This window comes from Balaenoptera musculus, chromosome 9 (assembly GCF_009873245.2).
Source record: "Balaenoptera musculus isolate JJ_BM4_2016_0621 chromosome 9, mBalMus1.pri.v3, whole genome shotgun sequence".
Classification (NCBI taxonomy): domain Eukaryota; kingdom Metazoa; phylum Chordata; class Mammalia; order Artiodactyla; family Balaenopteridae; genus Balaenoptera; species Balaenoptera musculus.
In genome coordinates this window covers 59,015,951-59,141,519 of record NC_045793.1, presented here as the reverse complement: position 1 = coordinate 59,141,519, position 125,569 = coordinate 59,015,951, and the positions used below count along the sequence as shown (strand labels likewise).

The 125,569-nt window shown below is 35.7% G+C and overlaps 2 protein-coding genes across 4 annotated transcripts; one reads left to right on the top strand and one right to left on the bottom strand.

Annotated features, from left to right (window-relative positions):
* Positions 1-4,455: 4,455 nt before the first annotated feature.
* On the bottom strand, positions 4,456-73,205 carry CASD1 (CAS1 domain containing 1). 3 transcript variants are annotated; one of them, XM_036864116.1, is made up of 18 exons: positions 72,891-73,205; positions 65,714-65,810; positions 65,042-65,162; positions 49,099-49,143; positions 48,015-48,077; positions 43,800-43,844; positions 43,240-43,363; positions 41,806-42,020; positions 39,761-40,183; positions 38,634-38,723; positions 32,853-32,972; positions 31,689-31,845; positions 30,228-30,307; positions 27,809-27,910; positions 24,969-25,109; positions 24,371-24,448; positions 22,341-22,433; positions 4,456-6,656 (listed from the first exon to the last, which is right to left on the bottom strand). In XM_036864116.1, exons 1-18 carry the CDS (start codon positions 73,021-73,023, stop codon positions 6,390-6,392), a joined length of 2,394 nt encoding a protein of 797 aa, XP_036720011.1. In that variant the 5' UTR covers positions 73,024-73,205; the 3' UTR covers positions 4,456-6,389. The 3 variants fall into 3 exon arrangements, with proteins under 3 accessions (XP_036720011.1, XP_036720012.1, XP_036720013.1); XM_036864117.1 differs by lacking the exon at positions 72,891-73,205 and adding an exon at positions 67,519-67,727; XM_036864118.1 differs by lacking the exon at positions 39,761-40,183.
* A 38,948-nt stretch (positions 73,206-112,153) lies between these two features.
* LOC118901043 (39S ribosomal protein L51, mitochondrial-like) lies at positions 112,154-112,663 on the top strand. The gene has a single exon (XM_036864016.1). The coding sequence runs from the start codon at positions 112,161-112,163 to the stop codon at positions 112,512-112,514; it is 354 nt and encodes a 117-aa protein (XP_036719911.1). The 5' UTR covers positions 112,154-112,160; the 3' UTR covers positions 112,515-112,663.
* Positions 112,664-125,569: the final 12,906 nt, after the last annotated feature.

The window sequence follows — 125,569 nt, the reverse complement described above, 5'->3', positions numbered from 1 at the left end:
GCTTATTTTTTTGGCATGTAATTCCTGCTATATTCAATGGATATGCTTTTAAAACTTACCATCTGTTAAATGTTCTGGTGCAATTGTTTCACTTAATATATATCTGAATTTCACAGCATTATTATTTAAAAAATTTTCATTAAAGTCCTGTTGAAATTTCAGGTTTTCATTTAATTAATCTGATTTTACTTATACTGGCACTCATATATACATTTCTAGGTACTGGCAATAGTTTTTAATATAGTTTATTTCATAACGGTTTAAGTAGTATTTTTAAGTAGTATTTTATGACATAGTCACATTTTGTCTGAACACAGGAGAATATTTTTGACTTCCACAAAAAGCACAATCTTTTTAAAAAATACATGGCTTTCTTAGTTTATCTTTTCATTTTCCACTTTTGATAGAGATAGGATTCCAAAGAAATAATTCTCTCTACTATAACAAATATAGTAGTATAAGTACAATGACAAATTGCAGTTGACATTTCCCCCCAGCATAAAGCAAAAAAATGAAGAATGGTAGGACTCACAGCGAGTAAAAGCTTATGTTCTAGCTGGTATGGCAAGCACTCAGGTCTGCAAGTAGTTTGCATCCAGAACAGAAAAACTCTTACCCTGCTGCAGAGTCACAGGTTATGTGCCATGTGACTATTTAAACTCATTCTTTATCTGGCCGCATAAGTGGGTTAAATTTTTTATAACATTATTCAAATCAACATCCTAAAAGCCAAATAAAGTATATCTTTAGCCTCCTGTCCAAATCACTAAGAAGGCAGTTGGGAAAATAATTTTCCTTTTCATCATTTGCAGGGCTGCCCACCTGCCTTGTATGGGGTTAGTACTTGACACAGTTTCTGTAGCATTTATTAATTAGTTCATTCAGCAAATAATTGAGAGGTATTGTTCTAGGAGCTGCGGATACCATAGAGAGTAAAACAGAAAAATCCCTGTCCTCAGAAAGACTACATTCCAATTGGGGGAGATGGAAGAATAAAAAAATAGGAAAGTAAAAAGTGTAAGTATGTTGGAACTACAGAGAAAAATGAAGCTGACTAGTACCATAATCCAGGAAAGAGCTGGTAGACTTCTGGAACAAGGTGATCACATAGGGGATGATGAAAAGTGGTTGAATTATTGAATTATGGATATAGTTTGAAGATAAAGCTGACAAGTTTTACTAAAATATAAGACAAAAAGTATGAGTTAAAAATTTTTTATTTGAGCACCTGAAGAGTGTAGTTGCCATTTACTGAGAAAAAGACTGTGGGTGTTTTTGTTTGCGGCCAGTAGTGGGGAAGCTTAGTTTTGTTTTAGACTTGTTAAGTTTGAGATGTCTTTTAGATATTCAAATGGAGATGTTAAAGTATGCAGGTAGGTATCTGGATTTGAATTTTCGGGAAGAAGTTCAGACTAAAGACAAAAATTTGGTAGACATCAAAATGTAGATTATGTTTAAAGCCACGTGACTATTCATACTCACTCCTTAAGTAATATCACCTAAAGTTCTGAGAACTGACCTCTGGGAAATTGCAGTTTAGAGACTGAGGGTGTGAAGAGGATCCAGTATCCAGGACTGTGAAGGAATGGCTACTGAGGTAGGGAGAAAACAGGAAATGGTGATGTCTTGGAAGCATAGTGAAGGAGATGGTTGAAAAGGGAGGCATTAAATCAACTGTGTCAAATACTGCCCATAGGTCAAGTAGGGTGAAAACTCAGAACTAATCAATGGATTTAGCAATATGGAAGCTCTTGCTGATCTTGACAAGAGCAGTTCCCGTCTGGAGGAGAAGATAAACGAAGCAGTAGCTTTGGGAATGCTAGAGATAGATAGAGGAATTTTGTTTCTAAGATGGGAGAAAATAAAGCCAGAATCTGTTAGCTGATGGTCAAGCCTCTCTATACCTACTTTGTGTATAGCACGTTACTATATCCATCTTGACTCTGGAGTTACAGTCTTACTGAAGGAATGGAAGAAATGACAACATAATGGCACCAGGTAACTAATGCTAGAATAGTTTAAAAGAAGATAAAGTATTGGTGTCACAGAAAAGGTGGAGTTTAAATTCTATGTTAAAGAAGTTGGATCTAGGTAGATGAAGAGTGGGAACAAAGGAATAGTATATTTGGGGGACAGTAAGATTGGTCTGGCTGGAATTCATATTAAAAAGACATAAACATGGAGAACTTTTACCATCTGCTAAATTCTAGTTTATTATTTTGGAAGTGGAGATTAAAAGAATTAAATAATCCATCTGTGGTAGCTATAGAATTAAAAAAATTTTAAGTTTTATGATCCTTTTAAGTGATTTTCATTATTAAAAAATTCTCTCAAATGTCTTCTATATAATAGGACCACTAGGTATTAGTGAAGTAAATGCTAATACAATCAGCTGAATTTAAAAATATCATAATAGTTACTTTTAAGGATGAAGATTTTGCCTGCACATGACAAACACTTCTAGGTAAGCATAAATTTCCTTTTAAAATGTTGATCTACCCCCTTTTTATGCTTTGGAATGGTATTTTAAAAAGTATTTTGTAAATAATTGTGTACAGTATCATGTCAACTGCAAACAGTGACAGTTTTACTTTTTAATTTGGATCCCTTTTGTTTCTTCTTCTCTGATTGCTGTGGCTAGAACTTCCAGAACTATGTTGAATAAAAGTGACAAGAGTGAACATCCTTGTTTTGTTCCTGATCTTAGAGGGAATGCTTTCAGCTTTTCACCACTGAGTATGATGTTAGCTGTGGGTTTGTCATATATGGCCTTTATTATGTTGAGGTAGGTTCCCTTCATGCCCACTTTCTGGAGAGTTTTTATCATGAATGGGTGTTGAATTTTCTCAAAAGCTTTTTCTGCATCTATTGAGATGATCATATGGCTTTTATTCTTCAATTTGTTAATGTGGTGTATCACATTGATTTGCATATACTGAAGAATCCTTGCATGCCTGGGGTAAATCCCACTTGATCCTGGTTTATGATCCCTTTACTATGTTCTTGGATTCAGTTTGCTAGTATTTTGTTGAGGATTTTTGTTTCTATGTTCATCAGTGACACTGGCCTGTAATTTTTTTTTTTGTGGTGTGTTTGTCTGGTTTTGGTATCAGGGTGATAGTGGCCTCATAGAATGAGCTTGGGAGTGTTCCTTTCCCTGTAATTTCCGGGAAGTTTCAGAAGGATAGGTGTTAACTCTTCTCTAAATGTTTGCTAGAATTCGCCTGTGAAGCCATCTGGTCCTGGACTTTTGTTTGTTGGAAGTTTTTTAATCACAGAAATTTAAGTCTATTTCTTAATCTATTAGATGTATTATAGTTCATAATATATTCAACTCTACTTTTGGAAAATAGTCTCATTTATACTACCTTATGGATCTTTTATGGAAGTTTTATAATTCTAATTCATATAATACAAGATGCTAGGAGGGATTTCATTAAAAGACCAATACGGATTTAAACGTGCTTTTCAAGCATGAGTATCTTAATATTTAGGATTTTTGAAGTTGTCAAGATCAATTCTGCAGGAAACTACCCAAGTTGTTGTTGATGTTTTAATCAAGGGAAGCTGTTAGGTTGAGCCCTATGAAACTGCCATTTCTGTAGGTCAAATTGATAGCATATTAGCGATTTAATACAGTTCAACATAAAAATTCCAACTTGGCTCTCAAGTTTACTAGATTGTCCCTCCCCCTCTTATCAATCTAAAGGGGGAGAGGCATTCTCGTAGAAATTGCATGTTCTTTGACAAACTGTTTTTATTGAGTCTGTTTTATGAAGGTTCTGCCCTAGGTCCTATGGTTTGTTTAGGCTTAATAGTTGATGTACATATTTTTACAAGCTAGTAAAAAATATACATAATCAAACACAGACATGCTTATCATTAAAGTTAATTTTACCAAGCTTAAAAGCTTCCTATGCTTACTAACTTTTGAAATAATATTCACCCATCTTTAAAATTTTAACTGGTCAACTTATCTTACAATGGAATGGTAGGATATAAATGTTATCTTATACCAGCACCTAAAGCAAATAATAGGATCCAGTTCATAAGTACAGAAAATGGTTTTAGGTGAAGGCTCTGAATTTTTAATGCTATGTTGGCTATCCATAAAAATGGGATGGTTTGACAAGGGAAACGGGGAAGGACTGGGGTAGACTGAGTCAAGCAAGTACCTTTTGGGGCCAGATGACAGATTTTTCAACATGATTTATATTATAGAAAATTTGAGTTTTAGAGAACCTGTGGTTTTATCTAAATTTTAGCATATCTAAATATTCTGTTAAACATCTTTTTTCTGAAGAATGGTATGATTGAATAATGCAAATAATCACTATGTGAGTCAATGCAGAAAAAATATTAAAACATACCATAGATGCTATCATTGTGGTAACTTATACCACAATAACCTCTTATCCATAAAGACTCATTAAGAAAATCAAATATAAATAGAACGTATTTTAATGACAAATGCATATTTTAATTTTAATTTTTATGTGCCACTGTTTTATTTTATACATATAAATTAAATGAGAACACGTGATAAAGAAATAGGGCTTACCAGTTCCAGGAAAAAACTTTTCACTTGGCTATCACTATTAGAAGACATAAGTACTTCTATAACACAAATAATGGTCATCTTTCTTTTTCAATTGTTTCATCAGGAGGAATCTTTCTCAGATGATAAAACTTACAAGCTAAATTAAAATGCACTCTACTCATTGGCAAGCCACACCAGCAAGAATAATGTGATCACAGTACTTGGAAGTTTTTGATTTATAACTATACTATTCTCTACTTATAAGCCTGCAGTCTAGGAGGCAGAGCAATGAATCATTACAATTGTCTATCTGGGAAATGTCAAAAGATTAAGTAAGGGCAGAAGAAGAGAGGAAAAAGAAAGACCACACATCTGTTTGAGAAATATTCCTCAATTAATGGAAATATATCACTAGCACATAAATCCAGTGCTAAAGAAATAAATTTAGAAAATCTTTAAGTAACATTACTAATAAAACAATGTTTTAACTCATGGGCAGATTACCCTCTGAAGCACTGATAACTAAATTATTCTTTAACTATCACAGTGATTTACCCATATATGCTAAGAGATTGAAAAAGTAAATTTAAGCTGAGGAAATGAATTAGACATTTGAACCAATCATTAATGGATCCAGCTTTAAAAAAAAACATAGTTTAATTGATACTTTACAATACAAAAATAAGCATCCACAGAATGTTTATTTACTGTTTAAATTACTCCATATTTTCATATACCATGAACAAAAAATATTTTACCCCATACACAGTAACAGCAAACAAGTGCAATCTTTCAAACATTAAAATTTATAATCAAATCTGTACAACAGATAAATAAATTTATACCTCTAACAATTAGCTTGTAACCAAACCAAAAACATACACTGCCCAAGGTCACCGGTTTACTTAAAATTCTACTTATGGTTATACATCTCAAACATAACTTGAATCTTTACTACACTGCACAAGTTTAGATTGATAAATATTTTTTTAAAAATAGGAGGGGGTAATAGGAAATACCAAAATGGTTATAAAGAGCTTCCAAACATTGGAAATAATATACAAAATTAATTAGATGGGGGAAAGCATATTCAATGGATCCACAGGGTAACTGGTATTACACTGGTATAGCTTAAAGAAAGGAAACAGGTGAATGTTTGGACTAGAAAGAAAATTTGGCCTTTTTATAAAAAGCTACAACAGTATCAATGACAAAACCCTGTCATGGAGCCTAGAACAACTTTGAGACAAAGTGTACAAAGATTTTAGGCTTATATACCTGAAAACCATAGTTAGGAAGAAAACTCATGTCAGGAAACATAACAATCAGAACATGAACACAGAAGACATACTGTTTGTCATTCCACATCATTGCACATATAAGAAAACAATACTGCAGTCTTTCTTGAGTAAGAAAGTTTTCAACGAAATAGGAAGTTCCATGATGAATATAGGTGCATACAATTTTATTACCACAAATTTAGTAAATATCAAAACACTCAGTGGTGTCACTAAGCTAATTATCTGTATTTTTTACTGGAAAGGTTAATTATTTCCCTGCCTTCATATGTTAACTTAAAATCACTTATAAAAGGAAATACAGATCCAGTAGAAAAGACTTTTCACATGCAGTCCTATACAATGCACTCTGCTTCATCAATTTTCTTCAGTATTTCACATCGTATATGTACATTTCCAAAATATACAACCACACATGTTCAACAGATGTCACTGAGCTATCTTCTTGTCACACAAATTTTTATTTACATATACATTTGTATCTTCAGATAGATGCTGTTCTCCTCCAGGTAGACACAAAGTTAATCTGAAGAGTTTAAGGTTTTAGTATCCTAATGTCTTGATTTATCTTGAACAGATGATAAGATGAGGAGTCCACAAAAAAATGCAGCTATACATGCCAATCTTTTCAACAGAGATGAGTTATCTTTAGGAATAATAATCTGTGCAAGATCATTAGTGATCTGAGAAATTTCATGTGCCACACAAACAAATATGAAAGTGCTGACAATGATGTTGAGCATAGGGTTTCCAGGTATGAGTACCAAGATACCCCTTGTGTCTGCTGCCAGCCATATGTGATACTGGCAAATAAATAGCTGAAAGGAAAAATATGTCAAGTTAGATATGTTCAGAGGGTCCATAAATATATTACAGATTTTCCTAATTTAAACATATGATAGCATAATTATGTCAGAAGGCTTTTCCAAAACCATTTAATTATGTTTCACTGTTGGCCTTAAAGTCTATTGCAGTCTAGTGTCCAGAACTCCTAACTGCTGAAGCACTGCTTCAAAGTCCCCAAGAAATGAACCACAGGAACCTTCTAACTTAAAAAACATTTCTTTGTCAGCTGTCTTCTATATCATGCAATGATATATGGACTTTTGTATTCAGACTCCAAATAAAGAATTACTGTGTGTGTGTGTGTGTGTGTGTGTATACACGTCTGTACTGCATATGTATATCTGTAAATATACTTATGTATATGTATATATGAGTGGGAAATGGCATGTTTTTTAAGATGTCCTCGTGTTTGTTCTGCACCAGACAAATGTCTTGAATTGCATTTGAATGTTTCAATAGTGTATTTCAACTTCTATGTGAGTATACATATTAGAGGACACAATTACTACTTTTGATTGTGATTACAAATGTGGTTCTACCATCACATTGCTTCAAAATATCAAAGATTAGGAAAATGCTTAAGCTACTTCAACAAATATCAACATGATGAAGAATGCTAAATTCTATACAATCTCTCTGTTAAAGGAGACTTAAAAAAATAGGACATTCAGAGACAAGATGACAGAGCAGAAGGACCTTGCTCTCAGGAAAACATCAAAATCACAACAAACTGCTGAACAACTATCAATTAAAAAAAAAGACTGGAATCTTCCAAAAAAAGATATTCTGTATCCAAAGACATAAAGAAGAAACCATGAGATAGTAGGAGGGGCGCTCTCATGATATAATCAAGTCCCATACCACCTGGGTGGGAGAACCACAAACTGGAGAATAATTATATCACAGAAGTTTTCCCACAGGAGTGAGAGCTCTGAGCTCCACACCATGCCTAGGGGTTCAGCATCAGGAGGAGGAGTACCCACAGCAATTGACTTTGAAGGCCAGTGGGGCTCGACTGCAGGAGCTCCACAGGATTGGGGGAAAGAGAGACTTCGCTCTTGGAGGGCGCACACCAGGACCCAGGGCAAAAGCAGAGACTCCACAGGAGCCTGGGCCAGAATTACCTGCTGGTCTTGGAAGGTCTCCTGTGGGGGGAGGGGCCGTGGAGGCTCTCTCTGGGGTCATAAAAGCTGGTGGCAGGCATAGTGGGGACCTACGTGAACTTTGGCTAGAGGCAGACATCTTGGGTCCTTTGACTGAGACCTGGTCGCAGCCAACTGCCTATAAGCTCCAGGGCTGGGACACCTCAAGCCAAAAATCAAAAGGGCAGGAAGACAGACCCAGCCACCAGCAGCCAGGCTGCCTAAAGACTTCTTGAGCCCACAGCCACCTCTAGACATGCCCCTTGACATGGCCCTGCCCACAAGAGGGCCAAGACCCGGCTCCACCCACCAAGGGAAGGCACTGGCCCCGCACCCCCCAGGAAGCCTGCACAAGCATCTAGACTGGACTAACACACCAGAGGGGAGACACCAGAAGCAAGAAAACTATGATCCAGCAGCCTGTGGAACTGAGTCCGAAAACAGGTCAGAACTACCCTGGGACCAGCTGGTCCCTGGCCCTTGGGTGACAAGAGGGGAGTGTACTGCTGGGACATACAGGACATCCCCTATAGAGGGCCACTTCTCCAAGGTCAAGAAACATAACTAAACTACAACATATATAAAAACACAAATAGAAAATTAAAATGAGATGGCAAAGGAATATGTTCCAGATGAAGGAACAAGATAAAAATCCCAGAACAACAACTAAGTGAAGTAGCAATAACCAATCTACCCAAGAAAGAGTTCAGAGTAATAATGGTAAAGACGATCCAAGAACTTGGGAAAAGAATGATGTACAGAGTGAGAAGTTACAAGAAGTTTTTAGCAAAGAGTTAGAAAGTATAAAGAACAACCAAACAGAATCAAAGAATACAATAACTGCAATGAAAAATACACTAGAAGGAATCAATAGTAGAATAAATGAGGCAGAGGAACGAATCAGTGAGCTGGAAGACAGAGTGGTGGAAATCATTGCCATGGAACAAAATAAAGAAGAAAGAATAAAATGAGTACAGTTTAAGAAACCTCTGGGACAATGTCAAACACACCAACATTTGCATTAGAGGGGTCCCAGAAGAAGAGGGAGAGAAAGGACCTGAGATAATACTTGAAGAGATAATAGCTGAAAACTTCCCAAACATGGGAAAGGAAACAGTCACCCAAGTCCAGGAAATTCACAGACCCATACAGGATTAACCCAAGGAGGAACATGCTGAGACAATAGTAATCAAATTGACAAAAATTAAAGATAATGAAAAAATATTAAAAAAAAAAAAAAGGAAAAAGCAACAAATAACATACAAGGGAATCCCCGCAGGAGTATCAGCTGATTTCTCAGCAGAAACTCTGTAGGCCAGAAGGGAGTGGCACAATATAAAGTGATGAAAGGGAAAAACCTACAATGAAAAATACTCTACCAAGCAAGGCCCTCATTCAGATTAGATGGAGAAATCAAAAGCTCTACAGACAAGCAAAACTAAAAGAATTCAGCACCACCAAACCAGCTTTACAACAAATGCTAAAGGAACTTCTCTAGGCAGAAAAGGCCACAACTAAAACAAGAACATTATGAAATGGGAAAGCTCAGCAGTAAAGGCAAACATACAGGAAACATAGGAAATCATCTACACACGAACATGATATCTAGAGAGGAGGAAACTACAGGAAAGTAATGCAGGATACTTGAAATGCATTTGATATTAAGATATCAGAAACTTAAAACAATCATGTATAGACATGTATAGACAGGTATATCAAAACCTCATGGTAACAACAAACCAAAAAGCCATAATAGATATACACACAAATAAGAAAAAGAAATCCAAACATAACACTATAAAAATAGTCATCAAATCACAAGAGAACAAATGAGGAAAGGAAGAAAAAAGACCTACAAAAACAAATCCAAAACAACAAACATAATGGCAATAAGGACATACATACTGATAATTACCTTAAATGTAAGCAGAGTAATTGCTCCAAACAAAGACATAGATTGGCTGAATGGATACAGACACAAGACCAGTATATATGCTGTCTACAAGAGACCCATGTCAGACCTAGAGACACATACAACTGAAAGTGAGGGGATGGAAAAAGGTATTCCATACAAATGGGAATCAAAAGAAAGATGAAGTAGCAATACTCATATCAGACAAAACAGACTTTAAAATAGACTGTTACAAGAGACAAAGAAGGACACTACAGAATGATCAAGGGATCAATCCAAGAAGAAGATAGAACAACTGTAAATACGTATGCACCCAACACAGGAGCACCTCAATATACAAGGCAAATGTTAACAGACATAAAAGGAGAAATTGACAGTAACACAATAATAGTGGGAGACTTTAACACCCCACTTACATCAATGGACAGATCATCCAGACAGAAAATCAATAAGGAAACACAGGCCTTAAATGACACATCAGCCCAGAAGGACTTAAATGCTATTTATAGAGTGTTCCAATTGAAAGAGCAGTAGAATATACATTCTTTTCAAGTGCACATGGAGCATTCTCCAGCATAGATCACATGCTGGACCACAAGCAAGCCTGGGTAAATTTATGAAAATTGAAATCATATCAAGCATCTTTTCTGACCACAACACTATGATATTAGAAATCAATTACAGGAAAAAAGCTGTAAAAAACACAAACATGTGGAGGCTAAACAATATGGTACTAAACAACCAATGGATCACTGAAGAAATCAAAGAGGAAATAAATACCTAGAGGCAAATGAAAAATGAAACACAACAATCCAAAACCTATGGGAGGCAGAAAAAGCAGTTCTAAGAGGGAAGTTTATAGGAATACAATCTTACCTCAGGAAACAAGAAAAATCTCAAACAACCTAACTTTACATTTGAAGCAACTAGAGAAAGAACAAAACAAAACCCAAAGTTAGAAGGAAGAAAGAAATCATAAAGATCAGAGCAGAAATAAATGAAATAGAGATGAAGAAAACAATAGAAAAAATCAATGAAACTAAAAGCTGGTTCTTTAAAAAGATAAACAAAATTGATAAACCTTTAGCTAGACTCATCAAGAAAAAAGGGAGAGGGCTCAAATCCATAAAATTAGAAATGAGAAAGGAGAAGTTACAACGGACATCACAGAAATACAAAAGATCAGAAGAGACTACTACAAATAACTATATGCCAATAAAATGGACGACCTAGAAGAAATGGACAAATTCTTAGAAAGGTACAATTTCCTAAAACTGAACCAGGAAGAAATGGAAAATATGAACAGACCAATCACAAGCACTGAAATTGAAACTGATTTAAAAACTCTCAACAAACAAAAGTCCAGGGCCAGGTGGCTTCACAGAATTCTAGCAAACATTTAGAGAAGAGTTAACACCTATCCTTCTGAAACTATTCCAAAAATTGCAGAGGAAGGAACACTTCCAAACTCATTCTATGAGGCTACCATCACCCTGATACCAAAACCAGACAGATACCACAAAAAAGAAAATTACAGGCCAACACAAGTGATGAACAAAGACAAAAAAATACTCAACAAAATACTACCAAATCAAATCCAACAATACATTAAAAGGATCACAGAATCATGATCAGGTTGGGATTTAGCTCAGGGAGGCGAGGAGTCTTTGATATCCGTAAATCAATCAGTGTGATACACCACATTAACAAATTGAAAAATAAAAACCATATGATCATCTCAATAAGTGCAGAAACAGCTTTTGATAAAATTCACCATCCATTTATGATTAAAAACTCTCCAGAAAGGGGGCATAGAGGGAATCTACCTCAACATAATAAAGGCCATATATGACAAACCCACAGCTAACATCATTCGCAAAGGTGAAAAGTTGAAAGCATTTCCTGTAAGATCAGAAACAAGAAAAGGATGTCCACTATCAGCACTTTTATTCAACATAGTTTTGGACATTCTAGCCATGGCAATGAGAAGAAAAAGAAATAAAGGGATCCAAATTGGTAAAGAAGTAAAGCTGTCCCTGTTTGGAGAGGACATGATAGTATACATAGAAAATGCTAAAGATGCTACCAGAAAACTACTAGAGCTCATCCATGAATTCAGTAAAGTTGCAGGATACAAAATTAATACACAGAAATCTCTTGCATTCCTATGCTCTAACAACAAAAGATCAGAAAGAGAAATTAAGGAAACTATCCCATTTACTACTGCAACAAAAAGAATAAAATACCTAGGAATAAACCAACCTAGGGAGGCAAAACATCTGTATTTTGAAAACTATAAGATGCTGATGAAAGAAATCGAAGATGACACACACAGATAGAAAGAAATACTGTGTTCTTGGATTAGAAGAATATTGTTAAAATGCCTATACTACCCAAGGTAATCTAGATTCGATGCAATACCTATCAAGTTACCAATGGCATTTTTTGCAAATCTAGAACAAAAAAATGTTAAAATTTGTATGGAAACACAAAGGACCCCGAATAGCCAAAGCAATCTTGAGAAAGAAAATGGAGCTGGAGGAATCAGGATCCCTGACTTCAGACTATACTACAATGCTACAGTCATCAAAACAATATGGTACTGGCACAAAAACAGAAATATAGATCAATGGAACAGGATAAAAATCCCAGAAATAAACCCACACACCTATGGCAAATTAATCTACAACAAAGGAGGCAAGAATACACAATGGAGAAAAGACAGTGTCTTCAATAAGTGGTGCTGGGAAAACTGGACAGCTACATGTAAAAGAATGAAATTAAAACGTTCTCTAACATCATATACAAAAACAAACCCAAAATGGATTAAAGACCTAAATGTAAGACCGGATACTATAAAATTCTTAGTGGAAAATATAGGCAGGACACTGTTTGACATATATCACAGCAAGATCTTTTTGGATCTGTCTCCTAGAGTAATGGAAGTAATTACTGAATTAAATAAATGCTTTTGCACAGCAAAGGAAACCATACACCAAACGAAAAGACAACCTGTAGAATTGGAGAAAATATTTGCAAACAATGTGACTGACAAGGGATTAATCTCCAAAATATACAGCCAGCTCATACAGCTCAATATCAAAAAACAAAGAATGACTTCCCTAACATGGGAAAGGAAACAGTCACCCAAGTCCAGGAAGCGCAGAGTCCCATACAGGATAAACCCAAGGGGGAACACTCCAAGACAAATATTAATCAAAGTAACAAATATTAAATACAAAGAAAAAATATTAAAAGCAACAAAGGAAAAGCAATAAATAATATACAAGGGCATCCCTATAAGGTTATCAGCTGATTTTTTGGCAGAAACCCTGCAGGCCAGAAGGGAGTGGCATGATATATTTAACATGATGAAAGGGAAAAACCAACAACCAAGAATACTCTACCTAGCAAGGCCCTCATTCAGATTTGACAGAGAAATCGAAAGCTTTACAGACAAGCAAAAGCTAAGAGAATTCAGCATCACCAGACCAGCTTTACAACAAATGCTAAAGGAGCTTCTCAAGGCAGGAAACATAAGAGAAGAGAAAAAATGAGAAAGGGAAGAAAAAAGACCAATAAAAACAAACCCAAAACAATGAAGAAAATGGAAATAGGAATGTACATATCAATATCAATAATTACCTTAAATGTAAATGGATTAAATGCTCCAACCAAAAGACGTAGAGTGGTGGAATGCTTACAAAAACAAGACCCATATATATGCTATCTACAAGAGACCCACTTCAGACCTAAGGACACATATAGACTGAAAGTAAGGGGATGGAAAAAGATATGCAAATGGAAATCAAAAGAAAGCTGGAGTAGCAATACTCATATCAAAGTAGACTTTAAAGACAGTTACAAGAGACAAGGAAGGACACTACATAATGATCAAGGGATCAAGCCAAGAAGAAGATAGAACAATTCTAAATATATATGTACCCAATATAGGACCCCTCAATATGTAAGGCAAATGCTATCAGCCATAAACGGGGAAAACGACAGTAACACAATAATAGTGGGGGACTTTAACACCCCACTCACACCAATGGACAGATTATCCAAACAGAAAATTAATAAGGAAACACGAACCTTAAATGACATGTTAGACCAGATAAATGTAATTGATACTTATAGAACATTCCATCCGAAAGCAGCAGAATACACTTCCTTCTCAAGTGCTCATGGAACATTCTCCAGGATAGATCATATGCTGGGTCACAAATCAAGCCTTGATAAATTTAAGAAAACTGAAGTCATATCAAGCACCTTTTCTGACCACACCGCTATGAAATTAGAAATCAGTTATAGGAAAAAAACTGTAAAAAACACGAACACATGGAGGCTAAAGAATGTTACTAAATAACCAATGGATCACTGAAGAAACCAAAGAGGAAATCAAAAAATACCTAAAGACAAATGAGAATGGAAACAAGATGATCCAAAACCTATGGGATGCAGCAGTTCTAAGAGGGACGTTTACAGCAATACAGTCTTACCTCAAGAATCAAGAAAAATCTCCAACAACCTAACCTTACACCTAAAGCAATCAGAGAAAGAAGAACAAACAAAACCCAAAGTTAGTAGAAGGAAAGAAATCATAAAGATCAGAGCAGAAATAAATGAAATAGAGACAAAGAAAACAATAGCAAAAATCAATGAAAGTAAAAGCTGGTTCTTTGAGAAGATAAACAAAATTGATAAACTTTTAGCCAGACTCATCAAGAAAAAACGGGAGAGTACTCAAATCAATAAAATTGGAAATGAAAAAGGAGAAATGACAACAGACACCACAGAAATACAAAGGATCATAAGAGACTACTAAAAGCAACTATACATCAATAAAATGGACAACCTAGAAGAGATGGAAAAATTATTATAAACCAGGAAGAAATAGAAAATATGAACAGACCAATCACAAGCACTGAAAATGTAACTGTGATTAAAAATCTTCCAACAAACAGAAGTCCAGGACCAGATGGCTTCACAGAATTCTAGCAAACATTTAGAGAAGACTGAATATCTGTCCTTCTAAAACTCTTCCAAAAAATCACAGAGGAAGGTACACTCCCAAGCTCACTCTGTGAGGCCACCATCACCCTGATACCAAAACCAGAAAAAGATATCACAAAAAGAGAAAATTACAGGCCAATATCACTGATGAACGTAGACACAAAAATCCTCAACAAGATACTAGCAAACAGAATGCAACAACACGTTAAAAGGATCATACACCATGATCAAGTGGGATTTATCCCAGGGATGCAAAGACTTTTCAATATCTGCAAATCAGTGTGATACACCACATCAACAAACTTAGGAATAAAAACCATATGATCATCTCAATAGATGCAGAAAAAGCTTCTGACAAAATTTAACACTGATTTATGATAAAAACTCTACAGAAAGTCAGCATAGAGGGAACCTACCTCAACATAATAAAGGCCATATATGACAAACCCACAGCCAACATCATTCTCAATGGTGAAAAACTGAAAGAATTTCCTCTAAGATCAGGAATAAGACAAGGATGTCCACTCTCACCACTATTACGCAACATAGTTTTGGAAGTCCTAGCTATGGCAATCAGAGAAGAAAAAGAAATAAAAGGAATCCAAATTGGAAAAGAAGTAAAACTGTCACTGTCTGCAGATGACATGATACTATACATAGAAAAACCTAAAGATGCTACCAGAAAACTACTAGAGCTCATCAATAAATCTGGTAAAGTTGCAGGATGCAAAATTAATACACAGAAATCTCTTGCATTCCTATACACTAACAATGAAAGATCATAAAGAGAAATCAAGGAAACAATCCCATTTACCACTGCATCAAAAAGAATAAAATATCTAGAAATAAACCTACCCAAGGAGGTAAAAGATCTGTACTTCGAAAACTCTAAGATACTGATGAAAGAAATCAAAGATGACACAAACAGATGGAGAGATATACCATATTCTTGGATTGGAAGAACAGATATTGTGAAAATGACTATACTACCCAAAGCAATCTACAGATTCAATGCAATCCCTATCAAATTACCAATGGCATTTTTCACAGAATTAGAACAAATTTTACAATTTGTATGGAAACACAAAAGAACCCAAATAGCCAAAGCAATCTTGAAAAAGAAAAATGGAACTGGAGGAATCAGGCTCTGTGACTTCAGACTATACTACAAAGCTACAGTAATCAAAACGGTATGATAGGGCTTCCCTGGTGGCGCAGTGGTTAAGAATCCGCCTGCCAAAGCAGGGGACATGGGTTTGAGCCCTGGTCCAGGAAGATCCCACATGCTGCAGAGCAACTAAGCCCGTGCGCCACAACTACTGAGCCTGCGTGCCACAACTATTGAAGCACGTGCGCCTAGAGCCTGTGCTCTGCAACAAGAGAAGACACCACAACAAGAAGCTGATGCACCGCAACAAAGAGTGGCCCCCGCTCGCCACAACTAGAGAAAGCCCATGTGCAGCAACAAAGACACATTGCAGCCAAAAAAAAAAAAAAGTCCCATAAAAAAACCAGTATGATAGTGGCACAAAAACAGAAAAATAGATCAATGGAACAGGATCGACAGTCCAGAGATAAACCCACGTACCTACGGTCACCTAATCTATGACAAAGGAGGCAAGAATATACAATGGAGAAAAGAGAGCCTCTTCAATAAGTGGTTCTGGGAAAACGGAATGGCTACATGTAAAAGAATGAAATTAGAACACTCCCTAACACCATACACAAAAATAAACTCAAAACAGATTAAAGACCTAAATGTAAGACCAGATACTATAAAACTCTTAGGGGAGAACACTCTTTGACATAATTGCAGCAAAGATCTTTTTTGACCCACCTCCTAGAGTAATGAAAATAAAAACAAAAATAAACAAATGGGACCTAATGAAACTTAAATGCTTTTGCACAGCAAAGGAAACCATAAACAAAATAAAAAGACAACCGACAGAATGGGAGAAAATATTTGTAAATGAAGCAACCAACAAGGGATTAATCTCCAAAATATACAAACAGCTCATGGAGCTCAATATCAAAAAAACGAACAATCCAATCAAAAAATGGGCAGAAGATCTAAATACACATTTCTCCAAAAAATACATACAGATGGCTAAAAAGCGCATGAAAAGATGCTCAACATCACTCATTATTAAAGAAATGGAAATCAAAACTACAATGAGGTATCACCTCACAATGGTCAGAATGACCATCATCAAAAAATCTATAAACAATAAATGCTTGGAAAGGGTGTAGAGAAAAGGGAACCCTCCTACACTGTTGGTGGGAATGTAAACTGGTACAGCTACTATGGAGAACAGTATGAAGGTTCCTTAAAAATCTAAAAGTAGGGCTACCATATGATCCAGCAATCCCACTCCTGGGCATATATCTGCAGAAAACCGTAATTCAAAAAGATACATGCACCCCAAGGTTCACTGCAGCAGTATTTAGAACAGGCAGGACATGGAAGCAACCTAAGTGTCCATCAACAGAGGAATGGATAAAGAAGATGTGGTACATATATACAATGGAATATTACTCAGCCATGAAAAAGAATGAAATAATGCCACTTGCTGCAACATGGATGGACCTAGAGACTGTCATACAGAGTGAAGTAAGTCAGAAAGAGAAAGACAAATATCATATGATATCGCTTATATGTGGAATCTAAAAAAAAGGGTACAAATGAACTTAATCTACAAAACAGAAATAGAGTTACAGATGTAGAAAACAAACTTATAGTTACCAGGGGCAAGGGAGGCGTAGGGATAAATTGCAAGATTGGTGTTGACATACACACACTACTATATATAAAATAGATAGGTGATAAGGACCTACTGTATAGCACAGGGAACTCTACTCAATACTCTGTAATGGTCTATATGGAAAAAGAATCTAAAAAAGAGTGGATATATGTATATGTATAACTGATTCACTTTGCTGTACCCCTGAAACTAACACAACACTGTAAATCAAATATACTCCAATAAAAATAAAAAACACACCCATAAACGACCCAATGAAAAAATGGGAAGAAGATCTAAATAGATGTTTCTCCAAAGAAGACTTACAGATGGCCAAAAAGCACATGAAAAGATGCTTAACATCACAATTAGAGAAATGCAAATCAAAACTACAATGAGGTAGACCTGGGGAGAGGACTGGGGTTGGCTGCACGGAGACAGCCGGAAGGGGCTGGAGTGTGGTACGGCTGCAGGAGTGGGTGTTTGAGGAAGATGCTTGGGCCTGCCATAGAAACAAAGGGCTATTGTTAAGTGGTGTGTGAAGGATGGGGCCACCACAGCAGCTCATGTGCTGGCCTCTGCCTCACCTCATTGGCCTTCAGGAGAGCGTGTCTCAGCCGCCGCTGCCTTGGCAGGCTCCCACACCAACCGCCACCTTGGCAGGCCCTGGGAGGAGATGTCATTGTGTTGCCCACATGCAGAGGTGGGGCTGAAACCACAGCTGAGCCCCAGGGGCCATGCAACTTAGGAAGCAGGGCTGAAATCTCTCCCCATGGCTGTGTGAGCCATGGATTTACACCTCTGCCACCGGCTTTGTAAATTCAGTGCCTGCGGGACATCTGAACAGATAACAGGTGCCCTGTGGCTGGGAGGTATCTGGCCTTAGCAGCTGTGGGCTTTGTGTGTGTGTGTGTGTGTGTGTGTGTGTGTGAGGGTTTGGCCGGGCCAGGGTGTGAACTGCCTCCATAGCTCCCACAGTGGATTCAGATGTGCGAGTACTGTGGCCCTGGGACCTGACTTCACTCAATCTGCACTGGTGGCCTTGTGAAAACAACACCTGTGGGACACCAGGGCTGATTGATGGTATTCCCAGCATTGAGGAGGGGCCAAGGGCAGCACCAACAACAGTTTACTCTGTGAGCCCGCACAGTAGGTGAAAGGTGACACAACAGAGCACCTTCACTGGTGAACAGCTCCAGCGGCTGCAGAGGAAAACTCAGTGGCTCCTCTCCCAGTGGGAGTGCTCCAATACTGACTATCTCGCACTGTAGCTCAGAAATGCAGGTCAGAAAAGGATCTGGGGGCTTCTACTCACAACAACTAGGGAGTAGACCTTGTCCCAAACAGGGCTGTAGCAACCACAGAGCAAAGAGGAGGCCCACTCAATATCCAGTGCAGGCTCTGGTCACCACAACATCAGTCACACCTCCTATCAAAGGGATAATGGCCAGCATACACTGAGGAAAGAGACAGCAGGCATCCATACTGAAAAGAGCCCTTGTACCAAAAAATATTAAACCCATGCAGGCTACACAGGGATGTTCCCACATAAAAATAGCCCTCCGAGACCAGAGCAGATAATTGTTTCTCCTAAACTCATAGAGCAAGAGAAATATAAGTAAAATGAAGAAGCAGAGGAACCACTCCCAATTAAAAGATCAAGAGAATTCCCCTGAAAGAACAAGCAATAAAATAGACCTCTTCAGTTAAACAGACACTGAGTTCAGAAAGGAGATAATGAAAATACTGAAGGAATTAAGAAAGGCTCTCAACAGAAATGCAGATTACTGTAAAAAGGAATTAGAAACTAAAAGGAGGAGCCAAGAAAAATTAGAAAATTCATTTGCAGAGACAAAAGCTGAGAACTAAAGGCAATGAAGAGCAGAATGAATAATGCAGAAGAATGAATAAAGATCTGGAAGACAGAATAATGGAAATCACCCAATTAGAACAACAGACAGAAAGCCAAATGAAAAAAAATGAAAGCAATGTAAGAGACCTATGGGATAATATAAAGCATGCCAATCCACACATAATAGGGATCCCAGAAGGAGAAGAAAGAGAAAAGGGGATTGAAAACGTATTTGTATTGAATGTATTCTGAAAATTTTCAGAAATTATGGCTGAAAATTTCCCAAACGTAAAGAAGGAAGCAGATATCCAGGTACAGGAAGCACAAAGAGTCCCAAACAAGATAAACCCAAACAGACCTACACCAAGACATATAATTAAAACGGCAAAAGTTAAAGATAAAGAGAGGATTCTTAAAGGCAGTAAGAGAAAAACAAAGAGTTAATTACAAGGGAACACCCAAAAGGCTGTCAGCTGATTTCTCTGCAGAAATGTTGCAGGCCAGAAGGGAGTGGCAAGGTATATTCAAAGTCCTGAAAGGGAAAAATCTGCAACCTAGGATACTCTGCCCAGCAAGATCATCATTTAGAATAAAAGGAGAGATAAAGAATTTCTCAGACAAGCAAAGACTAAAAGAATACAGCAATACTATACCTATCCTAAAGGAAATATTGAAAGGTCTTCTCTAAATAGAAAAGAAGTAAGAATCTGTAGGAAAGAAATAATCACAATTGGAAAGTAAATCTCTTAAATAAGCCTGGACACAGATTAAAAAAAGAAATTAAAAAATTTCTGAGAAAGCAATGATAACCACAATGAGCAGCAAAAGGATGAACATGAAGATGTAAAAGAGGACGTCAGAATCATAACATATGGTGGAGGACAGTAAGAAAATGTAGACTTTTTTTTTATAATGTGTTTGAGCCTATATGACTACCTGTCTAAAGCAAGTAGATACAGGAAGGGGTTAACATACTTGAGAAACAGGACAATAGCAAATCAAAAACATACAACAGATTCACAAAAAACAAAAAGAAGAGAACATAAGTATAATACAAAAGAAAACCATCAAACCACAAAAGGAAAAAGAAAAAGAAAAAGAAAGGGACAAAGAAGAAACATAAAACCAACAAGAAAACAAAGCTTAAAATGGCAATAAATATGTATCTATCAATAATTACCTTAAATGTTAATGGACTAAATGCTCTAATCAAGACACAGAGTGGCAGATTGGATAAAAAAAGAAGAGCCTACAATATGCTCTGTCTACAAGAGACCCACTCTAGGGCAAAGGACACTCATAGATTGAAAGTGAGGGGATGGAAAAAGATATTTCACGCAAACAGAAATGAGAAGAGAGCAGGGGTCGCAATACTCATATGAGACAAAATAGGCTTTAAAACAAAGGACATAAAGAAAGATAAAGAAGGACACCATATAATGATAAAAGGATCAATACAAGGAGAGGATATTACACTTGTCAACATATATGCACCCAATATAGGAGCACTCAAATACATAAAACAAATACTAACAGACATAAAGGGAGAAATCGAAGGGAATACAATAATAGTAGGAGACTTTAACACCCCACGCATATCAACGGACAGATCTTCGAGACAAAAAATCAATAAGGCAACAGAGATCCTAAATGATACGATAGAACAGTTAGACTTAATTGATATTTTCAGGACATTACATCCCAAAAAAGCAGACTACACATTCTTTTTGAGTGCTCATATGATCCTGCAATCCCACTCCTCAGCCTATATCTGCAGAAAACCAGAGAAGATACATCCACCCCAAAGTTCACTGCAGCACTGTTTACAATAGCTAAGACATGGAAGCAACCTAAATGTCCGTCGACAGGTGAATGGATAAGAAGATGCGGTGTGTGTGTGTGTGTGTGTGTGTGTATGTATGTATAGTGGAATATTAGTCATAAAAAAGGATGAAATAATGCCATATGCAGCAACATGGATGGACCTAGAGATTATTATACTAAGTGAAGTAAGCCAGACAAAGATAAGTATCATATATCACTTATATGTGGAATCTTAAAAAAAAAAAAAAAAAAAAAAAAGAACTTATTTCTAAAACAGAAAGAGACTCACAGATATAGAAAACAAACTTATGGTTACCAAAAGGGAAAGGGGGTGGAGTGATAAATTAGGAGGTTGGGATTAACACACTACTATATATAAAATAGATAACCAACAAGGACCTACTAAATAGCACAAGAAGCTATACTAAATATTTTGTAATAACCTATAAGGGAAGAGAATCTGAAAAAGAATATGTGTGTGTCTGTGTGTGTGTATAACAATCGCAGAGAAATTTTCCCCATTTTAAAGACAACTTAATAAATATTATAACTCTAAAATGTATCTTTTATGATTATAGTATGAATTCTACTGTTTTAAAATGTTCTATTTCAAATAATAAAACTCAGAATACTCAGAATGTATTTCATAACCTACTTTAAACTGATTCTGTAGATAATTTCATATTAGGTATTGCACACAAAATAATGAATTTAAAAATTTTCCCCAAACTTCCAATCATAAGAGTGAATTTTTTTATAAGCATCAATAAACTAAATTCCAGTAATATAATATTTAATTATGAATGAACAAATCAAAATCCTCTCAACTTGATTTCATTTATGTCTATTTACAAATTTCATATCTATTTCATTTTTTTCTCTTCTGATCTCAGCATCTTGTTGTACTTGAAAGCTTAAGACAATGTAAAGAATATTTGAAAGTCATCTATGTCTAGCCATTTAAATAAGGCTTTAAATAATGTAATGTCTAGCCATTACATTCTATAATACTGCTGTTGAAGTTCTAAATTTCTTCCCTATAATTTCATAAATAACATAGCTTTGGTTGAAAAAAAATGTCAGACTTACACACCTATATACTCATTCACATACACACCTGCATATAACACTTGGTTGTGTAAGACAGACCAAAATATTAATGTACCAACCTCTAATGAAATTTTTCCAAACCAAGCAAAAAATGAACTGTAAACTGAACGGGCATATCCAGGGATATTCCTTATTAGGATGAAGGCTAAAATCTAAAGAAAAAACACAGAGGCAAATATTAATAATCTGCTTATTAAAAGAATTTTGCTTTCTTTCAAATAATAACTTTATTCTTTGTTATTGAACTTGATACATCGACACAATGGTTTTCTTCAACAGATAAATGGTTTTTTTCAAGTTATTTTTGATCCAGAGTCTACTCAAATTGGATTTCTCAGCATGTGGTCTGTATAATGCAAACAAGTGCAGGTTATACATAATACATGGCTGAACAGTTTTATTTTATGTATATTAGAAAAAATATAAACTCATCTTAAGGCCCTTTGTGTAGAAAGAAATGATATATTTATGTAGCAAAATTTAATAAAATTCCATGATACAATTTTGCTTCTTCCATAAAGTATTTGCTTTTCTGGGAGCCGCCCACCCCCATCTTTTTGCTCTCTTCAAAAGTCTCCTTCTACTGGCAGCAACGTAAACGTGGGAAAAGAATAACTAAGGAAAGATGAGCATGTGAAGTGGAGTGACTAGGAGAAAAGGTGGTGAAGGCTCAGGAGTGCTTGTGTTAGTGTTACTCTATGTGCAGCCACTCCCTTCCTTAGCTCCCCTTATATTGTTCAGTATTAGTGCACTGTTAGTGGAACAACCCCCTTCCTTTCATGTCATTACAAAAATGACATCAGATATGATATACAAAGTGTTATATCTGGTTGTCTGCAGAAGTCATGAAAATGTTATATGAATACAGTACAATGTTTAAAATGTCATTATCAATTGTGTTTGGAGAGTCTGTCATATGCTTGGTTCTACTGACTATATAGAGGTTTAAGAGGGATAAAAGAGTTTCTTCATTGAAGAGAACTTAAAACCTAAAAGAAGATCCTCCAGAAATCCTCCCTGTTCCTCTTTGTTGAACTACTCATTTTTTAGGCCTCGGCTTAGACGTACTTTCTCCAAGAACCCTGCTCTGGTATCAAGATGGGTTAGGAAGAAACCCCATGTGTTTCCCAAGTACCCTGTACTTGACCATCACTACACTAATCACAATACCCTACGATTACCTGCAACCGGAGGTATCTCTGTAAAAGGTAAATCTGATTTGGGTTGCCCCTAGCCTCCGCCCACCTCCCAGGCACTGCGACATACTTCTCTTGACCCTGGGTCTCTGAGCTCTAGCCCCAACGGCCTTCATTAAGTTCCTTGAATGTGAATATGCTCTTTTCTACCACAGGGCCTAAGTTCTCGCTGCCTGCCTTCATTCCTCCATTCTCAGCTTAATGTTATGAGGGAAATCATCTCTGAACCCTAACTACCTTCACTCCAACTCCAACTAGGTCATATCCCATGTTATTTTCCCTTGTAGCATCATGTACTTCTATTTATAATTACATGGTGATTATATGATTACTATCTCTAACAGAAGAATATAGGCTCTGTGAGGGTAGGGACCATGTCTGATTTGGTCACCACTATATCCCCCAGCATAATATCTAGCACATAGTAAGTATCAAATATTTGTTAAATGAATTTTAAAAATTGTTAAATGAATGAATGAATGAATGTTTACCGATCCATATCTCTATTAGACTGTAAGTTCTGTGAGGGCAGAAGCTACATGTACTTTTTACATGTAGCATGGTTCTTAACACATAGTCATAGTTTTTCATGATCTTCTAAGTAAAAAAGTAAATGAAGAAATTTGAATAAATAAATGATGAAAAAGCAAACAGGAGAAAAGAATTAACATTTTCTAAGTGCTTACTAAGCGACAGACACTGATCACTTCCATACATTTAATAACCACCCTTTAAAAGAGATTTTAATATCTGTTACAGTAGAGGAAGGTAGGCCTTAGAAAGATTAAGTAATATACTACATTTAATAGAGTTTAATCTCAAATCTCGCTGCCTCTAAAGACTGTTCTTATCAAAAATTAAGAAGAAAAATTTCTCTAAATAAAGATAATTACCTGTACCACAGAAACAGATGGGTGGAGTTCATTGCACTCTGCTTTGTTTTTACAACTGCTAGCCCAGATGGAATAGGTCTAAAATAAAAAATATATGCATCAGTTCACAAAAATATATATGCCTTAAAGAGGCAGCACTCAACTTTAAAAATAGTTTTCTTTATTTATAACATTATACTTCATTATGCTATTAAAAAAGCTTCAGTAAAAACTGTCCACAGGTTTGCTCATCACTCTTTTTGGTGTGCTCAAATACCAGAAAGTAGAGAGAGGGGAGCATAAGTCTGTGATTTTCTGGAAATAGTGATCATAAGGCAGTGATGGCTCCTCCTGTCAAACACCTTACATTTTTTCCCAAACTTATTACAACTTTTAAAATTCCTATTTCACTGAGATCTCAGTTATTCTTCATATTTAACATATATATATATTTATATTCTCTTTAGAATTTATGTTCAATTAAAAAATAAGGAGAAAAAGAATTTCAAAAGTAAAGATTTTATTTATTAAAAACAAATGATTAAACTCCTATCTCTTAGAAGTTAATTTCCTGTACCATGGATTTTGGAAATTTAGAAAATTATATTTTGAAACTTACCAAGAAAGAAACTACTGAAATAAATAATAGAAAATTTGAAACTTTGTTCGAAAAAAGAGGTTCACCCTTTCCTTCAGAAAGTACTTGGCGCTTCTGTAAAGCCAGATAAATGAAAGCAAACAACATTCCATGAAAGACTACCTAAAAAATAAGGAGAGAAAACCTGTTTTAAACAGCTACTTTTCAACAAATAGCAAATGTAATTGGTAAAGGAGAACAATATGTATAAAAGTATGTAGGTAAAAAGCTTAAAGGTCCAAAGTTTCTATGAAGAGCTTAAACTTCAAGAAATGAAGTCAACGACTGTTGGAAACAATTTGCAATAGACAAGCAAACATCTCTTGCAATGACACAAGATAAGCTGGTTTACTCCAAGCAGTCTCAGCAGCAAGTGAAGAAATAAAGACAATTTATATATCTGGAGAAAACCATAACTCGAAAAGATACATGCACCCCAACGTTCATTGCAGCATTATTTACAATAGCCAGGACATGGAAGCAACCATCAATGGGTGAATGGATAACAAAGACGTGGTACATATATACTGTGGAATATTACTCAGCCATAAAAAAAGAACAAAATAATGCCATTTGCAGCAATATAGATGGACCTAGAGATTGTCACACTGAGTGAACTAAGTCAGAGAAAGACAAATATCATATGATATCACTTATACATGGAATCTAAAAAAATGGTACAAATGAACTTATTTACACAACAGAAATAGAGTCACAGATATAGAAAACAAATTTATGGTTACCATGGGGGAAGGGAGGGAGGGATAAATTGGGAGATCGGGATTGACATATATATACTACTATATATAAAATAGATAACTGGTACTTCCCTGGTGGTGCAGTGGTTAAGAATCCACCTGCCAATGCAGGGGACACGGGTTCGAGCCCTGGTCCGGGAAGATCCCACATGCCATGGGGCAACTAAACCTGTGCGCCACAACTACTGAGCTTGTGCTCTAGAGCCCGCGAGCCACAACTACTGAGCCCACACGCCACAACTACTGAAGCCCACGTGCCTAAAGCCCGTGCTCCGTAGCAAGAGAAGCCACCGCAATGAGAAGCCTGCACACCGCAACAAAGAGTAGCCCCCACTCGCCGCAACTAGAGAAAGCCTGCATGCAGCAATGAAGACCCAACGCAGCCAAAAATAAAATAAATAAATTTTAAAAAATAATAAAATAAAATTGATAACTAATAAGAACCTACTGTATAGCACAGGGAACTCTACTCAATACTCTGTAATGACCTATATGGGAAAAGAATCTAAAAAAGAGTGGATGTATGTATATGTATAACTGATTCACTTTGCTGTACAGCAGAAACTAACACAACATTGTAAACCAACTACACTTCAATAAAAATTAATTAAAAAATAAAAATAATGATAAAAACTATTCTGAAGACACATGATAAAATTTAAATGTACTCAACCAAGATAAAATATATTTTATATTGGTACTTCCAAGCAAATAAAACAGTAACGTTACCAAGAGCATACTTTTAAAAAGCAGTATATGCACATAAGAATGAAAAAAAAAAGGTGGATTAGAAAGCACAATAGCTGTCTTTTCTTTTTTTTTTTTTTATTAATTAATTAATTTATTTTTGGCCACATTGGGTCTTCATTGCAATGCGCAGGCTTTCTCTAGTTGCGGTGAGTGGGGGCTACTCTTCATTGCGGTGCGCGGGCTTCTCATTGTGGTGGCGTCTCGTTGCAGAGCACGGGCTCCAGGCACACGGGCTTCAGTAGTTGTGGCACACAGGCCTAGTTCCTCCGTGGCATGTGGGATCTTCCCAGACCAGGGATCGAACCCATGTCCCCTGCACTGGCAGGCGGATTCTTAACCACTGCACTACCAGGGAAGTCCCAGCTTTCTTTTTTAAATAAACACTTAACATGAGCTATCATAGTAGACTGCTCTAATGAGAAAGTTGAGAATTTAAAATTATTTTATGGCAAGGCTTTAACAAAACTTTTTATTCACATATGGTTTTGAAATGCAATGTTCAATTAGAAAAATAAAGAGAAAAAGAATTTTAAAAGTAAATATTTTATTTATTAAGAATAATTGGAAAGTGCATAGGTATTAGAAACCAGGAATGGCACAGAAAAGGCACTAAGAAAATATTTGTTGAATGAAAAAAGGGAAGAGTAAAAAATGGAAGTTAAAGGGAAAGAGTGAAGAGGGGTAATTAATATTTATTCAGTGTCTATTATTTTCCAAATACTGTGCTAGATGTTTTACGTTTTCTTGGCCAATTAAATCCTAACCAGCCTTCAAGATAAAATTCATGGAATAATCCATGACACTGCTCTCTTTTCTTTGCACACTTCTATTACAAAATCCATACTGCAGAGTTTAGCACTAATTATAAGTAGTAATCCAGAGGTTTTTTTTTTTTTTTTTTTTTTTAGTAATCCAAAGTTTTAAACTAGATTATAAGGTTTAGAAGCCTGGTGGTATGTCTTCTTTCTCTAAAATATATCCCTCATAACAACAACATCTAGAGCATATTTTGGAGCTTAATAAGTATTGTGTTGAATGGCTGAAGCATATATATGAGAGATCATCCCTAAATCAATATTATGACTCAAATAAAGGTCACTTTATAGATAACATTTTTATAGTATTTTCCTACTGATATATGTACACATGCATACCCTTTCTCCACTGTAAAAACAGGGGAGGGCTGGATTGGTTTGATTTACCAAATCAACATGTTTCCTCATGCCAAAACTAAATAAAAATAGATTAAAATTTTCCAAATAATTTTTAAAAGTATAATTTGAAATAGCAAAAGATCACAAGGTAAATACATACGTAACGGTCTAACCTCCATCTGAACCACCATTCATATACATTGCCTTTCAGTTCGAAACACTTGGACAATGGCCAAAGAGAAAAGATCTTCTCAAATGCACCCTGAGAAGAGGAATCCAGAAAATAAATTAAGATGGTACAAGTGAATACTTGCCTTGCAATTCTATTATAAACTGTCATTTTCTAAACTTAAGATTATATAAGGGTCATACACAATTTTAAGATTCTACTTAAATATTTCATTTGAAAATGTCATTTCATTTGAAATTCATTTGAAAATAAATATATTCTACTAAAGGCTAATAAAGATGATTTAAAACATTTTTGTTAACTTACTTTCACTGCATATGAAAGGCTACTGAGACTGCAAAATAAAACAAACAAACAAACAAACAAAAAACCAAGCTGGTAACTGGAAAATTATTCCATTTAAGGTTTTTAATCTAGTATACAAAAGAGCTAATATTTACTGATCAAAACACAAAAATACAAAATACTTCAGCCAACACAGTATGAATAACCTAAAGGATGATGGTTAAAGTTATAGTTTTTCTTTATCTAAATGTCCTTAATAATCTATAATGAACCATTTGAGTTAAAAAAAATCCTCTGAATTGGTCACCTTACTCAATCAACCATACCCAAATTCCATTACTAGCCTTTGAAACAAAGTTTACAATTTTACTCTGGTCGAGTTAGTGAATGTACCCCCTTATTAATCTGACAGCCTGGAAAATCTGGGAATGAAGGGGCAGAAGTCTTGGGTACATTCCTGCACATTAATGAAGTCTTTCAAAAAAGAGAACAAAAACCTCAATTTCCAGACTAAAGAATGAAGACAAACTCTATTAAGGAAACTCCATTATTAGACATAATGCCACAGGATAAAAAAATGTGTAACATCACAATTTTTAAAAAGGCTAATAAAAATCAAAGCAAAATATGAAAATAGTATTATATTTTAGGTAATACCAAATCTTTAGGTCAGAAGAACTTTATTATTTTAACAAAATGCAATATTCTCCATTTAACTGCAGAATTTAAAATGCTAATAGCTTATAAAAATAGGTTCTATCAAAGCCTTTGCCTCAGAAAATTAAAGATGATTATTACCAAGACTTGCAATGTAAGGTATATACCTATTACATCATATTTCTATATTTTATCTATATATATTAGAGATACATGGCCCTGTAGATCATATATCACATATATGATGTATTTATAATTTAAAAATTTATTTCTCATTAAAAATTTATTTTTTGTATGATTAATAAGCAAGTATTTAATGAGCACCCATTCTGTGAAAGACACTGGGCTATGTACTTTTTTTCTTGTCCAGTGGTCAATACTGTTCCAAAGCTAGGGAAATCTTCTTAATTCTTTCTGTTGAACTGCTGGTCCGTGCTCCTTTCTCTCCCTCAGATGAACCAGGGAGTGTTGGGAATTTTAATGAATAATTATCAAGGAATGTGGCAGTTACCTGGCTATTTCTTTATACATTTGCCTATTGCTTCCTTATTATTTTATATATTTCCTGCAAAAAACCTTGGAAGTCAGGCAGAAATAAATATGCTCTATTTCTAAGTATAAAAATAAGTAGGAAAGCCTATAAAACAAACAAAAAAACCCAGCTTTATAGGACTACACACACACACACACACACACAAACACACACACACACAATGCTTATATGGCATTTTTACCTGGCACAGCCAGATACAAGACAGAGAGTGTTGGAGATGGGAGTAAACTACAGAGTATGTCACAACTATAGGCATTCAAATTAAAATATTTTGTTATAAATATCATGCTGACCAAATAATATGTCTGTCTGATGGACTGACCAGCAGGTAGCAATTTGCCATCCTGCTAAAATAGCTGAGAAAATCTCAACCATCATAATAGGGGGATAAAAGGGTAGAGATAAGAAAATGACCAAAAGTTTTATTAAGTTAAACCTACTACATATATACAAACCCCTTTGCTCTGAAGCTGGTTTTATTAACAGCCAAAATTTTACTCTATGCCGTTATGGAAAAATCAAGCTACATTTCGGTGCCATGAATAATGCACAAACCAAGTTGCAAATTCTGTCAAGAGAATTTTGATCTTCACTTAGAAGTAGTGTCTTATAAGAGGCATTCAATAAAAGTTTGATTGATCAAAGTCAACTAAAATGGATTTTGAACAATTGCCAGAGGAAGAGCTTTAAATTGCTCTTACAACAAAAACAGTGGTAACAAAAGTAGGTAGGTCTCAAAAGAACCACACTGAGTAGTCAGCTACAGAGTGACACTTTTATTACAGTCATTAAAAAATGAGGCTTAAAATGAGGCTGACTCTTCTCTCATACTTTAATAGATTTGAACTTTACAATAAAATAGAACAAAATATAAACCAAAAAGACTATACAAACCTGAGAATATGCCAAAAAACATATACATAACAGCAAGAAGGCTAGTTTCAACAGTAAGCCAAAATGCCAGAAACAATTTCCTAAGAGAGAAAATGTTTAATTTACTAAGAAATGTAAACTTACATTAGAAAACACATTAAATACTCTCTATTTAACATATTAATACCCTGCATAGCTCTTAAAAATAATTTAAGGCTGCCTACAGGATACAAAAAATATATCTAAGTAGTATAAATTACAAGTAGGACACAAAGGAAGAAAAAAGGTGGAGGGTCCTTACTAGGAATGAGGCTACAACATTAATCTGATACCCCATATACCTGCTATTTATCCACTATAAATATATTTGAAAATACCTCCTAGATTCAATTATACTATTCATTATTGAAAGTTACAACAAAATTTGGAACAATAGGTTCAATGTAACTCTAACAAACACTCACGTTTAATATAACTTAGGTAATACTGCTTAAACATTACAGTTCTAAGGAGAGAGCTTAAGAACTCCCTAGTGGACTAATTTAACCATAAGATGCATTTTAACATATGCATATTTTAAATTATGTGTTCACAGTTTATACATACTGATTACCATTTTATTAATATGCTGGGTTTGTGTTGAGGAATGAAACTACAGTGCCTGTCCAAAGACACAAATGGACATTATTGAACCCTTTCCTGAAGAATTATTTGATATTATAATAGAAGTCAACAGAAAATATTTTTTGATATACAATATTTGGTTGAAAGAGTTAAGTTAAATACATTATTAAAGATAAAAAATTTTCTTTTTCCAAAAAAGGGAGGCTTTTATTTTAATGACATGATCTTGAGGGGAAAAAGCATTAAGATAAACGACTGTGACCTCACTTCGAACATTATCAGACCTGGCTATGTGAAATTTGAAGATGACACCTTCTTAGGACACTTAGGTTTCCTTAAATGAAAAACAGGTTTATAATAACTGCTTAAAGGGTTGTCTAGAATATAAACTATATTAGTGATTTTTAAGCTTGTTTGACATAATGTTTACTCAAAATCTCAATATATATATAAGAAATCAAATAAAGCAGAACTGCCAAGATTGAAGCAGGATGTACGGCCCTGGAGCCCTGTTTGGCTTTCCTCTCTTCTGGCTCTCCCCATTCTGACTCCATACAAGATAGTTTGAAAACGGTTGCACTAGTAGATATGTAAAATGGCTTTGAAAATTTAACTTTAAAAAAAGAGAAAACACATACAATATAAATGCAAACTATTGTTCTGCACTGTTATACTACTTGAACTACTTAACTGTAAAATTTTAAAAACATAATTTAAGAACGAAATTTCAAAATGTCAATGCTACACATAAATTTAAACTGTCAACATGTCTCAATAAAAATAATAGCCTTTAGCAACTGAAAAGGAACTTACATTGAAAGAATATATTCATTAACATTAGTAAGAGAGTATATTTACCGTTTGCTTTTTTTTGGATTATCTGTGGCCACAGTGCTAAAGTAACATATATGACCATGAACCATACAGTGACCAAGGGGACAAAGTAATAGAATTGATAAGGCCGATCCATTACTATACATAACACCACTACCAGGAAATTGAGACGAAATAAGACCTATTAAAAAGGAGGAGAAAATGGTTTTCATTCCAGGTATGCAAGAAAAGCAGACAGATTCTGACAGAGTATAAATGTTTATTTAAGACTAAAATAATAACTGTACAAGTATGTTTTACTAATCCCTAAAATCACATTTATTTTAAAATCATTGTAAAGAGTTGAATATAAAATATTTATGCATCATTATATTAACTGAATCCCAGCAAAGCACCAACCTGAGCTGTCCTCTGGCTACAACTGCCATCTTGTTAAATGCAGCAAAAGAATTATAAACCTCCTTCCTAGAGCTACAGGTCATAAACAGAGATTAGATTACCTCAACAAAAGGGTGTCCATTTCATCTCTGTTTGATGCTGATTTACCTCATTTGGTATTAAATTGAACATTTTAATAGATACAAAATAATATTACTCAAATTAAAAACTGTCTTTGAAAATCAAAAGTATCTTTGCGACTTTTGTAACAGTCATTTCAGACAGTGTGATGTCAAAGAACACAGAATTTGAGCAGATTAATATTAGAGCTTTATCACTTACAGTGTGACCTTAGGCAAATTATTTAACCTCTCTGAGCCTCAGTGTCCTTGTCTGTAAACATAAAGATCACAACTCAGGGTTGTAATGACGGGTAAATAAAATAATGTTTACAAACTTCCTAGCACAAGGTAGAAACAAAAAATATTAATCCTCTTCTTAGAGAGAGAAAACATAGCATGTTATAACAATCCCATGTAACTGTACATTTCTACAAAACTAAAGTGAATCAGCAATGTTCTCCCTTTTGCTTTTATTATACATTCATCTAAATTCTATTTTTTCATCCCTCAGTAATAAATTATTTATCTTGATTATTAACCATAGAACATGGAAATAACAAAACTTTAAAGTGCTATTTCATAAATTCAAATTATCCATGGCCTTAAAATAGACATATTTATAGTTTCTCAACAGTTAGGCACAAAAGCATGTTGAAATGAAAGAAAACAAATAACAATGCATTCCTACCTGACATACTCTATGGATTCCAAAGTCTCCTTTGATCCAAAAGTATGAGAAATGCCCATACCCTGTTTGAAATAGATACGCAGCAACCAGAACCCGAATGTGCATGTACACAGGCAAAAACTGTTGACAAAAATAAACAGGTGAAATACATGCTGACACTAACTATACCTAAATTATCATAACCAGTACATTTAACCAAGATAGTGGAGCATCATTATCATTCAGCATTATCTCAATGAAAAGATTTATTCTCAAAAATTAAGGCGTGTACCAGGGGTTAAAAAAAGTAGACTTTGGAATCAGAGACCTAGATTCAAATTCTGGTTCTGCCACTTATTAGCTATGTGACTTTAAACTTAAATTTGAGTTTCTAAACTGCAAAATGAGACTATCTTCTCCTTCCTCAAAGGGTCTTGTGAGGGATGAATGAGTTAATAAATGTGAGGCGCTTTGTACATTTCATCCAATTTGAATTAAATATATGATATCCATAATTATTAATCACCATATATATGCTGAATACAAGGTCACTCTGGAGTTCACATTTTCTCAATAAGATAAAAAACAAAACAAAGGGCTTCCCTGGTGGCACAGTTGTTAAGAATCTGCCTGCCAATGCAGGGGACGTGGGTTCAAGCCCTGGTCGGGGAAGATCCCACATGCCCCGGAGCAACTAAACCTGTGCGCCACAACTACTGAGCCTGCGCTCTAGAGCCTGCAAGCCACAACTACTGGGCCCACGAGCCACAACTACTGAAGTCCGCATGCCTAGAACCCGTGCTCCGCAACAAGAGAAGCCACCGCAATGAAAAGCCCGCACACCACAGTGAAGAGTAGCCCCCGCTCGCCACAATTAGAGAAAGCCCATGCGCAGCAACGAAGACCCAATGCAGCCAAAAAAAAAACCCAAAAAAACCCCCCAAAATCCTACATTTTTGGCCCCCCTAAATATACACAATTTAGACTTGTAAATAAAATTGTCACATCACTACTTAAAATATTTGATTATTTAGCAAAAATTACACTTAAAAAACATATGCAAACATAATTCAGAAATATTATTTCCCTTCTAATCTTATTTTATAAAACAATTTTATTTTACACTCCTGTATCAATGTTTCATCTTTACCATGAGTTTTCAGATCATCACATCTTCACTTCTGTCTAAGCTGAAAGAAATATAACATATTTCTAATCTCTATTTTATGGGAGTCACTGGAAATATTATTTCATTTACAAGTCCTAACTCTCTTAACCTTAGAACACTGTCAGGTGTTCTCCCCACCACCTATTAGTGCTTTAGGTGTATAGTCACGATCTCTAAAACACAGGTAGTGTACTGTTTTTTAAAATGATCTTTAAAAGGCTTGTTTAGTGACATCTAACCTTTGTAATTATAAGGCCATTCTTTTAGGAATAATTACTAAATCTATGTAAACATTTTTTTGGCTTCTATTTTATAGACTCATCTGATCACCTCTGTAATTATCCAGCATTAACACTGGTTAGGGCCATTTTAGTTTAACATGTCTTCCCCAAGTGATACTTTGTAGGATAAAATAAGATAATTGAGCAGACGCCTTAAACAGATTTTATAAGGCCTCGAACATATGCATCTTTTGTATATATCCTTGAATGCATCCTTGAACACATCTTTTTCTTTTCTGAGGGATAACATTTTTTTCTGGAAGGAAAACCCCCCTGAATTATAATGTCATAAATTCTTCAACATAGTCTCCACTCTAGCCAAACTGTTAGATTCTCTGTCTCCTAAACTGGTCTTTCTTGTACTTTCCTGTCACCTCTCCTTTGTTTACCTGTTCTTTCTACCCTGGAATGTTCTCCTAACCACATTTTGTTTATACAAATCCTATTTTTCTTTAGAGCCCTGGTCAAATTTTCCAATCTTTTACTCTCAGATGAAAGTCATTTCTCCTTCTTTTGAGTTCCTTTAGCACCAACAATCTATATATTAGAGTTCATATTTATTGCTTTTCATCATTAGTTCTTTTTAAATGTCGTATCATTAGATCAGGAATTTTCAATGAAGGTGTAACATATTAGAATCACTGGGATGAAGGTGGGAATACAGTATTGAAATAGCCTCAAAACTTATCTAACCTAAACCTGTATCTTTACCTCATTCTTGAATGCACTCCTCTAAAATATTCCCTTCAAGTATTTGAGCACTTTTTAATAGCAGAAAACACACAAGTTCCCAAGGCAATCCATTCCATTTTCAGATGGTCATTAATTGCTATAAAGTTCCTTTCCATGAAAAGTTGAAATCAAACTCTATGTAAAAGCTACCAAATTAAGCTCTCTAGGGCAGTGCTGTGCGATGAAAATAAAATGTGAGCCACATGGTAAATTTTTAATGTGGCTGCCAGACACTTAAACAGTTAAAAGAAATAAGTGAAATTAATTTTAATAAACATATTATTTAATTCAATATATCCAAAATATTATCATTCCAACATATACTGTGATATTTCATATTTTTTCATACTAAGCCTTTGAACTTTGTATGCATTTATCATAATTAATCATACTTAATCTGATATATATTTCACATTTACAGCACATCTCAATTCCGACTAGCTACATTTCAAGTGCTCAATGGCCACGTGTGGCTAGTGGCCACCAAAATGGACAGTCTAACTCTAGAGCCATATGCACGCACTTAATCACTTTTACATCTGATAGTTCTATGAGTATTTGAAAACAGATGTCAAACCGAGGCTAACCATTCCCAATTACTTCAACCATTCTCCATAACACATGCTTTCGAATCCCCTCAAGACTGGGTCTGGGCCTACAATGTTTAGACTTGGTTATATTTAAACAGTAAATACAACCATTTAAATTGAATTAAACACTATCACAACAATTTGCCAAGTTTCTACCAATGTTGGATTATTACAAATTTCATGTAATACTTCTCCCAACTTTTTAAGATATTTTAAACCAACAGAAAAGTTGCAAGAATAGTACAACGAACAACTATTTACCATGCTGAACTATTCAAAAGTATTTGCAGACCACGTGACATCATCCCTAAATATTTTAGCAAGTATCGCCTAAGAAAGAATAGTTTCTTGTAAGAAAAGTTTCTTACATAGTTTCTTATATTATCATTATAATACCCATGAAATTTAATATAAATATAATAGTATCTACCGTACAATCCATATATGAGTTTCCTTGATTGTCCCAGTGATATCCATTATGATTAAAAAAAATTTTTTTTGATTTAGGAACCTTGAACCAAGAATCACACATTGCATTTAGTTTTCATTCCTCTTCAGTCTCCTTTAATTCGAACTGTTTTCCTTTTTGTCTTTTAGGAGTAAAGTATTACTTACAACAAAATTTTAGTATTAAAAGTGTATTGAGAATCCTATTTCATTAGAATTAATAGGCTGACTGCTGGTTCTCTTCTTTTTCTAGCCCCACAAATTTTCCCTTAAGACCTTTTATTCAGGTCCCTGAGTTTGGAAGTTATTTACAAACTCTCAAAGGAGAAAAAGCCACAATGGAACACAAAATCATCTACTGTATATACCTAACTTGCTGTACTCTCTGTATTTCATTCACAATATTTTATCCATATCAGATATAAGTTATGTTTAAAAGAATGTTTACACCAACAGTTACAATCTGCCAGACCATCTGGATTATTTTAATAATTCTCTGTAAATTTTGACATAGTTTCTATTTTACTATAAAAACATGGCACAACTAAAGTCTGACACATTTTACTCAAAATAAAAAGCATTAAGGTTAGGTAATTAAAATAATCATGACCATTAAAAAGTTTTTAATGAGGGTAATCCCACAAATATCCAAGAATCAAGTCCCCAAATACATTATAACCCATGCTAATAATGCTTTGCCAGTGTAGATACAAGTAATTTTTAACCACAAAATTCTATACAAATGAACAGGGATATGTTAATTAATCATAACAACTGATCTGTTAATGAAAAGTATGTCCTTCCAGAATATAGATGTTTTTAAATTGTAACCTAGAATGTATTGGGATATAGTCTAAGATGTATTAGAATGCTAGCTTGGCAAATAATTATAATAGAATGCCAAATTGCTTTCATCCTTTGATGATCCAAATCCTTTCTGGAATCAATGAATTGAAGAACTGAATCTGCCATTAATTCTTTCTATCTGATATATATACATTTTTTTACACAGTACTATTACCCTTTATATGTCAGCAATTAATTATGTCTTAAGTGGCATTTTCTTACAACAAAACCCTCTCCCCACCCCACTCAAATTAAACTAATCTTTCTTCATATGTCAGAGATATTTCTATGATTCAATATTCATCATTACTTTTTAGAAAATTTGCTAAATTTATCCTACAAATTCTGAACTGGGCTTATGAACTAATTCTTACTATCTTCATCTCTCCTTGCTTTGGATCTCTTTTATTGTCTTGGTTCTTCCACAGTTACTTGAATTCACTAGGTCCCCTTCAGCTGCAGTGTCACAGGAGTTTTACTGCTGTCACAAATATACATATCATAGCCATACAATTTCAGTAAAAATTATACTTCTTCCTCTGCCTTTTGCCCTTCAAACAAGCCATCCATAAAATCACCAGTAATTTTTGAAAATAATAAAGAGACTTAATGAAGAATAACATTAGTATTTCTAATTGTTAGAGATATCTGAAAAACCCTAGTATTATTTATCTTCTTAAATGCTGCAATGGAAATTTCAAAATACTCCTTTCTGGGCAACACTCCCCTATTATCTCAACTTAACATTGACTCAGTGTTAAATGGAATCACTGATTCTATGTTAAGTTACTGTTTACAGACGTGTGCTTTATATAAGCAAATAAAGCAATAAAAACCAGTTCAGTAGTTCCCAAATTATGAAAGAATTTGTTAAATTTTTAAAACATATTTTATAGAAATCAGTTTGTACCTTCCCTATAAAAACTTGTGTGAAAGTGGTTATTAGATACCTAGGTTTACTCTTAAAAGCTTGTTTTAAATGTATGTAACTGTAATGTTACAATTCTGAACACATTTTTTCTACCCCTACCAAATCCAAGATGTCCCCATATCATGAGAATCCTAAGTCTAAAAGATATAAAAAGACACCTACGAATAAGGGAAAAATGATTTTGTCCAGGTACAGAGGGCACTAGGTGAGCAAAGGAAGGGTCTTCCATCTCATGGAAGTGGTAATACTTATGAAGTATGGCACATAATACACGGTCAACAACAGCAGACCATCGGTATCTGAGTACTCTGAATACTGGGGCAAGAGAGTTCTAAGTTTTTAAACTTTAAAAATATAAAAATGATTGGTCAAACTTCCTAACATACAGTGAAGGATAGAATATAAAATATAATCATCTAATTTGATTTCTTTTAATAGTAACTTGCCTATTCTAAATCCTTTGCAATTAAGTATCATCTAGAAAGTTTCTTGATAACTTTAGTTGTTCAGCAGGACATGAAACAATACCCTTAGATTATTAGCTGTTCCTACTACATTAAAATTAAGGCAAAGTAAATACAAATTATTGCTTTATCTTTAAAAAAATAATTATTTTGCTTTTAAGACTATACATTCTCAAAGAGTCAGATGGTAGGAGAAAAATGGGAAGACAGAAAAATTGGGTGGGAAATAAGAAGGGTCTCCAAATGGTAGAGAATATAAAACACAAAAGAATTGGTGCCCTTAAGGAAACATTAAAGTGACATTATTTCCTATATTTTCAGAACTTAAGTTCAAAATACTTACTGTACTTGCTCCAGAGATATGATAAATCAAAATCACAAGTTGCATCCAGCCTTTCCATTCATCTGTTTGTTCTCTATTTAACACTTTAGTCTGTGTAAAAGAATCAAAATTTGTTTTAAAATTCTTCATGAAGCTATTATTTGGACAGTATACATTAAATATGTTAACATTTTTCTCATAGGATATAAAGCTAATGCTTCTTTCAAAAGAACCTTGGGGGAAAAACAGTTAAAGATTGTCATTTTATTTCTTGATAAAAGAGATAATAAAACTATTTAAAGTATAATATGAATTTGAAAATGAATATAAAGAGACTTTAATATTTAAGTTGATACTTATGGTTTTATATTAAGATTACTTTTAAACTATGACAGATGTGTTTGTAAATCTAAAAAAATGTCATTTTATAATTTTCTTTAAGAAAATCTTAGAATTTCAGTTAGAAAAGATCTTACAGTTCTTTTATACTTTATTGTGAAAAAAAAAAGCTCCTTTATTATACTTTATTTTCTCTAGAATATTCCCACTGGAAATGAAGAACTGATTAATCATCCTCATATGAAAGTTATGTCTTACAATAGAATTTATTAATTCAAATAAATCATGACTTATAAAGGAGTTACATTAATATTCTGAGCAATACTAAAATAGGAATTCAGAAGATTGTGAACAGTGCCCACATTATTATATAAGTTCTAATTTGTGTGTACATGTCTGACTATATACACATATAAATATAACAAGTGTTTATTAGTATAATTATATGTTTTTAACTTATAAAAGATAATAGTATCTCATGTTTGAAGACCATTACAAAATTGGGAGCACCTCAACTTTCTCCATCCTCAAGCAGGCAAAATGACACCAAATCATGATATCTTTTTCACAGGTCATTATTTTCCAACTTTTCAACAATCTTTATGAAACTCTGAACTTTCTCTAAACTGTTTCAAAAAAGCAACAGTTAAGAGTCCACTAAGTGAAGTACAGCTGCAATATTCCTTCATCCTCTTCTATATATGTAAATGTTTGTATATTATGGCATGATAAATGATATTATTTCTTTAATCTACACTTTGTAATGAGATGAAAAGGATAACATGAACTAAAAAGAAAATGACTCTTACCTCCTTAGTATTTTCATTGTAAAATACTCCCAAAACCAAGATGTAGATAATTGGAATAAAGAAAGTTGAATGTGTATAAAATTTGTTTTCCTTCATAAATAGATTTGCACGGTCACATATATAGAAATAAGCCATGATCAGGCCAAGTTTGCAGAAAGACTGTAAAAGTATTCCTAATGGAGACACTGGGGGATTGATAATATTCTTCTTTTCTTCTCCACTTTCCAAATCAGTACAAGGCTTATTCTTCCGATGAGCATTACGATGAATTATATAAAAAATTAAATATCCAATAATAGATAAAGTGAAAAAACAAGCAGCTAGCTTCTGTAGGAGAGTAAGAGGAGGCTGGGGTTGACAACAGGAACCATCTACAGGCTTCAAAATCTTATTGCAATACACGTTCATAAGAATCATTGCACTCTGTGAACAAATCAAGTTATTTCATTATTATCTTGTCAGTAATGTATTTCCCATTAGATTTTCTCCTGTGAATACTACCGTTTCAGCACTGAAACGAAAATGCTTTTGTACTTTTTGCTACGATTTCCCAAACACTCATGTAAATAATGGTATTCCTTCAATCTGTAAATAACTAGTTCAGGGTTTTTCCAACTTCTTGGGTTATTAACCATAATGAAAAATTCATTTTAGAATGTGACTCAGAACACATATATGGGAAACAATACCTATCCTTACTACTTGGAATGCATCTGACTTTTTTCCATTCTATTCTTTAAAAAAAGAAAAAAATGCTGATTTCATGGCTGTTAATGGGCTGTGACCTTTGGTTACAAAAATACTGACAGATGTCAAGGACCAAAGAAATTTAATTAGCAGATTTTCAATACAAAAGATACCAAGATACTTAAGATAGAGTCCCAGTCTTTAGATGTGAAAAAAGAATATAAAATAACTGCCACCAAAAATAATTAATTCTTAGCTAACAATATTTATAATATGCCCTTCATTTGGTTTACAGTTTATGGATCACTTAGGATTCAACAGTTTTAAGATTTCTAATTTTAAATAAAGTGTAGAATCTTCAACATGGTTTCATTATAATAAAAATATTCTAGGCAAGCTGTTAAGTATTTCTAGTTGAAGGTTCAGTCAAATCTAGTTTATGAAAACTTTATAGTTTAGGTACCCCTAGAACTCTTAAGATGATTATATTATTTAAGCCTAAAACATTCAAAGTACTCAGTTATTTAGAAAATCTCATTCTCTTAGCTCTGAGACTTCAGGAGACTCTGAGCCTGGAACTCTTGCAGATACTAGCCTACAAACTCCATCCCAAGGTTCTTAACCAGTTCCAGGGAGTCCACAAAGCCCCTGAAAAAATATGGAGAACCGTGTGTGTGTGTATGCAGACATGTATTTTTCTTCAGGAGAGGAATAGAACCATTACTTTTTATCAGATACAGGGTTATGTGATCCTCAAAAAGGTTAAGAACCACTGCTTTATAAGAAAACAATAACTCTAAATAATATCTATTGTACTATGTGTGAAAATTTATAATTATGCAGTTCTCTTTTGTACTTAACCTAAAATCCTTTTCCACCCATCAATCTGGATTTGTTCAGTATCTACTTTGTACATTGAATCATGCTTAGGGTATCAGAACTAGAAGGAAATAATAAAAATCATTCTATATATTAAAAAAATGTGCTCTTCACAGAAGTTTAATCTTGTAAATTTAAGGTTCAAGGCAAAGAGAATATAAAGCAGTAGTTTTCAAACATGAGTGTGCTGAGAACTTATAAGCTTTACATGAAACAAGGGATATTAAGAGTAACTAGCACTCCTAAATGAAGTCGCATTTCCTCCCTTCCATAACTTTCTCCCTTAGAGTATACTAAAACTCTCACTTATATATTCAGCTAGGTGATGGAAAGCACAGTTATTTCTAGATCTATGTTTAGATAGAATAACTGCAAGTAATTAAGACTGCAATTAAATTATTTATTACCACGTTATAGTGACATATAGCCATAACCAATTAGATATTACGGTCTGTACTGACAGATACAAGAATTCTTACAGTTTCTCTGCTTGATTCAGGAAGATGTAAGCCATCCAAAGATTCCATGATGGTTTCTTGAGCAATTAATTTGGAAACACTGAACATCTTAACATTCGATTTAGAATTTCTGGTGCTGCTATTCAAAATACTGATTGCAGCTTCATTGTAGGCATCTATCTTCTCATTAGTGATCATTTTCCTATTTTCACTTAATAGATCTTCATAAACAGGATCTGCACATGAAACATATTTTAAAAAATACACTTAAAAATCCCTACTGGTAGAAATTATAATCATGCAAGTTAGTTAACTGCATTTCATATTTTGTTGTTAAAGTTCAGAGAATTCCAAGCACTTAATAATTCTTTTTAAAATAAAGTTGGCCAAGGTTTACAATAGATTTCCTATCCTGTATTCAATTTTTGAATCAATCCATAACCCTCTTAAAGTTAAAGAACTTTTATACCTCTTCTCTCTTAGGTACACAGCTTTCAGGAAACACTTTTATGTTCTAGCATGTCTTAAGAGTTTAAAAATTTTGGATGCTGGGTTATAGCAGGTAACCGGAGTTTAAAACTGGATTATGGAAGATGGCCTAATTAAGAATAGCAGCCAATCTTTTTTTCCTCCTGTTGCTGATTCATTTTGCAAACTTTGTTCACACAATTAGGAGGTAATATTATTAAGGATCGAGGTCTTTTATCACTTACCATAAATCATTTAAATTTAACTTTTTCCTCACTTTAGTAATAGAAAGGTTAACAATGAGTCTGTAAATGAAATAGGGATTTTGGAAGAGATTATCACCACCGTGTTGTTTCTCTCAGCTTGACATTAAACTTGGAAACAATCACAAGAGTTTCTGACAAACAACTTGAATTGCTAAAATACCCAAGGCATTTCATATTGTGCTAGGCATTAAATAATGGACATTCAATAAACTCCTGAAATGAGTTGATCTAATGTCAACTTTCTCTTAAAGAATTTCATTACCAAGTATAAACTAGCTGGTTTGAATTTAAATATATTGTCGATTCCAAAGAATATTTACTTCCAGTGAACATAATATTATGAACCAGACAATTTTTTCTCTATTTCCCAATCACAATAAATATACTTGGTAAGAAATTAAAAAATCAGAGGCAAACATCTTATTTGCCTTTAGGACTTATTCTCTTTGTTATATTCTGCAGCTGTTCTACCTGCTAAGGTTCCTTGGAGAACCTCTTTATTTAATATTAATTTTTTTTTACTTATTGTATTTATTAGTCTGTCTATTCCTTAAGTTCAAAACAGGAAAGCAAATAGCTCAAATTTATTCTAATTTTTCAAACCTTATTTCAAAATTTATTCTCATAAAGTAGTAATTCTGCTTCTTGAAATAGAAGATAATAGAAACCTATGTCTCAAAATATATACAAAATGACATTTTTTTCATTACTTATCCCTTACCTTGTAAGACCCAATAAACATCACTAGTCTTTGCCAATTTTTCTAAAAGTGGTGCTATGGAGGTAATGTTCATTTTATATTGGGAAAGTGCTTCGTTGCTGCCATTGTGAATTTTAATAGACCACTAAGAGGAAGTAAAAATTAAGCATTAATTCAGTATTTGTCACAGAAAAATTAAAGTATATAATTTCCTCTATTGTAACAAAGGTTATTATTTTAAGATAATTCCCATTCCTATTCAATATTAGAATAAAGTATGGTCAAATTATTTCATGAAATGTATGAAGGCAGTTATAAAAAGCTGATATAAAATTAGACTTTCAATGTATAACGTTCAAGAAGAACGTAATTTTAGATATAAAATAATATTGACATTTACCATCAAATTTCCTAAGTTCATTCAGATCTTTTTAAAAAATTATCCATCTAACTAATTAATAGAAATAGGAATTAAAATATAAGTATAATCAAGAATTCTATATAACATCAGTTAATTTTTTCTTAGCATGTTCTTAAGTATGAAACAAAAATCATTATGTAAGAATCAGTTAATAACTTACTGTGGCAGCTCCTGCTACAACCACATGGGGCTTTGCAACAGAATCCTGAAGAAAGAAAAATCTTTATAATAGTGTTATATTCAGTTCAGGAAATTAACGCAAGTAATATCCCTTAATTTTTTCCCTTAAATTTAAGTTCTTCTTCTATTTAAATGCATTTTAATTTTCTAGGGTTCCTTATCAGATTCTTGTTACAATAAGATGGACACCCCATGCCTAAAACCTTACATGGTTATATGACTATACAGGATGGCATGAGGCTTGTATGGCTAATTCTTCGGTGTTCTTTAAAACAAAAACAAAGACAAAAAAACACTACTGAAATCTAACACAGCCTAATATTATTCTGAATTCTGAGTAAACTGTGTAAAGCTCTAGTATATTATGTCAGCCAATTAAAAAGTATTCTTGGAAGCCTACAGGGTATACAGTTTAAGTGTTAAATAAAATGCAGTGCTCTAAACAAACATGATCTTTTGGGAAAGCCAATCTAGTATGTATTTAACAAAGTAAACTGATAATTATTATAGACCATAATGTGGAAAAAAACCGAGTAATTTGGTAGAGATCCTCACCTAGTGCAAATTATACTATTAATAATACTACCAGTTATATAGTACTTAGTAATTTACTAAGTATTTCTCTTAAATTAGCTCATTTTAATATAGATTCTTGCCACTTGTTAGATAGGCAGGAAGATATTATACATATCTTATAAAAAAAGGCTATAGGGACTTCCCTGGTGGCGCAGTGGTTAAGAATCCGCCTGCCAATGCAAGGGACCATGGGTTTGAGCCCTGGTCTGGGAAGATCCCACATGCTGCGGAGCAACTAAGCCCGTGCGCCACAGCTACTGAGCATGCGCTCTAGAGCCCTCGAGCCACAACTACTGAGCCCATGTGCCACAACTACTGAAGCCCAGGCACCTAGAGCCCGTGCTCCGCAACAAGAGAAGCCACCACAATGAGAAGCCTGAGCACCGCAATTAAGGGTAGCCCCCGCTTGCCCCAACTAGAGAAAGCCTGCGCGCAGCAACGAAGACCCAACACAGCCTAAATAAATAAATAAATAAATAAATAAAATTAAAAAAAAACAACAAAGGCCATAGACTCAGAAAGGTTTATAGCTATTGCTGAGGCCTGGCAGGGACAAAGCCAGAACTTAAGTCTTCTGACTACTGGGTTCAATGCATCTTCCACAACATAGAAGATCTGATAATACAATCATGTGCACAAGAAACAATTAAAAACAAGAAATCAGAAAAAGTCCAACCCATATATAAAAATAGAAATGACAGTCACTGTCTCATTATGAAGGTAAAAACATGCTCAGTGGAGAAAACTATGAAAGCAGAGAAAAGTAATAACAAAATTAATCTATTTCTCGTCAGAGATATCCCAGTTTCCAGTCTAGCATGCTCCATCTTACATTGCTACTTCAGTGAGACTTTTTCCTCATCCGTAGGTGGCTCCCTTTCTCACTCTTCACAGTGGTTATCCCAAATCATTTTTCCCTTACACAGGTCCCTCCTGTCCTCCTCCTCACTTTTGGCATAAAGCCTGATTCTCAAACTTCACAGAGAAAACAGAATTCATCTGGCTTGTGTGCTCTTGCCTTCCTTCCTCCATTCTTACAACTTTGTCCATATGCTCACCCAGTCTACCTTCCTCTGACAGGAGAGTAAACAAAATACGTTCCTATTCTGCTTAATGGCTAGTCCATTGCTCTGCGTTTGTATCTCCTCCCTTTTTACTTCTGGAGCTATATCCATAAGTTATCTCCTCAGACTCCTGAATTATCCATTTCATCCTTCTCTACTCTTCTTTCTTCCCTCAATCCACAAAATGTTAAATCATCTTTATCCTCAAAAAATGCTCCTTCAATCCTGTCTCACTCTCAAATTCTTCCCGTTCACACTCTTGACCAACAGATTACTTGGAAGAGCATTCCGCTTTCACTATGCTAATTTCTATATCTCTCATTTATGCCTCAACTTATCATGTTTAGATTTTGAATTAACCATCCATTAAAACTGCCCTCAGAGCCCATTAATGAACTCTGAATTGCCAAGTCCTGTAGTTTCATTCTACCCTATATAGTTCCTAAAGTGACACTACTATCCACTTTTTAAAACTCTTTCCTTCCCTGTGTGTGATATTACAGTTATTCTTCTGCTTTTCCTCTTACCCCTTTTACTACCTCCTCTCATAATCTCTTTTATAGTTCCATTCCTACACTCTCTTATTTAATCTATACTCGCTGCCTATTCAATTATTTCTATTCAAGTCACCTCAAATATCAACTCACTCCATACCAAGACTCCCCAAATCCATCTAAGTAGCTCAGACTTAATGACTACCATTCACCGACAGAATTAAATCTAAGTTGCTGGTTTCCTTAATTACTTATATCTGTCACTCACCTAGAAGCTCTTTGAGGAGAGGAACTCTGTTATGTTAACCAGGGTATCAACAGTGTTTAGCCTGGTGCCTAAAATATGGCAGCTGATTTATAAATATCTGTTGGATAACAGTAGAGTTGTTTAAATTCAACTTTGCTTTTATGCCTGTAAGTGTCTGTAAGGCTGTTTCAGTTCATAAGTATATCTTTCTAATCCACTGTTCTTCTAGAAATATTATCTCCTCTGTAAAGCTTTCTTAGATCCTCACTACTCTAAACAACCCTCATTCTAAGTGCCTCTCTCCATGGTGCTTTCATAGTTCTTTGCGCTCAATTCTACTGTTACCCTTCATATTATCATACCTTTATTCATAAGAAAGTCACTATCTACTAGATTGCACATTCCTCAAGGCCTGAGACTGGGGCTAATTCCCAGTCACATTCCTAGTACCTAGAACAAAGTTAGTAATAGTACATACATAATAAAAATACAGAACTTTGTATTCTCAGGATCTAGCAGCTTATTATGGAAATATTAAAAAATAAATACATAAATACATGCATACATACATACTCTTTGATTGAAACCAATGAACTAATCAATCTCAGGTAATTACATGGCCATCTATCCAAATAAGTTGAATCTTTCCTCTCCCCCAATAATCATAAGGAGTTTTACAACAGAATCTAAAGCTCCAAAAACTAGTGTTAGCAAATTATAAGAACAGAAGATCTGAATATGCAATATATCTCCAGGTTAGTAAATAACAAAGGTTTTTTGTGATCTTGCCTGACTTATAAATTATGTTACACTGATGTTTGTTTAACTGTGAATTTCTACTACTTTAATGGATATACTTTCAGGTCCAGCACAAGGTAAAACACATGTTTAAATCATCTGAAATATACTCATAACATTATACTTCTGGACATTTAAAAACACATCAATAAAAACAAAACAAAATTATGTGAGATCCCAATTTTCCAGAAAGTTGAATTCTAGAAGTGGTCTGCATGTTTGTTTTTTGAAAACTTAAATATTTTCTTAAAGAAACAAAGTTAAAAATGTTGACTAGGTTCTCACTGGATCCTACCAAAGTCTATTTGGTTGCCGTACTAAACACTTATTGTGAAAAGAAGCAAAGAAAAATATCACTGCAACACAAGTAATTAAGCAAAACAAGGTCAACAAAATTGAATATTGTTTTACCAATCCCAAATGCAAATACCTCTGGAAAAGAATACAGGTTTAATTAAAGGACTGACAAGGAGCTATATGGAGAGACTATGGAAGTTCTAAAGTGGACTTGTGAGAAGTTAGGGGTTTTCTGAGGTTAACAGCATACTTGCCTTATATCTAATTTATCTCCAAACATTACGAGCCAAAACACATTAGGCTCGACTTTTAGGTCACAAATATAATGATAAAAGGGAAAAAAAACAGGATATTAAAAAAAAAAGTTTCCTGAAGTATCAGGACATGAGTTTGAAGAACAAAGTGGACAAATGCTCAAGAGAATGTATATAGTGCTAGAAAGATTATCTGAGTTTGAATTAACCGAGCTACAACAGTAACAGAAAGTTTTAAATCAGTAAAGTGTGGTATAAGCATAATCACCATAGGGTTAGAATGGTGATAACAGAGGTATTGGATCAAAACTTTGTTCTCTCAGTAAAGTGATAATCAACCCAGCATGGTCGAAATCAAAAAGGTTGGTATAAAGTACAGGAGAATGGGACAGGTGAGTATGGGAGAATGAGGTTTCGAAATCTGATTGCTCAAAACCAGCAAGGCCTATATTTTCAAATACAGACCTCAGTCCACACTTTGATACACTGTTTCATAGACCCATTAACCTCTGGATGCCACAGAAAATCCTAAAAGAGAAATGTAAGAAAAGAAGTCAAAGAAAATATTGTATCCACCATTCAAAATAAACTTTAACATATCTCTTATAGAGTACTTAAAAGTAAAACACTACCTTATCTACAATATCTTCATCTCTCATCTCATTTTGGTAAGAATCTCACAATAGTTCTCCTTACGTCCACTTGTTGCTTTTCTCTAAAATATTCCCCACATTTTAGAGTAATGTTTTAAAATTTTAAATCTGATCTTGCCACATCCCTGCTTAAGTATTCAAGGACGTTCAATCAGTTGCCCTGAGAATAAATTCCAAAGTCCTTAAAATTCCTAAGAAGCTGCAGGATCTGGCCTCTGCCTAGACATTCTGTCTTTTCTCCTGCCATTTCCCCCGTGCTAAGTGTCCTGTTGGTTCTCGTTCAGCTCCTTCAATGCTCTATGCGCTCCTTTTTCTCCAGGGCTTTGTTCCAGTTCCTTCTGCCTACAATGTTCATAAATTCTCCCCCTAAGCCTAACTAGCTTGAGGCCTCAGTTAAAACATTATTTCCTCAAGGAGGAAAACTACTTTTAATAATTCCTTGTTCTGTACATTTCTATTGCCCCACTTTTTCCTTTTTGCCATCCTTATCCCATGTTTAATTGCACATAGAAAACTATAATGACTCATCAACTCCATTAGATCTAGGACATTGTTGTCTTGATCCCCATCTGGATTCTCAGTATTAGAAGTCACCTGTGACTGGGAATTCAAGAAATTAATATATGTTCTTTTATGAACTTTGATCCTAAATACATACTGGTTTCAAATTAACGTACAAGATTATTTTTTTCCTGGATAAAAATCTGAGAGACCAAATTTTCTATGTTATTACACAAAATAGTGCACACATTTATTAAATTATCTTACTCTACTTATCTGCTCTCAATACACTGAAATACATTTAGCATGTTCAAAGCATTAGCTGATCTGCAAATAAATTAACCAATGAATAGTTTCAACATTATAACATTTAGCTTACTGTTATATGAACTTACCACTTTAACTGATGCAGTCTTGTCTTCAAAAGGAATGTTTTCATGCTGCCATAAAAAAGGGGGAGAGACAACAGAGAAATATTAATGTGTAGATTAACTGTATGTAAATAATTCCTCCTTTAGCTGCTTTTGTTGACTCATTTGTACACCATATCCCAATTAACTACATTCAACCTGAAGGGGAAAAGACCTGCATAGACTACCAAAAAATAAGTGATATTCAACTGTTTATATGTGACCTTCAACATCTAAGATGTGGTTTAAAGATAAAACTCCAACTATGAATAAGCAGGTATGTGAACACGCCTATATAAATTATCTTTTTGCCAAGCTTCCCATGATTCAAATTTAGTCCTAGTATTATTATCTATGGTAGACACTGATTGCTGCCAATATAATATGGCTAGATGTAATATGGGTCATTTCCAGGCTGAAGTTCCCAGGGCAATTCTAGTCTCTGCCTTAACCTGATACAGAGACTGACGAGGTTGAATGTCCCAAATGGCACAACTAGAAAATAGTAAAAATTTCAATAGCAAAAATCCCTAAATGACTGCATGGAGCAAAGCCCCTTGCCAAACCACTTAGGACAAGCAGTGCTAAGTATTAAGATTGTAGCATGGTTTGTTGCTGCAGCAACATCTAGTCTCTTCTCACCAATTTACTAGTACAGGCCCTGTCTAAACAGGAATGGACATATATGACTCTAGGTTATTGTAGATTTCACTTAGAAGGCAGTAAATAAATAGTCCAGTTGTAGAAAAAAATTAAAATCCAGAGACTACAACTTCTTGTAACTAAGTGTTCCATAAAAAGAATAAAAATCCTTTCATAGTTAAATATACAGGATGGAACAGGGGTGGTTAATAAGAAGCTAATTCTCTTCCTAAAACCAAGGTTGAAATGTTTTCATTAATTTACCCAGACAGTATTTGTTTTTATAATGAAATAAAGTTTGCTTTTATCAACAAGTTAAATTTTAAAATTCTTATTAGTCCTGCTTAAGCATCTTTTCCCAAAATGACTTTTTTTAAAAAAAATTTTTATTGGAGTATAGTTGATTTACAATGTTGTGTTAGTTTCAGGTGTACAGCAAAGTGAATCAGTTATACATATACATATATCCATTCTTTTCCCATATAGACCATTACAGAGTATTGAATAGAGTTCCCTGTGCTATACAGCAGGTTCTTATTAGTTATCTATTTTATATATAGTAGTGTGTATATGTCAATCCCAATCTCCCAATTTATCCCTCCCCACCCTATCCCCTGGTAACCATAAGTTTGTTTTCTATATCCGTGACTCTACTTCTGTTTTGTAAATAAGTTCATTTGTACCCTTTTTCCCCAAAAGGACTCTTGAGGCCATTAATTCAACAGAACTTCAAGGTATGATATACGAAAAGAGTTTTCTTGGTCAAATAAGTCTGGGAAATACTGGGACAGAGAAAATTATATAGGTGTTCTCCTCCTACTCCATCCTAACCTTTAACAAATTCTTACTCAGAGAAATCGTGTGTCATGAAATTTCTTTTTCCTTTTTGCATAGCACAGTTAATTCAATCAATTCAATCTTTGTTTCATTATTTTAATATAACATTTGCTATATACAAAATAATATATCACATATATGTAAGTCACAAGGCATAGTAAAAATAAGCACTTGTGAATCCATGGCACAAATCAGAATATTACCAACACATGGAATGACCTATGTGGCCCTCTCCCTCTCAAATTCCTTGCTTTGCCCAAAAAGAACAACCATCTTGAATTTTATTTTGCTTTCTTTTTTATTATACAGTTTTGTCATATGTATATTCATCCTCAAATGATATACTGTTCCGTTTTGTTGGCTTTCACTCCAACTTTTAATTTTGAAAAATTTCAGACTTATTATAGCAAAGTTAATACCCTTTACCAATGGTTAATATTTTCTACACTAGCTTCACGTGTCTCTACGCACCACATGTATTGGGTGGGCCAAAAGGTTACTTCTGTTTTTTCTGTTAGGTGGCTCTAGTAGCACTTAGTTGTCTTTAACTTCATTTGAAACAATTTTGTTAGATTGTATGTGACAGCTATCATATCAGCGTGCATTTAAAAAAAGACATCAAAATTGGTGAATTTTTGTGTAGCCATTTTAATATTGAAGATGGAAGAAAAAAGCGACGTTTTTGGCATATTATGCTTCATTATTTCAAAAAGCAAGTGAAATGCAAAAAAAGATTTGTCCAGCGTATGGAGAAGGTGTTGTGACTGATCAAACATGTCAAAAGTGGTTTGTGAAGTTTCATGCTGGAGATTTCTTGCTGGACGATGCTCCACGGTCAGGTAAACGAGTTGAAGTTGATAGCAATCAAATCAAAACAGTAATTGAGAACAATCAGTGTTATACCACACAGGAGATAGCTGACATACTCAAAATATCCAAATCAAGCTTTGAAAATCATTTGCACCAGCCTGGTTATGTGAATCACTTTGATGTTTAGGTTCTATGTAAGTTAAGAGAAAAAGACCTTCTTTACCATATCTCCGCATGCGATTCTCTACTGAAATGTAATGAAAATGTTCTGTTTTTAAAACAAATTGTGACAGGCGATGAAAAGTGGATACTGTACAACAATGTGGAATGGAAGAGATCGTGGGGCAAGCGAAATGAACCACCACCAACCACACCAAAGGCCGGTCTTCATCCAAAGAAGGTGATGTTGTGTATATGGTGGGATTGGAAGGGAGTTCTCTATGATGAGCTCCTTCGGGAAAACCAAATGATTAATTCCAACAAGTACTGCTCCCAATTAGAGCAACTGAAAGTGGCACTTGACGAAAAGCGTCCCGAATTAGTCAACAGAAAAATGCATTATCTTCCATCAGGCTAACACAAGATCACGTTTCTTTGATGACCTGGCAAAAACTGTTACAGCTTGGCTAGGAAGTTCTGATTCATCCGCTGTATTCACCAGACATTGCACCTTTGGATTTCCATTTATTTAGGTCTTTACAAATTCTCTTAATGGAAAAAAATTCAATTCCCAAGAAGCCTGTAAAAGGCACCTGGAACAGTTCTTTGCTCAAAAAGATAAAAAGTTTTGGCAAGATGGAATTATGAAGTTGCCTGAAAAATCGCAAAAGGTAGTGGAACAAAAGGGTGAACACATTGTTCAATAACATTCTTGGTGAAAATGAAAAATGTGTCTTTTATTTGTACTTAAAAAACCGAAGGCAGTTTTTGGCCCACTCTATACATAGCTCTTCTCCTTTGCTGAACCATATGAAAGTAAACTGCAGACATAATAACAATTTCACCCTTAAATACTTAAGTACACATCTCCAAAGAATATGTACATTCTCTTACATAACTGCAATACTACAGTCCCACCTAAGAATCTGACATTGATAAAATATTATCTAATTTAATATACAGTGCATGTTCAACTTTCCCTAATTTCCCAATAATGTCTTCTCTATAGTTCTTATATTTTAATCTAGAATTCAATTAAAACCAGGTATTGTGTACCCGATTGGAGACAAGATGGTGGAGAAAAAGGACCTTGAGTCACCTCCTCTCACGAGAACATCAAAATCACAACTAACTGCTGAACAACCATGGATTAAAAAAAGACTGGAACCTACCAGAAAAGATATTCTACATCCAAAAACATAAAGAAGAAACCCAACAAGACAGTAGGAGAGGCACAGTCATGATATAATCAAATTCCATATCCTGGGTGGGTGACCCACATGGAGAATAATTATATCACAGAAGTTCTCCCACAGGAGTGAGAGTTCTGAGCTCCATGTCAGGCCCCCAGCCTGGGGGTCTGGCATCGAGAGGAGGAACCCCCAGAGCATTTAGCTTTGAAGGCCAGTGGGGCTTGACTGCAGTAGCTCCACAGGAATGGGGGAAATAGAGGGCACACATAAGATCTTGTGAGCACCAGGACCCAGGGCAAAAACAGTGACTTCATAAGAGTCTGGACTGGACCTACCTGCTGGTCTTGGAGGGTCTCCTGGGAGGCTTGGGCAGCTGTGGCTCTCTCTGGGGTCATAAAAGCTGGTGGTGTAATATTGGGGAGTGTTCCTCTACTTGAACTCTTGCTGGAGACAGACATCTTTCTTGGGTAATTAGTATCAAGACCAGGTCCCACCTAACAGCCTGTAGGCTCCAAGACTGGAACACCTCAGGCCAAACAATCAACAGGCTGGGAACACAGCCCCACTCATCAGCAGACAGGCTGCCTAAAGACTTCCTAAGCCCATAGCCACCTCTAGACATGCCCCTTGACGTAGCCCTGCCCACCAGAGGGCCAAGACCCAGCTCCATTTACCAGTGGGCAAGCACCAGCCTCTCCCACCAGAAGTCTGCACAAGCTTCTAGACCAGATTAACCCACCGTAAGGCAGACACCAGAAGCAAGAAAACTATGATCTGGCAGCCTGTGGAACCAAGTCTGCAAATGCAGGTCAGAACCTACCCTGGGACCAGCTGGTCACTGGACCTTGGGTAATGAGAGGGAAAGTGTACTGCTGGGACACACAGGACATCCTCTATAGGGGGCCACTTCTCCAAGGTCGAGAAACATAGCTAAACTTCCACATACATAAAAATACAAATAGAAATTCAGACAAAATGTGATGGCAGAGGAATATGTTCCAGATGAAGGAAAAAGAAAAAAACCCAGAAGAACTAAGTGATGTGGAGACAGGCAATCTACCTGAGAAAGAGTTAAGAGTAATGATTGTAAAGATCATCCAAGAAATCAGGAAAAGCATGGATGCACAGAGCAAGAAGGTACAAGAAGTTTATAGCAACGAGTCAGAAAATATAAAGAGCAACCAAACAGAGATGAGGAATACAGTAATTGAAATGAAAAATACACTAGAAAGAATCAACAACAGAATAAATGAGGCAGAAGAATGGATAATTAGGTAAGTGAGCTGGAAGACAGAGTGCTGGAAATCACTGCTGTGGAAAAGAATAAAGAAAAAAGAATGAAAAAAAACAAGGACAGTTTAAGAGACCTCTGGGACAATGTCTAATGCACCAACAGTCACATGATAGGGGTCCCAGAAGGAGAAGAGAGAGAGGAAGGTCCTGAGAAAATATTTGAAGAGATAATAGCTGAAAATTTCCCTAACATGGGAAAGGAAACAGTCACCCAAGTCCAGGAAGCACAGAGAGTCCCATATGAGATTAACCCAAGGAGGAACATGCCCAGAAACACAGTAATCAAACTGACAGAAATTAAAAACAAAGAGAAAATATTAAAAGCAACAAGGGAAAAGCAACAAATAACATACAAGGGAATCCCCATAAGACTATCGGCTGATTTTTCAGCAGAAACTGTAGAGGCCAGAAGGGAATGGCATGATATATTTAAAGTGATGAAAGGGAAACACCTGCAATGAAGAATACTCTACCCAGCATAGCTCTCATTCAGATTTGACAGAGAAATCAAAAACTTTACAGACAAGCAAAAACTAAAAGAATTCAGTACCACCCAACCAGCTTTACAACAAATGCTAAAGGAATTTCTTTAGATGGAAAGAAAGGCAACAATTAGAAACAATAAAATTATGAAATGGGAAAACTCACCAGTTAAGGCAAACATAGAATAAAGGTAGCAAAACACCCACATGCAAATATAATACCAAAACCAGTAACTGTGAGAGAAGGAAAGTACAAATGCAGCATATTTGAAATGCATTTGAAATTAAGATATCAGCAACTTAAAACAATCATGTATATATATAGACTGCTATCAAAACCTCATGATAACCACAAACCAAAAAACTATAATAGATATACATCCAAAAAAGAAAAAGGAATCCAAACACAACACTAAGGATAGTCATCAAATCAGAAAAGAAGAGAACAAAAGAGGGAAGGAAGAAAATAGACCTATAAACACAAATCCAAAACAATGGCAATAAGAACATACATATTGATAATTACCTTAAATGTAAACAGAGTAACTGCTCCAACCAAAAGACACAGACTGGTTGAATGGATACAAAAACAAGACCCATATATAGGCTGTCTAAAAGAGACCCACTTCAGATCTAGAGACACATACAGAATGAAAGTGAGGGGATGGAAAAAGGTATTCCAAACAAATGGAAATTAAAAGAAAGCTGGAGTAGCAAGACTCATATCAGACAAAATAGACTTTAAAATAAAGAATGTTACAAGAGACAAAGAAGAACACTACAGAATGATCAAGGGATCAATCCAAGAAGAGAAGATAACAATTGTAAATATATATGCACCCAACATAGGAGCACCTCAATATATAAGGCAAATGTTAACAGACATAAAAGGAGAAACTGACAGTAACACAGTAATGGGGGGACTTTAACACCCCACGTACATCAATGGAAAAATCATCCAGACAGAAAATTAATAAGGAAACACAGGCCTTAAATGACACATAGACCATTGGATTTAATTGATATTTATAGAGCATTCCATCTGAAAGCAGAAGAATGCACATTCTTTTCAAGTGAACATGGAACATTCTCCAGGACAGATCACATGCTGGGCCACAAAGCAAGCCTGGGTAAATGTAAGAAAACTGAAATCATAACAAGCATCTTTTCCAACCACAATGCTATGAGATTAGAAATCAACTAACAAGAAAAAAAGTATAAAAAACACAAACACATGGAGGCTAAACAATATGCTACGAAACAACCAATGGATCAATGAAGAAAACAAAGCGGAAATCAAAAAATACCTAGAGACAAGTGAAAATGAAATCATGACGATCCAAAACCTATGGGATGCAGCAAAAGCTCTTCTAAGAGGGAAGTTTATAGCAATACAAGCTTACCTCAGGAAACAAGAAAGATCTCAAATGAACAACCTAACCTTATGCCTAAAGCAACTAGAGAAAGAAGAATAAACAAAACACAAAGTTAGCAGAAGGAAAGAAATCATAAAGATCAGATCAGAAATAAATGAATTAGAGACGAAGAAAACAATAGAAAAGATCAGTGAAACTAAAAGCTGGTTCTTTGAAAAGATAAACAAAATTGATAAATCTTTAGCCAGGCTCATTAAGAAAAAAAGGGAGAGGGCTCAAATCAATAAAATTAGAAATGAAAAAGGATAACTTAACAACGGACACCACAGAAATACAAAGGATCATAAAAGACTACTGAAAGCAACTATACGCCAATAAAATGGACAACCTAGAAGAAATGGACAAATTCTTAGAAAGGTACAATTTCCCAAAGCTGAACCACGAAGAAATGGAAAATATGAACAGACCAATCACAAGCACTGAAACTGAAACTATGACTAAAAACTCCCAACAAAATCTAGGACCAGATGGCTTCACAGGTGAATTCTATCAAACATTTAGAGAGGAGTTAACACCTATTCTTCTGCACCTCTTCCAAAAATTGCAGAGGAAGGAACACTCCCAAAATCATTCTATGAGACCACGATCACCCTGACACCAAAACCAGACAAAGATACCACAAAAAAAGAAAATTACAGGCCAATATCACTGATGAACATAGACGCAAAAATACTTAACAAAATGCTAGCGAACTGAATCCAACAATACATTAAAAGGATCATACACCATGATAAAGTGATATTTATCCCAGGGATGCAAGGACTGTCCAATATCCACAAATCAATCAGTGTGATATACCACATCAACAAATTTAGGAATAAAAACCATATGATCATCTCAATAGATGCAGAAAAAGCTTTTGATAAAATCCAACACCCATTTATGATAAAAACTCTCCCGAAAGTAGGCACAGACAGAACCTACCTCAACATAATAAAGGCCTTATATGACAAACGCACAGCTAACATCATACTCAATGGTGAAAAGCTGAAAGCATTTCCTCTAAGATCAGCAAACAAGACAAGGATGTCCACTCTTGCCACTTTTATTCAACATAGTTCTGGAAGTCCTAGCCACGGCAATCGGAGAAGAAAAAGAAATAAAAGGGATCCAAATTTTAAAAAAAAGCAGTAAAACTGACACTGTTTGCAAATGACGTGATACTACACATAGAAAATCCTAAAGATGCTACCAGAAAACTACTAGAGCTCATCCATGAATTTGGTAAAGTTGCAGGATACAAAATTAATACACAGAAATCTCTTGCATTCCTATGCACTAACAACAAAAGATCTGAAAGAGAAATTATGGAAACAATCCCATTTACCATCACATCAGAAAGAATAAACCTACCTAAGGAGGCAAAAGATCTGTACTTCGAAAACTGTAAGACACTGATGAAAGAAATCGAAGATGACACAAACAGATGGAAAGATATATTGTACCATGTTCTTGGATAGGAAGAACCAACATCTTCAAAATGACTATAATACCCAAGGTAATCTACAGATTCAATGCAACCCCTATGAAATTACCAATGGCATTTTTTGCAGATCTAGAACAAAAAAATCTTAAAATTTGAATGGAAACACAAAAGACCCCGAATAGCCAAAGCAATCTTGAGAAAGAAAAATGGAACGGGAGGAATCAGGCTCCCTGACTTCAGACTATACAACAAAACTAGTTATCAAAACAGCATGGTACTGCCACAAAACAGAAACACAGATCAATGGAACAGGCTGGAAAGCCCAGAAATAAATGCAGCATCCATGGTCAATTAATCTACGACAAAGGAGGCAAGGATATATGATGGAAAAAAGACAGTCTCTTCAGTAAGTGCTGCTGGGAAAACTGGACAGCCACATGTTAAAGAATGAAATTAGAACATTCTCTAACACCAAACACAAAAGTAAACTTAAAATGGATTAAAGAACTAAATGTAAGACCAAATACTAATAGCTCTTAGAGGAAAACATAGGCAGAACACTCTTTGACATAAAATGCAGCAATATCTTTTGGATTCACCTCCTAGAGTAATGAAAACAAAAATAAACAAATGGGACCTAATTAAACTTAAAAGCTTTTGCACTGCAAAGGAAGCCATAAACAAAATAAAAAGACAACACACAGAATGGGAGAAAATATTTGCAAATGATGCAACGGACAAGGAATTAACCTCCAAAATATACAAACAGCTCATGCACCTCAATATAAAAAAAAAAAACCCAATCAAAAAATGGGCAGAAGATCTAAACAGACATTTCTCCAAAGATATACGGATGGCCAAAAAGCACATGAAAAGATGCTCAACATTGCTAATTGTTAGAGAAGTGCAAATCAAGACTACAATGAGGTATCACCTCACACCAGTCAGAATGGCCATCATCAAAAAGTTTACAAACAATAAATGCTGGAGAACGTGTGGAGAAAACGGAACCCTCTTATACTGTTGGTGGGAATGTAATTTGGTATAGCCACTATGCAGGTTCCTTAACAAACTAAAAATAGAGCTACCATATGATCCAGCAATCCCACTCCTGGGCATATATCCAGAGAAAACCATAATTTGTAAAGATACATGCACCCAGTGTTCATTGTAGCACTATTTACAATAGCCAAGACATGGAAGCAACCTAAATGTCCACTGACAAAGCAGTAGATAAAGAAGGTTGGTACATATATTCAATGGAATATTACTCAGCCATAAAAAAGAATGAAATAATGCCATTTGCAGCAACATGGATGGACCTTGAGATTAGTATTCTAAGTGATGTGAACCAGACAAAGACAAATATCATATGATATCACTTATATGTGGAATTAAAAAAGTGATACAAATGAACTTATATACAAAACAGAAATAGACCCACAGGCATAGAAAACAGACTTAATGTTACCAAAGGAAAAGTGGGGAGAGGGATAAATTAGGAGTTTGGGATTAACATATACACAGTATTATATATAAAATAGATAACCAACAAGAACCTACTGTATAGCACAGAGAACTATACTCAGTATTTTTTAATAACCTGTAATGGAAAAGAATTCTGAAAAAGAATATATATATATACTCACTTTGCTATACACCTGAAACTTACACAACATTGTTAATCAACTATACTTCAATAAAAAAAAGAGAAAACAACAGGTATTGCATTTAGTTGTCATGTCTCTAGTTTCGTTTTATATATCAATTTATTTTATCAATACACATCAAATATTATATTCATTATTTTTTTAGAATCTAGGTTAATTGATACAATGCACCAAATCTAGATTATAAACAGCACCGATAGTTACCTTCTTGAACATCTCTTTACATGAGTCACTTTCTGTAATAGTTCTAAATGTTCATAGACTAGACAAATGTTCACCCTCACATAATAATGCAAATTATTTTTTGAAGTGTTTGTAACAATGTACCCTCACCAGTGGTTTGAGACACAGCCTCTCTAATACATTGTTAGAGTTCATATTTTTTGCCATTGTCAAACTTAATTTTGGCACTAAAGTTGGTACAAAATGCTATCTCACTATGGTCTTAATTTGCATTTCCCTAATTACTAATGAGGTTAAACATCTTTTAGATTTACACTGGGATTTATGTTTCCTCTTCTGTGAAATGCCTGATCATGCCTTTCCTCTTTTTATTCTACTGAGTTGTCTTTTTTATTAATTGGTTCCTTTTATCTCTTGGATATATGCAACAAATATCATCTCCCAGTTTATAGTTGTCTTTTTTCTTTAAGGTATCTTTTGATGAACAGGTAATCTTAATCCTAAAGAATGTGAATTTATTCATCTTTTATTTTATGGTTAGCATTTTTTGTTTCTTATGTACGAAACTTATCCCTACCTGAGGTACCAAAGATATTCTATATTTTTTTCTAAAGGTTTCAAAGTTTTGACTTTCACATTTAAGTCTAAATTCATCTAGAAATAATTATACTTGATGGTGTGAGGTAAGGGTCCAATTTCACTTTTTTCCGTTATATAACCAATTGACAGCATCATTAATTGAAAGACTTTCCTATCCCTACGGATCTTCAACGGCATATCTGTTAGGTTTTTTTTGTATATGATTGTGTCTATTTTAGAGTCGTATATTCTGCTCCATTGGTTTCTTTGTTTAGCTCTCCCAATACCACATTTTCTTAATTAAAAGATGTCTAGTTAAAATAGGTCTTGATATTGGAGAAGTCCTTTCTACCTTGTTCTTTAGATCTCTTGCAGTTATTTTTGGTCCACTGCCCTCCATATAAAATTTGGAATGAACTGGTAAAGCTCTACAACAAATCCTGTTAGAATTGTTTGAACCTATAGATTAATTTGAGAATAACTGACATGTTTACAATATTGAGTCTTCCCATTCCAGAATACAGTACATACCTTCCATTTAATTATATTTAAATTGCCTTTTAATAAAATTGCATGTGTTTTCTGCATATACACCTTCCTTAGTTACTATGTTTATTCCTATGTACTATGTGCTTTTTGTTATTATTGCACACAGTATATTTTAAATAACATTTTTGAACTCTATATTCCTGACAAGTAGATATGCAATTAATTTTTAACAGCTTTATTGAATTATCATTAATTTTCATATATTTACCTTATAATCAGCTATATTATTAAAATTTTTATTACATCTAGTAAATTTTCTATAGATTCTTCGGGATTTTCTGTGTAGATAACTGTATTATAAAATATCAAGTTTATTTCTTTCCAATCCTTGTATCTTTAAATTATCTTTCTTTGGCTAAGGATCTCTAATACAATATTGAATAGAAGCAGCAATAATGGACTTCCTTGTTTTCTTCCTGAGTTTAATGGAAATGTGTCTAGCATTTTACCATTGGAACATTTACTGTAGGATTCTAGAATTTTTATCAGAATAAGTTAGAATACAAAGGAACTTACCTAACAGAGAGAGAATGATACCAATTCTCTGATATTGTCAGGACTTGGTTAATGGCCCAATATGTGATCAAAAAAAGATTTCATGTGTGCTTTGAAAAAATATATTCTCTGATATCTTAGTGTATGCTTTAAGTACTGAACTATAAGTTCATAAAATCAGCATGTTAACAGTCTACTCTATGTTTACTTATTTGCTTGCACTATTATTAATTGCATGAGCAGTGAGTAATTCTCCCACTGTGGCAGAGAATCTGTCAACTTCTCACTGTAATCATGTTAACTTTTGCTTTATATATTTTAGGGCTAATTTATTAAATGCCTACCATTCAAAATCTTCCTAGTGATTTGAATCTTTTGTCACTAAAAAGTATCCCCAATAATGCTTTTTGCCTCTTAATCTATTTTGTCTTATATTAATACAACTTATCTTTTTTAATAAATATTTGTCTGATAAATCTCTTCTCATTTTAAATTAAATCCTTCCTATGTCCTTTTGTTTTAGGTATCTTTCTAAGCAGCAGAAAACTCTTTTTAAAATCAATCTGAAAATCTGTGTTTAGCTGACAAGTTTAGACTACTTACATTTATTTTGATTATAAATGTTTCTATTATCTTACTTTTTGATTTCTAGCTCCCTAACACATACACATATTTTTATATACATATGAAATGTAAACACTGATTTTTACATGTACATATAAATGTTCATATATATATAGATGTATGTATATGTGTGTGTGTATCGGAGTATATATATGCACGTGTGCATGTGTATGTACATGTGTGCATTATATTTGGTATTAGATGAGTTTGGTTTTAATTTTTTTCTTCTTCTGGTTTGGAATTACCCATTTTAATTCTATCCTTTTAGTCCTTGCCCTTGAACTAAAGGGCATCATTAACTTAAGTTCTAAAGTAAGATAATACCTGGGGACTTCCCTGGTGGTCCAGTGGTAAAGAATCCGCCTTCCAATGCAGGGGATGCGGGTTGGATCCCTGGTCAGGGAACTAAGATCCCACATGCCACAGGGCAACTAAGCCTGCGTGCCACAACTACTGAGCCCATGCGCTCTGGAGCCCGTGCGCCACAACTAGAGAGAAGCCCGCATGCCACAACTAGAGAGAAGCCCATGTGTTGCAAGGAAGAGCCCGTGCACAACAAAAAAAGATCCCGCATGCCGCAATGAAGATCCCACACGCCACAACGAAGACCTGATGCAGCCAAAAATAAAAATAAATAAATAAATAAAAATAAATAAACATTAAAGTGTATTGTGTAGTTTGTTGATGAATTAAAAAAAAAAAGATAATACCTTAAAGAGTAAAGAGGACATTAGAACACTAATTGTGGTCATCTCTCTCTCATTTATATGCTATTGTACTGTCTTTTTGTAAAGTGTAAAAAGACATTATTATTTTACAGACACTGTTTAGATTTATATACAAGTTTACTATTTTCTTTAACCATTGTTTCAGATCATTTTTTTTTCTGAATTATTTCTCTGCTTCTTGAAGTTTATTCTTTAGAAAACCCTTTAATATAAGTTTAATGTGGCAGTAAACCCTCATAGTTTTTGTTTATCTGAAAAATGTCCTATATTTCAAGAACAGAGGAATCTGTATGCTAGGGATACAATTCTAGGTTGAAACTTACTTTCTATCAGAACTTTAAAGTTATTAGTCTACTGTCCTCTGGCTCCCAATATTACTATTGAGAAATATGCTGGCTCAAAGCTTAGTTTTCTACATATAGGGTATTGCAGCCACTGGCATCTGTCTTTAGGGCAACCTGAATCTCTATTGCACGCCTACTGTTATTGTTCCCATCTCTGGTTTTGCCTCACAGTTTGTTCCTTTTTGGGGGTGTGTCTCCCATTTCAAAGTTTAGAAATACATCAACAAGTATTTTTTTAATCTAGGATCTAGTTGGTTTGAAGTGGAAGAGGCCCCCAGAGTATCTACCTTGCCCTCTGGCTGGAAGTAACACAAACAGGTTTCTTTACAGCAAGACTTCTCAAGTTTTTAATATCCTAGCCTAAATTAAAACCATCTAAGAGGGGGATATGATATCTGGCTCTGCCCAAACTTATTTGACCAGAGCTTCGTACAGAACTAGTCTTCCACAAAATATAATTTGAAAAAAAAGAATCCTGCTCTAAAGCTTCCTTTTTAAAAAATTTGCCCCAATACAGAAAAGAAATAAATTCAAAAAAATATTATCTTCAATACTCCTAATTCCACCTAAAGAATCCCATTACCAAGGCTAAAAAAAAAAAAAAAAAAAAAATTAATCAACTTCACAACATGCCAGGCACAAGAAACGTATTCAAAAATAATGATGATACACAATCTCTGTCCTCAAGGTGTTCAGAGACAAGAGAATAAGTAAAATACAATTTGGCAAATGTTCCACTAGCAGTTTAATCTAAATAGTTTCACAATAACTGTCTCTTTAAGACTGTGACAAACTGTCTTTGTTTCTTTTTAAAATGCATATAAAATAAAATGTATCTTGTCTGATAATTGTGGGATAACTAGGAACCTCTAGAAAATAAAAATTGGAAACCTAGAGCTCAGAAACAATGTACCATATTGTACCTACTTTTGGCTATAGACTAAACCATTACAGATTTTTTTCAACTAACTGTTGCCAAATACATTATTCCAATTTTCAAGAGTCACACTATTCTAGGCCTAGAAATACTAAAAATGTTTTTTTAATCAGACATCTGTTTTTTAAATGTTTACTAAGTTTTTTACTTTAAACTGTAAGAATCTCAGGTCATTAAATACTTTGAACTCTTCTGTATAATTTTGAATGTATAAATATAAATGGAAAATACATTTATAGATACCAAATAAAATGAAAGGTTGACTTTGTTATTTTCTATTATTCAGCTTTAAAACCTATACTAGTTTTTCCTGGTAGACAAAATCTCTAATAGCCTATGGCCTCTTCTCACAAGGAGTAGTTCCTAAAGACTTAGTATCCATTACCATCATCACTGTGAAACTAGCTACTTAAGCTGTTAAGTCCCTGATTTTTCAACTCCTTGCCGCTGGGCAAGTTGATGTGTACAGGGAGATTTTCATCATAAATTCATGAGCTATTACCCCTACAATTCTGAACTTTTTGTACTTTTACTTTTTTCTTCTTGCCATTACCCACTCCCAACCACATGCAACTGAAGGCAGGGACTAGAACCTTAGATCACTTAAAAATGTACAAACAGAAAGATATGATGAGATAATTCCCCCCAAATTAACTAATTAACTTGATTAATTAACAGAAAGATGTTCATCCTTGTTAGCTTTTAAAAAAAGACATATTTTTAAAATGAGAAATTAAAAAGAGCAGAAATTTGTTACACTGTCATTTTAACTATATAGCATGAATGCCTAGTGCCAGAAAGGTTACAGAAAATTAGGTCCCAATGTACATTGCTGCTTACAGTATAGATTGAAACAGTTTAACAATATAATCAATAATTTTAAAAGTATTTATATTCTTCAACCTAGTATTTGCATTGTAAAGATTCCATCCTAAGGAAATAATTTAAAAAGCAAAGTTTTCACACAAAAATGTAATAAAAATGTCCTTTTTTAAATTGTAAAATAAAAAACATTAGAAAACTACAAAAAGTCAAGAAAAGGGAAGATTATATAACATCACATTATATCCATTCAATAATATGTTGCCATTATGAAGATGCGTACATTGTATAATATGGTAAATTGTGATAAGTGGTGGGGATAGAAGCAAGATATAAAATTGCACATGCTAAACTATTACAATTTTGTTTTCAAAAAAGAGTCTGAAAAGAAATATGTCAAAATATTAAAAGGAGGATAAGGCATATTTCTTCTTTGTTCTTTCTAAAATTTTTAAAAATGTTTTCCATGGAAAGAATTTTAATATTTCTGAAAACGAAAAGTTTAAGTCAATAAAAAGCTTGCCAATACTCTACCCACCACTTCTTTTTCTTATGTTCGCATTATGGCAAAATGTCCCTGTTTTCCCCCTCCACCTTTCCCAAAACCAAAGTAAAATTTTATAGTTCCTTTTGTTAATGTGAAAGGGCACATTCCTCCTATTAACTATTCAACTAACTTCTCAAACAATACGCTAATGAAATGAATAGACAAAATTTACCTTATTTCCTTCTTCTTTAAATTGGGGATTAATTATTTTTACGAAAGAATAAAACAATTGACGAATTCTGGAATCTCCAATAAATGCAATATGTTTATCTACAAGGCAGTTCTTCGCTTCACTGAAATCAACAAAGACATCAATTAGAATAAGAAATATCAGCATACTGGCACTTTTCAAAGCACATCATTTGTGAAGAAAGTAGTACAGCATTATTACATACACAGTTATGTTGCTTTAGAAATAGGTGGCCAGGTTTGTTCAACCTACCAGTCCGTGTATGATCGACTAACTCTCAATAATAACAGCCCTCATCCTAATAAGTGTTTCAGATGTACTCTAACCACAGTAAGTGCTTTATATCCGTTGTGTCAGAATAACTCCATGAGGTAGCTATCCAAGTCCCAAAGCAAGAGTCCTTCATTCACGGGCTATTGCCCTGGGCCTGGTTATCGCTCAACTGAGATAAAGCAGATTGGTCCAAAGCTTTCCCTAATGCTTTAGAGCGAGAATATTCCTTTGGACTCACTCCCAACTCCTACCTTGTCAGCAATTCTCTACCATCACATAGAGAAGTACCATCTATCACTTTCCCTGATTCACCAACACTTTTCTACCAGATATTAAGACCCATCTTAGAAAAGAAAACAAACAACAAAATGAAGAAACTACCTGATTTTGTACTTATGCATCATACAGCTGTGAGGTTGCCAAACTTTCTCTCCAAGAAATCTGCCACTTGAGAGAAGGTATTCACATGAATCATTTCCTATAGTAATTAAACACAATAATGTTGTAAACAATAGTTAAATTCTTGTATGTTGGTTATTTGATCCCATTTAAGCCTTTGAGATGAGGGGGTACAGAGTTTTCTATACTTCACTATACCTTCTAGGTACATATCACTCACCCATGAGAAGCAAATATTAATATATTAATATTCAAGAGGATAAGAGCCACTAATGACAGATACTTTACCTAGAAAATACTTCATCCCCAATGCTACATTCACTGCTTTGGTAGTTCCTTCTGCTTCAGGTTTTCCTTCCAAGGACATCACCTTGCCTCAAACTAGCCTTTATATCTGTTTATCACTCCTACTTCTAGTTGGGAAAGAAAAGTTTAAGGGATAAAAGAGAAGACTTTGGAAATGACTTCCCATTCGACTATTATAGTACTCAGTGCATCAGCATACCTGGAAACCTAGTAAATACTGAAGTATTTTATAAATCTACTCCCTAATTTTCAAAGCTTCCCTGGAAGTGGGGTATCCCTATTCTGTAAATGTGCAAAGGAAGACTTATGCAAGAACTTCTGAAAAAGCTTAATAAAATTTCATCCTTTTGCAATCTCACAAAGATAAGACTTAAAACTATGTTAGTCAAATGGTGGCTGAAGATACACATGATCAGTATCAGTAACGAATGCTGTTGTTAATATTTAGCCCCTCCACTTCTCTCGATTGTCTCTTGCCTCCGTTAGGATGACCAGCCAACTCCTCCCAGTGTCGTTGGGACTGCCACAGTTTTAAACAGAAAATTCCACATCTGCAAAACCCCTCAGTCCTGTGTAAACTGGGACAGATGGTTACCCTGCTTCCTTTGGCCATTTTACCGTACATTAGCTTAATGTACATGGTCAATGTACGTGGTTAAAAAGGGGATTGGAGACATTAAAAAAGTTCAAATATGTCAAATGGATGAGGGAAAAACGAAATGTGTACATTAACTGTGGGGTTATGATAAAATACATGTGTTTTTAAATTTGATCTCTAGTTCTTTATTAACAGTCAACAGCGATCTCTATTTGTTTTACAAATAGTTAAGGTAAGGATAGGGCATCTGGTAAAAAGAATACTACAGAACAAAATGGTGGGGATAGGGAAGACCTAAAGATTTTTAAAGTAGAAGAACACATCTCTTTTCTCAATCCAGTTATCCATTTATCTGGTCAACATACAGATAACGGTGATACAAATACAAGACATGTATGCATAAATAATGAAAGTGTTGATACCACAGTGTCATAAATTCTAAAACAGAACAGGAAGGAAAAGTGAAAATACTGCATTATTCTGTTGGTGGAAAACTGGATAAGGAAAGTAGAATACCAGTTATTACATTTTTGCAGTTACATATGTAGCCTGAGCAGTTTTTTCTGTATTTGAAAGATTTTTTAATAACATCTAAGGAAACTATAAATAATCAGTTCTTAATTCTTTCCAATTATTTAAAACTAATTCTAGTTCTAAAAAATTACGCTATATAAACAATCAAGGAGTAAAAAAAAAGGACTAAAGGAACACACAATTATTTCCTAAAAACAGCACTCCTGCTGCATTCTTTTATAATGGCCATATAGTAAAATCCTATTAAAAATCTAGTAAATGTTTAAAATTAGGATGAAAATTCCATATTTATAGCACTTCTACCTCTTTAAATACATCTATTAAACCAAGTGAAAAGTTAGTAACCCACCTATTTTCTAAAAAAGTTATAAGAAGTTGTAAATAACTGGTATTAATTCTGTGAAGTTTTTCTTCCTTTTCTTTCTTCTTTATCCCTTCCTTTTTTTTTTTTTTTTTTGCTGTTGTTACTTGATTTTTGTTTTTTAATAGAAGCCTAAACAGGAACACACCTTGATCAGTCTTCAGTGTGTGGGACTATGCTCTTTGTTAACCATGTCTATGGGTTATCAATATGATTTTGTGGAGACTGAAGTACCATACCAACGTCTTAAAATAACCAATTTTCTCCACCAGAAAATGTGTTTTAAAATGCCAAACTCTTCCTCCTCTCTTCAATATTACTACTCAGACATTATTTTTCAGTAGTTCAGCTAGTAGAAAACGAAAGAACTCTAATCTCAAGAACCCACATTAGAAAAACCTCATAGCAAAACAGATTTGAAGTTGTCACTAACCAAAAGACACTATAAACACAGCATTGTAGAGACTACTGGTCTTTCCAGGGAAGAAATTCTTAACCTGGTAATGAATGCTAGTTAATGGTGACTCTTCATAATATATTTTATGATGCAAATTTAAAAAAAATAATCCTTGTATCTGAAATTAATAGTCTCTGTATCACATCAGTTAAGGTCCATTCAAAAGACAGAAACTACACCAGCTATTTTAATAGAGAGAATGTTAATATGATGAATTGTTAGGAAAGTAAAAGAATTGCTAATTAGATAACTGACAAGGCAAGAGGAGACTGGCTTTTATATATTTGTCAGCAAAATAATGAAAGTAGTATTAATAATAAATACTATTGTAATCTGATTTTAAAAAATTAACCGGATCTAAAAAAGAAAACTCCATAAAATTCTATACTCTAAAACTAGTTCTCTTTTCTTGGGAAGGAAATAGTTTTAAAATCAAATCACTAAATGTAAATCTAAATGTTAAAATAAGTTAATGTGCCACATTTTTTTTATGTATACTAACTACATGTAAACATCTGCTGGCACATTATTTTCCTTTCAAAATTTACCCAGAAGAACCCCAAACAAAAGAAAACAAAAAAACCGCAGTCATTATTTTCAGTTGCTTCATATAATTTTGATAGCTACTTTAATACAACCAGCGTGAAATGAAAGTTGCCAAGTGCTCAGATAAATCAAGCTAGGAACACAATTAAAAAAAAAAAAAACAAGCAACTAAAGGGATAGAATTATCTACTTCAGCTATCTCCAATACAAAGATTATCTAGATGAATAGCTGTCTCCTCTTCATTCTGTCATCTTAAGCATAAGCATTCTGGTTTGTCAATCTAAAGTCTCAGGTTTTCATGCATGATTTTTCTATAATAGAAAAATACTAAGAGCAAACAAAATAAGTAAAAAGACAAACAAGTTTAAAAAAACCTGAAAAACAAAATAGAACAATTAAAGAAAACATCTGATGTGCTAAATAAACCGTAGCTTTTATTTTCCTTTGAATAGAATACCTCTGGCACATTGAAACTTTAGACTTAATCATCCTGCCAAGGCTGTGCGTTTCTTACTATCCACCATGAAAATACCAGACCATAGAGTTTACAATATGATCTGCAGAATATTTTATTTGCCTGAAATTCAGCAAGTTATACTTTCGTCTGTGCTGAAAAATCACAATTTACATTTTTCTTTAGATAAGCTAGGAGTGCCTCATTACAAGTGGTGTCATGTAGATCACGATCTTTCTAGCAGTCAAAGAAAGAAAAGGCTGAGAGACCTAGAGCTGCTTCTTTCCTGCTTTAACTTCTGAAGTTTTGAACTTATTTTTCTCCAAAACATGCAATAATATTTAACATTTGCATTTAATATGCCTAGTGATAGAAAGGAATTAGATTTCAACAAAATTAAGACGTTTGAAGCAAGTTAACTTTATCAATTAAAAAATTTAAATTTATCCAGGTTGGAACTACCCTTAAGGCACAGATACTGGCTTCTTGTCACAGAAATGATGTTTTTAGTCTGTAATCACAGTATTAATGGACATTTTGTGATTCAGTAATGTTAAAATTTAGAAAAAATAAAATTAAAAGAATATTTTTTAAAAGGTCATTCTATTATATTTTGTGAAAATATATTAAGAATGCAAAAACCCCCCACAAAACTCTACCTTCTAAAGTTGAGATCAGAACACGAAATTAAATTAAAACCAAAAAGAATGAAATGCAAGGAGGAAAAGAGAAGGAAATAAGGACTTTGAAAATCTATTTATTCAATAATTGTTTATGGAGTTCCTACTGTGTGTTAAGCTCTGATGATTTAAAAGATGAATGAAATACCCTTGGAAGCTCAAAGTTTGTGTCGGCCTGTCAGATACAAATTATTATAATACAAAATGATAAGTATGTACTAGTTACTGTAGAAACACTGAATTCCTAATTCCTACTTCTGTGCTGGTGACATCCGAACCAGGACTTGAAAGAAAAATCTGTACTTTCTTTCAAGGAGAGAGACAGGTCATTGCAGGCAGAGAAAATCAGATATCTGTGAGATATGCAAAAGGGCAAAGCATATTTGGACTGTGAGCCTGGAGTTTAGGAAGAAGGAAAAAAGATAAACATAGGTAATAAAAAGTAAGCTTTACACACGCAACTTTTAGAAAATCACCATTTACTGGAAAAAGAATAAGAAAACTCTTGGCTGGCACTCTAAGGCTGAATTGGTATTTTTAAATGGTTTAACCTATGTCCCACTGGAAAATGCTTTCTCACTCCACCTTTTATATATCACCACTGTCTAAGAGGCTCTGAGAAAGGCAGCATATAACATAATGGCATGACGCAGACTAACTGGGTTTTAAATCCTAGCTCAGTTAGACTAACTGTATCTTTAGGCAACTTAACCTCTCACGCCTCATTTTTAAAATGTAAATAATACTGTAATTCACTTAATCTAAGACCACTGATTATAAAATACACCATTATTTTATAGAACAGTAGAAAAAAATGTTATCAATTAAACTTTGACATGCAATCAAAGTTTTAAAAACTCATCTTGATTACAGAGATATTAAAAATGGTGGGGGAAAGCAGAGGGGAGGATGAAATCTGGTAATTGTATCTACCTCATAGACTGGTTGTAAAGACAAAATGAGTTAAAAGATGTAAAACCTGTAGTAGAAGAGCACCTGGCATAAAATAAGTGCTCAATGATAGCATGTAGTTTTGCCAAGCCTTACTTCCTGCAGTGTGTAATGTTTTACTTTCTGTAGTTTGTAAAGCAAGAGATACTGAATATGTATATTCCAACTGCATTCACTCTACCTTGCCTGAGGCAAACTCATAAGCATGCATTGAAGATTTTAATATATAGCCTAAACCTCTATATCTAATATAAGGTCCTTTCTTATTCTAAAGATTTATGATACTGTGATTCAAGCATATGGTTATCCTTGTGTGAAAGGCACTGCATCTGACTCAGTTTCACACTGCCAAAGCATGAGGTTGGCTAAAAAGTTCCTGGTAAGATCGTTATTTTTCCCAAACAGTCTCTGGCTCAAGTTCTTGACATTCAGTATGGGCATGTACACACACCAGGTGTACTGCTTCACACTCAAGACACTAAAGCACCTATGAAAGCTGATGACTAGCTTCTGGAGGAGGCTTTATAAACAATCCCAGATTGCTACACTGACTCATAAGGTTCCATCTGACATTCTATTTTCCCTGCTGATGAGAGAACTTGAAAGGATGAAATATATAAATACAATAATTAGGGTCCAAGCTTATCAAAAGATAAAAGCACAGTTTTAAAAAGGGAGCTGAGGGGCACTAGATGTTTACATTTAGGACCATAGCATCACAGTTATAAAATTTATCTCCACTATCACATACATAAAATTGAGTTAGATTACTGTCGTCTTATACCAAAATAGCATAAAATGATAGCAGTCAGAAAATTTTCTTTAAAATTACCACAAATTAATGCATCAAATTGCTAGCTTTATTTTGTATATGGAAGTGTTGGACTTCTGTTACAGCAACTGAAGATGAAACAAAGTCTTGTCAGGTCATGTGGCGGTGATCTATAGGAGGCTGGAGGAGAAAGGCCAAAAGGGTATAAATAATTTATCTTTTTCAGTCGATTTAGTGTATTTCTATAAAGGGCTATTCATCCAGTACAGTACTAGAGTATAAGAATTTTAATTCTCAAGCATTGCAGAAACAAAACAGCAGAATTGATCAAAATGTCCTTCACTTTGAAAGATTCCCTAAAATGAGAAGAGAATTCAGATTCCAGCGCCCCCTTTACTGGATATTTTGCCAAAGTAGGTGTGAAGTTAAACGGGAAATGCGTTAAATGCGCACCTATTACACATTACATCTTGACCAATTAATCTCACAATCACCAAGAGCTGTCCAGATAATGGCTTCGATAACACTAAGAGCCACAAATAAAAGATCCTATCGTTATTAATTTCCCTCAGCCTGTCAACCTCTAACTTAGTAGCATTTTTACAGAGAAAATGAAGAAAAAAATCAAACAAGGACAAGTAAATGCCCCTTGATGACTGAAGAATAATTCTTTCTGAAACAAGGTCATATTTCTTTTCGTCTTTACACCAATCTCAAAATCCACAGCGAAGACCTCCTCTCAAACTGCTTCCAACTTGTTTTCATTGCCCAACTCAACTCCTGTCAACCTGTAACTTCTTTTCAAATATCTGCCCCAGTGGCTTTACTTTGTAAAAAGTGTGCAACCAGAACGCTTTAAACGTTTCTGAATCACAAAGCCTGGGTGACACCTCCTCCACTTGGCCAAGAGCATCTTTTGCCAGCTGTCACCCCGGCGGTAAAGGAAAATGGGGCGGCCCATGCCGCTGTCAAACAGCTTGGCCCCGCTGTTCCAAGGCAGAGGCCGGATAAAACAAAAGCTAAAGAGCTGAACCCCTAGGGCGCAGAATGGGCGACCCTACTTGGGGCGGAGGTGCCCCCTTGCAGGGCGGCCTTGGCCTTCACGCGCCCGGGGCTGGTCCCTGAGAGCCGCCTGCACGCCTCCTGCACGCGAGCCCCGGGCCTGGCGCGTCTCCCCCGGCGCAGCCCGCGCAGGAGCCGGGACCCCGGCAGCCCCTGGGCCAAGCCCGGGTAAGCGTCCCCGACCCCAGCGCAGGCTGCTCGGGGGGCGCAGGACCATGGGCTCTCGACCCGTGGCCGCCTGTACTGGGGTCCGCTCGGTCGGTCGGGGGCGCCTGGCCCGCCGCCCGGGCCACCTGGGGGCACCTCCTCCCCCGCGGGCTGGGCGCGCCGGCGGGCGGCCGCGTGAGCGTGGGCGTGTGTCGGGCGAGGGGGGCTGCCTCCAGCCTCCGCGTCGCCTCCTCCCCCAGCCGGCCCGGGCAGGGGGAGGGCCCGCTCACCTCGGTAGCGGCGGGAGGCGAGGTGGCACAGTGCGAGCAGCAGCACGGCCACCAGCGCCAGCACCTTGGCGCTCCTCACGCTGAAGTAGTGGTTGATCTCCCGCTTGCCCAGGTTGTAGGCCAGAGCCGCCATCTTGGTTCCTCCATGACAACAGCGCGCGGCGGAGCGGGGAAGGGGCGCCGCACAGGGGCAGCACTGGAGCTGCCGCCGCCGCAGCCAGGCGAGGAGCCGCCGCCAGCCCCCGCGGCCGCCACCCGCGCCGCCCGCCGGGGAGCCTGACCCCGCGGTGCCCCCGGCCTCTGCCTGCCCCTCCTCGGCCGCGACCGCCTCAGCGGCCTCCCCCCAGCCCCGACGCCGCTGCTCCGCCGTGCCGTTTCCCCAGGCGCCCTGGACGCCTGTCTCCTCCCCTTCCTCCTCCTCCCCTTTAGCCTCCTGTCTTAATAGCGGCTGCGCCTGCGAGGGGGGTCCGGATGCCCGGTGCTCCGGGGTCAGGGGCCCCAGACGGCCCTCCGGGGTCGCCGGGTCACGGGCGGCGGCGGTGGCGGCAGAGACATGGGGATGTGAGGAGAGGAGAGCAGGGTTCCACCCCGACCCGAGCGCGAGCCTGAGGCTTCAATTAGCTTACTGGCCGCTACCTGAGCCCAGGTGGGAGCAATAGAAGTACTGTTCCGGAAGAAAAGTACACTTCACTCCACTCCCTCCTTCCGCAACACACCTTTTCGTGAGCTTTCTACTCCCCGAACCTGCCCAGCAGGATGCGAAGGCCACCCCAGTGTCACCGGAGCTTATCGTCAGGCTATCTGGTCAGTCTGGCTGCCCCCCGATGCTTGCCAGGTGTAGAGACTGCTGGTAGCCTTAGCACCCAACCCACGGGTAAGACCAGTCTTAGCTCTTAACTCGTTGCTTTGAAGTCCATTTCTCTTGCAACTTGAAAAAAGTCCTCGGTTTGCCCAGTTCCAGTGGGTGAAACTCTACCAAAGTACAGAGTAGAAGGTACAAAGAGTACAGAGTAGAATCTTAGCTTAGTGTAGGTGTTGGTGAGAAAAGAGCCCCACTCTTAATTTTTATTTGCACCAGGGTTGGCTAGGATGGGCCGAACATGAAAAAGCGTCTCAGAATAGTCATTCCTGTTCCCGAAGTTGGTTAATGTTGCGTGGTTATCAAAACAGGGAGCACTCCTTTGCCTTGGTTAAGAGCTTGTTATTCCCCCATGTTTTGTTTTCTCCTTTTGGTTTCGCCTTTGCTGCCTTCCAGGTGGGAATGGTTATTTACATTGCTTCCCTTTCTACTTGCCTTGTGTAGAGTGAGTTATTGATTAGTTACGGTGTTTTCAGGTGTTCTTTGCAACTTTCCCATTTAGCCATTCCTGAACTTGTGTTTATAGGCCCCTCTTAAAATGATAGAATGTTAGATATGAAGGGACTGTACAGATCTTGTCATCCCAATTCTTTTCATCCAAGGACTCTTTTTATTATGTTTTTATCCATGGACCCCATATCTTGAAAGATTTTGTCACTTAAATGAAATCACATACATCACTGTCATGGATGTAATGCTAATAAGCAATAAAGCTAAATAAGTGTACAAACACTAGGCACTGTTCCCTGGAAATGGTCGCTTAATTTTGGCTGTCATTCTTCTGATCCAAGGTTCCACATGCTGGAAGAATTAAATCTGATATTGTAAAAAACAGATAAATAACTGCTAACAGTACATGGTCTACCAATCACATCCTAGAAATTTCTATGATGTCATCAACAGCAAATTAGAATTTCTGATCAGTATACGATAACCAATGTTAGCCTGCAGGGTTGATTTAATGCCTGCCAAAAGTAAAGAAACTTGACATTTTATTTAATTGCAATTTCCAGAAGGCTTTCTGAAATGTTGTAAATAGCTTGTGGACCTCCTTCCTTCCCACTAGTTTAAAGCTAATCCCTCTCCTCTGCTCTGAATCTCTTTCTGTCCCCCTTTCTTGGGGATGTTGATGACTCCATCAGTTATCCCTATGTCAATCATCCTCTCTCTGTGTCTTCTTTAAACTTTCCCTTTCTCTTGGATGTTTCCCTTCCACCAATAATTTTATCTTGTTAGTGAAGCTCATCCATGGACTATGTTTCTGTGTGTTTACCTCTCCATCTCTTTCCTTCTCTGACAAGTTCTAGAAAGAATAGTGTTGTCTTTTCAGCCTTCACTTGCTCCACTTCCATTCTCCCTTCTAAATAACTCTCAAATATGTTGCCTCCTCTCCATTCCCTTGTTGTTGCCTTGGTGAAGGCATGATTTCTTGCCTGAATTTTTTTATCCCTTAAACTCATCTTCCTCATGTTTGGCTCAAAAATTCAATCTTACAGCTCCCTGCCATTCTCTAACCAGACGGAACTTTCTTAAACTCAAATATGATGATGCTAAAAACTAGTTAGTGGCTCCACATTTATTTGTCTATCCCTAAACCATCCAGAATGTTAACTAATGCTCAGCAGGTTACATCAACCCTAATAATCTGATAAAAAGAGAAACCATTTGATAGGAACTCTTTCAACCATGCATTACTTAAAACAAAACAAACAAACAAAAAAACCTGACTACACTTTATTCCTTCCCTTCTTCTTTTTCTTTTTTAACCAAACATCTATTTCCTATTTTACCACAGGAGGTCATGGGGATAAAGAAGACAGGAAAAAGGACTGAAAAGGACCAGCCAGCACAATAGGAGGAGCACAGTTTTGAGGTGAGAATCTTTTGGTATAAACTGTTTGTGCTCCACTGTGTCCATTTCATTACTGTTTATACTGATGGGATTTTAAAATTTGGGTATAATTGACATATAATATTACATTAATTTCAGGTGTACAATGTGATTTGATATTTGTATATATTGCAAAACGATCATCACAGTAATTAGTTAACATTGGTCACCATGCATACATACCTAGTTACAGAATTTTTTTTCTTATGATGAGAACTTTAAAAATCTACTCTCTTAGCAGCTTTTGAATAAGCAATACGGTATAATTAACTATAGTTCCTTTCTGACTTGAAAAATTCTTCCACTTCTTTCCCAAAGCTGTCTCTTTCATCTGTGTCCTTGATTGTGTCAATAAAATTTCATTTGAGGGCTTCCCTGGTGGCGCAGTGGTTGAGAATCTGCCTGCTAATGCAGGGGACACGGGTTCGAGCCCTGGTCTGGGAAGATCCCACATGCCACGGAGCAACTAGGCCCGTGAGCCACAGTTACTGAGCCTGCGCGTCTGGAGCCTGTGCCCCGCAACGGGAGGGGCCGTGATAGTGAAAGGCCCGCGCACCGCGATGAAGAGTGGCCCCCACTTGCCGCAACTAGAGAAAGCCCTCGCACGAACCGAAGACCCAGCACAGCCAAAAAAAAAAAAAAAATTTCATTTGAGAACCTGGTACCATAAGTTTCCCTTCTTTATTTCTACCTTCAATTTCTCCCTCTTCACTGTTTGCCCAACAGGTAAGCTCAAATGCTTCCTATTTAAAGCACCTTCCTTAATTCATCACACAATCTGTCTTCTCCTTTAACTATCAGACTTCTTGGAGGAACAGTCTATGGTTACTGTTCCGATTTTTTTTGTTTTTTTCATTACTTATTGGTTCTTTAAATACTTGAAAACTGACTTCTGCTCCTATTCCATTACCTAAACCACTGTTTCAAATGTCAACCACATCCTAAATTACCATATCCAATGTCTTTATCTTAGCTTTATCCTTCTTGACTGTGCAGCATTGTTGAAATATTTGCTTTCTTAAAATCTTCTCTTTTGACTTCCATACCACCACACCCTCTGGCTCTCTGTTTTTCTTTCCCATGCACCTCCAAGAAGAGTCCTCTTGCTTTTTCAAACCCTTATATGAAAGTGTTTGCCTGCTTTTCTTCTTGGGAAACCTACACTACAGCTATCACACTGAATCCATGCATGTAACCTGGATTCCTCTTATGTGCTCCAGACCTCTTTCATGTACCTCAGAAACTGCTTCATTGAGTGTCTCATGGTACCTCACACTCAGTGTGTTGGAAACCAGTTTTATTTTCCTTCCAAAACCATTCATCTTGTTATGTTTACCATTTCATTCCTTGCCACCACTATCCTTCAAGTCATTTCTGCTACTCTGACTCATCTTCTTTCTCCTCTGCCATATCTAAAGTATGGGTTTCAGTGGGGAGCTGTGTTCATAAGGTAAGCCAGTGGATAGTGAGAACAAATTACCAAAGCTTCTATTTATAGTTAATTCCTGTTAAAAAATGATTAAAGAAGACATTTTAGGTGATACAAACTTTAGTTAACACTTCATGAAGTGGATAGTCTCCTTTCAGAGAACAGTAAAATGGGGTGGAAGCTTTTATAGGGTAAAGAATAAAGAACAAGGAAGAGAAAAATAGAAAATATCTGGTTGGCTGGGGCCACATAGTCAACCTTGTTTGGGATGAGAAGAAACAAGGAAATAAGGATAGAGCGTAGAGTTGGCTTGCTGTTTGGGGGTTGGCTGACTGGATATACTGCATTTCTGCTCAAGCAGAGCATTTATAGAGATATGAAAGTTTTCTAAGTTTTGGTTTGCTGACATGGCATGGCTAAGCAGGAGCAGATCCATCGTGAGCCCAGCAAGTTATTTCAGCATTCCTAGATACAATAAAATAAGGCTTCATTAATATTTACTATAAGGACTTCCCCTGGTACTCTGAGTTGGTCTATATGTAGAGTCATGTCAAGTGCACTTGAAGAGGAATTCTGAGGGGAGAGTGGGAATTCACACATGGGGGAGAGAGATGGACAAGAGCTCCCTTATTTGTTGACTCTCAGCATACTGTGCCTATGAGCCTATCAAATGGATTCACAGATTGTATTATCTACTCTTACTTCAACTCACAAAATGGAAAGTGGCTTTAAAAATCCCCATGGGAATGTGAATTGAAGATGATTCTAACCATATAAGCACTATCAAACAAGAAGAATATACAGCATGGAATCTTCTCCTAATATAAACTCTTCATCAGCTGCATTACATGGTTAAAAAAAAGAAATATGTGTGTATATCATAATATATACCTGACTCAGATTATATACAGAGTATATAACATATAAATATCACACCTGACATATACATATATGAACAACTTAAATCTGTAATATATCAGGAAAAATTATGAAATTATCAAGATTATTTGAAATAAGAATTTACATCCACTCATAAACCACGGATCTTGCTTGTAAGTGTATGGTGCTTTGAGATGAGAGTTACGACAGATATGAAGCCATCAAAATTAACAAGCCTTTTATAAATTAAGCATGTGAACATGATTTAAACCTCTCTCTCTTTGAGAGAAAAAAAATTTGTGAATATGTATGACTGTTTCAGATTACATGGATTAGTTCATTGGTAGAGCAGTGCATATTTTATAACTAAATAAATATGCTCTAATTTTTAACTGGTATGAGTGCACAGTCAAAAGCCTAGAATCACTTAGTGAATAACTGTATTCTGTTCATTAACTCTTTCCTCAAAACTCTTTCCTTCTGCCCAGAATGCTCTGGTTTAGGCCCCAACCTGATCATTGCAACACTTTCTACTGGCCTCCTTACCTTTAATTTCTCACTTTTTCAATCCCTTTTTAACCAATTGCCTCTAGAATTATTTGTCTAAGGCTTATATTTGATCTTGTCATTTCCCTGCTTGAAAACTTTGGTGGTTCTCTATTGCAACAAAATGAATTCCCAGCCTCTTAATACGTGTAAGGTTGTCTGTGATTTGGCCTAAATCTCCATTTCTTCTCTTTAGTTCTCATTTTATCCAACCATGCTAGAGTACAAGCCAGGAACATTATATATCTGTTGCTTTTTTCTTACTATTCCCTTAGCTTGAATACTTTCCCCCCTGTACCTCATATGCTGCTTATTTAAAATCTTTCTTCTTTTTTTTCCCCCTCCAGCCTTAATAAGGTATAATTGACAAATAAATTGTTTATAGTGTACAACGTGATGATTTTTCACATATACCTATACTTTGTGAAATGGTTACCACCATCAGAAAAACTTTCTCCTTTAAAGACCTGCTACATTTTGCCTCTTCCATGAACTAAGCCCCATGGCTCCTTGTGGGAATGTAACTCTTTCCCTCCTCTGATTTGTCACAGTACTTTGTTTCTGTCTATGCTAAGTATGCCTTCAGCACAAGGCAGCACCCAATCAGAACAGATATCTTCCTTCCTTGTGCATATTGTGTGTATTGGGAAACTATCAGTTCTTTTGGGACATAGCCCACTGTGCCTTGTAATCTACTCAGTTATTATGTTTATCTTCCTCTTCTTCATTCCTCTCCCTCCAGATTTTATGCATTGGGGCACAGGGAATTAATACTTTTTATATTATTTGTAGGGAAAACTTGTGAAAGACTTAGAAATAGACCAAGATATTATGGTTGTCTTCAGTGGGAAACTGGGCATTGTCCAGATTATCCGATTCTATCGGGTCTCTGAATCTTTTATTATCTTTGAGTTATTTTACATTGCTGTAAGTTATATAATACTTATAGTAATGCAAATGATTCTTGTCCGTAGAAATGCAAATTGTATCTCATTGGGATTCAGTTGATTATTGCTCTATGGATACTGAGCAGTTTTGAAGTTTTACATTTGTTAAGCAAATTTATTTCACCAATCCCAATGCCCATATATATGTGATTCTTTGAATTCTCCTTTGAACCAGTTGTAATATCTTTCTGGTTCCCTCATTAATTAATGAATTAAATAAAAGCTTTGACACATGTTCATTTTATATCTGTATGAAAGTCATGCTATATCCTCTTCTAAAAATTATCTTTTAATACATGAATATGCCTTGAACTGAATAAATATTAATATTTCTTAAGTTCAGATTAAAGATCATTTAATGAAAAACACGGAGAAAATTGAGACACTTTTCTTCCTAGAATTTTTAAGATTGTGAGATAGAGAAATATTTTCCAAAGTGAATTTGGCTTGTTTGAACAAGTGAACAATTTCCTCTACAAGACTGAAAAAACTTGTTTTTATCACCATGAATTTGAATATTGGCCTTTGGATTTTTTGATCAAGTATACCCAAAACAAAACAAAACAAAAGCCAAATATCTGATTTGTATGTACTCAAATGTCAAAAAAACTGATACAAAAGAGTAAGAAATTATAAAGTATTACTCAGTTATTTTATTATATGCTTTTAGTTTTTAGTTTAGTTTTTTTTTTTTTAATCTGGAAGATTTCACTTTAAAACATGATACAGAAATCTCAGTAATCATTTGGAAGTTGTATAAAGTAAAAGTTTATACATGATATTATAGTCTTCAGTATAAGAAACACATCCTGAATTCACAGTCTGTTCACACCTGTCCTTCTTGTCTTCAGATTGGGAAACATTTGGGAGTCAACCTTAGGTCTCCCGTCCTTTCTGTCTAAATTCTCTGCTTATCCCAATTGTATTCTGCTTCTCCCACCTTTTCAGCTTCTCTTCTATCTCCTTTCCTTCTGCTACCAATTGTAGTTTTTCCCAAGTATCTGTACTTTTGAGAAAGCTCTTTACTCCCTACCCTCATTCACTTTACTGTTTGGACAAAGGTGAAAGCAGAAGAGATGGAAAGAAAAGTGGACAGATTAGAGACAGGTTTTAGTAGTAAAATGGACAGAATATGCTGATGGAGTTGCATGTGGGAAGATAAGGGAGAAGAAGAATCAAGGGTGACTTCTGTTTCTGGCTTGAGCAACTGGTGGCTTCAGGGACTGCTTACTGACATGGGAAAGACTGGAGTAGGGGTAAGCTTGGGAAAGATTATCCTAACAGTTCTTCAGTTTCTTCTTGTTTACATCAAAATATGTTTAAAAATTAAAGCCCAGACAATCTAATACATATTAAATTTTCACATGTGAAATTCTGCCCCACCCTGCCACCCTCAGTACCCTTTCTCCAGGACAGAAAAATGCATCTTCCAATTTATTCCCAAATTACACAGGTTTTTTTCAGGTGAAATCAACATTTCCTGTCAACAGTTAACAAATAAAGGGGGGAAAGGGATAATAGTGTAGCAATTATTTTGCCCTGGGTCTTCCTCAACGGGTGAAACAAATTTTCCTTTCTGTAGAATAGTTGTTTTAAATTAGCTGGAAATTCACAGTTCACAGCTTTTAAAAAATCCCTTAGGGAAGGCAAATATGAATATCTCCCATTGTTTCTAAGGTGAAGGATGTTAACCATTGATAAGATCAGAGTGGGGCAACTTGAAGGGGAGAAAAAAATTCTAAATGACCTGTCTGGTTTCACACAGCCCTCTGGCCCAAATGGTACTGACATTTTCGTTAAACAGGTTAAGGAAAACAATAGAGGTTAATTGACTTAGTGGTGTTTCAGCTGAAATGGCCAAAACTGCCCAAGGCCTCAGGTAAGTCTAATGCTGTTAGCAGCATCTTGGCCTTCCACTTTATACTGTCACCTTTGAACGATCGTAAACAAATTAGGATCGCTTTTTGTATAACACTGTGTAGCTCACAGGGATGTGTGAAAATGTATTAGGTAATGTCTGTAAAGCACTTTAAATGATTTATTCTTTAGCCAGTTTTTCCTGAGGGATACTTTGTCTCACACGCTTCTAATTGCCATCTAGCTAGATGATAAAGAGCAATCTTCAACTGAACACTTAGTGGGTTGCAGGAGATGACTCACAGATCTTTTACTCTATGCGCGCAGAACATACACTTACATTTCCCATTATGAAATTCTGCCTTTCTAACTAGCATATTTTTGGGGGGTGACATTTAGATATCATTTTCGGTTTGCAGAAGTGGCAGGTATAACTTTGTGGTCATTAGTAAAAAGTTTTTACTACGGGGGTAGAATATGTAGTAAAAAAAAGCGTAGGCTTTGAAAGAACATTCAGGGTTTGACACCTGGATCCACCATTTACTAGCTAAATAATGTGGCAAATCGTTTCACCTGTTGAACTTAAGCTTTCTTACTTGTAAAATGAGGATAATAAGATCTATCACTCAAGGTTGTTTTTATGACTAAATGAGTAATGTATAGTTTTTGACACTTAGGTGATGCTTAATAAAAGATTCTTTTTTCCTTCCGAGTTCACGGTCACTGGTAAATTCACCAGAAGTTTTCTTAAATTTCCTCTCTACTGGTTAACATGTGTGTCATGGAGACTGGGTGTTTAATTAATAGAAAATAGCCAAGTCAAACATAGATACATTCCTTTAGATAATTAAATAATCCTTGGTTTAGTCTGTTAAACAATACTCTGGTATGATATTGAAATGTCCTGTCATCCACCTTTTGCCCTATTTACAAGTTTTAAATAATTTTGCTTAACAGTCCATTCTTTGATGGTAAATAATCTTTAGAGATTTATTTATTTGTTTGTTTGTTTAAATTAAAAAAATTTTTTGGCTGTGTTGGGTCTTCGTTGCGGTGCGTGGGCTTCTCATTGCGGTGGCTTCTCTTGTTGCGGAGCAGGGGCTCTAGGCACTCAGGCTTCAGTAGTTGTGGCTCGAAGGCTCTAGAGCGCAGGCTCAGTAGTTGTGGCGCACGGGCTTAGCTGCTCCACAGCATGTGGAATCTTCCTGGACCAGGGCTCGAACCCGTGTCTCCTGCATTGGCAGGTGGATTCTTAACCACTGCGCCACCAGGGAAGCCCCTCTAGAGATTTACTTTTGATCACACACACAAAAGGCTGGTTTCATTATGCTTTGGAGTGATTGTTTACACAGTTCAGCAAAAGTTATTAACCGTCTGGGGATGCCTCCTTGAGCATTCAGTACTGAGCAACTGTAGAGCCCAAAGAATTAAATTCTGCTGAGTATTGTCATTAAGAAGTATAAGATTCAATAATTTAAAAGGATCTATTATTTTTTTCTATCCCAAGATTAGGAAACCAAGCCCAAGAAAATCTATCCACCAGTATTTCATCTCATTTCTTATAGATTCTGGTGAACTCCTTTTCACTTCAAGTCCCCAATATGCTGAGGTTCCTGGCCAGCCAGTAAGTGATGTTGCTTTTGACCTGTGAGGCTTTAACCATAAAACAGGTACCAGGCTAGTTTTTTTAGGTGGGATTTGTAGGCATTTCACATATAAAATACAACACTTGCTTGTTAATGATGGGATTTCCTTATCGATTAAATGTCATTTATTTTCAAATATGACTCCCAGGTGTAACCTTTTATGACAATGTCAAAATCTTCTCTGTTGAGGTGCAATACATAATTTTTAAAATAAGAATTTGATACCTGGTGAAAGGAAGACAGCTTCTTTTTAACCCTATGCAAGTAACTTTGGAGACTCCTTAAAGATATTTGGTTCTAAATTCTGAAGGAGACACTAAGAGTTAGGAGCCATTTTTTAAAATGTTTCATTTGTTGTTGAGAGTTACATTTGATGTTGAGAGTTAGAGATAAATTACCAAGTAGAGGACTTCTTCATCAAGCATCAGAAAATAAACAGTACACAAATAAATGCCATCAGTATTCCAAACCAAATAACTATAATTAAATTTTCCTTATCAATTTATTCAGTTATTTATTTATTTGTTTATTTATTTTTGGCTGCGCACAGGCTTTCTCTAGTTGCGGCGAGTGGGGGCTACTCTTCGTTGCGGTGCGCAACGGGCTTCTCATTGCGGTGGCTTCTCTTGTTGCAGAGCATGGGCTCTAGGCACTCAGGCTTCAGCAGTTGTGGCTTGCTGGCTCTGGAGCACAGGCTCAGTAGTTGTGGAGCACGGACTTAGCTGCATGCGGGATCTTCCCGGACCAGGGCTCAAACCCGTGTCCCCTGCATTGGCAGGCGGATTCTTAACCACTGCACCACCAGGGAAGTCCCCATTCAGTTTTATGTATTTGTTTCTTGTTCTACTGCATCTTGGGTCATCAGCCTTCTTTCACAAAGTCATCTCCTTCTGAACTAAGAAGAGTCCTGAAAATCCCAAGTCATTCCCAAATATATCTGACAATTGTGCAAGCAATGTCATCTTTATGCTCCGACGTTGTTACTCGTGAGCCTCTTCATTGAACTATCAACAATTAAGAATACATGGTATGGTCCTTTCTATGAAATTCTGAGATTTTCCTTTGTAGAAGATGAAAATTTTAACCTGTGAGCCTTTTGACAAGCATTAGAAGGTAACAGGAATCATCTGTCAATGAGACTAAATGATTACCGTTAATATATTGTGGTAACTAACAATGTCAAAGCTGAAGACAGTAAAATTCTCTATTGAATGCAGTACATAATTTTTTGTAAGAATTTGATCAATGTTTTTCCTGGGAGTAAGAAGATATTATGGACAATGAGAGCACTGACAAATCTCCAGGGCCTTCCAGTTCATTTTTTAATGTGTACAATCTCCAAAACGTATATGTGAATAATATTTTATCTATAAAATTTACCCTTTAATTTGACCACTCTTTTGATCAGTGCTTACTCTAGAGTTGAGCTAATCTAGAAATATAAAACATGTCAAGAAAACAGTTATTTGGGGCATCACCTCTTTTATAAGGCAAAAGAACAAATCTTCATGAATTTCCAGGGGCCTTAGGGGAATTTCAAAGAAGTTTTATGTGTAAAGAAAATCCTGAAAATTTTATTTTTCTGAATGTAAGATGTGATTGTGGAAAAGCAAAATCAAAAGAGTTAGAGTACTTTAGATCATTTATTAAGACAGGATAAGGTGTGCCTGAGAAACAGTAAATTGACTACCTGTTAATCAAAGTGACAATACAGTATTCTAAATAAGAAGAAGGTAACAATTGAAAGGAATTTTAGCTTTTTCAGAAATGAGGAACTTTATGTTTTTGTTGCTTAATAATAAAGTGCTTGACAAAGTTGTCACAAAACACAGAAAACAGTTTTGTTAGGATATGGAATTTCCAACATGCAGACAGATCACACAGAATGTAAAAGAATAACTATTTACTACCCCTCGTTAAGAGAAGACAAAAGAGTTCAAGATAAACTGTCATTTTAATATATAGAAAACCAAATTCTAGATTTGCATTAATATCACATTTAGCAGTAAAGGATTTGTGAGGTCCCTGCCCTACTTTTAAAATTATCTTATAAATAAACCCATCAAAACTGAGTGAACTTTGTCGAAATTTGAATCCATCTCATTGCCTCTTTTCAGGCTTATTATTTATAGTTTGAGGCAAATACAATTTTTCCTGCCAATCTATAATTTTCTATATTTATTCAAGATTTGTCTTACACAGTCCTTTTTCACATTCAGGAAAAACCAGAATCTTTAAGAAAAGACTACTCTCCTTTCCTTGAAAACAAAAACACATTCCATTATCTTGCATTCACCGTTGTACTTTTCTGCTACTATTGCTTTAGCAGTCTTTGATTACTGGTGTGATTAATAACTTTCAGTCAAATTAATTAACTTCTATTTCATAGAGAAAACTAGAAAGGAGTGTAGAAGAATCTGTCATACACAGAAAAGTAACAAAACTCATAAATACACACATAAAACCCTCTATGGTCACATACATCCATTTTTCACCTTTTTAAGTTAGCAAAATGAATACAATCATTATCATGACCAATAATTATATCCACAATAAGAAACACACACACACACACACACACACACACACACACATACACACATATATAAAATATGTTGGGTGACCACATTTCAGATTTATATTTCACTTAGAAATCATCTAGGTGTCCAAGGTTCTGCATTAAATAACTTGATTTAAGAATAGTCCAAGGTTTTACTAGTAGAGCTAACCAATGAATTAGGTAAAGTTGCCAGATACAAAATTCATACACAGAAATCTCTTCCATTCCTATACACTAACAACAAAAAATCAGAAAGAGAAATTAAGGAAACAATCCCATTTACCATTGCAACAAAAAGAATAAAATACCTAGGAATAAACCTACCTAAGGAGGCAAAAGACCTGTACTCAGAAAACTGTCAGATCCTGGGGAAAGAAATCAAAGATGACACAAACAAATGGAGAGATATACCATGTTCTTGGATTGGAAGAATCAACATTGAGAAAATAACTACACTACCCAAAGCAATCTACAGATCCAGTGCAATCCCTATCAAATTACAAATGGCATTTTTCACAGAATTTGAACAAAACATTTTACAATTTGTATGGAAACACAAAAGACCCTGATTACCCAAAGCAATCTTGAGAAAGAAAAATAGAGCTGGAGGAATCAGGCTGCCTGACCTCAGACTATACTACAAAGCTACAGTCATCAAGACAGTATGGTACTGGCACAAAAACAGAAATATAGATCAATGGAACAGGATAGAAAGCCCAGAGATAAACCCACTCACATATGGTCACCTTATCTTTGATAAAGGAGGCAAAAATGTACAATGGAGAAAAGACAGCCTCTTCAATAAGTGGTGCTGGGAAAACTGGACAGCTACATATAAAAGAATGAAATTAGAACACTTCCTAACACCGTACACAAAAATAAACTCAAAATGGATTAAAGACCTAAATGTGAAACCAGGCACTGTAAAACTCTTACAGGAAAACATAGGCAGGACACTCTTTGACATAAATCGCAGCAAGATGTTTTTTGACCCACCTCCTAGAGAAATGGAAATAAAAGCAAAATCAACAAATGGGACCTAATGAAACTTAAAAGCTTTTGCACAGCAAAGGAAACCATAAACAAGATGAAGAGACAACCCTCAGAATGGGAGAAAATATTTGCAAATGAAGCAACGGACGAGAGATTAATCTTCAAAATATACAAACAGCTCATGCAGCTCAATATCAAAAAAACAAACAACCCAATAAAAAAATGGGTCGAAGAACTAAATAGACATTTCTCCAAAGAAGATATACAGATGGCCAACAAACACATGAAAAGATACTCAACATCACTAATTATTAGAGAAATGCAAATCAAAAGTACAGTGAGGTATCACCTCACACCAGTCAGAATGGCTATTATCAAAAAATCTACAAACAGTAAATGCTGGAGAGGGTGTGGAGAAAAGGGAACCCTCTTGCACTGTTGGTGGGAATGTAAATTGATACAGCCACTATGGAAAACAGTCTGGAGGTTCTTTAAAAAACTAAAAATAGAACTACCATATGACCCAGCAATCCCATTACTGGACATATACCCTGAGAAAACCATAATTCAACAAGACACATGCAGCCCAATGTTCATAGCAGCACTATTTATAATAGCCAGGACATGGAAGCAACCTAAATGTCCATCAACAGAGGAATGGATAAAGAAGATGTGGTATATATATACACAATGGAATATTACTCAGCCATAAAAAGGAATGAAATTGGGTCATTTGTAGAGATGTGGATGGGCCTAGAGACTATTATACACAGTGAAGTAAGTCAGAAAGAGAAAAATATCATATATTAACGCATACACATGGAATCTAGAAAAATGGTATAGATGACCTTATTTGCAAAGCAGAAATAGAGACACAGATGTGGAGAACAAATGTATGGATACCAAGCGGGAAAGGGGTGGAATGGGAGGAATTGGCAGATTGGGATTGACACATATACACTATTGATACTATGTATAAAATAGACAACTGATGGGGACATACTGTATAGCACAGGGAACTCTACTTAATGCACTGTGGTGACCTAAATGGGAGGGAAATCAAAAGGGAGGGGATATATGTATATGTATGGCTGATTCATTTTGCTGTGCAGTAGAAGCTAACACAACATTGTAAAGCAACTATACTCCAATAAAAATTAATTTAATAAAAGAGAAAAACAAATATAATATTGCTTATATGTGGAATCTAAAAAATCATACAGATGAACTTATTTACAAAGCAGAAATAGAGACACAGACATAGAGAACAAATGTATGGATACCAAGGGGGAAGGGGTGGGTGGGAATAATTGGGAGATTGGGATTGACATATATACACTTCTATGTATAAAATAGATAACTAATGAGAAACTACTGTATAGTATAGGGAACTCTACTCAATGCTCTGTGGTGACCCTTATGGGAAGGAAATCTAAAAAAGAGGGGATATATGTATACATATAGCTGATTCACTTTGCTGTACAGCAGAAACTAACACAACATTGTAAAGCAACTATACTCCAAAAAACATTAATTAAAAAAAAAAAGAATAGTCCAAGGTTTTAAAGTTAAATAAGGATCTTGGTTAAGTTGACATATAACAACTTAGAAAATCATTTATCAGAATTATAATTTAAGAATTTATTTAGACCATTTGTATTCACATAGCTTAATTATTGGAACTGAGAACTGAGATCCCCTGCATGAATTTGACTTAATATTTGTTCCAGGAAATTCTTGCCCAGGAATATAAAGCTGTAGCCAATCAACAATTTCACTATTTGCTTCAGGAAATTCCTGAAAAGCAATTTATCCATATAGTTTGTCCTTCTGGCCAAACAGCTCTATCTCCTGTCAAGATAAGAGATTGTTCACTTGACCAAATAGGTAGCTTATTAAAAAATTTACTTATCAAGACTCGTGTCAAGAAGCTGACTTTGCTTTGTCCCTCAATCCTCAACTATTATGTCAAAGACTGTCCCCCATCACAATTAGTTTTCTTATCTTGACAAACCTACCTTCAACCACTTAAGCCCAGATCCCCAAGCCCTTCCCCAATCTCCCCATCTGAGACATTACTAGAATCTCTCAAGGTAGTGTTCTCCCTTAACTGCAGCAGGCCTAATAAAAGTAGCTTTGATTGATCAACAGAAACTCTGAGTTAATAAATGTGTATTGCTTTAAGCTGAGAAATTTGTGCAAATATTGTTATGCAGCAATAGTAAACTAATAGGACCACATTGATAAAACCAGGGAACAATCATTGCTGTCTTCAGACCAAAAGTTATTAAGCCAGCCTAGTTTGTAAAAGATTAAACTTTATTACATGAACTTATGTTTTCATACTGACCTGCTTCTGATCCTGAGCTTATGTTCAATTTCTTTATTTCCTGAGAAATTTGGGAATATTAGAGTTATATAAGTGCTTATTTTTCTTTATGAATCAATTAGAATGGAGCTATTTGGATTTGAGAAACTATTTTATTTATTTATTTATTTATTTATTTAGGCTGCGTCAGGTCTTAGCTGCAGCACGTGAGATCTTCATTGAGGCATGCGGGATCTTTTGTTGTGGTGCATGGGCTCCTCGTTGTGGTGCAGGGGCTTCTCTCTAGTTGTGGTGTGTGGGTTTTCCCTCCCTAGTTGTGGCACGTGGGCTCCAGAGTGCGAGGGCTCTGTAGTTTGCAGCACGTGGGCTCTCTCGTTGAGGCCTATGAGCTCCTTAGTTGTGGTGCGTGAGCTTAGTTGCCCCGTAGCATGTGGGATCTTAGTTCCCAGAACAGGGATCAAACCCACGTCCCCTGCATTGGAAGGCAGATTCTTTGCCACTGGACCACCAGGGAAGTCCCGGATTTGAGAGACTTTATAATTTAATTAATTTATATATTCTAGAGATAGGAAAACATCAAACACAATGAGGTAAATATTTTTCTCAATTACAGATACACAGACTTGCTAAGAGCTTGCAGCTTTAGTTCTACAACCTCAATCATAGATTAACATTAAATGCAGAGCCATAAACACTCACTAAAGCAGATCTCAGGGGATGTTCTACTTTCAGTGAGCATAAAGTGTTTTCTTGACTGAGTTGTGTTTACATATAGTCAAACAAACAAAGGCTAACAAACCAGATTCTCTATCATCTCTCACCTAACTGATCACCATTATATTCTGACAGAGATCACCTAATGATTAGATCATAAAACCAGATTCCCAAATAGTCCTGTCACCAATGAGGAAAAAATTGTTGATTGTGCATAAATATACACAAGATGCCTTCCTGACTATGAAATCAAGACTGTCCTAGTGGTCCAGTGTATCCACTGGTCCACGGGTCCAGCTGTGGAGTTAGACAAGACATGAATAGATGAATAGACTTGGTGAAGAACCAGAAAAAAGAAACAAAAGCTTCTATGGTTTACTCAGAGAACAATGATTTAGGCTGTTTTGGTATCAAAGAGTGGGGAGTAGGATGGCCAAAGGGGCCATATTAACTGATGACCTTGAATGTTAAAAAGTGCCATTGTGGGGAGGACCTTCAAGATGGGGGAGGAGTAAGACGTGGAGATCACCTTCCTCCACACAAATACATCAAAAATACATCTACATGTGGAACAGCTCCTACAGAACACCTCCTGAACGCTGGCAGAAGACCTCAGACTTCCCAAAAGGCAAAAAACTGCCCACGTACCTGGGTAGGGCAAAAGAAAAAAGAAAAAACAGAGACAAAAGAATAGGGATGGGACCTGCACCTCTGGGAGGGAGCTGTGAAGGAGGAAAAGTTTCCACACACTAGGAAGCCCCTTCACTGGTGGAAACAGGAGGTGGGCAGGGGGGAAGCTTCAGAGCCACGGAGGAGAGTGCAGCAACGGGTGCAGAGGGCAAAGCAGAGAGATTCCCTCACAGAGGATCAGTGCCGACCAGCACTCACCAGCCCAAGAGGCTTGTCTGCTCACCTGCCAGGGTGGCTGGGGGCTGGGAGCTGAGGCTTGGGTTTTGGAGGTCAGATCCCAGGGAGAGGACTGGGGTTGGCTGTGTGAACACAGCCTGAAGGGGGCCAGTGCGCCACAGCTAACCGGGAGGGAGTCTGGGAAAAAGTTTGGAACTGCTTAAGAGTCAAGAGACCATTGTTTCGGGGTGTGCAAGGGGAGGAGATTTAGAACACTGCCTAAATGAGCTTCAGAGATGGGCACGAGCCGTGACTGTCAGCGTGGACACCAGAGATGGGCATGAAACACTAAGGCTGCTGCTGCAGCCACCAAGAATCCTGTGTGCAAGCACAGGTCACTATCCACACTTCCCCTCCCAGGAGCCTGTGCAGCCTGTCACTGCCAGGGTCCAGTGATCCAGGGACAAGTTCCCCGGGAGAACACACAGAATGCCTCAGGCTGTTGCAATGTCCTGCTGGCCTCTGCTGCTGTGGGCTTGCCCCACATTCTGTACCCCTCCCTACCCCTGGTCTGAGTGAGCTAGAGCCCCCAATCAGCTGCTCCTTTAACCCCATCTTGTCTGGGCAAAGAACAGACACCAGAGGGCGACCTACATGCAGAGGCGGGGCCAAATCCAAAGCTGAACCCCAGGAGCTGTGCAAACAAAGAAGAGAAAGGGAAATTGCTCCATGCAGCTTCAGGAGCAGTGGATTAAATCCCCACAGTCAACTTGATGTACCTGCATCTGTGGAATACCTGAATAGACAATGAATCATCCCAAAATTGAGGAGGTGGACTCTGGGAGCAACTGTAGACATGGGGTTTGCTGTATGCGACTGACTAGTTTCTGATTTTTATGTTTATCTTAGTATAGTTTTTAGCACTTGTTATCATTGGTGGATTTGTTTATTGGTTTGGTTGCTCTCCTTTTTTTAATAACAATAATTTTTTTAATTTTTATAATATATATATTTTTTTATTTTAATAACTTTATTTTATTTTATTTTATTCTTGCTTTCTTTTTTTCTCCCTTTTCTTCTGAGCCGTGTAGCTGAGAGAGTGTTGGTGCTCCGGCCGGGTGTCAGGCCTGAGCCTCTGAGGTAGGAGAGCCAAGTTAAGGACAATGGACCACCAGAGACCTCCCGGCCCCACCTAATATCAATCAGCAAGAGATCTCCCAGAGATCTCCGTCTCAATGCTAAGACCCAGCTCCACTCAACAACCAGCAAGCTCCAGTGCTGGACACCCCATGCCAAACAACTAGCAAGACAGGAACACAACCCACCCATGAGCAGAGAGGCTACCTAAAATCATAATAAGTTCACAGACACCCCAAAACACACCACCAGACACGGTACTGCCCACCAGAAAGACAAGATCCAGCCTCATCCACCAGAACACAGGCACTAGTCCCCTCCACAACCCACTGAACCAACCTTACCCACTGGGGGCAGACACCAAAAACAACAGGAACTATGAACCTGCAGCCTGTGAAAAGAAGACCTCAGACACAGTAAGTTAAGCAAAATGAGAAGACAGAGAAATACGCAGCAGATGAAGGAGCAAAGTAAAAGCCCACCAGACCAAACAAATGAAGAGGAAATAGGCAGTCTACCTGAAAAAGAATTCAAAGTAATGATAGTAAAGATGATCCAAAATCTTGGAAATAGGATGGAGAAAATACAAGAAGCATTTAACAAGGACCTAGAAGAACTAAAGAGCAAACAGGCAATGATGAACAGCACAATAAATGAAAATTAAAATTCTCTAGAAGGAATCACTAGCAGAATAACTGAGGCAGAAGAATGGATAAGTGACCTGGAAGATAAAATAGTGGAAATAACTACCACAGAGCAGAATAAAGAAAAAAGAATGAAAAGAATTGAGGACAGTCTCAGAGACCTCTGGGACAACATTAAACACACCAACATTTGAATTGCAGGGGTCCCAGAAGAAGAAGAGAAAAAGAAAGGGACTGAGAAAATGTTTGAAGAGATTATGGTTGAAAACTTCCCTAATATGGGAAAGGAAATAGTCAATCAAGTCCAGGAAGCGCAAAGAGTACCGTACAGTATAAATCCAAGGAGAAACACGCCAATACACATATTACTCAAACTACCAAAAATTAAATACAAAGAAAAAATATTAAAATCAGAAAGAGAAAAGGAACAAATAACATACAAGGGAATCCCCATAAGGTTAACAGCTGATCTTTCAGCAGAAACTCTGCAAGCCAGAAGGGAGTGGCAGAACATATTTAAAGTGATGAAAGGGAATAACCTGCAACAAGATTACTCTACCCAGCAAGGATCTCATTCAGATTCGACAGAGAAATTAAAACCTTTACACACAAGCAAAAGCTAAGAGAATTCAGGACCACCAAACCAGCTTTACAACAAATGCTATAGGAACTTCTCTAGGCAGGAAACACAAGAGAAGGAAAAGACCTACAATAACAAACCAAAAACAATTAAGAAAATGGTAATAAGACCATACATATCGATAATTACCTTAAATGTAAATGGATTAAATGCTCCCACCAAAAGACATAGACTGGCTGAATGGATACAAAAACAAGACCTGTATATATGCTGTCTACAAGAGACCCACTTCAGACCTAGGGACACATACAGACTGAAAGTGAGGGGATGGAAAAAGATATTCCATGCAAATGGAAATCAAAAGAAAGCTGGAGTAGCAATTCTCATATCAGACAAAATAGACTTTAAAATAAAGACTATTACAAGGGACAAAGAAGGACACTACATAATGATCAAGGGATCAATCCAAGAAGAAGATATAACAATTGTAAATATTTATGTACCCAACATAGGAGCACCTCAATACATAAGGCAAATGCTAACAGTCATAAAAGGGGAAATTGACAGTAACACAGTAATAGTAGAGGGGGCTTCTCTGGTGGCGCAGTGGTTAAGAATCCACCTGCCAAGCAGGGGACACAGGTTCAAGCCCTGGTCTGGGAAGATCCCACATGCTGCGGAGCAACTAAGCCCGTGAGCCACAACTACTGATCCTGCGCTCTAGAGCCCAAGAGCCACAACTACTGAACCTGTGTGCCACAACTAGTGAAGGCCATGCACCTAGAGCCCATGCTCCACAACAAGAGACGCCACAGCAATGAGAAGCCTGCACACTTCAACGAAGAGTAGCCCCCACTCACCACAACTAGAGAAAGCCCGTGTGCAGCAATGAAGACCCAACACAGCCAAAAATAAATAAATAACATAAATTATTAAAAAAATAGTACGGGACTTTAACACCCCACTTTCACCAATGGACAGATCATTCAAAATGAAATAAACAAGGAAACACAAGCTTTAAATGATGCATTAAACAAGATGGACTTAATTGATATTTATAGGACATTCCATCCAAAAACAACAGAATGCACTTTCTTCTCAAGTGCTCATGGAACACTCTCCACGATAGATCATATCTTGGGTCACAAATCAAGCCTTGGTAAATTTAAGAAAATTGAAATCATATCAAGTATCTTTTCCGACCACAACGCTATGAGACTAGATATCAATTACAGGAAAAGATCTGTAAAAAATACAAACACATGGAAGCTACACAATACACTACTAAATGACCAAGATATCACTGAAGAAATCAAAGAGGAAATCAAAAAATACCTAGAAACAAATGACAATGAAAACACGACGATCCAAAACCTTTGGGAAGCAGCAAAAGCAGTTCTAAGAGGGAAGTTTATAGCAATACAATCCTACCTCAAGAAACAAGAAAAATCTCAATTAAACAACCTAACCTTACACCTAAAGCAATTAGAGAAAGAAGAACCAAAAAAACCCAAAGTTAGCAGAAGGAAAGAAATCATAAAGATCAGAGCAGAAATAAATGAAAAAGAAATGAAGGAAACAGTAGCAGAGATCAATAAAACTAAAAGCTGGTTCTTTGAGAAGATAAACAAAATTGATAAGCCATTAGCCAGACTCATCAAGGAAAAAAGGGAAAGGACTTAAATCAACAGAATTAGAAGTGGAAAAAGGAGAAGTAACAACTGACCCTGCAGAAATACAAAGGATCTTGAGAGATTACTACAAGCAACTATATGCCAATAAAGTGGACAACCTGGAGAATGGACAAATTCTTAGAAAAGCACAACCTTCTGAGACTGAACCTGGAAGAAATAGAAAATATAAACAGACCAATCACAAGCACTGAAATTGAGACTGTGATTAAAAATCTTCCAACAAACAAAAGTCCAGGACCAGATGGCTTCACAGATGAAATCTGTCAACATTTAGAGAAGAGCTAACACCTATCCTTCTCAAAGTCTTCCAAAATATAGCAGAGGGAGGAACACTCCCAAACTCATTCTATGAGGCCACCATCACCCTGATACCAAAACCAAAGATGTCACAAAAATGGAAAACTATAGGCCAATATCACTGATGAACATAGATGCAAAAATCCTCAACAAAATCTAGCAAACGGAATCCAACAGCACATTAAAAGGATCATACACCATGATCAAGTGGGGTTTATACCAGCAATGCAAGGATTCTTCACTATATGCAAAGCAATCAATGTGATACACCATATTAACAAATTGAAGAATAAAAAACATATGATAATCTCAATAGATGCAGAAAAAGCTTTTGACAAAATTCAACACCCATTTATGATAAAAACCCTCCAGAAAGTAGGCATAGAGGGAACTTACCTGAACATAATAAAAGCCATATATGACAAACCCACAGCCAACATCATTCTCAATGGTGAAAACCTGAAACCATTTCCAGTAAGATCAGGAACAAGACAAGTTTACCCACACTCACCACTATTATTCAACATAGTTTTGGAAGTTTTAGCCACAGCAATCAGAGAAGAAAAAGAAATATAAGGAATCAAAATTGGAAAAGAAGAAGTAAAACTGTCACTGTTTGCAGATGACACGATACTATACATAGAGAATCCTAAAGATGCTACCAGAAAACTACTAGAGCTAATCAATGAATTTGGTAAAGTAGCAGGATACAAAATTAATGTACAGAAATCTCTTGCATTCCTATACACTAATGATGAAAATTCTGAAAGAGAAATTAAGGAAACAATCCCATTTACCATTGCAACAAAAAGAATAAAATACCTAGGAATAAACCTATCTAAGGAGACAAAAGACCTGTATGCAGAAAACTATAAGACACTGAGGAAAGAAATTAAAGATGATACAAACAGATGGAGAGATATACCATGTTCTTGGAATTGAAGAATCAATATTGTGAAAATGACTCTACTACCCAAAGCAACCTACAGATTCAATGCCATCTCTATCAAATTACCAATGGCATTTTTCACATAACTGAAACAAAAAATTCCACAATTTTTATGGAAACACAGAAGACCCCGAATACCCAAAACAATCTTGAGAAAGAAAAACAGAGCTGGAGGAGTCAGGCTCCCTGACCTCAGACTATACTATAAAACTACAGTAATCAAGACAGTATGGTACTGGCACAGAAACAGAAATATAGCTCAGTGGAACAGGATAGAAAGCCCAGAGATAAACCCACGGACATATGGTCACCTTATCTTTGATAAAGGAGGCAAGACTATACAATGGAGAAAAGACAGCCTCTTTTTTTCCTCTTCTTCTTTTGGTGCTGGGAAAATTGGACAGCTACATGTAAAAGAATGAAAGTAGAACACTCCCTAACACCATAAACAAAAATAAACTCAAAGTAGATTAAAGACCTAAATGTAAGGCCAGACACTGTAAAACTCTTAGAGGAAAACATAGGCAGAACACTCTATGACATAAATCACAGCAAGATCCTTTTTGACCCACCTCCTAGAGAAATGGAAATAAAAACAAAAATAAACAAATGAGACCTAATGAAACTTCAAAGCTTTTGCACAGCAAAGAAACCATAAACAAGATGAAAAGACAGCCCTCATAATGGGAGAAAATATTTGGTAACAAAGCAACTGACAAAGGATTAATCTCCAAAATATACAAGCAGCTCATGCAGCTCAATATCAAAAAAAACAAACAACCCGATTGAAAAATGGGCAGAAGACCTAAATAGATATTTCTCCAGTGAAGATATACAGATTGCCAACAAACACATGAAAGGATGCTCAACATCACTAATCATTAGAGAAATGCAAATCAAAAGCACAATGAAGTATCACCTCACACCAGTCAGAATGGCCATGATCAAAAAATCTACAAACAGTAAATGCTGGAGAGGGTGTGGAGAAAAGGGAACCCTCTTGCACTGTTGGTGGGAATGTAAATTGATACAGCCACTATGGAGAACAGTATGGAGGTTCCTTAAAAAACTAAAAATTGAACTACCATATGATGCAGCAATCCCACTCCTGGGCGTTTACTCTTAGAAAACCATAATTCAGAAAGAGTCACGTACCACTATGTTCATTGCAGCACTGTTTACAATAGCCAGGTCATGGAAGCAACCTAAGTGTCCATTGACAGATGAATGGATAAAGAAGATGTGGCACATATATACAATGGAATATTACTCAGCCATAAAAAGAAACGAAATTGAGTTATTTGTAGTGAGATGGATGGACATAGAGACTGTCATACAGAGTGAAGTAAGTCAAAAAGAGAAAAATAAATACCGTATGCTAACACATATATATGGAATCTAAAAAAAAGAAAAAAAGAAAAAATTGGTTCTGAAGAACCTAAGGGCAGGACAGGAATAAAGACGCAGATGTAGAGAATGGACTTGAGGATACGGGGAGGGGGAAGGGTAAGCTGGGACGAAGTGAGAGAGTGGCATGGACTTTTATATACTACCAGATGTAAAATAGATAGCTAGTGGGAAGCAGCTGCATAGCACAGGGAGATCGGCTCAGTGCTTTGTGACCACCTAGAGGGGTGGGATAGGGAGGGTGGGAGGGAGATGCAAGAGGGAGGGGATATGGGGATATATGTATATGCATAGCTGATTCACTTTGTTATAAAGCAGAAACTAACACCATTGTAAAGCAATTATGCTCCAATAAAGATGTTAAAAAATTTTTATTTATTTTATTTATTTTTGGCTGCATTGGGTCTTCCTTGCTGCGTGCAAGCTTTCTCTCTTTGGGGCGAGCGCGGGCTACTCTTTGTTGCGGTACACAGGATTCTCACTGTGGTGGCTTCTCTTGTTGCAGAGCACAGGCTCTAGGCGCACGGGCTTCAGTAGTTGTGGTACCTGGGCTTAGTTGCTCCATGGCATGTGGGATCTTCCCGGACCAGGGCTTGAACCCGTGTCGCCTGCATTGGCAGGCGGATTCTTAACCACTGCACCACCAGGGAAGCCCACTATACTTCTTTTTAAAAAGGTAACATTACAACTTCATACGAATATAAAAATGAGTAGATGTTAAAGATTTAATTTAACTCATTAATGAGGAAATTGGTGAGGTATTACAAGTTTAAGGGAAAATTAAAAAAAAAAAATTGCAAATCAGGAATATTGAAATAAATGTGCAAATCGAAGTAATACTGGGCTCAGGGGTGGCGGGTGGGAAGGAAGAAAAGTTAATTGACTCTCTACCAAGCAGAACTTACACATTTATAGACAATAATTAGTGTGCATTGTTATCAGTTACAACTTACAGAACTGTAAAGTAACTCAAGAATAATGAAAGAGTAGAATCAGATACTTGGAAAGGTGTGATCTAAATAATACATATTCTTTTACATTGAAGCATAATTTTTTCCCTACAGTGCACTTGACTGGCTTAATAGTGGGAAAGAGGCAGGGCAGATTTGCGAACTGCTTTAGGCTTAAAAACTGTGCAACTGTTAGTTGTTCAGATGTCGTGAGTGGGAAGGAGAGGTCAAAGGTCATTGATTACCCGTGTGGCGTTTGCCATAGTGTTTAGTGGTTGCTTCATGTGGGCCAGGATAATAACCTGCAGGGTGTTGGGGGCAATGAAGGGAAAAGTGAGGAAATATTTTAAGAAGGGATCATTTTAGAAACTCAAGCTTTGTGATGGTAAAGGGGTCTTTTGGTGGTGAGGGGGAGGGTTGCCATACACTGCATTATCACTAGACCCCCCCTTTTAAGGTCACATCAAATAATCATGCAACCTAAGTGAAAATGGTGTGCTTACTCTGCGTGGAAGCTCCTGGCTAAGTCCTTTGGTTTCCTCTTCTGGAATTAGAGTATATTGCCTTTTTTGGTGCACTTGATCAGGAATCATTTGTGGACCTACAGAAAAGCTTCAAGAGGGAATTTAGGAAAGTCCTAAAGGGAACCATGGGAGACATTGCTCAGTACTTTTCTTTTTCCCCAGCGTGAATTTGATAAGAGAATATTCTGACTAAGGAAAAAAAAGTGGGAGGAGGAACTGAAGAAATATTACCCTTTCTTCTAAAAGTTTGTGGGAAAAGGCAATTATATGACCAGGAATCTTTTTCATATTTAAAACATGAAGAACACTAGGTTCTTTGTTTATAGCTATATTACTGTTTGCTTAGCTTAAGGTCCTTTGAAACTCAGTTTTATATCCAAGATCTGCTCTAAACTAGTCAACTTGCTGTTCTGGTTTCCTAACATTTCAAAATTTCACCTTAAATTAATATATCTTTTCTGTTTACCCTATGTATGAATATGAGGTACTACATATTTTTGTTCCGTGTTTAAGGAAGGAAGGAAGGAAGGGAGGGAGGGAGCAAGGACAGTAATGGAGGAAGAAGGGAAGAAAGAGAGAGAAAAAAAGGAAAAGTTGGGGGGAACCCTGATTCTCATTGCAGTTTGATCACTAGCTTGTTACAGTAGAGTTAGTCTGGTCACTATTGTAGATCTAGGATCTCCTTTTCTTGTTTTGAGCACTGGGAAGTAGTAAAACCCCCCAACCACAACTTTCCTTAAACTTCATTATTTTTGCATTTATACCATCAATCAATCAATATTATTCAGTGCCTCATACGTACCAAGTCATATACTGGAGGCTGGGGATATGGTAGTGAATTACGGCATCCTTGCCCTGTTTAGAGTTTTGCTCTCATGGGAGATACTAAAAAATAAACACACATAAGTAAAATAAAGTTTAATACAGGATGCTAAGTAAAAGAGACCTTTTTTGTTACTCGTATATTGATGACTTAGGAGCTAAATCTGAGGTTAAAAAATGTGTTGAGTGCTTCAGATTCTAAAGACAACAGCAAAGAACTGGGGACAAACATCCCATCGAGGCTTGGCCAGCTCCCCTTTCTTCATTTCCATTCAGTCTCTCTTAGAGGGGAGTAGAGAGGGATGGAGAGAGAAAGAGAGAAGCAGCTCTCTAAAGTGAGAGTGCTTGGCATTTTCTCCTCTTCTACTTGGTGGAGTTGAGGAGGTGTCTCCTAAAAGTCAAGTGAGTGTTTGTTAACTCCAAAAGCTAAGTGAGAGAAGCTGCAAGAAAGCCACCCATAGAGGTTGGGGGTATCTGCAAGAAAGTGAGACTGCATCTTATTTTCTATTGGATCATCAGCTTATGCATGTACTTGCTGATCAGCCTCTATGCCATTTTAACATAGAGAAAAAAAACCTGGAAACAAATGACAGAACAGAGAGAGGAAGTGGCCTATCCTTGAAACTTTGCATGGCAAGGATATGAGAGTTCTGCAGTTCAAGTAGACACTGTAAACTGTAGATGGACTCGAGCTGACCTTCTCTTACCTCACCTGGTGAGTAGGTTTTGACACTAAGAGCTTTGTGGTGTACCACTAGGGCAGCTGCTGTGGGAAGGTTGGAAGACATGAGGCAGGGTGAGACTGTCTAAGTGAAGGATCTCTCTGGGTTTTCTGAAGAATCAGCAGTTGGAGGCTTGCTGCAAGAGGAACATGAAAGGCCGTGGGGGTCTTACCCACAGAAGGCTCAGTGACCAAGAGAGAACCACTGACAGGCACCTGGTTATATAAGATCTTGGCTATTTTTCCTATTTTTTCCCTTTTCATCCCCAATTCCAGAAGCCCTAATATTGGTAGGAATGGAGAGGAATTGAGAAGGAACATGCTGAGAAAGAGAATGAGACTGAGGTTTAAAAATGAACTAGACTAATTTTTAATAACTGAAAGTGACTGAACATCTTTGAGAGCTGCCTGAGTTATTGTTAAGAGGCAGGAGAGGAAAATTGAACTGTGCAAGGTTGAAGCCAGTGATTGGAAAAAAATAAAACTGTTTCATACTCATTCCTCCATAGGTTTTGAACTATAAATAAACTGATTACAAATAAGTGGGATAATTTTATTTGGTATTAGTGCTGTGAAGAGAATAGAGTAATAAGTAGAAAGTAATTATGAAGATGGGAGTGGATAGGAGGCTACTTTAGCTGGGGTGGTCTAGGAAGCCTCTTTGGGTTGAGAATTTCCATGATGAGAGAGAGCCACTCATTCCAAACTCTGGGGCAAAAGTGTAAAATGACCCAGGTAAGATCAAGAAAAATGGTCGGTATGGCTGGAGTTTAGTTAGTTAGGCAGGCAGTGATAGAAGATACTTCTGGTAAAACGGGCAGAAAGCCAAGTAACAGAAGGCCTTGTAGGCCATGGTAAAATATTTTGATAGCAATTTTGCTTTCCTCAAAAAATTTTCAAACAGTTTCTTGGCCCTACCCTCTTTGTAGAAGACTCTAAATTTGTTAATATAATTTTATTTAATGGGTCACACATATTATATAATTCTAAATACTTCTGGTCTCAGAGGTAAGAAACTATTAAGATATCTTACATTTGTTCTCTTATGACCACAATGCTACTCCTATATCAAGCTAGTTATACAAAATTCATTTATGCTATTTGATTTTTCATCTCACGCAACTCTACATTCCTGAGGATTAAATTCTTGCCCATCACGGGGGTGCACATACTTAAGTAGTTATAACGGACGTCTAGATTCTAGATGGTATATCTGTTTGCTTTAAGACTGAAATGATGGGTCCAAATGTTGTTGTAAATAATTCATATTAATCATGCCCAAAGAAAGAAGAACAAACTATTAATTTACTAGCAAATAGAAAATGTGTGGAAAATTATGAAAGCATGGCAGCTAAAAGTTCTGCTCTTTGATATTTATGATTTAACTCCCAGAAGAGTAAACCTTTCCTCTTGGACTTAGCTATAAACTCCAGAGATGGAAATCTCTGGCCGGAGCAGTGCGTGTTGTCTCTCATTAGAGCCAGTTCTTCCATAACCACGTTAAAGAATGCATAGACTGCAAGGGACGTGTGCTCAGCCCTGTAGCAGCAATGTTCCTCACTTCTTCTTTAATATGAATTACACCATCTCTCAGTATAATCCTTAAACTTCTATCTCCTACACTTGTGCAAATAGTCACTCTGAATCCAACATGATACCTTTTAGTTAATCCTGGAACATTAAGTATTGCAGCTGTTTCATGGAAGAAACTGAGAGAAAAATTTCTGTTCAATATGGAAATAACTCTATAAAGCTCATGACAAATGAAGACTTGTGAATAGTATATCAGTTATTGCAGTCATCATTATAGCAGTATATTTCCTTGGGTTCTTATGGGAAATGACTTTCTTTGGCACATTCTTGGGAATTATTTCCTGTGTTCCGTTAGCTCCGTGGGACGATGTCCTAAAATGACGGATGCAGTTCTATTGTTTTGTTAGAATGCTCTATAACTGCTCTTAGGGCATATTATATTCTCTTTGACTATTATCTGAGAATATGATTCATAGTTTAGTATTAATGTTTTCCTAAAAAAACCACTTAATGAACAAGAAGGAAGCTTGTTCTGGTGGAAAGAGTAATAAACAGCAGAGCAGGTAATCCTTGTTCTAGTTGGTGATTCCACTGCTAAGTATATGACCTGTGGCAAGTTACTTTAGCTGTAGTGTCTGTTTCTTTATCTGTAACTTATTTAAAAAATCTTCTTTAGTTTATGTTTTCTATTATTGTAAGATTTTTCAGCATTTAGTAAATATTAACTCTGTAACTAAAAATCCTGTTGGGGAGACAAAATTGAAGTACAGAAATTATGGAAAATATATAATCAATTACTGACATGTATGTTAATAAGGGATATTGGTTGCAAGCAACAGAAGTCCACTGACTAAGCAAAAACTGAAGTTGTTTCAAAAGCTTTTGGAGACTCTCACAATCAGTTGGAGGCTAGGTAGGAGACCAGGCTTGGGAATGGGGAGGATTTCAGGTAGCTCTGAAGAGCAAAGAAGCAGGAAGTACAGTCTTGTCAGGATGCTGCTGTTATGTTGACACCCTGTATATGATTATCAACCATTTGTTTTGTTCTTGCCTCACTTGTTCATAGTGTAGGATGAAAGCATTCAATGGGCTGATGTGCCCACCCACAGGCGCTATTTAGAGATGGGAGCCTGACAGGCCCCAACAGTTATTCTCCAACTGTGATAATACACAAAGAAGAGAAATCATTTCCTAAAAGGATGTTAGAGTGCTATTAAGAAGTAGAATGGCTAATGACAAATGTCCCCTATGTATTAAATTGCAGAGGCTAGAGAAACTAGTTCAGTTTACACTGGTATGATTGAGAGACTTTGTGAAAAAGGCTGGATAAATAGAAGTTGAGATGAAGGCCATGAAGGGAGATTAAAAATTCTTCACCAAAGAAAGCAACAAACAAACAAACAAAACAAAGAAAAACGTATAAAAGCCACCAAAATTCAGTCTGTGAGACTTTCAGTATTGTTTCTAGTCAACTACATTGCATCTTTTAGTTCTCAGAGGGGCTTTATGGTTGGTCACTCATGGGAAACAGAACAGTGTAACTGTTTGCATAGTCTATTCTGTAAACCTAGCAAAACTGTATCTTCACATCAGAGATCACTCTCACTCATTTTCCAAAGCTATCCTAAAAATGCATAGTTAAATTCCCCAGGGCACTGAGGAATTTACGGTTCCTCAGTCTCCTCATCCATTCAGAGGATATGTCCTCCCCGACATTATTAAAACAATAAGCACAAAAGTAGATTTAAAAAGAGCTAATACAAGAGGTAAGAAATCATACACATTTGTTGTGGTTATCATTTATTATTGTGTAACATTTTCTTCTCCCTTTTTACGAAGACTTTGTTGATTAATTGGAATAGGGTGGTTTATGTCATAATATTGCTTGTCGTTTCCGGTGACAGAAGCATACATACTCTTTCCACAAGACTCCGTCGTTGTGCATGGCAGCAGCCATCCCTTGATTAACCAGTCTCAAAGACTATTAATGACCAACAGGACTACACCTAAGACCTCTGTGGCTAAGCTGTTTAAGTTAAATTTTAACTCTCCTTTGATCGTAATATGGTTAGATCTTATTTCATTTTTCACAGAGAAAAATGAAATTTTTTATGGTAGCAACATGAGAACAAGTGAAGACCCCGCTTGTCTCTGTCTCCTAAAACCTATTTCGAATATAACATTTTCATGGCTATAAACTTGGGGATTCCTCTGTGCTGAGCATGCCATTAGGGACTCAATAAGTATCGGTTGACTTAATTCAAATTTACACCTGGAAACCGATAGAGAAGTGCTTCTTCCTGTTGGCTGTCGTGAAATTACATTACGGTTGTTTGTGATAGTTCTGTAAAGCAGAGCTCTCACTTTTCCCCAGAAGTAGTCAGAAAAGCAAATAACTCTCTAGATAACATGGGTAAACATGAATAAAATATATTCACAGTATCCTACCTTGATGATGGATGTGCAAATCTGTCTGCTCTTAGATGTTCAAGAAAGAGAAAAAAAAAACCCTTGTAATTTCCTTATCAAAACTGGTGAAAGTAAACAAGCAACCATGTAAATTGGAAAAAGTCTGTAAGTCTGGAATATTTAAAAAATATATCTTTTATGTATTAGCTTGTTGTTCTTGGTGGCAAAAGGAGAGCAGTGATTATTGACTTTTCCTTGTTTAATTTCGTTTTTCTTGCTGAAAGTGATAATTGACAGTTGACACAAGTGGATGAGAAAACAGCGAAAGTGCATTTTCCCCCAATTAGATGTGAAGAATATGTGCTGTTTGTGGTAAATTTCTGCCCATAAGGCTGGCTAGGATGCCAGTAGTTAGTGGGCTGCTATGGTTAACACTGGTGCACAGAAGGAATAGAAATGTGAAGACAGACCCAGTCTGTGAGAGGTGTGTTGTCAGGGCCAAGCCAGCAGCTGGCTTTGTAGACACCTCACAGAACCCTGTGAGGGGGCTTTATTTTGGTGAATTTATCACAGTAAGTGATTTGGCCCTGACTTGTCTAGGCTTGAAGCCCTGAAGCTTTAGTCAGCTCATGAAATGGATGCATTTCTCAGTGATGGTTTCATGTAAACCACATTTACAAGGTTGATACCCAAAATTTAGTGCCAATTTATTAATTTTTAATGAGAAGTACAGTTGTCACAATAGTCAGAAAACCATAGTCTGTGATCGGTTCATTCTCTTTCTGTAGATAATTGAACATGAGATGTAAAATTATAACCTGAAACTTACTTGATGAATGTGAAATCAGAACTAAGGGAATTGGTTAGATAAACATTTCTTAGCTGTTAATGCATTCAGGACACAGTCAACTTAACTGACCTGAGTGCTTTTCTTCTCTCTTTTATACCTCTTGTTATCAGTCATTGTGTCCTAAGCTTAACCATTTAAGGTTCATATTCCCTCATTTCCCAGTCTCAGGGAAAAACTAATCCTTCATGTACTGACTTCAGGGGAATTTTACTTTAAACTTTTACTGTAACTGGTTATCATTTATAAAGTATAAATTAAGATTGCAAGTGCAGTTTTAAAAATGTGTATATGGGCAGCACATAGAAATCACAAGTATTCTCAGAATACCTGAGAGTTTAACAAAGTTGAGTAATACTGAACTTCTGAGAAAATGAGTTGACTGTTATCCACTGTTAAAGAAAGCTAGGAAGGGATTTGTCCAATTGCAGAGTAGAGGAGAAACAGCAGATCTGAAGGACAGAAAAAATTCTGGTTTCTAAAGAAGTGTTCTGTGGTGAGAATACCTTGTCATGCCTTTTTATGACCTGGACAAAATAGCCATTACACCGTCCATGTAACTCTCCTTGGAGTCTACCTCCCCACCCCACCGTCCTGCCATATACATTATTTTGGCCTCAAAACTGTTAGGAAAGTCATGTTTAATATGCAGTTTCAAACCTTTTATCCCACACTCACCTTAATTTTCCCTTACCTGTTCAGTAAGGTCTGGTATGAAGACAAAGAAAGTAAAGGAAAGAACTCGAGGATTGCTCAATGTCCATTTCCACATTTCCCATACCCGTATTCAGAGATCCTTGTGGGACAGAATCCCCTGAAGAGGCCTGTAGTCTAGGCCATCACTAGCACTTGGGTACACAAGTATCATTTTGAGGGGTGATCTAGAATAGACCTGAACCCAATTGCTCATTTGTATTACAAACAAAAACAATGTCCATTCCTTCCATTTCAAAAAGCACATTTTGAAAGGATTTTGTCCTTTTGTCCTGACTTTGCTGGTTCCCAGACCACTGTGTTTTTGTAAATGGGATTTCCTAAAGATGTTCAAGGTAAAACGGTTGATTAAAGAGGAGACTCTGTTTGAGGGGAGGCAACGATGGTCCAGTTGGAAGGAGAATTCTTGCCTCAGGTAAGGAGGAGGGAATGAGCTTATATTTCTGCGAAGAGAAGCAAGAGGGAGGGAACCTGCTTGTTGGGAGGGAAAGTTTTCCAATAGCAGCGGGAAGGGCACATATTTTGAAGTCACACAGCCTTACGTTTGAATTCCGTCTTATCCCTTACCAATAGAGTAATGGTGGACAAGTTACCCAGCTTTTCTGCTTTAGTCTCATCAGTATAATGAGGGAAGAAGACATCTAGGTTACAGAATTTATTATGACATCAAACGAGATCACATGAACAAAGTGCCTAGACCACTGTGGTGTTCAAATGCTAGTTTCCTTCTTCTTCTTAACCCATGATGTTTAATTGTAACCACGTAAAAAAAGAGGACTTCTGGGATAATAACCTTTTCATTCTAGTTGATTGAAAGTTTCTCTTCCCTTAATGTGATTGCCCTGGTAAAACCTAGAGAAGAGCTCTTTCACGCCTTGTCTGCAGACATCCCTGCCGGCAATCTCTTTCCCTGATTCGTTTAGTGTACTTACCCTCGCTATGATCACCCATAAGAGAGGAGATTGGTTCAATTTGGCAATGAGGAGGATATTTCACTGTCCCTCAGTGGCAGTAATGACCCTTCTGCCCTTGGGGAGAGAGATAATAGGGGCTACTGAGTTGTTTGAAAGTTTCATCTATATAGTTTTGTCCTTTTCCACTTTTGCCCATTTGATCTAAAGCTTCTTTTTTTCTTTCTTTTTTAATACTTGATGACATCCAAGGCTGGGGTCTGGAGGTGGTTCATTTCATATACTGTTATATTCTCATTTGTTTTTTGGATCTTTCAAGATGGGTCCAGTTATCGTAGCTTTTTCATTTTTTTTTAGAATTAAGCAACTTGTGGACCCTTTGGTTCTTAGACTTCTTCACCTTCTATGTGTACTCTAAACACCATAAATGCGATATTATAGTGAATCAACATTTTCACCAAGGAGAACCAAATCTAATCTCACTAAAATTGTTATTCAAATGTGAGAGCCAACACTATGATTACCTGCGGGCCCGGGGCATGAAATGAGAATAGGAAAACAAGAGTATAAAATAAGGCAGATTGTTTTCCAACAGGAATATAGACATATAATTAAAATGGTTTTCAACTTGCAGACACAGCCTAGATTTGACTATATCCGGGTTGGCAAGGGACACAACGAATGCCTTGTTTCTTTGACGAACAATGAAAACATTTCATTAAAAAAGTACATTTTCAACAGTGATGTCCTAGACTGCAAATCCAATCACCTAAACAGAAGATATTTGGACAGAATATGGTTACTAGGTACCTATAAAGAAATCTAATTTGGAAAATGCTGATTACTTGATTTTCTACAGTTACTAAGGAGACCTCAAAGAATATATGTTTGTAGTTGAATTTAAGTTGTAGAAAATTCTGGTAAAGTTTTTCAAGTTGTTTTTAATACATTGAGTGAATCAGAGGTGAGAAATGTTCTAAATCAATAACCAGCATTCGAATGTGACTTTTATATAATTTCTCAAGAGGAGATCTAGGAGACCGAAGGCATTGTAACTTCTAGTCAAGCCCAGACAACTTGCCACCTTGTTCTCTTAAGAGACGGGCTGAACACATGGGAATGACAAAAGGCTACCCGCTTGGGAGTCTATTGATTTTCACATGTTATTTTCCCTTCTGCTTGCCTCTCCCACTAATTTCTCATTCCCTGCTATTTCTTTCACTGCCAGCATGGCAGAGAAAAAGAAAATGTGGTTATTGGTACACACTGGTGGGTATTGTACATATTGGAACTTTGAGTAAGATTTTCTATTTCCATTTACAATGCAAGAGTGCATACAGAGCAAGGGCGTTCTTCTACAGTCCTAATGGTCTCTGGCCAGAAAATGACTGATATCCAGGTGAATTTTGAAATTGTTGTTTAGAATGACCTTTAAATGTGTTGCTTTACAGGTAATTAGAACTTAAATTAGATTTCAGAAAGCCAGCAAAGCGAGGTGGTAAAGGAATAAGCTCTGGAACAGAATCTTAATTCTACATCTTATTAGTTATGTAACTCCGGGTAAACTACTTAACTCCTTTGTGCCTTAGTTTCTTCATTTGTATAATGAAGCTAATCCTAATATCTACCAGGCAGGCTTGTTGTGGATCAAATATATTGATATATAAAGCATTTAGAACATACTTGGATCATGATAAATACAGTCTAAGTGTTTGCTATCACAGGTCCACAATCCCTTATTTGCAATTCTAAAATTGAAAACCTGAAAAAAATTGGCGCATATTGTAGCGAACTCATTAAGTGGTTAAGATCTGACTGAAAATTATCTGTGGCAATTTATAGGCTCACTTTACCCCACTTTGTGTAAATACAGTTGTCACTTGGTATCTGCAGGGTATTGGTTTCAGGCCCCCCTGCAGATACCAAAATTCCTAGATGCTTAAGTCTCTAATATAAAATGGTGTAGTACTGGCATATAACCTACACATATCCTCCCATATACTTAAAATCGTCTCTAGATTACTCATAGTACCTAACACAATGTAAATGCTATGTAAATAGTTACCAGCCTGTGGCAAATTCAAGTTTATTTTTTGGAACTTTCTGGAATTTTCTTTTTTTACGAATATTTTTAGTCCGTGGTTGGTTGAATCCCCAGATGCAGAACCCGTGGATATGGAGGGCCTATTATGTATTAATGACTGAGGAATTATTAATATGTTTGATTAAAAGCAACTGCCAGCCTCCCGTAAGGTTGTTACATAAGATAGTCATGACTTTCTAAAATCCAAGACATTCTGAATTCCAAAAGACATCACGTCCCAAGGATTTTGCAGCGGGATAGTGGATCTGTGTTGCTACTATTTCAAGTGATAGGATAGTAGATCCAATCTTGTTTTTTATTTGTTGGAAACAAAACAAATGATTTGAAAATGTGGAAGCTTTCTTTTTTAAAAAATTTTATTTTATTGAAGTATAGTTGATTTACAATGTTGTGTTAATATCTGCTGTACAGCAAGGTGATTCAGTTATACATACATATACATTCTTTTTCATATTCTTTTGCATTATGGTTTATCACAGGATATTGAATATAGTTCCCTGTGCTATACAGTAGGACCTTGTTGTGTATCCATTCTATATATAATAGTTTGCATCTGCTAACCCCAAACTCTCAATCCATCTCTCCCCCACCCCCCCTCCCCCTTGGCAACCACAAGTCTGTCCTCTATGTCTGAGTCTGTTTCTGTTTCATAGATAAGTTCATTTGTGTCGTATTTTAGATTGAAAATGTGGAAGTTTTCATAACAAGATAGAGTTACATAACACATAACACAGTGATCCGCCAAGATTGGAGAATGGATGTTCTGGTTAATCAGATGTTCTGATTAGTACAGAGTTGACATATATATATATATGTATATATACTTGATATACATGGATTACAAATTTTTAAAGAGTTTGTATTAGGTATTGTCAACCGAAAAACTTCCTTCAATAAGTGCAGCCTATATTTATTGAGTACTTTCTTTGTCCCAAATACTGTGCTAAACAATTTACATGAATTTTTATTTAATCTTCTCAACAGCCCTATAAAGCAAGTTTGATCACCATCTCACTTTAGACATAAATTAAGAGGTCACCTAGGTGGTTAGTGAGACTCTAACCTAAGTCTTGGCACTCTAAAATCTGTGCCCTTATCTATGAATTGATTATTCTTTGATGATTCAAAATTTGTGACCCATGACATTATTGTGTTCCAAAGGCATCATTAGGAACACTAATAATAATAATAATAGCATTTATTATGCCTTTACTATATCCAGTTGTGCTAAAAGTAGAATCATAACTCAGCTGTGAACAAGTGTCAGTTAAAAGGGTCAATTCAAAACATCTCAACAAACTGTTTCACTATATTTATTCAGTCATATGATTCATTACTCAGTGGTTTATCATTCAGGATAAAAGATGAATAAAACACAGGTCTTGCTTTTTAAGAGATTATAATCCCAGGTTAAGTGGTTGCTCTGAAGGTTAATAGATATACTTAACTTTTTATTTCAATTTAGAGTTAATAATGAGCTAGTTCACATAAAATATAGAAAACTTACAACCATAAAGGTCTATTATTCCCCAATCTTTATGCAATAATTTTCATATGTGTTACATCTATATGTATTATAAATCCCACACAAAAATTTTATAATTTTTGACCTAAACACCTAGCTATATTTTAATATATATAATTTTAAAGCGATTAAGTAGGGAAATAATATTTTACATTAGCTCATGTATTTACATTTACATCCAAGTATTTTTATTCCTTCTTGAAGATCTGAGTTTTCATTTTCCTTTAGCCTGAAGAATTTTATTTAGCATTTCAGCAGATCTGTTAGGTGACAAATTTTCTTAGTTTTCTTTTTTTTTTTTTTTTTTTGTGAGTTTAATTTTTATTTATTTATTTATTTATTTATGGCTGTGTTGGGTCTTCGTTTCTGTGCGAGGGCTTTCTCTAGTTGCGGCAAGCAGGGGCCACTCCTCATCGCGGTGCGCGGGCCTCTCATTATCGCGGCCTCTCTTGTTGCAGAGCACAGGCTCCAGATGCTCAGGCCTAGCAATTGTGGCTCACGGGCCTAGTTGCTCCGCGGCATGTGGGATCCTCCCAGACCAGGGCTCAAACCTGTGTCCCCTGCATTGGCAGGCAGATTCTCAACCACTGCGCCACCAGGGAAGCCCCTTAGTTTTCTTTTATTTGAAAACATTATTTCACCTTCATTTTTGCAAGATGTATTTGCTGCATATGAAATCCTGGATTGACACAGTTTTTTCTTTCAACACCCTGAAGATATTGTTTCATGAATTTCTGGCCTCCATAGTTTCAGTTGAAAAGACTGTGATCATTTGAACCATTTTCTCCTGTGTAATTGTGTCATTTTTTTCTGACTGCTTGCAAGATTTTATCTTTTTCTTTGATTTTCAGCAGTTAGATGATGATGTGTCTACACATAGCTCCTTTATATTTATCATGTTCTGGGTTCACCAAGCTTCTATGTTTATGTGTTTCACCAAATTTGGGAAAATTTTGGCTATTTCTTCAAATACTTATTCTGCCATAATTCTTTTCATCCCGGGCCTCCAATTACATGTGTTAGATCTTTTGACATTGAGTTCTCTGAGGCTCTATTAATTTTCTTCTAATTTTTTTGGTTTATTTTTCAGATTGGATATTTTCTATTGTATTCTCAAGCTCACTGACTGTTTTCTCTGTCACCTCTATTTTGTTTTCAAGCCTATCCAAGGATTTTTTTTTAATTTCAGAGATTTCATTTTTCAGTTTTAGAATTCATTAGTTTCTTTTGCATAATTTCTATGTCTTTACTGAGCTTCCCTAACTTTCCATTCATTACCAGAATATTTTTCTTTACCACACTAAGTATAGTTATAATAGCTGCTCTAAAAATCCTTGACTGTGTTAAAATTAAATACAAAATGGAGCCCAGACTTGAAAACTCCCTGAGCAGACAAAACCACTTAAACCACGTAAGTGTAACTTAATTTAGCTTATTTTGCAAAACAAGTGAAACTTAACTTGGACTGCTTCTTGTAAATGCTTCTGATAATCATAAAAGAAACTTAAGTTGTCTTCCTAAAAATGGCATCAGGTAATCCCTTTTAACCAATCCCCTGCAATCTGGAAACCCCCATTATAATAATCAACCATTTTCACTTTATAAACTGTCCTGTAATGTCATCCGCCTGAGCTTCATATTAGTTTTAAATCTGAAAGCTCCCAGTTCACAAACTGTTCTTATATGCACAATAAACTCTTAATAAATACTATATTTTGGTTTGGTGGTTTTAATTTTCTTATTTCTAGATTTTTGACATCTAGTAATTTCAATTTCTGGATCATCCAGGGTTGATATTTATATTGTCTTTTCTCTTGAGAATGGGTAAAATTTTCCTGTTTTTTTAAAAAAATATATGTTTAGGGGGTAGAGCCCAAGATGGCTGCATGCATGTAGTACCCTTGTGAACCCAGCGGGGATGGTTCTTGTTATCTCCTTGAAGCCCACGTCTGGCCCTCCCTCCTGTGCTTATGATGTGAGCTGTTGTAGCAGGGGAGACGAGAGCAATGGCAGGGAGCCTCACTTGGGTGGCAGGCAGGAGCCTATGGGGCCAGGTGCTGCTGGCCTGCAGAAGCTTCTCTCTGGGTGTTCCTAGATTGTTCCATGTAAGGGTCACCCTCCCGCCCCACAAAGTGGTTGATCGTTGGAATGAGAAGAGGGCCATATTTGGGGCATATGACAACATCGGGATCCTGGGAAACTTTGAAAAGCACCCCAAAGAACTGATCAAGGGCCCCATATGTCTTCGAGGCTGGAAGGGGAATGAATTGCAGCGTTGTATCCGAAAGAAGAGAATGGTTGGAAATCGGATGTTCATTGATGACCTGCACAACCTGAACAAATGCATCATCTATCTCTAAAAACGCTTTAACCGGCATGTACAAGTACTGGTAGAAGAGAAAGCTGGGAACTGTGGAAGAGTCATATCTCTCACCCAAGAGAAGGGGAAAGTACTTTTCCTTATGAGGAAAGGGATTTGTATGCTCTCAAGAATAAAATGGGACTTCTTCGTAAAAAAAAAAAAAAAAAAAATATATATATATATATATATATATATATATATTTAGAAAATTTAGATTATATCGTGGACATTGTCAGTGTTATGTTGTGGATTCTGTTATAGTCTTCCAAAAATTCTGATTTTTTTGTTCATTTTGGTAGGTAATAAACTTAGTTGGACTCAAACTTCAAACTCTGTCTCTTGTGTGGTAACTAAAATCACAGTTAAGTTCTATCATCTTTATCTGAATTTTTCTGACACACGTATGATTTGGGAGTCAGCTAAAGATTAAAAGTATATATTGAGATGTAATTTACAATTTTATATAGCATAAGTGTACAGTTTGATAAATTTTAGTAAACCTAAGCATTTGTGCAACATCATCACAATTCCACTTTAGAACATTTCCATCACTCCCAAAAGTTTATTCCTGCCCATTTGTAGTCAGTCTCCATTCTTACCTTTAGCCCTAGGCAACCACTGATCTGCTTTCTATCTCTATAGCTTTGCCTTCTCTAGAAATTTCATATAAATAGAATCATACATTATGTAAACATTTGTGTCTGTCTTTTTCACTTAGCATAATATTTATGAGGTCATTTGTGTTGTTGCAAGTTTCACTAGTTTGTTCTTTTTTATTGCTGAATAATATTTCATCACATGGATATACCATATTGTGTGCATCCATTCACCAGTTAATGGACATTTGTATTGTTTACAGTTTTTGGCTCTTTTGAATATTGCTGCTATGAACATTCATGTACAAGTCTTTGTGTGGACATATGTTTTTTATTACTTATGGATAGATACATGGGGTGGAATTTCTGGGACATATGATAAGTTTACACATCCAAGAAACTGCCAAACTGTTTTTGTCTTTTCACACTCTCTCCAGCAGCATAAAAGTATTTTAGTGTCTCCACATCTTCAGTGATACTTGCTATTGTTAAGTCTTTCTGATTTCAGTCATTCTAGCAGATGTAGTGGTAGCTCATTGTAGTTTAATTTGCCTTTCCCTAATGACTAATAATGTTGAACATCTTTTCATGTGCCATCAAATCTTTTACTCATTTAAAAAATTGAGTTGTATGTCTTCTTATTCTAGAGTTTTAATTGTTCTTTATATTTTTGGGGTATGAGTCCTTTATCAGATATATGTTTTGTAAATATTTTCTCCCAGTCTGTGCTTTGTCTTTTTATTTCCTTAAACAGTGTCTTTTGAAGAATAAAGTTTAAAAGATACTGATAAAATTCAATTTATCGGGCTTCCCTGGTGGCGCAGTGGTTGAGAATCTGCCTGCCAATGCAGGGGACACGGGTTCGAGCCCTGGTCTGGGAAGATCCCACATGCCACGGAGCAACTGGGCCCGTGAGCCACAATTACTGAGCCTGCGTGTCTGGAGCCTGTGCTCCGCAACAAGAGAGGCCGCGATGGTGAGAGGCCTGCGCACCGCGATGAAGAGTGGTCCTCACTTGCCGCAACTAGAGAAAGCCCTCGCACAGAAATGAAGACTCAACACAGTCATAAATAAATAAATAAAAGAACGTGAATTTCTTAAAAAAAAAAAAAAAAAATTCAATTTATCATTTTTTTCTTATTGATTGTGCTTTGGTATCGTATCTAAAAAATCTTTACCTAACCCAAGGTCACAAAGATCTTCTTCTACATGTTCTCTAAAAGTTTTATATCTTACATTTAGTATTATGATCCATTTTGAGTTAATCTTTGTATGTGATGTAAGATGTATCTAAGTTTATTTTTATTTTATTTTTTAACATCTTTATTGGAGTATAATTGCTTTACAATGTTGTGTTAGTTTCTGCTGTATAACAAAGTGAATCAGCTATATGTATACATATATCCCCATATCCCCTCCCTCTTGCGTCTCCCTCCCACCCTCCCTATCCCACCCTTCTAGGCGGTAACAAAACACTGAGCTGATCTCCCTGTGCTATGTGGCTGCTTCCCACTAGCTATCTATTTTACATTTGGTAGTGTATATATGTCCATGCCACTCTCTCACTTTGTCCCAGCTTACCCTTCCCCACACCCCATGTCCTCAAGTCCATTCTCTATGTCTGCATCTTTTACGTTTATTTTTAACGTGGATATTTTTTCTGTTTTTTTGAAAACATTATTTCTTTCCCATCAAATTATCTTGGTGTCTTTGTCAAAAATCAGTTGGCCGTAAATGTGAGTTCATTTCTGGACTCCCTGTTCTGTTCTATTGATCTGTATGTCTGTCCTTATGCCAAAATCTCATTGTCCAGATTATTGTAGCTTTATAGTATGATTTGAAATCAGGTAGTGTAACTTCTCTAGCTTTTTTCTTCTTGTTTGAAATTGTTTTAGCTACTCTAGATATTTGCATCTCTATATAAATTTTAGAATCACTTGTTAACTTTTTTTGGGGGGGCTGCGTTGGGTCTTTGTTGCTGCACGTGGGCTTTCTCTAGTTGCGGCAGGTGGGGTCTACTCTTCGTTGCAGTGCGCGTGCTTCTCGTTGTGGTGGCTTCTCTTGTTGCAGAGCATGGGCTCTAGGTGCACGGGCTTCAGTAGTTCCAGCACGTGGGCTCAGTAGTTGTGGTGCACAGGCTTAGTTGCTCTGCAGCATGTGGGATCTTCCCGGACCAGGGATCAAACCCGTGTCCCCTGTATTGGCAGGTGGATTCTTAACCACTGCACCACCAGGGAAGTCCCCACTTGTTAACTTTTACAAAATAAAACTACTGGGATTTTGATCTTTATTTTGTTGGTTCTGTACCGGTACCGGTAGAAGAGAATAGTAGCTCAAACTTGAATTTGTAGCTCAATTTATTATTAAATTTATTTGTAAGTATCCTATTATTTTTAATGTTATTGTGATTGAAATTGTTTTCTTAATTTTATTTTTGGATTGTTTTGCTAGTATAGAGAAATACAATTGAGTTTGTATCTTGTGACCTTGGTAAACTTGTTTATTAGTTCCAGTAATTTCTAAAACATATTCCTTAGGGTTTTCTACACAAAAGATTTTATTGTCTGCAAATAAAGACTTACTTCTTACTTTTTGACCTGTGTGCTAATAGTTTCTTTTTCTTGCCTTGCTATGTTGGAGGTCATAGCTAGTTCAATGTTGAGTAGGAGTAATAAGAGAGGACAGGACATCCTTGTAATGTTGTTGATATTAGGAGGAAAGCTTTCAGACTGTCACCATTAAGTATGATGTTAACTGTAGGTTTTTTATAGATGCCAGTTATTATGAGGTGGAAATTCTTATCTATTGATAGTTTTTAGAGTTTTTATCATGAATGTGTGTTGGATTTTGTCAAATTCAACTAGAGATTTGAGCAGAGTTTACACAGAAAATTTAGAGCTTCGTGCTCTTCTTCCTGAGATCCCCTAGCACTTACCAACAGCTATGATCATTTTGAACTCTCCTCTGGTTCTATAGCCTAAAAATCCTACAGTTTTCTCTTGGAGTTTTAGCTAACCTACATATGGCATGAATGTATCCTCTTACTCTACAAATTATAAAAATGGGAAATTCACCCCATTGCTATCCCTCTTCCAAGTTTAAATTGCCTCCAGAATTGGTTTACTTTTGTTTGTTCTCCAATGCCTATAGTTAGTTATGGTGTTTTGTCCTGTATTGGCAATTTTTATCTCTGGGTGGATTGATCTGGTTGGAGTTTACTCACCAGACTGAAAGTAGATCTCTCATTGATTGAATTTTATGTATTAAATGAACTTTGCATACCTTGAATATATCCCACTTGGTTTGTTGACCATTATAATATCTATTTTGTGAAATGTTTCATATGTCCTTGAAAAGAATATGTATTCTGTTGTGTTGGAAGTACTGTTCTTTATAGGTCAATTAGGTCAAGTTTGCTAATACTTTGTGATTTTTTTTCTGTGTGGGTGTCTTTCTGATTTCATATTTTGCTGGATTCAATTTATTACTATTTTATTTAGGGTTTTTGCACCTACGTTCATAAGATATATTGGCTTATAATTTTCCTTCCTTGTAATATCCTTGACAGATTTTGGTGTCAGGTTACATTGGCCACATAGAAGAACATGGAAGTGTTCCCTCTTTTTCTTTTCTTCAGAAAAATTATTGTTATTATTATTTTTTAGTATTTGCAGTAGTTCACCAGCGGATCCATCTGGACTTGGATTTTTCTTTATGGGAAAGTTTTTCATTACAGATTCAGTTTCTTTAACAGATATGCAACTATTCTAATTTTACATATATATATTCGAATATAAGTTAAGGGAAGGTGTGTTTTTCAACAGTTTTTTCCGTTTCATCTCAGTTCTCAAATTCTGTGACATACATTGTTTATAATATCCTCCTATTATATTTTGAATGACTGTAAAATCTTTAGCAACGTTCACTTCTTAAATTTCTCATAATGGTAATTTGTATTTTCTTTTCTTATATTTTTTTCTGTTTTGTCTTCCTAGAAGTTAATCCATTTTATCACTTTTTTAAAATTTCTCTGTATGTTTGTCTCTATTTTTATTGATTCTGTTCTCATCTTTATTATTTTCTTTCTTTAACATCCTACTTTTGAGGTAGAAACATAGATAACTGGTTTTTAACTTTTCCTCTTTTCTAATATATACACTTAAGCCTTTAACTTTCCCCACAAGTTTTGATATATTTTTATTATCATTCAATTAAAATATTTTCTATTGTCAATCATTATTTTTTAACTTATGAGTTACTTGGAGTTATATTGTTTAATTTCTGAAGAATTGGAGGGTTTTCTAGTTATCTTTCTTTGTAATTTCTAGCTTAATTACATACTTATTAAAGAATTTATTCTCTTTGACTCAATCCTTTCAAATTTATTTGAGATAATATGCTTTATTTTGATAAACGACTCATACACACCTGAAAAGAATGTGAATTCTATTGTGTTGGATGGAGTTTTCTATGTAGTTCAATCAGGTCAATTGTGGTAACTGTGCTGTTCAATTCTTCTGTATATCCTTACCGATATCTTTGTCTGCATTGATCGTTACCAAAATTTTGTTAATATCTCCAACCATAATGGTGTATTAACTATTTATCCATTTAGCTCTGTCCAGTTTAGCTCTTAAAGCAGTACATATGTAAAGCAATATGTATTGCTTTACATATTTTGATGTTCTGTTACTAGGTGCATACAAATATAGATTATTATAAAACACTTTGAATTGACTGTTTTTTAAAATCATATTTTCACATCTCTCTTTATTTCTAGTTATTAATTTTTGCCTTAAAGTTTTCTTTATATTATCTATCTATAGTTACAAACCCTCTCTTTTGGTTAGTGTTTGCATATAATCTCTTTTTCCATACATTTCTTTCAACTTTTTTCTAACATTTAAGGTCTTGTAAGCAGTATATAGATTAAAAAAAAAAACCTATTTGAATAATTTTGTCCTTCAATTGAAGGATATAGTCAGATATTTGATATAATTACTATTGTATTTGTGTTTAAATTTACTATATTTGGCTTGATTTTATTTTATTTCTCCTTGTGTTTGTTTCTTCCTTTTCCTTTTTTCCTAACTTACTTTGAATTAGTAAGTATATTTTATTATTCTCTTTCTACTTCTATGCCTGATAGTAATGCATCTAAAATATTCCTTTGTGGTTAATATAGAGGTTACATCATTTATTCTTGAATTATTACTATCTACATTAAATTAGAATCTACCTTGAATTAATGTTTTTGCTCCTTTCTGGACAAAGTAAGGCTCTCATAAACATTCTCACTCCATTAACTCTCACTTTTTATGCTGTTGTTGTTTTATGTCTTAGTTTCCATATATTTTAAATCACACAAGTTACTTTAAAAAAATCAACTAATATTAATTTAAGTTTACTTACATTTTGAACTTTTGGTGCTTTTCCTTAATTCCTATATCACAAGATTTCCAGCTGGATCATTTTCCTTCTAACTGAAGAACTCTTGCTAGTATGTCTTTTAGCATATATTTTACACATATATTTACACTGAATTCTCTCAGTTTTGTTTTTGTTTTCGAATTTTAACTTAATTTGTAACAGCTTTATTGATATGTAATTTACATACCATAAAATGCATCCTTTTAAAGTATGACAATTCAGTGTTTTTTTAAATTATCTTTATAGAGTTGTAAATATACTGTCTAATTTTATATTTACAGAGTTGTAAATATTGTCTAATTTTAGAATATTTTCATCACTCCTGAAGAAGCCCTGTACCCATTATCAGTCCATATTCCATTTTCTCCCTAGCCCTTGGCAGCTGATAATCTACTTTCTGTCTCTGTAAGTTTGCCCATTTTGGACATTTCATATAAATAGAATCACAAAAATATCACCTTTGTGTGGCTTCTTTCACTTTGCATAATATTTTCAAGGTTTATCTATATGAGCATGTATAAGTACTTCATTCTTTCTTATGGCCAAATGCTAGTCTATTGTATGGATATACCACATTTAATATTTTTTTTAATAATTTTTATTGGAGTATAGTTTATTTACAATGTTATGTTAGTTTCAGGTGTACAGCAAAGTGAATCAAGTTATACATATACATATATCTACTCTTTTTTAGATTCTTTTCCCATATAGGTCCCACATTTAATACTGATTCATCACTTGATGGACATTTGGGTTGTTTCTGCTTTTTGGCTATTATAAATAATGCTGCTCTGAACATTCATATACACATTTTGCTATGGACATATGTTTTCAATTCTCTTGGGTACATACCTAGGAGTGGAATTGCTGGGTCATGTATTAATACTATGTTTGACTTTTTGAAGAACTGTCAAACATTTTCCCTAAAGTGGCTGGAAGATTTTATAATCCCATCAGAAATGTATGAGGGTTCCAATTTCTCCACAAACTCACCAACACTTGTTATTGTCTTTTTATTTTAGCAATTTTAATGGCTTGGAGCTGGTTTCTCATTGTACTTTTGTATTTGACTAATGATTTTGAACATTGGGTGCTTATTGGGTATTTGTATGTTTCTTTTGGAGAAATACCTTTTGAAATCCTTTGCCAGTTTTAAAATTGAGGTATTTGTCTTTTTATTGCTGAGTTGTAAGAGTTCTTTATATATTCTTTATATATATCAAATACATGATTTGTTGATATTTTCTTCCATTCTTTGAGGTTTTTTTTTTTCATTTTCTTGGTGGTGTCTTTTGAAGTGCAGATGTTTTAATTTGATGAAATCCAATTTATGTATTTTTTTTCTTTTTGTAACTTTTTTGTCACTTGTGCTTTTGGTGGCATGCCTAAGAAACCATTGCTAAATCTAGGTCTTGAAGATTTATGTTTTCTTCTAAAAGTTTTATGACTTTAGCTTTACTTTTAGGGCTACAATCCCTTTTGAGTTAATTTTGTATATGGTTCAACTTTATTCTTTTGCACGTGCATTTGAGGTTGTCCCAGTGCCACTTTTAAAAAGATTGTTCTTTTCCCATTGAATTGTCCCCATTGAATTTTCTTTCTGACTTTTCATGTGGATGTTTCCTAGTTATTCTCTTTCAGTTTACTAATCTTTACTTTGCCTTATCTGCTATTAAACTCATGTATTGGATTATTAATTTCAATTATTATCTCTTTCATTTATACAATTTCTGCTTGATATTATTTAGTAGATAACTGTTTTCTTGAAAATTTTCCATCCTTTTCTCTGTTTTAAAGAATACATTATCTAATGATAACTTCAATATCTGCATCATCTTTAGTTCTATTTCTATTCTCAAATTTTTCCTATTTTTTGTTATATGTTCCAATTTCTTGTTTTCTCTAGTAATATTTGATGGAATATTGATATCCTGAATGAAAAATTACAGGGGTCCTAGGTGATGATGTCTTTCCCCAAGATAATTTAATTTCATTTTGACAGGAAGAGAGAGATATGGCAGATCATCTTGATCTAGTTGAAGGTGGATTCTCTACTCTGATTGGATTGGTTTTGTCCTAATTTGTCTTCATTCTCAGGACACAGTCCTTATTTCTAGGGTATACCTTTTCTATGGTCTCAAGTGCAATCATGAGGGTGTTTCCTACATCCCCTCTACTTTTTGAGCCCTGAATTATGTTCTACATGTCCTCAGTACTACCATACTGCCAAGATCTTTGCTTAGCTATCTGGCATACTACTAATTTTGGCTAGGTTTCTGGGAGTCTTGCTTTGTGTATGTGCGGTTTCAGAGCTGGAAAACTCTTTACAGGGAAGTTGCATGCAGAATTTCAGGTACACTTTTTATGTGCTTTCTCATTTTCCTCAAGTCTTAACCGCATTGGCTACCCTCAACTCTGAATTCTGTCTCTTCAGCCCAGTGAGAGTGTTACAAGCAAGGTTTGTCTTTGTGTTTAGCCTCTGTTTCTCTGCTGCCAATCTGCAGGTGTCTTGAGGAAAAACATAGTGCAGAGGCTCACCTCAGTGTGCTTGCCTTCTCTCCAGGACTGCTGCTTCTCAAGTTCTGCCTGCCATCGTATTTTCTAATGTGTCAAACTGTTGTTTCATGCATTGTATGATTAATTTTGGCAAGAGAATTATTCTGATATATACTTTTCTATAATAGCTGGAAGCAGAGTTTTCCCAGCTTTCTTTGGAAAAATATACACGGAAAATTCCTACTTTTTACTGTAATATAGTTCTGTCATATCAGCAAGTAATATTCTTTAAAAAATCAGATACTTTCCTGATGTTATAATTCAGGATTTTATTTGTGATCGAAAGCCTTGGCATTAAATAAATCCTAAGGAGAGTGCCCTAAAATTATATATCAGTGCTATAACATTTACACAGAGATATGATAATTCAAAATTTATAAAAGCAGGCTGGGGTTCTTTGTGTTATATATAAGAGACCTCAACATATGTGATGTGTAATATGTTAAAGAAAACCTTTTTATACCAATATTTTGATCCATAGTTAATATGTCAGTTATCCTTAGCATTTAATTCACTGTATATTTGTTTGTCTTAGAGTGTAAAACATATTTCAAGAATGACAATTTGAGTGGCCCAAGTCTCTTTAAAATGTCTCTAATAAAATTTGAGCTACTTGCTATATTTTCTCCCAATAACCTTTTTTTGAGAATTAACAGAATCCTTCTATTGATCTGAGTTCTACTCAGAAATATTACAGTACATATAAACATATTTATTGATATTGCTTTTGATGACTATCAAGATGTTTCTTCTGCTGAATATTATTTTTAAAGTAATGATTGACAAAATATTTTTCTCTCTCTTTATCCTTGCCTAAGTTTTTGCAAACTGTAAGTATATCTACTAAGTATCAGAATAGGAACTAATCATTTCTGCCTACTCACTGTCATTGATACTTTGACAATTATCAAAAATCTTGACATTTTATTATAATCCACATGAATGATGAACATTTCCTTTAAAACAGAATCTTCAGCTTGACTTGGAGAATTGCGGAAATAGCTGTGACATTTAAAAAATTGTATTCAAGTAATATTTGTAATGGGGAAATTTATGACTTCAGGATAAGCAAAGGAGATTACTGTCTATATATTCAATGCAATGTTAGAGCCTTTGGGGATTATCCGAACCTTTAGGGATATGCAACTTTGTCTCTAACTAAGCTATTTTACAGCTCTGTACAGAGTGAAGTTAAGTTGTAGAAAATGTATAACAATGCAAATAATTCTTGTCTGTAGACATGCAAAAAAAATTCTGTCTAATGGAAGGAAAACATTTTTCCTCCTGTGGGAAAGCCACTTTTGCAAATTCATCTCAGTATTACAGACTCAAAAGTATGTCTTCTTTGAGGTCCCCTTTTGAACCCATTGAAATGGGTCCCTCATTTAATTAATGAGTTAAATAACATCTTTGACATGGGTTAATTTTATATTTATATGAGAGACATTTTATCTTCTTTTGAAAATTATCATCTACCCTAATGCTCCCTTGGACTTGTCATTTATGGAACCTCTTAAGGGAGAGATGAATTCATGTGTGGATGGAATTTAGGCAGATTTGAATGGGCGTAATGATGGTCAATGAAAGTGTGAAAGACAAGAGCTTACTTCTTTCTCCAGGCTTGAGATATAAACCCACTCAACATAGGAAATCGGTCTTTAAGGTTACAGAGATTTCTGAGGGTTTTGTTGTTGTTGTAGTTTGTTTACTTTAGTAGTGCCTATACAAAATCTATTTTTGCATCAGATCTGTTACATACACTGCAATTATTTTTAATATGATTTTTGGTTGTACTCTTTATTTCAAAGTCTGGTTTACTTCTTTACTTCAAAGATTGGTTCAGTAACTAAAACTGCCCACACTTGTAATAATAACTACCAATAAAGAGGAACATGAATTATTATATATTTACAAATCATTCAGATGTAGGACAGTCTCTTACGCCACTTACAAAATAAAATCTTGTTCATTTCTCTACCCCTTCACCGGCAACAGAAACGCAAGGAGTGATTTCCCCATCATTACTACTACACTAGTTGTCCAGGATTTCATCTCTCCTATCTTGGGTTCGAGAGGGCCTAAAATATTATAATCAGGAGGATTTCCTCCATGGGTAATTCAAACAGTAAAATCCTACACCCCAGAAGGCATCATCACTGCTCAAAATCAGTAGGTGAACCACTGGGTTCTAAAGTCCTTTCTTGTTGCTAAAGAGAGGATCAACTGGAGTAGTGTGACATTCTCATTCGTGAAAGCTCCTGCTTTCTCAGCTTCCATTCACCATCTGAGCACTTGAATAGTGCTCTTGGCAGTGGTCCTTAATTAGGCCTACCTACTTGTTTCTTCCCAGGTAGCAAGCTCTCTTCTTGGGCTCCAAAGCTCCCAGGGTCCTTCTGGTACCCCTTTTCATTTACTCACCTCTTTCCAACTTCCTTTTTGCCAGGGATAGGGGGAAGGTGGAGGGAAATCTATTCCTCTCTATTCAGACTTCCTTCACAGGCACTTTTTCTTTCCTCAAATTTAGTTCTCCTGTTTTTTTTTTTCTCAATAAATTTTGATGGCTCATTACCCTTAGAGGCTGAATCATTAACAATCAAAATATTAGTTCTCTTTCTTAATATTCAAACCCTGCCTCTAGGCAAGGGAAAATATTTGCATTCCATTATTCTCTGCATGAAAGGAAAGAAAGAAAAATTAAATTGTTTGTTTGTATATTATAATAGTCATAAAATTGGAGTCTTGCCACAGAAAAATATTTGATTGGGATGCATTTAGGAGGTGGAAAATAGATATTAGAGCTGACAAGCTCCCTTCATTATGCTTTTTCTTAGGTTCAGAATACAGAAGAAATACTGTACCAGTCTACAATCCCTTTAGAAACCACTTGAGATTTGATGTCTGTTTTGGAGTTGAAAATTTTTTAGATTTTAGAGTGGTAACATAAACTCATATGAATTTATTATGTAACTTCTTCCAGAGGGGCCTGGGGCAGCACTGATTACTCAGAAATTTTTTTTTTTTGCCACCAACATATGAATATTCACACTCTGTAGAATATAGTCTTTAAATGGTCTCCTGTCAATTCAGAACAGCTTCTCCTACTAAAAAATTTCAGATCAGATTATGTTTTGATGCCAAACAAATTAAAAAATTACTTCAGATTTATCAGAGCTTTCTGGATTTTGCAATTTTGAATAAAAGATTTTGGCTTGTATTTCTTCAATTTTAAGGTGCCATCAATTTAAAATGCACTATCCATTTAATGATAGTTTTGAAAGCCAAAAAATAAATGCTCTATTTACTATTATTTCATGTGTTTTTACTTTTCTTTTTTGCTATCTTAGTTATATATCCCTAATTTTATTGTATTGTGGGTAGTGAACATGGTGTGCATAATATTAGTTTTTTGGTTTTGTGTGTGTGTGTTTGTTGAAACTTCCTTTGTGGGTAGCTTGTGGTTATTTATCATAAATTTCTTATTTATATTAGAAAAGAATGTTTATTCTCTGAATGTGTGTGTATATGTATTCATATAGATGTATACATATATACACATACACTGATGTATATATATGTATGTGTATGTATATAAGTGTATAAGTAGATACACATGTATATATTTATATTTATTAGCAAATGTTAAGTTACATCATTCAGACATTGTCCATACTTATTTTGAATCTGCTTGATCTATTGCTATCTGAAACAGGCATCTTAAAAATTCCTACTATTCTTATAAATCTGTTAGTTTCTCTTTCAAGTTCTGAATATGTTTTCTTCATTCTGATACATGTTATGTTGATTGAGGTTATATATTTTATGGCTTTTGTATGAATGACGTCATTCCCTCATTTCTTAATGACTTTTGCCTTCAATTCTTTTTTTTTTTAATCAGGCACTATCAGGTTTCTTTTTATTATAACTAGCCTGGTATTTTTTTGTTGCTGTTTATAGAACTTGATTAGTTTAAATCTATTTTTGATAATTTAATCCATTCATATTTATTATAATTACTGATATGTTTAGAATTATTTCTGCTCTCGTATATTGAATTTTCAATTTATTATGATTCTTGTTTCTTTTTCCCCCCTATTTCTTCTTATGTTACATTAAATAAGGGGTTTCCCATTTTTTTCTTCCTGTTACATTTTCTTCCCCAAACTGAGAAATAAGGCAGAAGGGAATGAAGCTTATCCTTTCATGTCATGCTAGGGGATACCAAGGACCATCCATAGATTATTTAATAATATAGAGGAGTGTACCAGTGCTTAACTTTGCTCTTTACTATTTGATTAGAGTCTGGACACTTTGAAGACTTGTTAATTCGTAGATATCCTTCCATTAGAAATGATAACTCTACCCATTTTTTTTTGTCCTGTAGGACACTTTGTATTGCTAAACGTTACTTTTCAAAAAGGTAAAATTATGACTCACATAAAAATGGTTACACGTCAAAGATTTTATTCAACTT

What these genes read in the sequence shown, in the direction of transcription:
- CASD1 (XM_036864116.1), bottom strand. Translation starts at nt 73,023, where the DNA reads ATGGCGGCTCTGGCCTACAACCTGGGCAAGCGGGAGATCAACCACTAC. An exon ending in GTATCAAAGTGTGGACTGAG is followed by an intron (nt 43,845 to 48,014) that starts GTCTGTATTTGA and finishes TTCTTTCTTCAG; the next exon opens with GATTCTGTTGCAAAGCCCCA. An exon ending in ACAATGAAAATACTAAGGAG is followed by an intron (nt 38,724 to 39,760) that starts GTAAGAGTCATT and finishes TCTTTTACACAG; the next exon opens with ACTAAAGTGTTAAATAGAGA.
- LOC118901043 (XM_036864016.1), top strand. Translation starts at nt 112,161, where the DNA reads ATGGCAGGGAGCCTCACTTGGGTGGCAGGCAGGAGCCTATGGGGCCAG.